Source organism: Neoarius graeffei, chromosome 9, assembly GCF_027579695.1.
Source record: "Neoarius graeffei isolate fNeoGra1 chromosome 9, fNeoGra1.pri, whole genome shotgun sequence".
Lineage (NCBI taxonomy): Eukaryota > Metazoa > Chordata > Actinopteri > Siluriformes > Ariidae > Neoarius > Neoarius graeffei.
In genome coordinates, this window is record NC_083577.1 from 13,459,675 (window position 1) to 13,603,853 (window position 144,179).

Sequence of the window (144,179 nt, forward strand, 5' to 3'; positions counted from 1 at the left end):
GGTGAACATCACTGCAGTGACACAGACATGCAGATTTCTCCTCGGCAACATCCAAATACTCCACCCCTCAACACCTACTTTACTCAGCTCTTGGTCCAAGCGCTGATCCTCTCCCACTTAGACTACTGCAACTCTCTCCTTGCCAGCCTTCCAGCATCTGCCATCAGACCCCTGCAGTTCATCCATAATGCTGTAGCCAGCGTGGTCTACAACCCACCTTGTTCCTCCCACTGATTGCTGCCCTTCACTGGCTACCTGTTGCAGGCAATCATCAAATTTAAGATGTTGGTGCGAGCTTTCCAGGCAGTCAAGGGCATATCACTACAGTGACATGGCTGCTCTGAACGCTTCAGCCATCAAAGTCTCTAGGAAACATTACAGTAGTGGTTTCCTGTTGCCTTATTATTCCCATTGATTATTATAGCGCTTTTCTCCTCTCAACCATTCACACACACATTCACACCTATGGATAATTTAGAGCCGCCAATTAACCTAATCCAGATGTCTTTGCACTGTGGGGGAAACTGGAGCACCCACAGGAAACCCACGCAGACATGGGGAGAACATGCAAACTCCACACAGAAAGGCCCCCGTCGGCCACTGGGCTCGAACCAAGAACCTTCTTGCTGTGAGGCGACAGTGACACACCACTGTGCCACAGTCAAGGGGTTAGGTCCAGCATATCTCCAGAGACTGATTCGACCCTACATGCCATCCAGATCCCTACGCTCCACCATTACTGGTCACCTGGCTCCTCCTCCTCTCTGCTCCTGCCCAGCCCGCTCAAGGCTGCTATTTGTCCTGGCTCCCCTTTGGTGGAATGGCCTTTCCATCAAAGTTAGAACTGCTGATTCCCTGACCACCTTCATCCACAGACTGAAGACTTGCCTCTTCAGGCTACACCTCTCCCCTGCTTCCCTACCCACTGTGTTACCACGTATTGGTCTTGACCAACTCAGGCTGTGTACTGTCTAGCCTGGTCATGATGACTAGAGGTTAGCTGTTGGAGTTTTATTTTTCTCTATTTAGTTGTACTTTGTCAGCTCATTTGTATGGTTGGTTTGTTTCCTTGGCTGTTTGTGGATTGTTACTTCAACAGAATATTACACTAGGTGATGTTATTCTGTCACTTGTTCAGCTGGTACTAGAACTTTCTTATCTAGAAGTTCAGCACTTCTTGTACCTGACTTTTACACTTGTTGCACATTGCTCTGGATAAGAGTGCCTGCTAAATGCCTGTAATGTAACAATTATTCTGGTGTGTGTGTGTGTGTGTGTGTGTGTGTGTGTGTGTGTGTGTGTTTTCATTTTTGTTCCCCCTCTTACTGTAGGTGCTGTAGTTCTTTGTTTTCCTTATTTTGCTTCAAATGTAAAATAATGAATAATAAAATCATTAGGGTTGTACATACAAACATTCAAATGGTTATTTTGTTTGCAATTAATTATAGTCTTTTAATTCACCTTTGCATTCTTTGGACTGGATTTTATATAATTTTTTTCTTAACTGATTTTGGTGCTTGTGAGTTTCATTATCAGCTCTGAAATTATCTGAAAACATAAAGTTAGAGCTTTACCTCTGACTGTTTATAAACAGCTGACACTGGAGTCTCCATCCAAAAATTTTAAAACATAAAGAATACTTCATCATATTAATGACGCTGCTTTTAACCAGTGCCTGCTGTGAAGTACCTTTGATTAAGCTGTCACCATAAAAACAGTGAGTACATTGACAAAGGCCTGCACTAGGTCAACACTGCCTGACCAATCAGAATCCAGAATTCAACAGCACTCTATATTACATATGGCAACCTGATTTATGGATAGAAATGTTAAATTGGAGAATGTTTTGAAAATGTATCTTGTATTGGAACACCAACCAACCAACCAACCAAACATTTTTCTCGTTCGTAATAATTTTTCCTAGATTATTTACACATCATTATTTATGTTAATCTTTAGAAGCGGCACAGAAGGGTATAGATACATAATTACTAAGTTATAGAGTAGTTAGACAGTTTGTGGTCACTTGTAAAGAAATGCATCAGAAATGGCTTTTGCTGCAAAAACAAGAACCAAGTGTGACAATGTACCCAGAAAGTCTCCACTGTGGCTGGTTCTGGAAGATGCTCAGTCATGCGTCCTCTCCCTGCCGAGGCCGTCTCCCGAATAAGTGCAGCGCATATTTAAAAGACTATGGCACAGTCTTAACACAATTAAAATCAATCAACACATCTAGACAGATTTTAACAGTTCTAAACATTTTCACTGCATGCATTACACTCCTACAACAATGTGCAGACCTTAAATATTACAACAAACACTTACGTAAGATTTTTAGACCATTTCTCTCCGCTCTAATGAGCTGCTTTCCCGCGCATCGCGGAAGAAACCTTGAAAAGCGCTTTCAGCCCTGCATTCTGGTTTGGTCCCGCACCCGGAAGACTACAGCAGGTAAATGGCTACAAACATTTCTGGCTGATGTTAGATAAACTCTAGCAGAAAAGGATTCAGATGTTAAACATGCGCACTTAATGAATCTTTACACGCTATTGTTTATAGTGAAAACTAATAAATGCTTGCGCTGTTTAAACCTGTGTCGCGTCTTTTACTATGAACACATGTACCAAACATTTCAGGTTTACATATCTAAAAGTTGTAACAAATGTACCCGTAACAAAACATACTTGTAAAGCCCCCATTACCAAACCCACAGCAAACATACAACACAGATTGTATTTGGAATGTCTTTGCAACTGTGGTTTAGTCCATTGCACTTGACCATTGAAACATGACCAGCGGGAGGAACCGCTGTTTAGTGACAGACGCATTGCGCTCTGTCACAGATGTGCATGCCAGGCGGTGCTGTGAAAGACCTCCGCTATGTCTGCACGCATGCGCAACGTCTTCCGTCTTGTCTGATCTGCACATCTGCGCCGCGAAAGCTTTGACTACTCTGGCTATGGTAAGTAAGAAAGTAAGTAAAAAAGTAAGAGCATACTATACCCACCTCTGTTCATTAACGGTATATGTGCAGATTCAGTATAGATGTTCGAAGGACTCCTGGACGTTTATTAAAGCTGCCAGAGCAGCTTGAAGGTCCGTTGGATCGATGTAATCAGACATGCTCTTACTTTTTTACTTACTTTCTTACTTCCCGGGCTGGCATGTACAGTATATGACATATGTATGACGTAAACGCGTACCCGACGTGAGCAGATCCGAGCAGAGTTTCGCGTATTGGGTAGTTTAGACGGATATGCAACGGGGGCTGTTTTTAACTTATCCACTTTGGAAGGCGTTTTCAATTTTTTCCGTTTTTCAGCCTCGGAAACGCCGTCCCCGTGTAGACGATAAAATATTTAGTCGTTTTTACCCGACAGCGTCCTCGTGTAAACGGGCCCTGAGACTTCAGCACAGGAGCCGTTTTTGACTCCTGAATAGTGTTAAAAGAGGTGGATTTGGCAACCCTGCACTGTGCAGACGTGAAAGAGGAGTGGAAGAAAGGAAGGAAGGCGGCGTGGTGAGAGAGTTTTGTGACTGGGCTTGAAATCTAGGTTTTTATTCTGTAGTGCGCTCTGAAGAGATCTGTAGAGTACTCCAGCCCTGGGATTAAAATCGGATATAATTGTTGCTTTATCTCAGTTGAATTTCAGATAGTGTAAAATTGGAGACTTTGCACATCTGGAGTTGATTAACTCCAGTTATTAGAATAAACTTGTAGTCTATTTGCCCTTTCATTCTTTTTGTTTGTTTGTTTCTTCTTGGTCTTCATCCTCAGCAGCAGGATGAGTCAATGGAAACAAATCCAGCAGCTAGACATGAAGTTTTTGGAGCAGGTGGATTATTTTTATGACGATAAATTTCCCATGGAGCTGCGACAGGTGCTGGCGAGCTGGATCGAAAGTCAGGACTGGTAGGAGCCTCAATAAAATTATATATATATATAAAAGGGAGAGAGACATTACATATACATGTATATACATTTTAAACATAATGTGAAACACAACTGAACTGAAATTGAAGAGATTTGGACGATAATATGAGACAATAAATTGATATGAGGTAATAATGTTAATTAAGCGAACATTTTTCATACTTCTTTGGTGAAATTGAACGTTTCACTTGTGCACGATTTGTAAGAATATTGATAGATCCTAAATAAAATTTGTGTGCGCGCGCTCACATTTTTTTTAATGATCAGATTCATGCAGATTAGCTTAATCTGGTGTGTCGGATTGGTTAAGTGTGTGTGTGTGTATGTGTGTGTGTGTGTGTGTGTGTTTACACATACATACGTACATACATACACACACACACACACACGTGTGTGTGTGTGTACATGCACTTTTTATTTTTTTGATGATCAGATTCATGTCGATTCTTAGCTTAATCTGGTATGTCGGATTGGGAGGTTAAATCTCCAGATTAAACATTAAGATTCCAAAATGAGCATTTTTGAAAATATTTGGAAATATATACAACTATAAGCTAACACATTTTAGTGTCTATACAAGACAAAACAGTTTACATCCATTTATTTGTTTTTAAATGTAATGAGAAACAGCTGAACTGAAATTGAAGAGGTTTGGATAAGATAATATGAGACAATATAAGATAATATGAGGTGGTAAGGTAAGGAAACTTTTATTGATACCTATTTGGTGAAATTTAAAGTTTTAGATCTGCATGACTTGTAAGAATGTTAATTTAAAGAAGAGAATGAATGAACAAATAAATAAATGAACAAACACAAATAAATAAATATCTAAAACTTGACCATAGCAGTTGAATGCATACAAAAATGAAAAGGTGCTCATTTTAGTGATCAGAAAATGTGCAGAAAACCCCCAAACCAAAACAGACCAGAAGTACGAGTGTCTTATTATCAGAGTATTATCCATGTGCAGAAATACAAAGTGCAAAAGTGACAGCAGCATGATCTTTATCATGAAAAACTGTTATAGCAGCCAGACTGCTAACAAAAGAGCAAACTTGATCCTATCTTGCCTATTTATTCAACAAATCCCACTGTTAATTATAAACTAGAGCAAACCCAAGTTACCCATATGAGAAATAATAAACCTGTTGGATGTGGCAGTTCAACCTATCCTCATAATGATTGAAACATGAATCTCAAAATCAGAAGACTTTTTCATATTCTTATATGACTGGCTGTTCTATTTTAGCACTGTGTCATGCTGTTACAGGAAAATAATCAATGATGGCATGGTGTAATGAAGCAGAGTTCCAGTTACCACCCTGCAGTTGATTACTTTCCTATAACAGCACACCTTGAAGTGTTTTATTCCTCTTATACCACAGCATGCCATCCATTACAGTCACACCATGTGACCAATCAGAAGCCAGAATTCAAGAAGATTCTGGTTTAAGATGCAACAACACTCTTTCATGAGTGTTTCAGTTCAACCTGTTTTTTTTTTTTTTTTTAGAGTGGTTTGGCCTTTGCACTTTTTTGGAGTTTTTCATCAAACTAATATAATATTTTAAATGCAAAATAAATTTAAGTTGAGCTAATGCTTAAAATATCTAAAACTAACATTTCAGGTGTAATTGATAAAATAGCTACAGTTTTGGTCAGAAGTTTACATACAGTGACATGAATGTCATCTTGGATATGAATGTCATGGCTATATTTGGGCTTTCAGTAATTTCTTTGAACTGTTTTTTTTTTCTGTGGCAGAATGTACAGCATACATCTTTAATTAAAAAAGAAAACAACTAAAATTTGGTGCACAACTCTGTTGTAACTCCCAAGTTGTGTTCAAGCTTCTGATGGTTTATCCTGAAGAATTCTGAGGTAGTCCTCCTTCTTCATTATTCCATCCACTTTGTGCAATGAATTTTCTTTGGGTTTTCTGAAATCAACACAGGGTCAAAATTATACACAGGGTCAAAAATATACATACAACACACCTAATATTTGGGTAAAATGTCTCTTTGCAAGATTCACCTTGACCAAACATTTTTGTTTACCATGAACAAGCTTCTGGCAGAATTCTGGTTGGATATTTCATGACTCTTCATGGTAGAATTGGTAGAGTTCAATTAAATTTGTTTTTGTTCTTGGCGTGGACTCAACTTATAAGCACGGTCCATATATTTTCCAAAGGGTTGAAGTCAGGACTTGTTTTGAGCTTAATGTTGGACTGCTTTATCCTCCACAACCAGCTTTGATGCGTGTTTGGGTTCATTGTCCTGTTGTAAGTCCCAAGTCGTGTTCAAGTTTCTGATGGTTTATGCTGAAGAATTCTGAGGTAGTCCTCCTTCTTCATTATTCCATCCACTTTGTGCGATGAACCAGTTCCACTGGCAGCAAAACAGCCCCAGAGCATGATGCTGCTACCACCACCACCAGCTGGTACAGTGTTCCTCTCTACATGGTGGTCATTGTGGCCAAACAACTCAATCTTTGTCTCATCTGACAAGCTGTATGCAGCTATCCTCCCGAAGGCTTTTGTGGTCAGCTTCAAACTTTAGTTAAGCTTGAAAGTGTCAATTTTGGAGCAGGGGGTTATTTCTTGGATAGTAGCCTCTTAGTCCATGGTGATATAAAACTCACTGAACTGTAGAAAGTGACCCATCAGCTTCCAGTTCATGGCAGGGCTGTGCCATGGTGGTTCCTCGGTTGTTCCTGACCATCTAAACCAATTTCCTTTCAGCTGAGGGTGACAATTTGGGTTTTCTTGAAGCAAAGTGGCTTGGCAAAGTGACTACACCTCACAATAACTTGGATTCAATTGTTTGAACTGATCTTGGAATTTGCAGTTGTTTAGAGATGATCCCAAGAGACTTTCCGGAGTTGTGTATATCTGCAGTCCTCTTTCTCCGATCTGCACGGAGCTCCTTGGACTTTCCCATTGTATTGTGTGTTGGTCAAGCCAATGAGTGCTGTAAACAAACCCCTTTTATGAAGGCACAGAGAAACTACCAGCTGTAGTCAATTATGACCACTAACAGGAAGTTAAGAGACCTTGGCCTTGGCAAGATAAAAGACATTTTGGAAGTTTCAGCACCTCTGAATTAATAATCCAAGTGAGTGTATGTAAATGTTTGACCTTGTATGTATAATTTTGACCCTTTGTCGATTTCAGAAAGCCCAAAGAAAATTAAAACTTGTGCACCAAATTATAATTTTTTTAAATTAAAGATGTATGCTGTACAATCATTCAGCCACAGAAAAAGAACAGTTTAAAAAAAATTACTGAAAGCCCTAATATTGCCATGACATTCATATCCAAGATGACATTCATGTCACTGTATGTAAACTTCTGACCACAACTGTAGCAAACATTAATTAGTAGTAATTAATTGGGAAGGTATTAATGAAAGACAGCCACCTTTTAGATGTTTTAACATATTAGATTATTGCAAAGATCTCAGTGGCAATTTTATTAAAAACACACACACAAGTAAAAGAAAGAGGTGGAGGTTGCAGCAATTAAATGGACATACAGTCATTAATTTATACTCATACAGACCAATATTGGTCAGAAGTATGTTAGTATTAGCATTCTGATGTACATACACGTGTGTGTATATATATAATTCTATCCACATTCGCTGGATATGAGCAATTGCACACTCTGATTGGCGACTCTACTACTAGGCTATCAGCTCGTATTCCATGAGTAGAGAAAAACAACATGGCAGAGCATGTTGCTCAGCCAACTGAGGATGCAATAAAAACTCTACTTGAAAAGAAAACCCCCAAAAATACAAACAAAAAAAGCAGCCAAATATGGAATGAAAGTATTTGATGGTAAGAATGTATCTTTTTTTTATTTTTCAAGAATTATCACATTTTTCACAAATTGCTACTGTCATTTCGCCAGTTTGTTTACATTTTAAGCGGAAATTATTTTGTCTGACATTTTGTATAAAGTTTTTATTTATCGAATTTGCTAAAAATAAAAATGTTTCTCAAAATCCAGTGAATATGGATAGAATACAACAATTATTTCTCTCAGTCTCGTCGTACATGGCTTAAACTCGGTGCTACACGCCTCGTCGGCTATCAGCTTATTAATTTCATGGAATAACTGTTATATATATATATATATATATATATATATATATATATATAAAGTTTCTATACATTTCTGTTTTAGGGAAACAGCGATGAATCATGAGGCCATGGCCATGGTGCTCTTCAACAATTTCTTGATCCAGCTGGAGAGTCACTGCACCCAGGAGCCGAACTTCCTGCACAGGCACAATCTGAAGAGAATATTCCAGCACATACAGGTATGAGAGACCTGGAGCACCTGAGCACAGTGGCAAAACATGTTAAACATGCAAAATTGTTATTATACTTCAAAATAGTGCCTACTGCCCTCATCCCTCATTCAATACGAGTCTGTCATTTGAACAGCAGTTTTGTTCCTGGGATAATGATAGCAGCAGCACTGAATCCTTGAGAAAGGATTAATCATGAGAGTTTCATGAGAGTTAAAAAAAACCCCAAAACACAGAATCGCATATAAGTTAAAAAGTTCTATCAGTACCAATACAGGGAAAGTTCCTTGAGTCGGGTTACACAGCTGCTTAAATTAAGCTGATTTTCAGGTTATTAAAATCACCTGTGTGTAGTTCACACCTCTGAGTTTGCCAGATTTTTCTTGAGAAGAAGCATTCAGGATGGTGTTTTTCAAAAGCTTCTAGACCTCTCCTTTAAAAGACAAAAAAAAAAAAATCCAGGATAGAAAATACAGACTAAAGAAGGAACTTCAGTACTCTCTCCTGTAAAGCAAACATGCTCATGGATTGAAGGACAAGATGACTGAGCACTCATCTGTGACATTTCCTTCATAACTTTATCCATAAAAAATAACTCCTTGAGGACAGCAATGGGGGCGGCACGGTGGTGTAGTGGTTAGCGCTGTCGCCTCACAGCAAGAAGGTCCTGGGTTCGAGCCCCGTGGCTGGCGAGGGCCTTGCTGTGTGGAGTTTGCATGTTCTCCCCGTGTCCGCGTGGGTTTCCTCCGGGTGCTCCGGTTTCCCCCACAGTCCAAAGACATGCAGGTTAGGTTAACTGGTGACTCTAAATTGACCGTAGGTGTGAATGTGAGTGTGAATGGTTGTCTGTGTCTATGTGTCAGCCCTGTGATGACCTGGCGACTTGTCCAGGGTGTACCCCGCCTTTCGCCCGTAGTCAGCTGGGATAGGCTCCAACTTGCCTGCGACCCTGTAGAAGGATAAAGCGGCTAGAGATAATGAGATGAGATGAGGACAGCAATGGTTCTGATCTCCTTCAAAGTTCTTTGCGTGAAACACAGAGCATTTCAGGGACTTATATTATTAGGACAATACATACTCAACTCAATCCTTACCTCCTAGCTAGCACTTTTTGGTTTCCAGATATAATGCAACAGAATTAATTACCTGGCCATGCTAGTTACCGGTAATTAGCACATTAACACTCTTTAAAAAAAACCCAGCTGTATTATTATCCAGTCAAACTACTGCCCAACTTGTCAGGTACAGCAAAAAACATACTAATATATTTTAAATGCAATAACATGCAAGCAGTGTAAAGTGTAATAAAGTGTTTAATTTAAGAATGGTTCATGCCTACTGGTACTCATGACATCAAACCATTTTATTTCCCTAAAGCATCACATGATCAGGCTTCATCAAGTTGATGATCTGAAACTATGTTGACTTGAGGAAATAGCACCAATGTTGACATAAAATACACCTAAAACACTTATCTCCTCTTCAGGGTCTGAATTTCACACTTCTGCTTGCAAAAGAACTGAAATTCAGTCCTTTATCAGTACGAGTTGAAACTCGTTTCATGCCAGTGAGAGTAAACACAATCATGTTTTATCTCTTGTATTCTTTTACTTCAAGCTGTGTTTATTCAGCTATCTTTGCTAATTCTATTTACATCATTAGTTAGAAAGCTGAGAAACTACAAATATCAGCATTAATAGCACATCAGTGACGTAAAAAACATAATTTTAATTTATGACAATATGACAAATGACCATAATATAAATTACATGTTAGTAATGTTAGTAAAGGTTTAAATGAGCTGCATTCAGACTGCTACTCAGTCATGTTTCTCTATAAGATCCTACGGCGTAACTGCAGTATGTTCAGTAATTATAGATGTAGTAAAGGTTACGCACAGCATATGATGTTTCTCTAGAAACAGGATGTTTCAGACAAAAGTTACTCATCAGTGGTTCAAACAAATGTCTTCTTTTGTCTGAAATTTCTCTGGAAATGACTTATTCTTGCCTATAAACTGTTTGGGTAAAGTCAAATTTGTGCTGGAAAACAAAAATCTGATTCAACTGAAGAAGCAACAGTGAAACATGAAAATAAAATCAGTTATGGCTTAATCAGTTATACAGGTGAAAAAGGGGTTTAAAGTTTAAAGTTTTATTTCCATCTGTGGTGAAGAAATGTGGCAGACATTTTGGTGGACACTTTGACAGCCGGTATCTGATTACAAACCAAATTGATTCGGCTTATTTCTATTCCGCTACAACATGTAGCTATCCAACAACTTGATCAAACTATGAGGAACTCACACAAAGATTGTCAAGTTTGCTAAACTGGCTCTTTGCTCAAAATGATCTTTGCAGGCTGATGTCAAGGTAACATTGGAACCCAACCTAAATAAAGATAATTCTGTGTCATTTCAGCAAAAAATATTTATGATAATTTATATCTTTATTCAGGCCTATTTTTGACAGAATGTAGCTACAGTGAGATCTAATGGGATTTCCCAGACAGACAGACAGACAGACAGACAGACAGACACACACACACACACACACACACACACACACACACACACACACACACACACTTTTGTACTTCTATGTTTGTGGGAACTCGTAGACATCATGCATTCCCTAGCCCCTTACCCTAACCTTAACCATCATAACTAAATGCCTGACCCCACCCCTTACCCTAACTCCACCCCTTACCTGAACCCTAACCTTAACCTCATTCTAACCTGAACCCTAAAACTGAGTCTTAAACCTCAAACAACCCTTACCAGCCAAAATGTCCTCACTTATCTGGTTTATATTGGTGACTTAATATTACATCATGAATGTAATCCATAAACCTAAGATGTTTCAGGTGCTCATTATTTATCCAACATAATATTGGGAAATAATATCATTTAAAAGTGCATTGGTTGATCTTTTTTCTTACTTGGAAAAAATCCTGGAAAGTTCTATTTAGAATTTGATTTAAAAATAATCATTGAAGCACTTGCATGAGTATGAGTGTATTATGTTGCTGAGAAAACCTGGTGCAGTCCAAGGGCAGAGTGCTTGTCTGTGTTTACATGACCTTCTGTCAGTCTTTTTAAAGACATGCCCCCAACGCCCCTTCACTCTACCTTCATCACAGTCTGTTCTGAAACATGTTGGACTCCGGAAAGCACCCAGTGCAGCCACATACTCTGAGCGAACAACACTTTTCCCAAAAACAACTTGCTGACTAGAAATATCGTACAATAAGAATAAACTGGTACTGGTAGCACATTTCCACATTGTAGGACTTTATTACTGGCAATGAAGTTGGACGTAGAATTACTGATGTTTCTCCTGCCTGATGCTGAAGTGTTTAAATACATACATAAATAATTTAGTATGAGATAATTACTGAGTTGTGTTCCTGAATGCGTTACAGCTAACACTAGGTACTTTAATCATCTAGATCTAAAGAAGCTTTATTAGCTTGAATGTAATGTCATGACCACTCTTAGTAGTATTAACAAAATGATATGACATTATGACAAACATTCTTTCATGGTTCTTGAAAATACTTCTGTGATATGCAATATGCATCATGATTTATAGTTTTGCAATAGAAAAAATTGTTATAAACAATAATACATTTATTATTAATAAGAACATTAATATTACATTTGTTTTATATTTTTATATTTAAAAAACATTTATTTATATTAAAAATGAAAAATATAACACTCAAAAACAGGGATGGAAACAGTACAAAATTAATCTTAGTGTCAGTAAAGGCATTGAGAGCAACAGCTCTAACCGAACTACAAACATGGCTTCTCAGAACTACAACGCCCAAGAACCACAGCGCCCCCTGTCACTGGCTTATTGATTACAGCTGTCTCTCATTCATGCACAATCAGCCAGTACTTAAGCCTCTCTCACTCTCACTGCAAAGTATGGTTCTGAGTTTACCCAGTCATACCAAGCCTTTCTGTCTCTGTCTACTGTACCTCTAGTTTTTGTGACCCTTGCTATCTCTTTACTTCTACATCTCTTGTCTTCTCTATATTGCCCTGTTTGCTGATCGACTGACCCTTGCCTGCTTTTTGACTACAATTCTAGTTCTGTGATTTGGCTACGTTTCCTGTTTGCTACCCCGCTCTCCCCTGCATGCACATTCGTAAGTGCCTCCAACCTGATAAGATACTTCACTTTGATGGATGCAGCAGAGGAGGTGAGGCAAAATGCTCTGAGTGCTCAGGGATGCCTCTTAGGAGAACACCAACAGATGCTTGCAGACCTCTACACCAGGATGGCACAGCTAGCAGCTGCGGTGCCGCAGGCCCTACTAACGTGCTCTGAAGCTTCTCTGAGTCCTGCTTATCGGCTCCCCATTCCAGAGAAATATGCCAGGGATGCCCTCAATTGTAAGGGATTTCTACTTCAGTGCTCCTTGTAGGCCATCTCTGAAGAAAGTGATATCGCTAACTTTCTTTTGTTTCTCACTGGCAAAGTGCTACAGTGGGCTAGCACAGTATGGAGGAATGGGGAAGAGCACACGACATCCTACGAATGTTTCCTTGAATTATTCAAATGAGTGTTTGATCACGAACCTGAGGGGATTGAAGTTGGCGAGAGTTTACTCACCATCACACAAGGTGCTAGGGAAGTCGCAGAATATGCCCTGGACTTCAGAACTCTAGCGGTAGCCGGTGGATGGAATGAGCTGGCTTTAAAGGCAGTGTTTTGCCAAAGTCTTTGCCCCAAAATTCTAAGCGAACTGGCATGTAGAGATGAACACCTTACCTTGGACTCCCTCATTGATCTAGCAATTTGACTGGATCATCTACTCTCCAACTGACCCTCTCTCAAGGAGGACACCAGACCTGTTCAGCGTTCTGATGCCTTCACACCTATGGAGGTTTCACATACCCATTTGAAACACTCCAAACGAGAGAGGAGGAGGAGGGAGGGTCTTTGTTTCTATTGTGGGAGTTCAGATCATCTTATCACCCAGTGTCCTAGCCAAGCTGAGACCACTCCCGATTTGGTGAGTCCTGTAAGAAAATTCAACTCAGTCTTTTAAAATACCTGTATTGCTGAAACTGGCATCTTCGATACACGTGCTATCTGCCTTTGTTGACTCAGGGGTGGAAGGGAATTTCATCAACTGCTCAATCATCCAGAAGTTCAGTCTGCCCACAACCCCTCTGCAGAGTCCACTCAGCATCAGGACCATTGATGGAGGACCAATAGGGGATGGTTTCATTACTACTCGCACCGCTCCCGTTCGTATTCAAGTGGGTGCACTTCATTCTGAACTCATTTCTCTCTGTGACCACCACCGTTAACCACAATATCATCTTGGGATATCCTTAGTTACAGCTTCATGACCCACTAATCTCGTGGCAGAATAAGGAGATCCTCCAGTGGTCATTTACATGTTTTCAGAACTATCTTCTACGTCCCCAACTCTGTCTCTCCTCTACTTCGGTAGAGAGTACACAGCCATATTCGATGGAGAATGTTCCTGAGTGTTATTCTGACCTGAAGGAAGCCTTTAGCAAGGGTAAAGCTTGTGGCTTACGACCACATCATCCATACGACTGTGCCATAGATCTTCTGCCAGGTACATCACCTCCATGCAGTCGTATTTATCCCCTTTCTCAGAAGGAACAGACTGCCATGTTGGAGTACATTCAAGAGGTCCTCAAGCAGGGGTACATATGTCCATCAAAGTCACCAGCATCAGTGGGGTTCTTCTTTGTGGAGAAAAAAGGTGGAGGTCTCCGACCCTGCATAGACTTTAGGGAACTCAAAAAGATCTCTGTCAAATACCCCTATCCTCTTCCACTGGTCCCCTCAGCTTTAGAACAACTTCGTACTGCCAAGCTCTTCTCCAAACTTGACCTGCACAGTGCCTACAACCTGGTCAGAATCAAGGAAGACGATGAATGGAATACTGCCTTCAGCATTACCACCAGCCATTTTGAGTACCGGGTAATGCCTTATGGCCTTTCTTCAGCACCACGTGTATTCCAATGTTTTATTTATGACATGCTGGGCAAGTTTGTGATGGCATATATTGATATCTTTGTCTACTTTCCCGATGAGAAGAGCCATCTGGGACATGTCAGATCAGTTCTCCAACGCCTGTTAGCTAATCACCTCTATGTGAAAGCCGAGAAATGCAAGTTCCACTTCAGTCCCGATCCTGCAACACCCTGACCCAAGCAAGCCATTCACGGTCGAGGTAGATGCCTCTGACACTGGAGTAGGAGGGATCTTGTCTCAGCGTTTCGGTGAGAGACCCAAACTCCACCCGGTGGCTTTTTTCTCAAGAAAGCTCACGTCGGCAGAGAGAAACTATGATGTCGGGAATTGAGAATTACTAGCCATCCAGCTCGCCCTTGAGGAGTGGAGACATTGTCTGGAGGGAGCCACACATCCCTTTGAAATTACATCTGACCATAAGAGCCTAGAATATCTCAAGAAGGCCAAGAGACTTAACCTATGCCAAGCCGGGCACTCTTCACACATTTCAATTTCACGATTTCCTTTCGTCCTGGTTCCAAGAATACCAAGGCTGATGCCCTGTCTCGAACCTTCAACTTGTCAAGTCATAGTCCTAAATCTCACCCCATTCTCTCACCCAGTCGAGAGAATGGGGTGAGATTTAGGTCTGTTTTGTCCAGACCATTACTTGGGCCTTAGATCAAGGAAAAAAAGAGAGAAATCTCAACCTCGGGAGAGCCCAGTAAACTGTCTGCTGGGCCTCCTTTATGTCCCGAAGCACCTCCAAGGGAGACTCCTCACATGGGCATATGCGTCCCCTGCCATGGGTCATCCAAGCAGCCAACAAACTCTCCAAATGCTGAAGCTCAAGTACTGGTGGGAGAACATGCGAACTGAGGTCAACCAGTTCATCACTTCCTGTTCTGAGTATGCCCAGGCTAAAGTTCCATGAACCCCTCCTGTGGGTAAGCTCTGTCCCCTCCCTGTACCTCAAAGACCCTGGTCCCACCTAGCCATTGATTTTCATTACGGATCTACCACCATCTCAAGGTAACACCACCATCATGGTAACTGTAGACAGATTTTCTAGGGCTCTGAGACTTCTTCCGCTACCTGGTATCCCCACTGCATTTCAAACAGCTGAATTACTAGTTCAGTATGTATTCAGGTACTTTGGCATCCCAGAGGACAATCAGTGATCATGGTCCCCAGTTCATCTCTCAGTTATGGGCCTATTTCATGGAACAATTGGGAGTCTCAGTGAGCCTCACATCTGGATATCACCCCCAGTCCAACAGCCAGGTAGAATGAGCTAACCAGGAGATTGTGTGTTTTCTAAGGATTTTCTGCATGAGGAACTAGGGGGACCAAGTATGCACAGAACTCATTCAAGCATTCTGCTACCCAGCTACCAACCACCCCTGATCCCATGGGATGATGCACCCACACAGGTGCAACTGCTTGCAGTTGAAGAATGGTTCTTGCAAAGCCAAGCAGTATGGGAGGAGGTTCACCAGCACATTTAGTCTGTAAACGCCAAGTATAAGGAATACGCCAACAAACATAGAAGTAGCACCCATAATTTTCTCCAGGCAACAGAATATGGGTCTCCACAAGAAACCTCAAGGAACCCAACACATGCAAAAAACTACAGGCACGCTACATTGGTCCATACAAGGTACTTTGGTGGATCAATGAAGTTTCTTACAGACTAGAGCTCCCACCTCACAGCCGGATAGCCCCCACTTTTCATATCTCCTGCCTGAAACCTGCTATTCAGGGTCCTCTTGCAGAGAATAGAGTAGAATAGAATGCCTTTATTGTCACTATACATATGTACAATGAGATTAAAAGCAACTCCAATAACAGTGCAAACAGCATGTAGAGAAAAAAAAAAAGGTTGTAAGGGGGTTAAGGTAAGGTGCACAGTCTTGAGGTGTATGTGTTGTGTTTCACATTATGGAGTGAGGTATTGCACATTATAAATTATTGCACAGAGAGAGTCACATTATAAAGTATTGCACATTATAAATTATTGCATGAAGAGAGTCACACTGTAAAATAAAATATTGCACATTATGAAGTATTGCAAGGTAAGGTAAGGTGTACAGTCCTGAGGTGTATGTGTTTTGTGTAGGGTGCACAGTCCTGAGGTGTATGTGTTGCGTTTCACATTATGGAGTGAGGTATTGCACATTATAAATTATTGCACAGAGAGAGTCACCTTATAAAGTATTGCACATTATAAATTATTGCATGAAGAGAGTCACATTGTAAAATAAAATATTGCACATTATGAAGTATTGCACAGGGGGGTTAGACTATAAAGTCAGAGCATATCCGAGTTCAGGGTGGTTATGGATTTTGGAAAGAAGCTGTTTTTGAATCTATTTGTTTTTGTCCTGATGCACCTGTAGCGCCTCCCTGAGGGCAACAGGTCAAACAGATCAAAGCCAGGGTGGGAGCTGTCCTTGATAATGTTCTTAGCTCTGCTAAGGCAACGGGAGGTGTAAATGTCCATCAGGGAGGGGAGAGGGCAGCCAATGATCTTCTGTGCTGCCTTTACTACTCTCTGGAGCCTCTCCCTGTCTACAGCAGTGCAGCTGCCGTACCATACTGTGATACAGTATGTCAGCAGGCTCTCAATGGATGAGCGGTAGAAGGTCAGCAGCAGGTTGGAGTTTAGGTTGTACTTCCTGAGGACTCTCAGGAAGTGTGGCCACTGCTGAGCCTTCTTAATGACTGCTGTAATGTTTTCTGACCAGGAGATGTCGGCGGAGATGAGGACCCCGAGAAACCGAAAGGTGTGGACCCTCTCCATGTACTCGTTGTTGATGTAAAGGGGGGCTAGGTCGGTGTTATGCTTCCTGAAGTCAACAATGAGCTCTTTGATTTTCTTGGTGTTCAGAGCGAGGTTATTCTCTGAACACCTGGCTGCCAACTTCAAGACCTCCTCTCTGTAGGCTGCCTCGTCTCCCTTTGAGATGAGTCCGACCACTGTGGTGTCGTCAGTAAACTTGACGATGAGGTTGTTGTTTGTTGTGGGTTGAACTACAGTCGTGGGTGTAGAGGCAGTACAGGAGGGGGATCAGCACACAGCCCTGTGGAGAGCCGGTGCTCAACGTGCATCTGGAGGAGAAGTGGGGTCCAAGTCTCACAGCCTGGGGCCGGTTGGTAAGAAAGTCCTTTATCCAGGCACATGTGGGGGGGGGGGAGGCCGAGAGTGTCCAGTTTACTGATGAGGATGTCCGGAATTATTGTGTTGAAAGCTGAACTGAAATCCACAAAGAGTATGCGGACGTAGCTCTGCTGCTGCTCCAGGTGGTTCAGCACAGAGTGTAGAGCTACGGCAATGGCGTCCTCTGTGGATCTGTTCACATGATATGCGAACTGGTAGGGGTCGAAGTCTGGGGGGAGGTGGTCCTTGATGTGCTGAAGAACTAGTCTCTCAAAGCACTTCATGATTACCGGAGTGAGGGCCACAGGACGATAATCATTCAGGCTGGTGAAGGGAGACTTCTTCGACACCGGGATTATTGTAGCTGATTTTAGGCAGGGCGGGATGACTGCCTGAGCCAGGGAGAGGTTAAAGATCCTGGTGAAGGTAGGGGCGAGCTGGTGGGCGCACGCTCTGAGCACCTTACCAGGTACTCCATCTGGGCCGGCAGCTTTCTTGGGGTTCACTGCCAGGAGCACCCGTCTGACATCGTGCAGGAGTGCAGTGAATGGAGTGGTGTAGGAACTGTGTTGTGGTGGGGGCAGGGCTGGAGCAGATGAGTGCTGCTCTCCCCTCTTTCAAAGCGAGCAAAGAAGCAATTTAGCTCCTCTGCTAGCAGCGCACTCCAGTCTCCTGTTGATGCATCACAGTCTCTGAAGTTCGTGATATGCCCCGCCACACCTCCCATGTGTTGTTGCTAGACAGGTGGGACTCTATACGCAGCCTATGGTCCGCCTTGGCTTTTTTAATTCCTCTTTTCAGGTCAGCTCGAGCGGCTCTGTACAGAGCTCTGTCACCTGACTTGAAGGCAGCGTTGCGAGCCCTGAGGAGTGAGCAGACCTGGCTGGTCATCCAGTGTTTCTGGTTTGGGAAAACCCGGATGTTTTTATCCACCATCACATTCCCGATGCAGAACTTGATGTAGTCCAGTACTGTTCCTGTGAATGTCTCCAGCTCCTGGTGTTCAAATAAGTCCCAATCTGTCCATTTAAAGCAGTCCTGTAGTTTGGAGAGTGCGTTGTCAGGCCAGGTTGTGATGGTCCTTGTGGTGGGCCTGGCTCTGTGTCTGAGGGGGGTGTAGGCTGGGGAGAGCAGGAGGGAAAGATGGTCTGACTGGCCAAGGTGGGGGAGGGGTATGGCTCTGTACACGTGCTTGATGTTGGAGTAAACATGATCTAGAGTGTTCTCCCCTCTAGTAGAACACTTAATGTTGGTAAAACTTCGGCAGTACAGTCTTCAAGTTGGCCTTATTAAAGTCTCCTGCGATTATGTGAACACCGTCAGGGTGGACCCGCTGCTGTTTGTTTACGGTGTTCAGCAGGAGAGAGAGCGCTGTGTTTACACAGGCGTCGGGTGGAATATACACAGCTGTGACAATCACCACAGATAGCTCTCTCGGTAGGAAAAAAAGGCCGGCATCTTACAGACATGTACTCGAGGTCTGGGGAACAGTGTCTGTCTATAATTGTTCTGTTGTTACACCAATTGTCATGCACGTAAATACAGAGCCCCCCTCCTCTGCTCTTACTGGAGTTCTCAGTCCTGTCCCAGCAGAGCAGAGTGCGACCTGCTAGCTGCAAGCTAGCATCGGGTATTTCCGGATGAAGCCAGGTTTCAGTGATAATTAAAACACAGCAGTCATGAACATGGCGATTTCCAGGAAGTTGTAATTCCAGATCATCCGTTTTATGCACCAGGGATCTGGCATTGGAGAGGTACAGGCTCGTTAGAGGTGGCTTGTGTGGTTGTTTTCTTAGCCTTAGCATAGCACCGGACCTGCGGCCCCGCTTCTGCTTCCTCTCCCTCCTCTGTCTGCGTGCCTCCTAGACCCGACAACAATCCACGGAGAGCCCGGTGGTCTGGCTATGTCATCTGGGATGTTATGTGTGTAGTGAAAGTTGCTCGAAACAGATATCTGGTGTTGGTCACCGATGGCCAAAAGTGTCTGGCGGGTGTACTGGATGTTCGCAGAACTGATGGTGCACAAACAAGCAAGAAATATATATATATATATATATATATATATATATATATATATATATATATATATATAAGAGCACTGAAAAGGAGAGCTGTGAGCCGCTGCAACCACGCATGCCGCCATCTTGGATCACCCACCTTTAAGCCTAGAAGGACAACCCAGCGCATCTACCAGGTAAACAGAATACTTGATTCCAGATGCAGAAGAAGTCAAATAGAGTATCTGGTAGATTGGGAGGGCTATGGACCAGAGGAATGAAGCTGGGTGGGAGCCAAGGATATTCTGGACCTTCTTCTGAAACAAGAGTTCCACACACAACACCCTGACAAACCTGTACCTAGGGGTAGAGGGTGCCTCAGGAAGAATGTAGTTCCTCAGGGGGTTCTGTCAGTAAGGGCATTGAGAGCGACAGCTCTAACCGAACTACATACGTGGCTTCTCAGAACTACAATGGCCAAAAACCACAGCACCCCCTGTCACCGGCTTATTGATTACAGCTGTTTCTCATTCCTGCACAATCAGCCATGCTACTTAAGCCTCCCTCACTCTCCCTGTCATTGTGAAGTATTGTTCTGAGTTTACCCAGTCATACCAAGCCTTTCTATCTCTGTCTGCCTCTAGTTTTTGTGACCCTTACTATCTCTTTACTTCTATGCCTCTTGTCTTCTTTATATTGCCCTGTTTGCCGATCGACTGACCCTTGCTTGCTTTTTTTGACTACAATTCTAGTTTTGTGATTTGTGATCATATCGACAAGCCCTACTGTAGTTTCAAGAGAGCATGGGTTTGTCAAAATGAGTGAGAATGGGAGGCAGTTTCAAGGTGTAAACAATTAGTTCCAGTGTTGTACTATTTGACTAATCATATGACTTTATGCAAAAAGACCCGTTAATACACACCTTTCTCTGGAATGTGTGTATGCACCCAGTGTGCCGCAGCTACAGTGGTGCTTGAAAGTTTGTGAGCCCTTTATAATTTTATATATTTCTGCATAAATATGACCCTAAAACATGATCAGATTTTCACACAAGTCCTAAAAGTAGATAAAGAGAACCCAGTTAAACAAATGAGACAAAAATATCATACTTGGTCATTTATTTATTGAGGAAAATGATCCAATATTACATATCTGTGAGTGGCAAAAGTATGTGAACCTCTAGGATTAGCAGTTAATTTGAAGGTGGAATTAGTCAGGTGTTTTCAATCAATGGGATGATAATCAGGTGTGAATGGGCACCCTGTTTTATTTAAAGAACAGGGCTCTATCAAAGTCTGATCTTCACAACACATGCTTGTGGAAGTGTATCATGGCACAAACAAAGGAGATTTCTGAGGACCTTAGAAAAAGCGTTGTTGATGCTCATCAGGCTGGAAAAGGTTACAAAACCATCTCTAAAGAGTTTGGACTCCACCAATCCACAGTCAGACAGATTGTGTACAAATGGAGGAAATTCAAGACCATTGTTACTCTCCCCAGGAGTGGTCAACTAACAAAGATCACTCCAAGAGCAAGGCGTGTAATAGTCGGCAAGGTTACAAAGGACTCCAGGGTAACTTCTAAGCAACTGAAGGCCTCTCTCACATTGGCTAATGTTAATGTTCATGAGTCCACCATCAGGAGAACACTGAACAACAATGGTGTACATGGCAGGGTTGCAAGGAGAAAGCCACTGCTCTACAAAAAGAATATTGGTGCTCGTTTGCAGTTTGTTAAAGATCATGTGGACAAGCCAGAAGGCTATTGGAAAAATGTTTTGTGGATGGAGGAGACCAAAATAGAACTTTTTGGTTTAAATGCAAAGCGTTATGTTTGGAGAAAGGAAAACACTACATTCCAGCACAAGAACCTTATCCCATCTGTGAAACATGGTGGTGGTGGTAGTATCATGGTTTGGGCCTGTTCTACTGCATCTGTGCCAGGACGGCTTGCCATCATTGATGGAACAATGAATTCTGAATTATACCAGCTAATTCTAAAGGAGAATGTCAGGACATCTGTTCATGAACTGAATCTCAAGAGAAGGTGGGTCATGCAGCAAGACAACGACCCTAAGCACACAAGTCATTCTACCAAAGAAAGGTTAAAGAAGAATAAAGTTAATGTTTTGGAATGGCCAAGTCAAAGTCCTGACCTTAATCCAATTGAAATGTTGTGGAAGGACCTGAAGCAAGCAGTTCATGTAAGGAAACCCACCAACATCCCAGAGTTGAAGCTGTTCTGTACGGAGGAATGGGCTAAAATTCATCCAAGCCGGTTTGCAGGACTGATCAACAGTTACTGGAAATGTTTAGTTGCAGTTATTGCTGCACAAGGGGCTCACACCAGGTACTGAAAGCAAAGGTTCACATACTTTTGCCACTCACAGATACGTAATATTGGCTCATTTTCCTCAATAAATAAATGACCAAGTATAATATTTTTGTCTCATTTGTTTAACTGGGTTCTCTTTATCTACTTTTAGGACTTGTGTGAAAATCTGATGATATTTTCGGTCATATTTATGCAGAAATATAGAAAATTCTAAAGGGTTCACAAACTTTCAAGCACCACTGTATATTTAGACATTCACACCACTTCCTACACACACTGGGGGAAGGGGGAGTGTATTCTTTTTGTATTTGTTATGCTTTGGTGGTATCACACACACATTAAGGGGAAGTGAGATGGCGGCATACGTGCAAACAACCGGCCCGCTGAGGTTTGTACTGTTGTTATATTGTTGTTGTACAAAAGTGTGGAAGACAGCACTGGCACTTTAACAGGCTATTTGCTTGCACCTCTAGGAAGAACTGCCTCAAACCATACAACAGTAAGAGTTCCCTATCAGAGGTAGAACCTTTGGTTATCCAATGAACTCTTCAAGAACCTTTTAATAGCTCCAAGTATTAGTGGAGCTAAATTTTAAATTCTGGGTATTAAATAAATCAGTCATTTAGAGATTGTACCACACAGTTAATGCATAAATGTTTACAAAAAGGGATTCTTCAAGCGTTCTTTGGATAATTAAGGGTTCTTAGCATCCAAAAATTGCTCTACTGGGAAATTTTCCTCATTGAGACAACCCTTAAATATTCTTGTGGGTGCAGTTTCAACAAAGTGCCAAGATTGATTTTTAACTTCATATAAGATGTGATCTGGTAAATTTGATTATTTTATATGTATGCATAAACTAACTTTTGTTTTATACTCATTTATTTATAGAAATTTCAAATACAAAATCATATTCACAGAATAGACAATGAAGTCTCAAATACATTTCCCAAACATCAGATATGGCTGCTGGCCAAAAAAAAAATGTTTTTCTTTACAATGTCTTCATTTCTTTTCATATTTAGAAAATGAAAACAATGTAGAAACAGGTGTGGTGTCACACATTGGCAAGGCCTCTTCCTTATTTTGTAAAAGGATGTCTTTACTGGACAGTTCAAATCAAAGTGTTTGAGCACTGAATTTCACTGAGACACATTTTAATCCAGTGAGGATTCAGAATTCTATTACATCAAAAATACTTTAAAACACAAACCCTTTTAGTGTTTGTCATGCTATATCTGACAGCTGATTAAGGTTATTTATTTGGACTTGCTATTAAAAAAGGGCACAGAGAAAAGCAAAAGGCAGTATGTTATATTTTATTGTACAAAAATACAGATACTACATACCTGCCATTACTGATGCCTCTGCACAGGTCTCTAGTTTTATAACATAAGCAGCAACTATATGATTGTAGACAATCATGTAGTTACTGCTTATGTTGTAACACTAGAGACCTGTGCAGGTTTGAGCTCAGCCTTTGTCTGATTGGGAGATAGAAGCTACGGTACATAAATAGAAAAAATAGGCCACTCAGAAATACGTTGACAGCAGGATTTGAACCAACATTGCAAAATCTGTCTTTTTCCTGGCTAGTGCTCTAGACCAGTGATTCTCAAACTGTGGTACGCGTACCACTAGTGGTACACGGGCTCCATTCTAGTGGTACGCCAAAGAATTACTTAATTAAATATAAATAAAATTAAAAAAATAAAACGTGAAGTACTATCCATAATATCCAAATGGATGAAAATATCTTATCAACCGATGACAAGAAAATGAAAGGAGATACAAATTAAGTTAATAATTTTAAAAAGTTTGCAAGTGCTTCTGGGTAGCCATACGTAGCGTACGTACGCATTCCCGCCGGTTCCGCTGACAGACGGTTATCCGCCATTGGTAGACTAGGCTGTGATGGGAAAAGGTGGAGCTGGCTTTGCTAATTATGACGAATACGACAAAATTACTGTCGTGGCTTAAATCCGCGAATGGGAGCGTGGATCAGGGGAGAGGGAGAACTGAAGAGGACGTGTGTGAGCCGAGCGCAGATGCTAACGACAGTGGCAAAACCAGCCCCAGAACTGCTAGCAAACGGCAGAAACCAGTGAGGAGGAAGTATGACGAAAAATACATAAAACTGGGATTCATTTGGAGTGGGACAGAGGAGCTGCCCAGGCCGCAGTGTGTTGTATGCGGGGACGTTCTGAGCAATGAGTCCGTGAAACCATCGCATCTCAAACGGCATCTTACAACCAAACACACAGCACTAAAGGACAAACCAATGGATTTTTTTTTTTTTACGAAAACGTGATGAACTGAAGCAGTCCAAGTCCACCATTCTGTCCTATGGTACACCCGTAGCCAAAGCACAGGAAGCTTCATATCGTGCCAGCCTCCTGATTGCCAGAGCCGGTAAGCCGCACATAATCGGGGAACTGCTGTGTTTACCATTAGCCAAAGAGATGACACGTATCATGTGTGGAGAGAAAGCTGCCAGAGAGTTAAACTTGGTGCCGCTTTCAAATGACACCGTGTCAAGGAGAATAAACGACATGGCTGACGATGTTAAAAAGACACTGATTGAGTGCATTAAGAACAGTACAGTTATTTAACTTTTAAGTACATTTTCATTTAATCTTTAAGAACTCTTAATATTTATTTTAGTACAATGTTTATTTCACTTTTATGTGCAATTAATTTTATTTGATTCATTATTTAAGTACAGTGTTTTATTTTCCTATATTTAAACACAGTGTTACTGTTCAAAGTACTGTGCGTAATGTTACAGTGGCCAACAATATTAAATATACTTGTTAAATAAAACCTCCGCCTTGTTTTTAATGAATACTTAGGCCTACTATGCTACTGTATTTTAATGTTGATCATTATGGTGGTACTTGGAGAGCCAAGTATTTTCTGAGGTGGTACTTGGTGAAAAAAGTTTGAGAACCACTGCTCTAGACCACTCACCTATAAAGGATTATAGTGTGACCTTAGGTTATATAATGTCACACTTACATGGTCAGTACGCAGTGGCACCACACCACAACTGTGGAATCGCTACCTGAGGCTGGCATGCCCATCACATTCTTAAACACGCTTGAACTTGGTTAAACATACACCTATAGATAGGTGCCTCTATAGGCTTCAGCCAAAGGCAGAGCCAAAAATTTGTCACTGTTTCAAAGCTAGCTAGGTAGTTTTTTTTTTTCTCATCTGCAGACAATCAGAATTAAATTGAATCAATTTCTGTAAATGAAGAGAAAGTGTAATATAGGAGTTGTAGGAGTGTGTTGGAGTAAAACGGAGTAAAGAAGCTAGTGATCATTCATATGGTGCGTTTCTTCAAATGTATTATCATAATGCAAGGTAAATTATCTAAGTATGGAAAAATTTTTTGCAAAGATTGGGAGGGGGGAAAGGAGTAGATAATGGCTGAACAAAGCAATGTTTTAAAAAGGCATATTGCACATACTGCAAATCAGAACTGGGTGTGCACCACTGTTAATTGATTACCATGCAAAAGCTGAGAAAAAGAAGAAACATTAGTCTACCTTGTTCAATGGTTGAACTTTTTGTGCTCGGCCTTTTTCTTTCAGGTCTTTTTCTGCAGTTTCTGGGCTGGACATTTTGCTCAGATCTGGCAATTGTGGTTCAAACTCAAAAGCGCTGAGCTCTACCAACCTGCATCCAGGTCACATAACTTTAGCTATTCCATCTCGTTATAAAAGCGTCCTTTGGAAAAATATGCCAAAAAAGTCAAATGATTTCTTGAAATGTTGAACCAAAAACCAAAGAGCTTTAACAAGCTACACAAGGTACAGATGGTTACACAAGTCAGTTAATGGATAAAAATAAAACTAATATAATCCCTTAAAATGGCATTAAAAACAATAATCATAATGAAAAAAAGTTTCAAAAATGCATCAGGATATGAAATTGAACTTGGTCATGCCTACTGTGAGAAAAAAAGGGTGCAGAATACAAGGGAAAACCCCAAAACCTAGTGTAAAATCTGGAAATGGATCAGTGATTCTTTAGGGTAGTTTTGCAAATCATGTGAACATTGATGCGGTTTCTGTAGTTTACTAAAAGCCTGATGTTTGGACTTATGATGTCTTATAAGATAAATGGTTTCTAGTTATGTGTTTACATAGAAAATAGATAAGTCATGATAGCTGGTGTTGCTTGTATACTGATAATGAGATCTGATAGTCCTGAGATCTGGCAATTGTGGTTCAAACACAAAAGTGCTGAGCTCCACTAAGCTGCATCCAGGTCACATAACTTTAGCTATCTTATTATAAAAGCTTCCTTCAGAAAAAATACACCAAAAAAGTCAAATGATTTAGTATTGATGTGTGTAAAGAATTTGAAATAAATGTTGAACCAAAAAACCAAAGAGCTTTTACAAGCTACACAAGATGCAGATGGTTGCACAAGTCAGTTAATGGATACAAATAAAACCACTGTATATAATTAGTTAAAAATTTCATTAAAACAATCATCATAGGTTTCAAAAATGCATCAGGATATAAAATTGAACTTGGTTGTGCATACTGTGAGCATGTTTGGTGAGAAAAAAAGGATGCAGAATACAAGGGAAAACCCCTAAACCTAATGTAAAATCTGGAAATGGATCAGTGATGCTTTAAGGTAGTTTGACAGATCATGTGAACGTTGACAGCCTTGTGAAAGTTTTAAAGTACAAAGATATTTTTAATTTATAAACTTAAAGTTTACATCCGGAATGTATATATTTCTATAAAGCTGCTTTTTGACAATGTTCATTGTTAAAAGCACTACACAAATAAAATTGAACTAAGTCGAGTTTAACCTTACTGCCTTTGTATTAAAATGTATATTAATACATCCTGTTGATTTGGTTGTTTTAAAGGTGCTTTCTGAGGTTGATTTGGATCAGTGGTGGAGTGTGTTGTCACACCTCGGCCAAGTCTAAATTAATATTTGGCCATTGATGGATATTTCAACACGATTTACACTACCAATCAAAAGTCTGCACACACCTTTTAATTCAATGTTTCTTCTTTATTTTTGTGATTTTCTACATTGTAGAACAATGCTGAAGGCATCAAAACTATGAAATAACACTTATGTTATTATGTACTAAGCAAAAAAAAGTGTAAACAAAGCAAAATGTGTTATATTTTAGATTCTTCATAGTAGCCACCATTTACCTTGATGAGACTTTGCACACTCTTGGCTTTCTGTCAAGCAGCTTCATGAGGTTGCCACCTGGAATGGTTTTCCAACAGTCTTGAAGGAATTCCCATATATGTCAAGCACCATTTACTGTATGTTCGCTGCTTTTCTTTCACTCTGTGTTCCAGTTCATCCCAAACCATCTCAATTGGGTTTAGGTTGAATAATTGTGGAGTCCAGGTCATCTGATGCAATACACCTTCACTCTCTTTCTTGGTTAAATCACCCTTACAGAAGCCTGGAGGTGTGTTTTGGGTCATTATTCTGTTGAAAAACCAATGTCACTGCAGAATGGCATGTCACTGCAGAATGCTGTAGAATGCTGGGACGGTCCTTATGAGAGCCAGTTTCATCAGAATGTTTCATGGTTTTTGCAACTGCATTAAATGTGCTTGCAATTTTCTGGACTAACTGACCTTCATGTCCGAAAGTACAGAGTTGAGTGGTTCTTGACATAATATAGATTACTACAGTTGTGGAATAGGGCTATTTACTGTATTTTTATTATTTAGTGTTTGATCTCAAATGCATTAAGAAGGAAAGAAACTAGTCCACTAATTAACCTTTGATGAGACATACCTGTTAATTGAAAAGCAGTCCAGGTGACTACCTCATGAAGCTGGTTAAAATAATGCCAATAGTGTGCAAAGCGTCATCAAGGTGAACAGTGGCTACTTTGAAGAAACTAAAATATCAAATACATTTAGTTTTTTTAAACACTTTTTTTGTTTACTACATAATTCTATATATAGTCCATATGGGAAGCCATGGCCTGATGGTTAGAAAAGCTGCTTTGGGGCCAAAAGGTCACTGATTTGATTCGCTGGACGAGCAGGAATGGCTGAAATGTCCTTAAGCAAGGCATCTAACCCCCAACTTCTCCCCAGGCTTGCACTGGGTATGTTGTACATCGCTTTGGATAAGAGCACCTGCTAAATACCATTAATGCTATTTCATAGTTTTCATGTCTTCAGTATTGTTCTACAATGTAGAGAATAGTCACAATATAGAAAAACCTATGAATGAGTAGAGTAGGGGTGTGCAAACTTTTGACTGGCACTGTAAATGCAAATCAACATACAGTATAGATGTTGTGCATCCATTTATGTCTTGGAATGATAAATTTGAACTCTGTTACAAACCTTTTGTCTGAATCAAAATGACATTCGCAAAGTTAAAAACAAAGACGAGCCTCTCAAACCTTGTTTTACAATAAGAGTACTCAATGACGTTATTTTCTCCAGGACAGGCATCACCAGACAGTAATTCTGAGGTGCCAGTACTTTTGAAACCAGCATTTCAGACCGTCCTTGTAATTGCAGTAGAAATGCACCTCAGCAGAATATAAACTTTGTGGTTTCCTGCTATCATCTTTTTTCTTTCATGTGAAACCCTGAACATCATCATGGAGGATGTTTGTCATGGAGGATGTTTGTTGTATAAAGGACTCTATGTACGCTCCTTTCCTTTACAAAAATCTGCCTGTTTAATAAGCATTTCTGATAATTCAGGGGTTCATTGAGTGTCTTGAATTTGGTTCCTGAAAATCCCTGTAATTCAATATCTCAACAGACATGATGTTTATCAGAAATGCCGGAGGGCGAGACATGAATCAGAGGTGTTTTTTTTTTTTTTTTTTTTTAACGTGTAGGTGGATTTGGGGATTTCTCAAAACAATCTACGAAGACTCAAATGTCAGGGGTTTTGCTCAGGATCATTTGAATGTTTGTAGAAGGATGTTGTGCTGCCATGCCAGTCTTTAAAAAATGCCAGACAGGAAAGCGTGGGGTGACCACACTTTTAATTTTTTTTTTCTTTTTTCACTTTTCATACTCCTTTGTTTGTGTCAGAACTTTCCGTGTGCATTTTGGAAAAAAAAAATCTGGTCATATTTTTTTTTCCTCAGACTGTCTCAACTGTGTATTCACCCCCACCCCACACTGTCTGTTTATGACTTAACAGCTTTACATATTATGAATGTCTTGTAGTTTGGTTTTGCTTTCGTTAATGGATTTCCGCAGGTGTGTAAAACTGCATTCCTTATTGAATACAGTTCCTGGACTTGAGCAATATTTTAAAGAATGATCATCAGTCACAACATTTTAAATCTCTGATGTGTGACAGACTGTTTACAGGGTGTGGTTTTTTTTTTTGTTTTTTTTTTGTTTGTTTGTTTGTTTGTTTGTTTGTTTGTTTGTTTTTAAAGCTACTAATCAAGGACTCTATGGAAACCTGTTTCTGACATGTAGGAAAATTACCCAGTTGTTATCTCCGCAGGAGATAATCTTAATCTTAATCCACAAGATTAAGACCATAATATAATATATTCCATAATAATAATAATAATAATAATAATAATAATTGATGCCAATAATTCTGGAGGTGGATGTAAATACCTCTCTAGCTTGCTTGATACATCTATATTGAGTAATAATATTTAAAAAAAAACACACACACACAAAGAAATGCCACTGTAATTTCCAAAGTAAACCCAGCAGAAGTTGGCCAATCCAACCTTATCGCTACAGACTTTTTTTTTTTTTGGGCGGCAGGTGTAGTGGTTAGCACGGTCGATCACAGCAAGAAGGTTCTGGGTTTGAACCCAGCGGCCGGCGAGGGCCTTTCTGTGTGGAGCTTTCATGTTCTCCCTGTGTCTACATGGGTTTCTTCCGGGTGCTCCGGTTTCCCCCACAATCCAAAGACATGCAGTTAGGTTGACGTGGGGCGGCCTTGGGCTGAGGTGATCTTGAGCAAGGTACCGAACCCCTGACTGCTCTCCGGGCACTCTGGGCTGCCCACTGCTCTGGGTGTGTGTGCGTGTGTTCACTGCTTCAATGCAGAGGATGAATTTCACTGTGCTTGAAGTGTGCATGTGACGAATCCAGAAGTTTCTTCTTCTTTACTCAAAGCTGGTCCACAAAACTTTCCCTGTATTTAGGGCAAACCTTGCATATCCTAACTGGGAAAAAAACATCTGGAACTCATCCAGGAGTAGTCAATGAAATCTTAATGTCAATGAGCCTCGACAAATATTTTAATCACTGCCCGGTGTATTTTATCTTTGTCTCACAGTTGAAATACAAAGCGAACCCTCAGCACCTGTCAGCCGTGATCTCCAACTGCCTGAGAGAGGAGAGACGCATCATATCAGCTGCCAGCATGCAGGAGCAGGTACAAATCATGGAAACTGTTCGTTAGGATTATTGCTTGTGCGATATTGATTTTTCTATGCTCATGATTTTCCATTTTAAAATATCGCAAAAAATCCTCTGGAACAGGAAAATGTGCATTTCCATCATTTCCAGTTTAAGAAGAGTATAAGAGGACATAAAAACACCAGGCGGATGATGGATTTTTAGGGATTCTGCATTAAACAGTTAAAAATGGTACATTAAAAAAACATTTGGTTGGAGGCAACTTTTAATATTTTTAGGTCAAATTCTTCCACCTTTTTCTCTTTTAGAAATAAACTAAAAATGACATTGAAAAACTTGTTTGTTTTGTTTTTTACCAATTTTGGACAACATTTTTTCTGGTGGCATCTCTAATCATTATAATTAAATAGATGTGAAATATCTTTTTATTGTCGAGTGTTAGCGAAGTCAAATATACACTGATAAATTGTATTTAATATGAATGAACTTTAAACATTTTTCAAGTACAGTCATAGAAAGTGAGAGCACCCATGAGATTGGGGGGGAAGAGGGTGGGGCTTCCAGGATGTCTCAGATAAGTGATGTTAAATTGCAGTTCTCCTATAAAAATGTGTCATGTTTGGCAGGTCTGGTCTAAAAATAAATAAAATTCTCTCTCTCTCTCTCTCTCTCTATATATATATATATATATATATATATATATATAGAGAGAGAGAGAGAGAGAGAGCGCCCTGTGATGACCTGGCAACTTGTCCAGGGTGTACCCTGCCTTTCGCCCGTAGTCAGCTGGGATAGGCTCCAGCTTGCCCACGACCCTGTAGAACAGGATAAAGCAGCTAGAGATAATGAGGTGATATATATATATATATATATATATATATATATATATATATATATATATATATATATATTGTGACATCCCGAGAGGCTGCGTCGTGGAGGGGCGCTATATTCCACGGAGATGGCTCCAACCACTGGCAGCTATAACTCCATCTGGTGGTGGAGTTGGGAACTTCACCCCCCAGCACACAACACGGCAACACACCTGTGGCCAATGAGGGCCTAATGAGCAAGAGGGCTTTGTGAGAGCTCAAAACTCTCAGTGTGAAGGTGGAGGAGAGAGGAGCGAGGTTCATGGACTCTCCTGCTGAGTGGATCCTGCTGGGCGGAGTATTCATTGAACTGCTTACCTGGAATTCTTGCCTGAGGGATTTTTGCACTGAAATACTTACCTGTGTTATGAACGCCTGCTACTGGGCGACCACCAGGTCGAAGACTACAGGGATTGTTGACTGGACTCAAAGTAAGGCAGAAGATTTTGTTTGTTCTGTGAAAAGGATATTGGACTGAAGGAAACCTGCCTATAATTTTGTTGTTCTGAAGCCAGAGACATTGTTTGAGTTTGACTTTTGGGAATCCATCTTCGTTTGAACATTGGACTTTGAGATACCTTTTCTGTTTAATCTCCTGGCATAACATTAAAAATCTTGATTTATTTTAACCTTTGTGTCCTTGCACTGATTGAAGGGTCCCGCTGAGAGCCAGCTAACCTCTCGTGATATCACATATGGTGGAGAATGTGGGCACTTCAATCATCAATAATAGAGCATGTATGAGGAGGACACTGAACATTTGATTGCTCAATTTCCCCAGTTAGCCATAGGCCCTCCACATAACAAGGTGGAGGAAATTTTGAAGGCCCTTATTGCAGGCCAGCAAGCCCAAAGGCAGGCGAGTGCGGCCCTCCTGGAGGAACAAAGGAAAGCCAACCAACTGAAGGCAGAGGAGTTGCAGCTGCAGAAGAAGATGGCTGTTCAGAGTGTTGGCCCAATAAAGGCAAGTAACTTTATCTCCAAAATGGGGATTACCGATGATGTTGAGGCATACTTGCACACCTTTGAAGCCATGGCCACTAGGGAAGGATGGCCCAGGGCACAGTGGGTTGGACTGTTAGCCCCATTCTTAACGGGAGAATCGTTGAATGCTGTCCGAGACCTACCCCCCGACAAGACTACGAACTATAATGCTCTGAGACTGAGATCCTCAGCAGACATGGGCTCACCAAGTTCGGTATGGCTCAACGCTTCCACAGCTGGACCTTCCAAGCAGACCAGGCTCCCCGTGCGCAGATGCACGAACTTTCCAGAATCATGAGGAGGTGGCTGGAACCTGAAAAAAACACAGCGGCTGCAGTAGTGGAGGCCGTGGTCGTGGATCACTACATTCGAGCCCTGCCATATGAGGCGAAGCACTTCATCAGCCAACAACCACAGGTGAACTGACGGTTGAAGCTGTGGAAAAGTACCAGGCCACAACAGAAATGCTCCGTACTTCCAGGAAGGACCCCAGAACTGCGCCCCCGCTGCCGACAGGGGGAGGCCACCCCAAAAACCCCAAGGGGTCCAGCCCGGCCACAGCAGGACCTGGCTATGCTCCAGGGGGAGCCAGAAGCCAGCCGGGTCCGGTTAGAATTCCCCATGATGGTGACACCCGACAATGCTTCCGGTGTGGGGGTATGGGACACATGTCTTGGCAGTGTGGGAAACCGGTGGACGAGCCTATGCCCACTGCAGGGTCCTCCAGCTCACCATCTGCCCAGCTGTTTGCATCACTCGTCGGGGCAGCGGACGGGCCCCCAGATCGACCCCCCCCCACCTGCCCAGTGACGGTGAATTGCCGTGATGTCGAAGCATTGTTAGAGTCGGGTAGTCGGGTCACCTTGGTGCATAAGGACCTGGTGGATCCATCGTGTCTGACCACTGACAAAGTTCTCCCAGTTTCCTGCGTCCATGGAGACACCAAAGAGTACCCCACCACTGAACTAAAAGTGACCACCACCAGGGGGACTATACACACGACGGTGGGAGTGGTTGATTCCCTCCCTGTTCCTGTTCTGATTGGGCGAGATTGCCCAGCCTTCCACCTGCTGTGGAGAGAGACCCAGCAGAGGCCAGCCTGGGTACCCCACAGTCAGAGGGGTAAGACTCGTCCTGCAAACATACAAGTGCAACTCGCACAACCACTCATCCCCGCGTTTGCCCTCGCAGGGATGACAGGCACCCAGGCCGACACAGAGACTGGCCCGGACACTGGAGAAGAGAATGTGGCCCCGGAAAGCTCTCCGAGCTCCAACAAGGAAGACGCCCCAGGCATCGAGAAGCTTCCCCCTCTCACAGGCCAGTATGGTACTGCCCAATTGCAGGATCCCACGCTTGCAAATGCCTTAAGAAATGTGCAGGTGCTAGAGGGTGTACTGGTAGGGGGTAGAGCAAGCCCTACATACCCCATTTCGCAATTATACGTGGCCTACTGTATCAGGTGGTGAAGAAAAATGATGAAGTGCATGAACAGCTCCTTGTACCACAGCCCCACTGGGCGACTGTGCTCAATCTGGCACACACCCATCCACTGGGGGCCCACCTAGGTGTAGAGAAGGCAAAAGATCTTACAGCATTTCTTCTGGCCTGGAGTGCACAAGGAAACAGAGAATTACTGTCGTAGTTGCCCAGAATGCCAGAAGGTGGCGCCTAAGCCGTAACCCACTCATCCCCTTACCAATTATCGAAACTCCTTTTGAGAGGATTGGACTGGATATAGTTGGTCCTTTGCCAAAAAGCTCCAGGGGGCATCAGTACATCCTGGTCATCCTGGACTATGTGACCCGGTACCCTGAGGCCATCCCCTGAGGAAGGCGACCTCCAAACAAATAGCCAAGGAGCTGTTCCTCCTCTCCACCAGTCTAGGAATTCCAAAGGAGATATTGACGGACCAAGGCAGCCCATTCATGTCCAGGGTGATGAAAGAACTGTGTGCCCTGTTGAAGATCAAACAGTTGTGAACATCTGTCTACCACCCCCAGACAGATGGATTGGTCGAGTGTTTTAACAGGACTCTGAAGTCAATGCTGAGGAAGGCGGTTGAAGAGGATGGGCGGAACTGGGACCAGCTGCTGCCATACCTGCTGTTTGCAGTGAGAGAGGTACCCCAATCTTCTACTGGCTTTTCGCCTTTTGAACTTTAGCTTTCTTGCAGACCCAGAGGGCTGCTGGACATTGCCAAGGAGGCTTGGGAGGAGCAACCCTGCAGACAGCGGACCCTGATCGAGCATGTCGGGGCCATGAAGGAGAGAATGAGGGCCATCTACCCGATAGTGCGTGAACACATAGAGACTGCTCAACGGCAACAGCAGGCCTCCTACAACCGACCTGCCCAGTCGAGAGAGTTTAAGCCGGGGGACAGAGTGCTGGTCCTGGTGCCGACCGTGGAATGTAAGTTCTTGGCAACCTGGCAAGGACCGTATGAGGTCATCGAGCGGGTAGGAGAAGTGAATTATAAGGTGAGACAGCCTGATAAAACCTGAGCAGATATATCACGTTAACCTCTTGAAAAAAATGGCATGCCAGGGAGGCATTGTTCAGTTGTTTGCCCCCGACAGAGTCCAAAGAACCCGCCAGAGAGGAGGTTCAGGTGGGGCCAGGCCTATCCCCACACCAGCGGCAGATGACCCTAGAGCTGGTGGACCGCAACCGAGACATCTTCTCCTCACTCCCCGGGCACACAGAGGTGGTCCAACATGAGATCCGCACCGTCCCGGGCCGAACAGTGACCCAGCGTCCCTATCGTGTGCTGGAGGCTCGCAAGGTGGCTATCCAGGAGGAGGTGAGAAAGATGCTAGAGCTGGGAGTCATCGAAGAGTCCAAAAGTGCCTGGGCAAGCCCCATCGTCCTGGTTCCCAAGCCAGACGGGTCGGTGAGATTCTGCAATGATTATCGCAAATTGAATGAGGTGTCAGAGTTTGATTCATACCCTATGCCCCGTGTCGATGACTTAGTAGACTCCTTAGGACATGCCCGGTTCCTCACCACTCTGGACCTTACAAAAGGCTACTGGCAGGTGCCCATGACCCCAGCGTCAAAGGAGAAGACAGCCTTTGCCACACCAGAAGGTCTCTACCAATACACACGGCTTCCATTTGGTCTGCATGGAGCGCCGGCCACGTTCCAGCGCTTAATGGATTGGGTCCTTGCTCCCCACAAGAGGTATGCAGCTGCATTTTTAGATGATGTTGTAATTCAAAGTCCGGATTGGGACAGTCATTTACCCCGTGTACAAGCTGTGCTTGATTCCCTCAGAGATGCAGGTCTGACGGCAAACCCGAAAAAATGCAGGCTGGCCTTCAGTGAAACCAATTACCTGGGGTACACCCCACGGTGTGCCGGGGACTGGTCAAGCCACAGGAAGCGAAGCTGCGGGCCATACAGGACTGGCTGCGACCCCTCACAAAGAAGCAGGTGAGGTCGTTTCTGGGCCTAGCCGGCTACTACTGGCGTTTTATTGCCAATTTTGCCTCCATTGCTGCACCCCTGACAGATCTGACAACCAAACGGCACTCAAGAATGGTGAAGTGGAATCCCGCGGCGGAGGCGGCCTTCATCAACCTGAAGCAGGCCCTCTGTTTCAGTCCAGTTCTGGTGGCACCAGACTTCAAGAGGGAGTTCGTTGTTCAGACCGATGCTTCAGAGGTGGGGCTGGGGGCTGTACTCGCTCAAGTGCATGAAGGTGAGGAACATCCCATCTTATATCTAAGCAGAAAACTACTCCCAAGAGAGAAGAACTATTCAACAGTTGAAAAGGAGTGTCTTGCCATTACCTGGGCCCTGGAGTCCCTACGATATTACCTCCTGGGCTGGCGTTTCACGGTGATCTCTGACCACGCCCCTCTGCAGTGGATGGCCAAGAACAAGGAGACAAACAGTAGGGTTACCAGATGGTTTTTAAGCTTGCAAGCATTTAATTTCTCTGTTGTCCACAGGGCTGGCAGGCGCCATGGCAATGCGGACACCCTGTCCCGGCGAGATGCCCTCTTCGCGACCTTCGGCCCGACGAGGACGTCGGTCCCAAGGGGGGGGATGTGTGACATCCCGAGAGGCTGCGTCATGGAGGGGCGCTATATTCCACGGAGATAACTCCAACCACTGGCAGCTATAACTCCATCTGGTGGTGGAGTTGGGAACTTCACCCCCCAGCACACAACACGGCAACACACCTGTGGCCAATGAGGGCCTAATGAGCAAGAGGGCTTTGTGAGAGCTCAAAACTCTCAGTGTGAAGGTGGAGGAGAGAGGAGCGAGGTTCATGGACTGTCCTGCTGAGTGGATCCTGCTGGGCGGAGTATTCATCGAACTGCTTATCTGGAATTCTTGCCTTGATTTTTGCACTGAAATACTTACCTGTGTTACGAATGCCTGCTACTGAGCGGCCACTGGGCCGAAGACTACAGGGATTGTTGACTGGACTCAAAGTAAGGCAGAAGATTTTGTTTGTTCTGTGAAAAGGATATTGGACTGAAGGAAACCTGCCTATAATTTTGTTGTTCTGAAGCCAGAGACATTGTTTGAGTTTGACTTTTGGGAATCCATCTTCGTTTGAACATTGGACTTTGAGATACCTTTTCTGTTTAATCTCCTGGCATAACATTAAAAATCTTGATTTATTTTAACCTTTGTGTGCTTGCACTGATTGAAGGGTCCCGCTGAGAGCCAGCCAACCTCTCATGATATCACTATATATATATATATATATATATATATATATATATATATATATATATATACAGTGCAATGCAATAATGAGTACACCCTCTTTGAAAAGTAACATTTCACACAATATGACAAGGAACACAAAGATATATTTCCAAAATGTTCCCAGACTAAGTTAAACACAGGTTCTGTTGAGCTTTTGAACTCAAAACAAAGGCTAATAATATAACTTAAATGATTTTTATTTCAGTTTTAGTGAAATTTGTGTGGTGCAGAAATGAGTACACCCCACTGAAGGGCTCTGAGTAAAGCAACTTTTTAGGCTACCAATATGGACCTGAACAAACAATTAACCACAGGTGAGTCTAATTAGTCATTACACAGGTGTTAATTAGGCAGTTGGCTACAAAAGGCTGTTACCTAAAGCAAACCACCCTTTCCCATTTCCTGCTGTCAGCAATGGCACCTCATGGCCAGGAAATGTCTCTGTATCTGAGAAAGCGGATTATTGCTTTACACAAGAGAGGTGAGGGCTACAAGAAGATCAGTAAAGCCTTACTTATCAGTAAGAACACGGTTGCAAAAGTGATCCAAAAATTCAAGACAGATGGAACTGCAGCCAAAGTACAGAGACGTACAGGCTGGCCAAGAAAATTAACACCCAGGCAGGAGCGGCTTGTAATGAGAAAAGTTGAGGAAAATTGGCATGCAAGTGCACAACAGGTATCTAAGGAAGTAGAGACTGAAATTGGAGTGAATGTGTCACATGACACAATATGCCATACAGTGCAGCGGAATGGCATGCATGGGTGTCGTCCCCGAAGGAAGCCTCTCCTAAAGCCCAGTCACAAAAAAGCCCATCTAGAGTTCGCCAGGGCACATGCTGAAAAGGATGAAGGCTACTGGGACTCTATACTCTGGAGTGATGAGACCAAAATCAATCTTTTTGGAACTGATGGCTTCAAAACAGTCTGGCGTCGCAAGGGTGAGGAGTACAAGGAAAAATGCATGGTGCCCACAGTGAAACATGGAGGGGGTAGTGTTCTTATGTGGGGTTGCATGAGTGCTGCGGGTGTTGGAGAACTGCATTTCATTGATGGCATCATGAATTCTCAAATGTACTGCTCTATACTGAAAGCTAAGATGCTTCCATCACTTCGGGCTGTTGGTCGTCGTGCCATTTTTCAACATGACAATGACCCAAAACACACATCTAAGGCCACTGCTGACTTTCTGAAGAGGAACAGGGTGAGAGTGATTCCATGGCCAAGTATGTCACCTGATCTGAACCCTATAGAGCATCTTTGGGGAATACTGAAGAGGCAGGTTGAGCATAGGGCTGGGCGATATGAGAAAAAATTATATCACGATATATTTTTTCAAAATTTTCGATAACAATATATATCATGATATAAATCAAATCACCATTTTTGTATTTTCTTTAATTTTCTGCTCAAAATATGAACATTACAAATTAGTAGTTCCTTCCTAATTAACAAAAATAGCTTAACAAGCCTTCAAGTTTCACAGAACCAAAACAAACTGGATGCACATTCTTTTGTTCTTTTTGTTCAAATGAATAAATTGAAACTGAAAAATAAAAACTATATACCATTGTTAATCATTTGTGCAAATTCTAGCAGCTTTCAAATAAACATAAAAGACATATTGACGTGTAAGCCTTATGCTGCAAGGAGAAAAAAAGTGCAATCCTGTACGTCAGTGTGTTTAAGGTTTTGTGTAACACTTTGTTGTATGTCCGATTTTAAATATCCAAAATACCTCCACACAACCGAAGATCTCTGGCCCTTCTTTTCAACGATGTCCTCCAGGGCAGTGCTCTGATTTTCCTGTTCAGAACTCCGGTCAGTCGGCTTCTCGCTCATTTTTATAATCGCTTTGTTTCACGCTTTGTTGGAGAAATGCCGCGCTCCTGCAAACTTCACCACAGCCATGCTGTGCATTGCTGCTACACGTGTGTGTGTTTGTGTGTGCACGCAACCTAACTTGACGTGGCTCTCTTCCAACTGATTGGTTACGTGCGGTACTGTTTAGTTATGATTGGCTATTCGCGTGTCTGTCAAAACTTCGGATGAAGTAATTTTATTGAAGGCGTAGGCTTATCGTAGGCATATCGTACGTGTCTAATTTCTAATCGTAGAGATTTTATATCATGAATAACATCGTAATCGTAAAATCGCCCAGCCCTAGTTGAGCATCACTCTCCATCCAACATCCAGGCTCTGAAAGATGTCATCCTTGAAGAATGGAAAAAGATTGATGTAGCCAAATGTTGTCAACTTGTGCACTCCATGCCAAGGAGACTTGGGGCTGTCATTGCAAATAATGGAGGCCATACAAAGTACTAAATGTACTGGATGTAATTGAGTTTGTTGTGGGGTGTACTCACTTTTGCTCCACCCCACTTTCACGGAAACAGAAAAATATGTAATTTAAGGCATCTTTTCACCTTTCTGCTTGAGTTATAATGTAAGAACATAGTGCAATAAACATCATCAAGGAACTGTTTGGGACATATTGTTTGTGTTCATTTTAATACTGTGAAAAATGTCGTTTTTCAGGGGGGGGTGTACTCATTATTGCATTGCACTGTGTGTATATATATATATATATATATATATATATATATATATATATATATATATATATTAGTGCTGTCAAAAATGTCGCGTTATTAACGCGTTAACTTGACTCAATTTTAACGGCGATAATTTTTTTATCGCGAGATTAACACTCTGTGACATGATGTAGGTTTTTCATAAGCTTTTGAAACTGCCAGGAACTTGGAACAGAGACTTTGCTTAGAAAAACGATAGCAGCTAGCCACGCACAGCACAGCACAGCACAGCCAGAGTCCTCTGCCCTCCTCCCTCAAAGAACCAGCGTGGGCAGGGCGCGCTAGTAGAGATGGCATTTATGGCTCTTTGATGGGATCCGCATCTTTGTGATCCGTTCTTTGAAAAGAGCCGTTCAAAAGACTGGCTCATTTGGCTCTTTTTAAATATTTATTCAGTTTTAAGAAGACAGCGTCTAAAGAAGCCAGATCCTTCCTGTAATATGCAAATTTGGCCGCCTCTGATTGGACAGCGCGACTCATCAACAGGCAGAAAGTGTAAAAGTACAAAATGTGTTAAGTGAGCTAAAACAGTAAAGATCAGATTCAATGCAATATTTATCAACGAACAACTTAAAGTTAATATAATAGTGTACTTTATATTATAATCAAGCATGTCAAGCCTACCGTCACTGTGTAACCTGTCTCTCTGATAGACTAACTCAAGCAGTAGATTACTTCACTCATGGTTCTCTTGTTAGTCTCGGGATGAAGAGCCCCGGTGCTCAGCTTAGGTTTCAGTTTGCAGTGGTTGTGTCAAGACGTGTTATGCTTTGCAATAAGAAAAACATTGGTACAAAACAAGCCCATTCACTTTTTTATGCTGGTAAGAGAATTACAATGGTTTTTCGTGTGACAAAAATGTGCGATTAAATTGCGATTAATCGCGAGTTAACTATGACAGTCGCGACATTAATATTTTAATCGCTTGACAGCACTAATATATATATATATATATATATATATATATATATATATATATATATATATATATATATATAAGGTTTCTTTAATTTTTTCCACATATGGAAAAAATTGAGACCACTTCTATTTTTTCTTAAATCAGCATGTCTATGTATAGCAGCCATTTCATTCCAGTGTCTGTGCTGGAATTTCAACACAAGCACACCTCATTTTAATTAATGAGCTACTAATTAAGTGATCACCTGAACCAAATCTTATTTAATGAGGAAAAGTATAAAAACTACTGCTGTGGTCATCACTATTCTCTTGCAATAGGACCAAGTTTGGATGGCAAAAACAGTAGGACCTTAAACTTAATTGGAATACAGAAATATCTATTCATCGTGCCAAAAGAGTTAACAAAAAAAGTTTTGAATGAGAAAAAGAAGGGTTCAATTCTGGCTTTACTGGCAGAGGGATACAGTGAGTGTCACATTGCTTCCATACTCAAAATTTCAAAGACATCAGTTCATAAGAACAAGGTTAAGCAGCAGACATTGGGGACAACAAAGTTACAGACTAGTAGAGGGTGAAAACGACTCTCCGTTGACAGGGATGATCGTCAACTCCTTCGAACGTCACTCAACAACCATAGGATGGCATCAAGTGACCTGCAAAAAGAATGGCAAATGGCAGCTGGGGTTAAGTGCACGGCAAGGACAGTTCAAAACATCTTCGATGAGAAGTAAAGAAGAGGCAGGCTGAGGTTTGCTAAAGACCATAGAGAACTGGAGGAAGGTCATCTTCTCTGAGGAGTCCAATTTTCAGCTTTTCCCATCACCTGGTCATCTAATGGTTTGATGGAAACATGGAGAGGTCTACAAGCCACAGTGTCTTGTACCCATGGTGAAATTTGATGGAGGATCTGAGGGTGCTTCAGCAAAGCTAGAATGGGGCAGATTTTTGTTTGTGAAGGACACATGAATCAAGCCATGTACAAGGTTATCCTGGAAGAAAACTTGCTTCCTTCTGCTCTGACAATATTCCCTAACTCTGAGGATTCGGTTTTCCATCAGGACAGTGCTCCATGCCACACAGCCAGGTCAATCAAGGTGTGGATGGAGGACCACAAGATCAAGACCCTGTCATGGCCAACCCAATCTAAAGACCTGAACCTCATTGAAAACCTCTGGAATGTGATCAAGAGGAAGATGGATGGTCACAAGCCACCAAACAAAGCTGATTCTCCATTGGGTAGAGTGGTGTAATACATGTAGGATAAGCGATATGCTAACAATATTGCATGCTATCAAACCAAATGAATGAAACCTGCTAGAAGGGAATAGAATATACGTTTTTATACCATCGAAAAAGTGTCCTGTATGTATAATAATTCCCAATATTTCACTATGATGACGTCACTCCCAGTGTTTTCCCGCTGACTGGATGTGCGTTGTCAAAATGGAAAACCGGTTCAAAATTAAAATCCTTTTGATTAACTTGCTTATTTTTAGTGGATGTGTCCATATAATATAAAGAACATTACACGGTGGTGTGAAGATATTAAGTTTATCTTCTCATGTTGAAAAATATATCACTTGTTCGCTTTGCTCACTCATGAATATGTTTGCCACTCAAAGATAAACTTCATATCTTCACATAACTGTGTAATATTAATAACTGTGTAATATTGATCTCCGCCCTGGGATGACCTGGCGACTTGTCCAGGGTGTACCCTGCCTTTCGCCTGTAGTCAGCTGGGATAGGCTCCAGCTTGCCTGCGACCCTGTAGAACAGGATAAAGCGGCTAGAGATAATGAGATGAGATGAGATATATATATATACTGTACACACACACACGCGCGCACACATATATACAATATTGTTATATTGCACAAGCCTAGTTAGGATGCTATGAACATGGTTAAAAAAAAAAGCCCCAGACTGTGACAATCAGCAAATCTCTTTCGGCGTCCCTGTATAAGTTCACTCTCAATTTTATGTCAGCTTGCAATCTTAACACATTACATCACCTGTCCGTCATGCTGTTGGCAGGGTCCATTGGAGAAGTCGATGCAAAATTCAGCAGCTTTGGAGAAGCAGAAGAATCTGGACAACAAAGTTGCAGTGATCCGTAGCAGTGTGCAGGTGAGACCAATGCAACATCAGTCTGTGTACCGAAAAGAACAAAAACACCACACAAATACAAATGAATAGCTTTAACTGCTCCTTAAAAACTTATGATGTAAAAGGATTTATACCACAGCATTTTATACTTTGCAGTTTCTCAGTAACTTTTTTTTTTTGGTCATATTATCTTCAAGAGAGGATGGTGAGGGAATGACTATTTATAGTTTTTATAATGTAAGAGACAAGAACTTAATTTCTTTGCGGAAATTCCACACCATCAATGTAACAATTAAAAAAGAATGACTTCTTGTTCTGATACTAAATTAATTTTTATTTTAATTTAAAATTAAATGATTTTAAGAACTCATAATAATTTATGAAATTTTAATTGATACACTGAGACAAACTCTTTTTCAAGCAACTCATGGCCAAGACAGCATTACAATAGTTACCGTAAACAGGATGTAGACACATGACATCACAAATAACATCTGGAATAGTACTGCACAATAATGATTCAAAATACAAGAGTGATCATTTGGAAACACCTATGGTCCAATCCCACAGAAGAGATACTGTAGCACAAACTGCTGAAAAAGTTAATGCTGGTTGAAAACAGAAAGGTGTCAGAATGAACTTTTTTCAGCAGTTTGTGCGACAGTAGCTCTTCTGTAGGATTGGACCGTATGGGTTAGCCTTCATGCAAATCAATGAGCCTTCGACACCCATGACCCTGTCACCGTTTCACCAGTTGGCCTTCCTTGGACCACTTTTGGTAGGTACTAACCACTAGATACCGGGAACATCCCACAAGATGTGTCATTTTGGAGATGCTCAGACCCAGTCATCTAGCCATCACAATTTGGCCCTTGTCAAAGTCACTCAGATCCTTATGCTTGCCCATTTTTCCTGCTTCCAACACATCAACTTCGAGAACTGACTGTTCTCTGGCTGCCTAATATATCTCACCCCTTGACAGGTGTCATTGTAATGAGATAATCAATGCTATTCTATCCACATTCACGGGATATGAGCAATCGCGTGCTCTGATTGGTTACTCTACTACCAGGCTATCAGCTCATATACCATGAGTAGAGAAAAACAAAATGGCGGAGCACGTTGCTGAACCAACTGAGGACGAAATAAAAACTCTACTTAAAAACAAAACCCAAAAAATTACAAAAAAGCAACAACATATGGAATAAAAGTATTTTATAGTAAGAATGTATCTTTTTTATTTTTCAATAATAATAATAATAATAATAATAATTATTATTATTATTATTATAGCAGTTTTCACAAATTGCTACTGTCATTTTTAAAAAACATGTATTTACTTGTGTGGCTTGATATGTCCTCTTCTGTTGCTATCCACTGTGCTGCTGCAAACAGGAAATTTCCCCATTGTGGGATAATAAAGGTCTTCGTATCTCTTAAATGGGCGGCACGGTGGTGTAGTGGTTAGCGCTGTCGCCTCACAGCAAGAAGGTCCTGGGTTCGAGCCCCGGGGCCAGAGAGGGCCTTTCTGTGCGGAGTTTGCATGTTCTCCCTGTGTCCGCGTGGGTTTCCTCCGGGTGCTCCGGTTTCCCCCACAGTCCAAAGACATGCAGGTTAGGTTAACTGGTGACTCTAAATTGACTGTAGGTGTGAATGTGAGTATGAATGGTTGTCTGTGTCTATGTGTCAGCCCTGTGATGACCTGGCGACTTGTCCAGGGTGTACCCCGCCTTTCGCCCGTAGTCAGCTGGGATAGGCTCCAGCTTGCCTGCGACCCTGTAGAAGGATAAAGCGGCTAGAGATAATGAGATGAGATGAGATGAGGTATCTCTTAAATTATCTTGTTGGACATTTTGTAGAAAGTTTTTATTTATCGAATTTGTAAAGAATAAAAATAAAATGCTCTGTTTCTCAAAATTTAGTGAATGTGGATAGAATAAAACAGTTATTCCACTCAGTCTTGTCGTACATGGCTTATAGCCAACTCAGCACTACACACCTCGTCGGTTGTCAGCTCATATATGACTCGAGTTCATGGAATAACTGTTAAATATATTGAATTTAATTGTAACTGAGTTCTTTATAAAATGATTTATATTTCTGTTTTGTATCATGTACTCAGCTTCTGGACCAGGCAGTAAAGTATCTGGAGGACATGCAAGATGATTTTGACTTTCGTTACAAAACCCTTCAACTTCGAGGTGAGTTACTGGTATCATCTACATCACTTTCTATCATCTACAGCTCCACTGGACCATGTGTCATGTAGAAGTCTGTCAATATTTTAATGAGCAAACAAACGTTTGTGTAGGAGTATGATTGAAACTAAAGCCTGATCACAATTGTATTTCTATAGCACGGGCGATTGCTCTAAGACAACGAGGGAGGCTCAGCCTCCTCTAAAAATGACGAACATCGTGTAAGATGAATTGCGCTAGGCTTATGTTATAGCTGACCTTATAACATTGCTATTTCAGATCCAGAATCATATGTGCTCAACCCAACTACAGTGCGAAATCATTCCGTTATAACTTTCCCCAGTTCACCTAATGTGTGCCTGAGTTTTTCCCCCTCGTGACAACGCGATACAGCCCAGCCTCAGTGGACTTCAATGGCATTTGGGAGCTATGCGCTTTTCAATATCAAAATACAAGACGATTATTGGACAAATATTGCGAAAACGCCTGCCCACGGAGTCCCACGGACTCCCAGCCTCAGTGGACTTCAATGGCATTTGGGAGCTATGCACTTTTCAATCTCAAAATGCAAGACGGTTATTGGACAAATACTGCGAAAACGCCCGCCCACGGACTCCCAGCCTCACAGTGGGAGGGACATGGCAGTTTCCACCAGGAGACTGGTGATTGGTGAAAGCGGCTGGATATTTTCTTTGATTGACAGCTCATTTCAAATATAGACAGGCAGCGGTGAATTTCAGTTCAGTCCCATGCGGATTCGCAAGTGCTGTGGTGTATTGTAAGAGCTCAGCTTACATTTCGATTTCATTCATTACATACGGTTTCTACCAGCTTTTTAGCTTGTATATATTTTCATTGTAAATAAAGTGTAAATATAGTGTTGTCAAGTTTGCTATCTTAGTTCCAGAAATTTCGTTTATTTGAGTGACTGAACTTGAACTTGAGGGGGCTAGTCAGCTAGCAAGAAAGCTGCGCACGGATGCCAAGCATTGCTGATTTAATTTTGGCGAAGCCATTTGCCAGTCTTCCTTTCGAGGAAAAAATTTAAATTAAAGAGCAGGGTAGACCAACGCCTCAAATTGACTTGGTGAAAAAGGTAGGGAATAATACTCGTTCCTTTCAGCTCTCCTGGTACGAGAAAGTGAATTGGCTAACAGCAAGTGACCCACATCAACAACAGTAAATAGGCTACTTTAGTAATATGTCATGGATGGACCAAAAATATAGAATCTATTTAAAATGTTTATGCTGAGTATATTATATTGGAATATATATTTTTCTGGATATGTATTAAACACAGCTACAATTTGGAAAACATTTTTAAACAAAAACACAGCTGAGAACATTTCACACTACAGACCTGGATTAAAAGTGAAGGGTTATCAAAATTGTCAATAAAACATTTCTCAGTCAAAATAAGTAAAATATAGGGAAAGTGTCACTGAATGAAATGTGTGGCACCCAGCTCTGTGTTTGGCTCCCCAAGGTCAGTGCTTGTGCCTATTCCAGAACACACTGCTGTTACTGCTGAGGTTCCTGACAAAGAGCTGCTTTCAATAATGATCAATTTTTAAACAATATGCCACAATTTTAAAATATAAAATGTTAAAATATACCCCCCCCCCCCCAACACCACCATCATGTATATTGGACAGTAGGCTAATGGGCCAAAAGAACCTGTTATTTCACAGTTTGTGACCCTGCCAACAATCAGCCAGATCAGAGGCAAGAGTATGGGCAAAATTGATGTGTTTTTTCTTTTTTCTTTTAAAATCTGGAAATATCGTAACCGACCAGCCTCCACTCCTTGAAAGACTACCAGCCGCCACTGTTCTATAGACATCAGACAAATCCATTCAGAGTGACTCAGTGTTGCACTTCTATGTAATGAGAATCAGTACAGATTGTGATTTACGTGCTTGGATGGATGCGAAGTCATTTCTCAGTTCAGAGCACAGAACTGAGCGAGTAGCTCTCAACAGGTTGAATTTGACTGGACAGGTTTGTGGTGGTTGGATATTTTTTTTCTGTGTTCTTTAGTTTTATCATTTAACTTTCACCTTCTTGATTCACCTTTTGGTTTGTTTAGTTCTGTCTGTTGTACGTTTTTGAAAATATCACATATATAATCACAAAGCAGCTTTACAGAGATCCGGATGTAGATCTAACAAACCACAGAGCCTTTTTGAGATGACATGAGGATGAAACCTTGAGAGGAACCAGACTCAAACCAGAAAGGAAGCTGTCCTCTTCTGGTTAACACCAAATAATCAGATTATAAATAAGTTCATTATAGAAAAAATACAGACTTCTAATGAAAATGCACACGATGTTGTTTATGAGTCAATAAGAGTCTTGGGATGAGCATAACTAATTTGGTATCTGCTGCATCTTCATTTCGAAATTTAGACTACATTCTGAATATTTATTCATGTTCGGTTGCATTCCTGCTGCAGACCCAGTGGAGAGAAATTCTCAGAACATGAAGCAAGAAGTTATGACCCTTCAGGAAATACTCAACCGTCTGGACTTCAAAAGGAAGGTGAGTTTAATGATACGCAAGTTTAGTTTTTGTTGCTTTACTCAACACTTTTGTCTATCACCAGTAATCCAACATATGTTTCTGAGTCTACTGCAAATTCTGTGCAATTTAATGCAAATCATCACTTTTATTTGCCTTACCCAAGCTGTTTCAACATCTAGATTCAGATGAAATGAGATAAGTGTGGTTTTTACGCCTCCACCTGAGTGTAAAGCCTACCCAAGCATTTCCTGTCAAATGTCAAGGTAAAATGTGCACCGTTTTACTCTAAATTGTTAAGCTGAACCAATGTCATGGCTGCACAAGTCTTTAAGGCTCCAAGGAGGCACCACTGACATGGTGACTAAGCCATCCTGCTTACTCCAGATTTTACCCAATATCACCTAAACATCAGCACCATTTGTATGAACACAGGGTTTTTTTTTCCATCTCTTGTGCTGCTAACTCATGACTTTGGAAGTCCCTAAAGAAAAAAAAACTGCAGTGACAATAGGAAGTAATGCATTGGTTCAGCAAAAACATAATAAACTGGCAGCCATGACTACATCTTGAGCATTTTCTTTTAACCAAGCTGTAAATGAAAGTGGTAGGATGTCATAAAAGTGGTGTAAACATTAAACCAATCAGTATCGTCCCAAAGCACAGTTTAATGCTTTGGTAAACCATGTTCAGGAACCATGCTAAAAAACATACAATATCAAAATGTGCTCAAATGGAAATACCATTTAAATGGTTACCATCATCTGATACCATGCTCATATACTCGTAAAAAATGCTCTGAGACTAACATCCGATCCTAGGAGATGGGGTACTATGTGATGTAATCCTAGTGTATGTTCTCATGTTAATGAACAAAGACAAAATGATTAATGACAGCAATCAAAGCAGAGCAGACTGCATACTGCGCTCTGTGAATATATCGAGAGGAGAAACTACAGTATCTTTCTAGAATATAAGTGTTAACACGTTAAACATAATACTCAGCATGAGGAGTTCATCAGTAGCAGCAAACATCAGCTAGGTGAGAAAAAATGTTTACAGATGATGCTAGGTGAGAAAATATCAGCTCTTGTACAGTATGTTCTTGGTGATCAGCTACTATCGTCATTGACAACAAGGTATTCTCACACAATACACACTGTCACATGTACACTCAAGCACAGCAAAATTCCTCCTCTGCATTTAACCCATCTGAAGCAGTGAACACACACATGCCCAGAGCAGTGGGCAGCTATGCTACACTGCCCAAGGAGCAGCCTTGCTCAAGGGCACTTCAGTCATGATACAGAGGGATGGGAAAGCGCTGTTTATTCACTCAACTCCCCTCACATTTTTCCTGCCAGTCCCAGGAATTGAACTGGTGACCCTTTGGGCCCAAGGCTGCTTCACGAACCTTCAGGCCATGGCTGCCCCCAGTGAAAACATACCTCCACCAAGCCACATATCAGCAGCAAAATTGGATCACTTGAAACTAGGATAATACTAAAGCTGTACACCAAATTTCATCAAAATCCGCTCACTACTCTCTGTTACGTTGGGAGCAGACAAAAAAAAAAAAATTGGATCCACATATTCACATATCTGGATTTGCATCAAAATCTAATCAGTTGTTTCTTGGCCCAGGGCCCACCTTTCCTCCAAATTTTGTCCAAATCCGTTCAATACTTTGAGTTATGTTGGGAACAAACAAACAGAGGCAAAAACATAACCTCCTCCAACAAAGTTGGAAACAAAAACATACTTTACCTACAGCTGTACATGATCCATCCTAATACAAATAGCTGATGCACTTCATCTATCTGTCAGAGTTGTGGGGGAGGCTGGAGCCAATCCCAGCTGACTTTGGGTGAGAGGTGGTGTTCACCCTTGGCAGATTGTCAATCTATTGCAGCGCTAACACCGAGACAAACAACCATCACACTCACGTTCACACCACTGGGCAATTTAGAGTAGCCAGTTGACCTTTGGACTCTGAGAGAAAACCGGAGCACCCAAATGAAATCCATGCAGGTACAGCGACAACATGGAAACTTGACATAGAAGTACCCCAGTTGGTTGCATGGTTTGATCCCAGAATATTCTTGTTTTGAGGTGACAGTGCACCATGCTGTCACCCCAATACACTCCACTTTTATTAAAATCAACTTGTTAACATTATAATTAATTAATTAAGTAGAAAAAGTGCATGAACACACACATGTGCACACTTTTCTTGTCTGCTATTTAAATATAAATAGAGATTAAAAATAGATGTGAATAAAATGGCTGGTGTCGTCCCTGGTTGAGTAATACCAAGTAGGTTACTCACTCTAGTATGAGTATCAGTATTGAACAGTAAAGAACCACTTGTACTTGGTCTGAGTGACATGGAAAATTCATTTCAAATCACTCTGTGGTTCATTGTTTAATGAATGTATCCTTTATTTTCTCCTGACAGGAGATTTTGTCCAAAATGGGAGATGTGTTGAAGGAGATCGACAGCCTGATTGTCTCTCAGCTGATGCCTGAACTGCAGGCATGGAAACGTCGGCAGCAGATCGCCTGCATCGGTGGCCCAGTCCTCGCTGGACTCGACCAACTCCAGAACTGGTACGACTTCACACCACTCAACAGTGATCTAACTCTAATTACTCACATACGAGAGACTGAAATAAACATCATATTATAAATGATTACTAAAGAAAACGTTCATGTTTCTTAAGGTTTATTTATCTTTCTGGAAATCTGAACACATTCCATACTGGTTAGTGTGAAATACAAAAGAAGAGTTGACTTCATTCCAGCGAACATGGACATACCTTTTAAAATAACAATGAAGAAGAGAATGAGGGCTCAGAATGCAGGTGTGACAAAGAACATGGATCTGTTCTCTTTTTTTTTTTTACTCCGTTTTTCGGGATGGAAACATATTTTGCGAAATGAAACTACTACCTTTACACGTGCACATGCAAGTTTCTCTGCTTGGCAACACCACCTCTCCACCTCTGCTCTGAAAATCCTCTCACTACAAGATAAAAATAAAAGCATCATTAATCCCACATAGGTGACTTCACCTTCTGTTCACAAGTGGTGCTCGACCATGCCCCTTTTCTTCTATCCTTAATCTATTAGAAGTGACAACATAGATGTCCATTGGCTTGATTTCAGCGTGTGCAGCTATGCAAATATTTCCATTTCACATTAACCTTTATCATCCTTATCCTGGCCAGTAAATCCAGAGCCTATCCCAGGAACACTGGTTATAAGGGTACAATACACCCTAGATGACATGCCAGTCAGAACATCTCAGAGCATCGTGCATACACACCTTCACACCCAGAAGCGACATAGAGTAGCCAGTCCACCTACCAGCATGTTTTTGAGAGGTGAGAGGAAACTGGAGAACATGGAGGAAACCCACACAGACACAGGTAGAACACGTGAAGCTCTGAACAGACAAGCCGAGTGAGGTCAGGATCGAGATGGAGCCCTGAAGCCATACCAACATTTTGCATTCAATTTACAGTAGAACTAGTAGAAACTGTCATGTTGCAGTTGTAATAACACTTGGATTTAAAAAATGGATGCAGAAATTGAGAGAAGTGCCAAACAAAACCTTTTATCCAGTCTCTTTTCTGTGTGCTGTTTGTTTCATCTCTGTAGGTTTACCATGATGGCTCAGAGCCTGTTCCAGATCAAACGGCAGCTGGATAAACTGGGTGAGCTGATCGTGAAAGTGACCTATGAGAGTGACCCCATCCCTCTGCAGAGACCTCAGATGGAAGAACAAGTCAAATATCTAATATATCACCTCATCAAGAGGTAACACATACCGTACCACCCACATTTCAAACAACAGACTCAATGCTTTCACGGTTTACATCACACTTTATAATTAGGCACACTTCAGGCAGATGATTAAAGAAAAAATACAGAAGTGAGAAAAAAAAACATGTGGGTATAGTGTTGAATCCAAATAAAACATGGGAATTGAAAAGCACAGCTTAAAGTTTGTTACAAATTACTTTTGAGGTATAATTATACACAAAAGGAAGTCTATTAATGTTATGATTTAATTCACATTTGTAATTTTTCAAGCAAGACGTAACTATAATGCTAGATGTTTTTTAAGCTTGAATTCTGGTGCTTTCATAATGTAAGGAATAAAAAAACATGCTGTTGGAGGCAATTAATCAACTTTTTGATGGTGCAATGAAGCAGAGTTAGTGTTACCACCATCAAAGGTGGTATCACCACCTGATAGGAGCATGGGGGGGGGGGGGGGGGGGTTCTTTTTTTTCCCTCATCTTTCCTCATGTTACTACTGTGTTTCTTTTTCTTTTATCCCGGTCTTCCTGTCCTGTTTCCCCTCTGTAAGGACAGGTTGATGGTCAATTTCACTGGTAACAGTGAGAATAAAGGGTTCATTCATTAATTCAAAGTTGATTATTTCCTATAAAAGCACATCCTGAAATATTTTATTACTCTTGTACCACAGCAATTTGCCAAGAAACCTATACATTTATTTATTAATAAATGACACATAATGCTTATTTGCATTATTTAATCCACATTCACTGGATATGAGCAATTGCGCACTCTGATTGGCTACTCTACTCTACTCTAGGCTAGCAGCTCATATACCGTGAGTAGAGAAAAACAAGATGGCAGAGTGTGTTGCTGAACCAACCAAGGATGAAATTAAAACTCTACTCAAAAACAAACCCTCCAAAATTGTTATCAAGTATTTAAAAGAAACAGAAATGGCTAAAAGAATAGTTATTTCCCCCAATATCTCCTGTTCCACATTCCAGCCTAGTCAGTGGTGGTAATGCACCTTTAAGTTGGTTTGCCAACTGCCAAAAACCCCTGAAGAACAAGAAAAAGAAGACCCCCCCCCAAAAAAAAAGCAACAAAATATGGAATATTTGATGTAAGAATGTATCTTTTTTATTTTTTCAAGAATTATTATAGCATTTTTTTTCACAAATTGCTCCTGTTATTTAGCTGGTTTGTTTACATTCTAAGCGGAAATTATTTTGTTGGACATTTTGTATAAAGTTTTTATTTATCGAATTTGCAAAAAATAAAAATGCTCTGTTTCTCAAAATGCAGTGAATATGGATAGAATAAAACAGTTATTCCACTCAATCTCGTCATACACGGCTTATAGTCAACTCGGTGCTACGCGCCTCGTCGGCTATCAGCTTATGTATGACTCGATTTTGTGGAATAACTGTCCACAGACTATATTCTGTTTGTTACATTTAATGTTATGGAGCATCTGCAAAACAAGACAGTTCCTGTTACGATACAACGATACCTCTGAATGTTATAAAGGGCTGAAACTGGAGATTCTTTCCATAAAAGTCCATAATGTCTCTCCATAGAAAACTTCTCAAGATCAATGATTATTAATCTGTTTACATTGAACGTCCCTGATGGAACAAGGTGTTACTATCATGTAACAATAATGCATTAGAACAAGCACATTAATATAAACCTCTGATTTGCAGCTGTACTATTGTCAGAGCTCCTGCTGTAGAAAACTAAACACCTTCTGACCAATCACAATCAATTCAATTCAATAGTGCTCTGTTATTTTGGCTCATTTTTAAATTGATTTAAAGGTTGAGTCTGTGTTTGATTTGCAGTTCGTTTGTTGTGGAGAAGCAACCATGTATGCCAACACACCCTCAGAAACCGCTCATCATTAAAACTCAAGTGCAGTTCACCACTAAAGTCAGGTACGATTCACACCTTACTGACAACCTGCAGCAGAAATAGTACTAATTTCATAAGATGGTAAAGTACAACAAATCGGGTGTGAAAAAACACCTGGTCAGGTGTGTGACTTGGTTATTTTCCACATTCTCTTCCTGAATTCTCAGTGTTGCGCAATCATGGAAATTTGAAGAAAAAAACAAAAAAAAAAACAGAAAAAAGATGATAGTTATATCTTGTGTATTATAAGCTTACAGTTTTTATCATTTGGTAGTAAGACTTCCCTTTAATATATGCACACAAACATTGTTTCTTAAAAGTTTATTAATTAAATTATTTGTAAAATTGTAGCTTCAGATTTATAGTAACATTGTTCTGAGAATATGAACACACAACATGAACATTTGTACATAAAAGTTTATTTTAAAGCTAGTTGTTTAGTTTGTGCTGTGATGACTCCCCCCCCCCCCCCCGTATGTTATAGAGTTATTCTTCATTTTCCTGTATCTACTACTGAATATAAATTTGTTTTACATCCCCATTTCTAAAAAAAAGTTGTGAAGCTGTGTAAAATGTAAATAAAAACAATTTGCAAATCATGGAAACTGTATATTTCATTGAAAATAGTACAAAGACAACATATCAGATGTTCAAACTGAGAATTTTTTATGTTGTTTGAAAAAAACATGCTCATTTTGAATTTGATGCCAGGAATATGCTTACCACTGAGTTGTATCACCTCCACTTTTAACAACACTCTGTAAATGTTTGGGAACTGATGAGACCAATTGCTGTAGTTTTGAAAGAGAAATGTTGTCCCATTCTTGCCTGATATACAATTTCAGTTTGTCATTTTTTGCACTTCATGATGCAACAAATATTTTAAATAGGAGACAGGTATGGACTGCAGGCAGGCCAATTTAGCACCCGGACTCTTTTACTACAGAGCCATGAAGTTTTAATATGTGCAGAAAGTGGTTTGGCATTGTCTTGCTGAAAGAAGGAAGACCTTCTGTGAAAAAGATGTCATCTGGATGGCAGCATATTGCTCCAAAACATGTATAGATCATTCAGCATTAATGATGCCTTCCTAGATGTACAAGCTACCCATGTCATGTGCACAATGCACCCTCATACCATCACAGAAGCTGGCTTTTGAACTGTGCACTGATAACAAGCCGGATGATCCCTCTCCTCTTTAGCCTGGAGGACGTGGTGTCCATGATTTTGAAAAGAATTTCTACTTTTGATTCGTCAGTCCTCGGGACAATTTTCCACTTCACCTCAGTCCATCATAAAAGAGCTCAGGCCCAGAGAAGGTGGCGGTGTTTCTGGATATTTTTTATATCTGGTTTTAACTTGCATTTGTGGATGCAGTGATGAACTGTGTTCACAGACGGTGGTTTTCTGAAGTGTTCCTGAGTCCATACAGTGATTCCACTCTATGATTCCATACAGTGAGTCCACTACAGACACATCTGTTTTGAATGTAGTGTCGCCTGAGGGCCTGAAGATCACAGGCATCCAATTTTGTTTTTTGTCCTTGCCCCTTGCGTACAGAGATTTCTCCAGATTCTCTGAATCTTTTAGTGATATTATGTACCATTGATGTGATCCCCAAATTCTTTGCAATTTTACATTGAGGAATGTTATTCTTTTTGTACTATTTGCCCATGCAGTCTTTCACAGAGCAGTGAACCCCTCCACATCTTTACTTCTGAGAGACTCCGCCTCTCTTGGATGCTCTTTTTATACTCCATGTTACTGACCTGTTACCAATTAACCTAATGATTTTTTTTAACATTACACAACTTTTCCAGTCTTTTGTTGTCCCGTTCCAACTATTTTGAAATAGTTGGAAATAAATAGCTAGCACTAAATTTAAACTGAGCATATATTTTTCAGAAAACAATACAATTTCTCAGTTTCAACATTTCATTTGTTGTCTTTCTACATTTTCCAGTGAAATATAGGGTTTCCATGATTTGCAGACCATCACATTCTGTTTTAATTCATGTTTTACAGAGCATCCCAACTTTTTTGGAAACCTTTTTGCTTGTAATTATGCCGTTGTTCAAAGCTGTTTCTGCATATTTTTCAGATTGTTGGTTAAACTACCTGAAGTTGATTATCAGCTTAAAGTGAAGACAACATTCGACAAGTGAGTTTATTAAATGCATTTTTATTTTATTTTTAAGTGTTGTGACTTTTGTCTATAGGTCTGCCTTTAAAAACAGCTTATTTGTTTGAAATCACCCTAAAATTATAATTTAGGAATTAAAAGCTTTGAAAAAGCATGAAATTGTCTTAAATTTGAATTCAAGCAATCTCATATTTCAGTCTAGTTTCAGGCTAAGTTTAATTTGGTGTCATGTTTTTATTGTATAATGGATTACATGCTTTAAGAGGGTTAAAGCATTCTCAATTTTTTTGCACCCTGGGACTATAAAAATAAATTCCACAAACCTGCTAAATGCATGTTTATTTTATGAATGTTAATTATTAAAATATTAGCCTCATTATTCAGATTTCCACAATGATACTTTGACTATTTGTTGGTTTGAGTTGTTTTTTTTTTTTAATATTCCTGAACATTCCACTCACACAATGTAAAAATATTTATCTATAACCCACATGTTTATAGTTCATGAGGTTTGGATGAGTGACCAGCCAAAGAAGTCCATAATGAATATAATAACTTTGATAAAATTGGGTCGTAATTTCCATCAATGTACAACCAAACAAAATGGACCCCACTTTGAAAAGTACAGCTTTAAGACTAATAATTGAAGATTGGACGATTAGCGAGGATGTTATTGGTTAAACTGTGTCTAACGTTAAAGGTAGACTACCTTTCAGATTTTTATGCCTCCGCCACCGTAAGGTGCAGGAGGCATTATGTTTTCAGGTTGTCCGTCCTTGCATGCGTGCGTGCGTCCGTCCCGCAACCTTGTGAACGCGATATCTCAAAGGCTAATGAAAGGAATTTCACCAAACTTTCACCATTTGTGCGCTTTGGGACAAACATGAACTGATTAGATTTTGAGATCAAAAGGTCTAAGGTCAAGGTCACTGTGAGGTCAAATGTCTGTCCGAGAACCTTGTGAACACAATATCTCCAAGGCAAATCAAAGGAATTTCACCAAACTTTTACCATTTGTGCATTTGGGGACAAAGATAAACTGATTAGATTTTGAGATCAAAAGGTCTAAGGTCAGGGTCACTGTGAGGTCAAATGTCTGTCCGAAAACCTTGTGAACACAATATCTCCAAAGCTAATGCAAGTAATTTCACCAGGTCAAGATTACTGTGAGGTCAAATGTCCATCCCCAAATCACAACTTATTAAGGCGTGTAGTCTACCAGGCAGAGGCATCCCCATCGACGCCGTTGGCGTCGAGTTCTATCTAGTTCAAGTGTAGGTCATAAAGAATTTTCCCTGACACCCAATTATTTTTGTTTAGTGTACCGAAAGCTGCTGAATTCAAATCACAGACTTCCAATTTTATTCATTTTTTAATAGAACAATTAATGAATTTAGGGCCACGTGGCCCCAAATTCTGCACTATTTTTTCCTACTTCACCGTGACCCAATTCAAGATACTATGTCATGCATCATGTGGTGGGCTTATCCCATTGATGTAATGCATTGTGGGATACAAATTTGAAACAGAAGAGAAACATGGAGGACGTGAGTGTGTGAATGAAACGTGAAAGACCGACGACAGTAACGGAAGGCGAGAAGAAAAGGTGTTACGTTGAGAAGGAAAGGAAATGCAGGACTAAACTAATAAATATCGGTGGGCAGCGAGCACCTCAGTGTGATCAGCTGTTCGTTTAGCGACAAAATGATGTAACTGTCAATGCATGGTCAAAGGTAAACCTGCGCATACGCACACTGGCTTCTTCTGTCTGCTTGACTGTGTGAAGTGGGTGATTTCGTGCACATTATTTGCTTGGGAATCCCCTCAAATTAAATAACTTCCTAGCCACAGAATGGCCTGATATTTTGTGAGATATTACAGAAATAAACATATATCACAATGACCAGGAGGGAACTAAATTTCACAGATTTTATGACATTGAAAGGCCATCTCGCTTTAAATGGCAAGTATTGAGCCAACATACATAAACAATTTTTATGAGATATTACAGAAATCGTTCATTTTGGTGGGACTTTTGTAGACTTGAAGGAATTTCATTTTAGTGTAGACCACATATAATATGCATCCCATATAAAATGTTTTATGTCCTTCCTAAAGATTGGTTACGTACTGTTATAGAATCATTAAAATAATAAATAAAACACTTCTGATCATAAATATTTTATTTAAGGTACAATCTGTTCTCTAACCCACAGGAATGTAAGTGATACACGTGCAATCATTCTAAATATAACTCTTTTTCTGTTCCCTCTGCTCTTTCTGTACACAGGGACCTCCCAGCTGGCAAAGTGTGAGTACACACTGAAACACAAGTGAGAGCAGCAACTTCCTGTTATTTCTAGGCCAAGCCTCAGTGTGAATGTTGTTTTGTAAAGTGTGAGTGAGTGAGAGTAGACACAAACACAGCTACAGAATGTGTGGTTTAGGGGGAAACAGTTATTGAGACCGAAGGAACTTGTATCTTTTAAGAAATATTTAACAATACACTGAAGACATGCACCTACATTCATCTGTTTGCGAAGAGCTCTGAATGATTGTGTTGTGTTAAATCCATTCTCGTAACAATGCTGATTTTTGTTGTTGTTGTTGTTGTTATTGTCATCTGTAGTACCAGGCAATTCTTCATCCCCACCAACAATACGAAAGTGATGGATGTAGAAGAGTCGTCAAATGGATGCTTATCGGTGGAGTTCAGACATCTGGTATTTATTAACCCCTAAATATGTCCTTAAAGCATTCACCTGAAACAGATGTGAGTGTGGGGGTTACAAAAGTAATATCTGGACAGGATCAGATTTCCAGAAATTATTACGGTTTCATGATTGGTCCTGTTTTTTTTTTTTTTTTTAAATACTGACTAAAACATATATTTCCATCTGTTATTGTAAACCCACCATTCATCTACAGTTAGGTCCATATATATTTGGACACTGACACAAATTTTGTTTTTTTACCCGTTTACTGAAACATATTCAAGTTATAGTTATATAATGGACATGGACATAAAGTCCAGACTTTCAGCTTTCATTTGAGGGTATCCACATTAAAATTGGATGAAGGGTTTAGGAGTTTCAGCTCCTTAACCTGTGCCACCCTCTTTTTAAAGGGACCAAAAGTAATTGGACAATTGACTCAAAGGCTATTTCATGGGCAGGTGTGGGAAATTCCTTCGTTATGTCATTCTCAATTAAGCAGATAAAAGGCCTGGAATTGATTTGAGGTGTGGTGCTTGCATTTGGAAGATTTTGCTGTGAAGAAAACATGCGGTCAAAGGAGCTCTCCATTAGAGCCCTGCACTCCCGCGGGAGTCCCGCGGGACCCGCCGGAAAGCAGTGCGGCGTGGGACAAATTTTGAAAGCTCATTGCGGGCGCGGGAGTACACAATGCGGGCGCGGGCGGGAGCGGTGATAAGCTGCAGTCCCGCTAACTAAAAACGTGTTTAAAATAAAATTTATAAATTAATTTATGTCTATCATATATAATTTGTGCTGGATATTTTATTTGGCATTAATAAAAACATTTTAAGATGCCTAAATTTGCAGAGAGAGTCAGATTGCCATTGATCACCCTAACGGGCAATCCTTTGATCACTCTAATGACTCGCCGTTCACACCCAGCCTCCAGTGACCCACACTAACATGATGCCTCAATGACACCTTAGATGAGCTGGTCATCAGAATTCTGATTCTGATCCAGGAGAGGATAAATATCTCTCGTACGTTTCTGATTCCTTTCCTCTTCTGTGTTTGAGATCTCTGATCATGCCAGAAGAGCAGAGCTCCTCTACTGAAGCTCACAGTGCTTCAAAAGTAAGTGCTGCTTTAAAAAGAGGTACATTTACCGTTAAAAAGTCAGGAGTCCTGAAATCGGACATTTGGAAATCATTCTCACTCGTGTACGACGCGGAGGGAAATCAGCTGCCCTTTGCTTGCTGTGATAAGTGCCAAAAGGTTCTGACATACTATGATATTCTAGTTAGAAATGCTTTACAAATGTAAACTGGGTTAGCCTAATGTTTTGTATGGCTGAACAATAAATATACCAAATTTCCACTTGGAATTACGTGCTCGCCTGTCTTTTTTTATTGTTTATAATTATTATTATTATTATTAGAGACACTGACGAAGGCACCAGCCGAAACGTTTGTCTCCTTCTGCTGCTAAAAACAACTGAAAAGAAATGTAACTAAAAGAAGAAGTTCAAGAGTGCGATCCATCTCTCCTTTCACACTAATTATTCATAGGAGACGCACCACGGGAGAGCGCATACTTAAATGATTAGCCTACTTAAATAATTAGTATTATTAGGTCTACATGTTGCCATTTCAACATTCCGAATTCAGAAACAAGGTAAATAATAACAAACGTGAACGTGAGCTGTAGATATTTATGCTCAAATCCACTCAAAGTAGGGGGCGGGGCACCATCACGCTGTGTCAAGACAAGAACTTTCCTGAGAAATAAAACGAACGTCTGCATCATGCGGGATTTGCGGGCGGGAGCGGGACAAAATATAGCAGGCGGGAGCGGGACTGAAAATCATAATTCTTTGCGGGAGCGGGCGGGAGCGGGACTGCACAATGCGGGCGCGGGCGGGAGCGGGACAGAAAAATCCGACCCGCGCAGACCTCTACTCTCCATGCAGGTGAAACAAGCCATCCTTAAGCTGCGAAAACAGAAAAAACCCATCCGAGAAATTGCTACAATATTAGGAGTGGCAAAATCTACAGTTTGGTACATCCTGAGAAAGAAAGAAAGCACTGGTGAACTCATCAATGCAAAAAGACCTGGACGCCCACAGAAGACAACAGTGGTGGATGATCACAGAATAATTTCCATGGTGAAGAGAAACCCCATCACAACAGCCAACCAAGTGAACAACACTCTCCAGGAGGTAGGTGTATCAATATCCAAATCTACCATAAAGAGAAGACTGCATGAAAGTAAATACAGAGGGTTCACTGCACAGTGCAAGCCACTCATAAGCCTCAAGAATAAAAAGGCTAGATTGGACTTTGCTAAAAAAACATCTAAAAAAGCCAGCACAGTTCTGGAAGAACATTCTTTGGACAGATGAAACCAAGATCAACCTCTACCAGAATGATCCAATGCATACCACATCATCTGTAAAACACGGCGGAGGCAGTGTGATGGCTTGGGCATGCATGGCTGCTAGTGGCACTGGGTCACTAGTGTTTATTGATGATGTGACACAGGACAGAAGCAGCCGGATGAATTCTGAGGTATTCAGAGACATACTGTGTGCTCAAATCCAGCCAAATGCAGCCAAACTGATTTGGTCGACATTTCATAATACAAATGGACAATGACCCAAAACATAAAGCCAAAGCAACCCAGGAGTTTATTAAAGCAAAGAAGTGGAATATTCTTGAATGGCCAAGTCAGTCACCTGATCTCAACCCAATTGAGCATGCATTTCACTTGTTAAAGACTAAACTTCAGACAGAAAGGCCCACAAACAAACAACAACTGAAAACCGGTGCAGTAAAGGCCTGGCAGAGCATTAAAAAGGAGGAAACGCAGCATCTGGTGATGTCCATGAGTTCAAGACTTCAGGCAGTCATTGCCAACAAAGGGTTTTCAACCAAGTATTAGAAATGAACATTTTATTTACAATTATTTAATTTGTCCAATTACTTTTGAGCCCCTGAAATGAAGGGATTGTGTTTAAAAAATGCTTTAGTTGGCGGCACGGTGGTGTAGTGGTTAGCGCTGTCGCCTCACAGCAAGAAGGTCCTGGGTTCGAGCCCCGGGGCCGGCGAGGGCCTTTCTGTGCGGAGTTTGCATGTTCTCCCCGTGTCCGCGTGGGTTTCCTCCGGGTGCTCCGGTTTCCCCCACAGTCCAAAGACATGCAGGTTAGGTTAACTGGTGACTCTAAATTGACCGTAGGTGTGAATGTGAGTGTGAATGGTTGTCTGTGTCTATGTGTCAGCCCTGTGATGACCTGGCGACTTGTCCAGGGTGTACCCCGCCTTTCGCCCGTAGTCAGCTGAGATAGGCTCCAGCTTGCCTGCGACCCTGTAGAAGGATAAAGCAGCTAGAGATAATGAGATGAGATGAGAGATGTGTGTGTGTGTGTGTGTGTGTGTGTGTGTGGTGAACGGTTATTAGCTGGGACTTCATCTCTGCCAAAACTTAGCCAAGACACACAAAAAAGCAATAGGGCAAAGGATTTTGCAAGGGATTAGCAGCAGGCTGCCAGGTTGCTCTTTTGTGTGTAGTTGTCGATGTTGATTTTAAAAGTAACTAAGTAAATTATACAGGGAAATGAATACTTAAATATGAGTGAAAAATACTGTTTGTGTGTATATGTAAATGTAAATAAAGACAATTGCAACGGGAGCATGTGTATCGTGCCTATGTATTATAACTCTGCCCGTAGCTCCGGGCGGACCGTGCCACTGGCACCACAGGGGGGGGGGGGGGGGGGGGTGTTTTCCCAAACGTCAACATTAACTTAAACAATCCCATAACATCTCCCCTTTTTTAGATAAAAACTTTTGCCTTCTTTCTTCTCCCCCCCTCTTTTTTTTTTTGTAATCAGCAAAATTGGTGAACTGGTCCCAATGAGGTGCTGACTAAAAACAATGAAAAAAAATAAAAAATAAAAAATAAACATTAATAGAGGCAAACTACTAATGGTAAACAAAACAGGTTCACAAGTTCAGTCTGCTTAGCGTTCTGACCAGTCTGCCACTGGATGTCCTGTGCTCTGGCACAGGAGGTGGATGGTTCAGCGGCTGGTGCAGGTCAGTCTCGCTGTGTGCAGAATCACCCGAGGGCTGGTTCAGGGCACTTCGCCGGAGTGGCCTGACAGGAGTGACTTCCTGGACCCCCGTGACACCACCAGTGTTGTGATCCGTCATGTCAGGTTGTCGGTTAACGGATGGGCTGCTGTGCTGCATATGCTGTTGCCCAGGAGCAGGGCTGGTCACTACTCTTTCTGCTGGCCGCAGGTCCACACGGTTGCGCCGGTAAAGGGTCCCCTCGACGTCCACGAGGTATGACCTGGGACCGACTTGTTGCAGGCAAACTCCCCGCCTCCATTTACCGGTCCTGTCTCCAGGCAGGGGCTTCATCCTTATGTCCTCGCCAATACACAGCTCAGGAAGGTCCCTGGCCGCCCTGTCGTACCAGAACTTGGCTGTCTGGTGTTTTGTCCTCAGCTGCTCTGGAACTCCAGTGACCACACTTGGCCCAAGAAGTGTGTCAGTGACAAGTAGTGGGGTTCTTAGTCTTCAAGACATCAGTCTCTGTGCTGGACTACTATGCATGCCCTCTGTCGGTGTGTTCCTCCACTGCAAGATGGCCAACCATGGGTCACCACCCGCACTAGCTGCCTTCTTGCACAAGTTTTTTACAATCTTCACAGCTGACTCGGCTTTGCCATTAGATTTCGGGTGCCTTGGTGAAGACTTGACATGGTCAAAGTCCCATTCTCTTGCAAACCTCCTAAATGTCTCACAATCAAACTGAGGACCGCAGTCTGTTATCACTCGATCAGGCTGTCCGTGTCGAGCAAACTGTGCCTTGCATCTCCGCACTGTGGTTTCAGATGAGAGGTCTGGGAGCAGTTCGATCTCCCAGAAGTCTGAGTAGTGGTCAACCACGAGCAAGAAGTCTTTGCCTGCTTGTTTGAATAAGTCCATGCTGAGGATCTGCCATGGCCGTGTTGGAAGTGCATGCGACATCATCGTCTCTTTCTGTTGCTCGTGTGCATATTCATTACATGCTGAGCACTGGCTGACATGGTCTTTGATCTCACCTTGCATGTTGGGCCAATACAGTGTCTCCTTTGCCTGCCTGTAACAGGCATCTCCACCCACATGGCTGGCGTGTATGCGCGTCAACATTTCTGCACGCAGTGATTTTGGGATGATCACCCGCTGGCTCCGGAAAAGTACTCCGTCCTGCACGCTGATCTCGTCCCTGAACGTCCAGTATTCTCTGATGGCCAGTGGCGTGTCGTCCCTCAGCTCTGGCCATCCCTGTAGCACTGCCGCTGTCAACAATTGCAGGGTTTCGTCCACAGCAGTGTGTTGTCTGATCTGAGTCAGGCGCCGGTTGGTGACATTCAAATAGCCTGCCTGGTTGATATGTTGTGCATCATCCTGCACCCTCTGCAGGCTGCAGACCGTGTGTCTATTGTACTCTGTGTCTGTCCCCTGTGGTGAGGCCGTGGCTCTGCTTAATGTGTCACTAATATGCATATCTGGCCCTGGCTTGTACACAACCCTGAGGTTGTAGTTCTGGAGTGAGAGCAGCATGCTCTGGAGCCGCTTGGGCGCAGTAAGGAGCGGCTTACTGAAGATGGCAATGAGTGGCTTATGATCGGTTTCTGCCGTGATCTCCCCACGGCCATACAGGTAATAATGGAAGCGCTGGCATGCAAAGACAATACTCAGGCACTCCTTTTCGATTTGTGCGTAATTTTGTTCCGCTTGAGTCAGTGCTCTCGACGCATACCCCACTGGCAGGCCTTCCTGGAACAGACAGCAGCCAAGACCCTTTTGGCTTGCATCACTCTGTATGGTCACTGGCTTGGCCACGTCATAGTACTTGAGGATTGGAGCTGTGGTGACGAGGCGCTTGATCTCCTCAACTGCAGCATCGTGCTTGGGTAGCCAATGCCATGGGACGTCTTTGTCCAACAGCCTTCGTAGGGGCTCGCATATCTCAGAGAGCTGTGGCATGAACCTCGCCAGGTATGTAACGAAGCCTATGAATCACTGGACCCCCTTGGCATCTGTGGGGCGTGGCATCTGCTGAACTGCCCTGATTTTCTCTGGATCCGCTCTGAGCCCGTCTGCCGATAGAATGTGCCCATGGAACCTGACTTCTCTGACTGAACTGCAATTTCTTTAGACTCAGCCGCAGCTTGACCTCCCTGCACCTCTCCATGAGCGCTATTAGCTTTGCATCATGGTCCTGTACGGCCTCTTCATCCAACTCTCCACAGCCGACGATGAGTATGTCGTCTGCGATTGGCTCCACCCCGCTGAGCCCCGATAGTAGCTCGTGCTGCTTTCGCTGGTATATTTCTGGGGCCACTGACACTCCAAATGGCAGTTTTAACCAGCGTTTCCTGCCCCAGGGTGTCCAGAAAGTGGTTGTGTAGCTGCTTTCTTCATCCAGTCTACACTGCAAAAAAGCGTCACGTGCATCTACAAGGGTGAAAATGCGAGCCTTGGGCAGTTTGTGTAGCACATCCTCGAGTGTCGGCATTATATAATGCGACCTCTTCAATGCAGCATTTAGTGCCTTGGGGTCTATGCATATCCTCAGCTTCTCTGGCTGTCTGACAATTACCATGTTGCTAATCCACTCTGTTGGATCTGACACAGAGACCAGGTGACCCCCTCTTTCATACTTGTCCAACATCATCCTTGACCGCATCCTTTAGCGCCACTGGCACGTTGCGTGGGGAAGCCTGCACCGGAGGTACATTTTTGTCTAGCTCAAAATGAACCTCCCCTGGGAGTGATTCAACTGGGCCATTGAACACGTCGTTGTAAGTCTGCACGAAGTGCTGTCTAGTTAGTGGCACTGGGCTGCTATGCCCTACTGCTAGGAGCTCCTCTGGGATGGTGGACTGCACCAACCCGAGTCGCTCGCAGGTGTCACCCGACAGCAGCGGCCTTTGCCTGCTCTTTACTATCTCGAATGTCAGCTCATGGGCTTTCCCTTTCACTACACTCTCCGTTTTGAAAATGCCATAAGAGCGAATTGATTGGCCAGAGTACAGAACCAACCTGGTTTGGCTGGGCAGTAGTTTCGTCCCGGGCGCCAGCCTCCTCATGTCTGCTAAGCTCATTACATTGCATGTCGCGCCCGTGTCCAGCTGGCATCTTTGAAACACTCCGTTCATCTTGATATTGGCAAACCATTTTTTTCCACATCCTTGAACTGCACCTGAGCTCTTCACCATGTATATGTGAGCCTCATCATCCTCTGCATCTTCAGTGTCTGCCACATTGAGCCGTCGAGTGTTTTGTTCTTTCCTCATGCACACTTTTGCAAAGTGATTTGCTGTTCCACAATTGCGACAGTTTTTTCCATATGCTGGGCAGAACTTTGATGCCCGCTTGTGTGCACCTCCACAAAATCTGCAAGCAGTATTGTCATTTGCACGCATTACTTGCTGTTGAGGCCTATCAGAGTGTTCCTGCCTGGTTTGGACTCGTGGCTGACGGCCATCTGTTGCATTGACTGCCTCCACTGGTCTCTCCTGTGTCATTGCCTTCATTCTCAAATCAGTCATCTCTGCCGCCCGACATATCTCTATTGCTGAGGTCAGGGTGAGGTCTCTCTCTCTTAGCAGGCGGCGGCGCACACTCTCATCACACACACCTAGGACCACTCTGTCTCTTATTAATTCCCTAAGCTGTCCGTACTCACAGGAGCCCGCCTTTTCCCTCAGCCTTGTCACGAACGCATCGATGGGCTCCCCTTCGTCTTGCTTACAGTTGCCAAAAACATATCTCTCAAATATGACATTTTTAGCAGGCTTGAAATACGTTTCAAGAGCATTGAGAATGACATCCACATCCTTTCCTTGTTCGGCTGTAAGTCCCAAATTATGTTTGTATATGTGTCGGCACTCGCTGCCCATCAGTCTCCGCAAGGTTGCTGCTTGTACCTCCTTCTCTTTCTCTTTCAATCCGGCAGCAAGCATGTAGTCTTCAAATTCAGCTCTGAAGTCATCCCAGTTGCTTGCAAGGTCTCCTGTCATCTTCATCTCTCCCGGTGGTGGTATCCCAGATGCCATGGTGAGTAGTTGTTAGCTTAGCCCGCTGCTAACAGTGACTCTTCAACACATCTTCAACTTCTGCTCCGATCACTATTTTCGTCTGATATACTCTGTGTAAGTATCTGTGTAACTATCCAGTATAGGTTCTAGGTACTTCTGACACCATGTTTGTGTGTATATGTAAATGTAAATAAAGACAATTGCAACGGGAGCATGTGTATTGTGCCTATGTATTATAACTCTGCCCGTAGCTCCGGGTGGACCATGCCACTGGCACCACAAGGGGGGGGTGTTTTCCCAAACGTCAACATCAACTTAAACAATCCCATAACAAATACTGTGGCGAGCGTGTGTGGAAGAAGAGTCTGGAGACAGAAATCTTAGTTTCTTGGTCATTAGCCTGTGCTACTTGCTCTCAATAGCACTGGCTTGACCGCTTTATTAGCATTCACGAACACTACTGATGAATGCTACACCAGCTGGAAGGTGACTTCACTGCTGCACTGACAACACGACTCACAATTAAGCTCACATTGGTCTTTCAGTAGGCTTAGGGCGATAAATTTTTGGTCCCTCCCAATATAAATCAAAATCTGATTGGTTAATTCATCTGTCACTTCCTCCATAAACATACAGGTCCTTCTCAAAAAATTAGCATATTGTGATAAAGTTCATTATTTTCTGTAATGTACTCATAAACATTAGACTTTAATATATTTTAGATTCATTACACACAACTGAAGTAGTTCAAGCCTTTTATTGTTTTAATATTGATGATTTTGGCAAAAAAGTAAAGGAAAACCAAAAATCCCTATCTCAAAAAATTAGCATATTTCATCTGACCAATAAAAAAAGTGTTTTTAATACAAAAAAAGTCAACCTTCAAATAATTATGTTCAGTTATGCACTCAATACTTGGTCGGGAATCCTTTGGCAGAAATGACTGCTTCAATGCGACGTGGCATGGAGGCGATCAGCCTGTGGCACTGCTAAGGTGTTATGGAGGCCCAGGATGCTTCGATAGCGGCCTTAAGCTCATCCACAGTGTTGGGTCTGGTGTCTCTCAACTTCCTCTTCACAATACCCCACAAATTCTCTATGGGGTTGAGGTCAGGAGAGTTGGCAGGCCAATTGAGCACAGTAATACCATGGTCAGTAAACCATTTACCAGTGGTTTTGGCACTGTGAGCAGGTGCCAGGTCGTGCTGAAAAATGAAATCTTCATCTCCATAAAGCTTTTCAGCAGATGGAAGCATGAAGTGCTCCAAAATCTCCTGATAGCTAGCTGCATTGACCCTGCCTTTGATAAAACACAGTGGACCAACACCAGCAGCTGACATGGCACCCCAGACCATCACTGACTGTGGGTACTTGACATTGGACTTCAGGCATTTTGGCATTTCCTTCTCCCCAGTCTTCCTCCAGACTCTGGCACCTTGATTTCCGAATGACATGCAAAATTTGCTTTCATCCGAAAAAAGTACTTTGGACCACTGAGCAACAGTCCAGTGCTGCTTCTCTGTAGCCCAGGTCAGGCGCTTCTGCCGTTGTTTCTGGTTCAAAAGTGGCTTGACCTGGGGAATGCGGCACCTGTAGCCCATTTCCTGCACATGCCTGTGCACGGTGGCTCTGGATGTTTCTACTCCAGACTCAGTCCACTGCTTCCACAGGTCCCCCAAGGTCTGGAATCGGCCATTCTCCACAATCTTCCTCAGGGTCCGGTCACCTCTTCTGGTTGTGCAGCATTTTCTGCCACACTTTTTCCTTCCCACAGACGTCCCACTGAGGTGCCTTGATACAGCACTCTGGGAACAGCCTATTCACTCAGAGATTTCTTTCTGTGTCTTACCCTCTTGCTTGAGGGTGTCAATGATGACCTTCTGGACAGCAGTCAGGTCGGCAGTCTTACCCATGATTGCGGTTTTGAGTAATGAACCAGACTGGGAGTTTTTAAAAGTCTCAGGAATCTTTTGCAGGTGTTTAGAGTTAAGTCATTGATTCAGATGATTAGGTTAATAGCTCGTTTAGAGTACCTTTTCATGATATGCTAATTTTTTGAGATAGGAATTTTGGGTTTTCATGAGCTGTATGCCAAAATAATCAGTATTAAAACAATAAAAGACCTGAAATATTTCAGTTGGTGTGCAATGAATCTAAAATATATGAAAGTTTAATTTTTATCATTACATTATGGAAAATAATGAACTTTATCACAATATGCTAATTTTTTGAGAAGGACCTGTACACTGCCATGGCCTTCTGTCCCGGCAATGAAGTCCTCACCAATGTGTGAGCCAGCTTTAAACTCTTCCCAGCCTAGAGACAACAAACAGAAAAATCTCATTGGATAACTCTATTTTAATGTTTTCAGGACAGTAACCTTTTCATTTCTGAAGCAAATTTGATAGAAAATGGGGACACATTAGAATTCGAAGAAAATAATTATAATGAAATTATGAAAGATATATAAGTGGAGCTCCTGATGAATGTATGAGCAAAATATTTGCAAGGGCACAAAATCAACCTGAATAGGATAATATTATTATAGCATATGATCCATTGAATTGTGTAGTGTCATGTATTTCACATCAATAAACTGCAGCATTGTATTGTGAAATTGATTTATTTTCCGTAAAATATGTTAGTAAATAATCACATTATTTTTTAAAAAGCAAATTAAAAATAAGCGCTGGATAAAAACCCATCTATCTTATGTAAATAAAGATACAAATTTTGTTGTCCTGTGGTCAAGTGTTTAAGATACGTTGCCTTGCACTTACGATCAGGTTCCCTGTGGTGGTACATGTTCTTTGTTTGTACGGTCACAAAAGCCATCAAAAATCAGGTCGATGTTTTACCATATTCTCTTAAGTATCAAGCTTGGCTATCAACCTGTGATTTGAAGAGCTGCTTTTGCAGAAAATTAATCAGCACTTTCTGAATTTTGAATTCAACAGCACTCTGGTATAATCCAAATAAACATATCAATAAACATTTTGAAAATTGTTAGTTGTCTTAATGAAGACAAATCGCATTTTACACTTTTTTGCATATTGGACTACTATGGAGCCATTGTAAGTTAATGTCTCTCTTCTCAACAGCAGCTGAAAGAGAAGAAATGTACAAATGGAACCAAAGGAAATGAGGTAAGAAGAGTTCTGATGGAAGAGCAAGTCTTTTCAGCCTTCTCCTTCTGCATTGTCTCTCTGAAAGAGCAGAGTGAAGTGTTTTTGTGGAAAGTGTCATGAGTTTACAATGGTAATAAAGCTCATGTGAAGTATTCAAGGAACTGTATTTGTCCTTTCCAGGGTCCACTCACAGTGACGGAGGAGCTCCACTCACTCAGCTTTGAGGCCATGCTGTGTTTACAGGGACTGGATATTGACCTGGAGGTCTGTTTTGATTATAGATAAGATCAGATGGCAGTAGTGGCAGTAAACTTCATATGTATAAAGATGAAACGATGTTGTATTTCGAGTTTTTGTAAAACTTGGTTACAGCTGAGGACTCCTTCCATAAATGTGAAATAAACATCTCTTTTCTTGAAGAAAACATCACCATAGGAACAATTACACACTTTTTTTTAAAGCCGTACAAGTTCCTGTGAATTAGCTGTTACTACAGAAATGATAATATTAGAATGAATGCATTAATGAACATGTGGTTTGCAGCTGCACTGCTGCCAGAACTGCTGCTATAGACAATTAATTAACAGAATTCACCATCACTGTGGTATAACAATTTAATGGCCAAACAATTTTATTTGCAGGAACATACAGATTTTGTATTAATAATGCTGACATTAAGTGTTGAGAATCAAATTTCTCAACTTGCAAGTATTTAGAGCTGCATGATATCTGATTTATTTTTTTTCTTTCTGTTTCCTCCTGTACTTTGGTTAAATAAATAAATCTTTGCGATCAATCCTTACGTTCACTGTTGAGCTGCAATGCTGATTTAATATTTAAAAGTAAGTGGAAATGATTTTATAATTTTAAAGGGTACCATATTCAGCAGTTATCCCAGCAGGTGCTGAGTGACAACTGACCAGGAACGTTCATTACTCAGAAGTCTGGCATGGCAGTGTTGTTGTCTGTCTGGTTTTGCCGTGATTAGCACCCGAAATCTTTGTTTTGGTAGATAATAGGTTTGATGACTTGTATGTGCATCTTGCCTACAGTATGTCCTCAAAAAAAAAAATTTACAAAGCTTAAGATATAAAAACATAAAGATACTAAAAATCATATTATAGACTACAAGAGAGACTTGAATGTGTGTGTGTTTTTCTGAAAACCTTTTTCTAGACCTGCTCCCTGCCGTTGGTAGTGATCTCCAATGTCAGCCAGCTGCCTGCAGGCTGGGGCTCAGTCATGTGGTACAACCTACTGACGGATGATCCAAAGGTGAGATGTAAAAACATACAGCATTGAGCAGCTCGGTTCTATGCAAATGTTCTGTGTGATAAGATCAGTATCAGGGTTATCCTGATACTGATCTTATCACACAGAACATTTGCATAGAACCGAGCTGCATGAAACAGCCAGGTAAATGAGGACCTGCCATCCATAACTGCTTCCCTATAACCTGAACCTTCCCTGAATAAACGTTGTTGTTCCTTGATGTGAGACACTAACAGTTAACACAGTAATGTTTAACAATGCACATCATAACCAATCCTCACCAGCTGATTCCTTGTGTTTAAACTTGTGCATTTATGCAAATTAAGCTTGATCTAATTAAATATGCATTTGTAATAAAATCAATATATGACATGCCATGATTGTGAAGTGGGCAGAGCTTAAACCCTTCTTCAGAGTTATTAACTTTCAGATAATTTCTCATCATGTTGTTTCCTTTTCTTTTATCCCTGTCTTCCTGTCCTGTTCCCCCTCTGTAAGGACAGGTTGATGGTCAATTTCACTGGCAACAGTGATAATAAAGGGTTCATTCATTCATTCATTCATTCATAATGCGGTATTTTATTTTAACGCAGTACTTTCAGTACACTTTTCTGTTGCATTTTAACTTTTTGCCCTCCATTTTCTCCCCAATTTGGTCACCTGACGGTTCTCACCCCCCCATCCAGCTCTCCACTATCAAGTCAAGTTTATAGCGCTTTTAACAATAAACATTGTTACAAAGCAGCTTTACAGAATTTGAACGACTTAAAATATGAACTAATTTTATCCCTAATTTATCCTCAATGAGCAAGCCTGTGGCGACGGTGGCAATTAAAAACTCTCTCAGATGACATGAGCAAGAAACCTCGAGAGGAACCAGACTCAAAAGGGAACCCATCCTCATTTGGGCAACAACAGACAACATGACTATAACATGAACAGTCCTAACATAAAGTCAGCTTCGTTGATGCTATAAACCCCCCACCAACGGAAACCCGAGCGCAAAACCGTTCATGACAACCGTAGTCCCAAAGTCAGCAAGTCAACTGCAGTCCTAAAGTCAGCAAGTCAACTGCAGTCCTAAAGTCAGCAAGTCAACTGCAGTCCCCAGCCACAAAAGCACCACTGCAAGAGTCCAGAGCATCCTCCAGGCAAGACCCCCGACTGTCCACATGGGGCCGCCTTCCACAGGAGCGATGCGATGAGACTCCAACCAGACACGGGGCACCAAGATGGATCAGGCAGGTACGAGGAGCAGAAGAGGTCAGCATCTCGATCCCAGGACCGACATGTAACTCAGAGGGACAGATTTGGGGGGGGGGGGGAAGAGAGAGAAAACACAGGTTGTTAGGTATGCCCAGTGTTACCTGAATAAGTAGGAACAGTATACATATTGCACTGAGTACAAGCAGGGACTCCGGCAACTAACTATGACAGCATAACTAAAAGGGGAGAGCCAGAAGGTAACACAGGCATGAGGGAGCCCCGGGACATAAAGCAGCCAGCCACTACACTGTCAACAAACTCGAGTGAGCAAGCGAGTGGGGACTGACAGCATCCATACATCCCAGTTTACCAAAACACTCTATGTCTGAGGACCCTCCAGACCTTTATCTCATAAACACCATTAACAAAAGGCTTGACTAAATAGATATGTTTTCAGCCTAGACTTAAACGGTGAGACTGTGTCTGATTCCCGAACACTACTTGGAAGGCTGTTCCATAACTGTGGGGCTTTGTAAGAAAAGGCTCTGCCCCCTGATGTAGCCTTCACTATACGAGGTACCAGCAGATAGCCTGCACCTTTTGATCTACCGGTAAGTAAGCATGGCGGGTCATAGAGGAGCAGAAGTTCACTCAGGTACTGTGGCACGAGACCATTCAGTGCTTTAAAGTCAACAGTAGTACTTTATAATCAATATGAAATTTGATTGGGAGCCAGTGCAGTGTGGATAAGACAGGGGTCATATTTTCTAGTTCTAGTAAGGACTCTTGCTGCTGCACTATCATCTGACAGCTACCACCTGGGGAGTGTTAAGGGTCATGTGCTTCCTCTGAGATACATGAAGCTGACCTCCATGTATTTTCAAACACTTGCTCATGCTAACACACTCAGATCAAAGCTCTGTCTTCTCTCTTCTGCATATATGACTCAGATACTCCTTTTCTACCAACAGAGAACGGGTTCCATTCTTGTTTGCACATTGTAAATTGATTTCGAACCTGAAAAGTTGGTTCCCAGCTGGAACCAAAATATAGCTGGTTCTTCCAGTGCAAACTGTGATGATATCAGTAGGTGTGTCATTAGTTTGGAGAGGAAGCAGAGCACAGTGATGGAGAACACAATGGAAAAGGAAACATCTTTAGAAAAAATGGACCATAAACAAATATCCTTAATAACAGAATAAAAGCTCACAGGTAATTAATGTGATCTGCCATTTTGCTACTACTGTTTACTCACGTTGTGAACTGTGCCCCGCCCTCTGTTCATGATGCATCCTTGATTACAACGGTTCTGCTCAAAACTGGTGAAAATGTGGGCCAGTTCTCTAGCTGGCACCAAGGTTCAAAGAATTCTAAATGAAACTGGTTCAAGAACTCGTTCCCTGTTGGTCAAAAAGCGGTAGAGACTCCCATGATTGGCTAGTGCCACTGTGATTGACAGGGGAGACAATGTTCCCCTCCCACCCAGTGAGCACGGACAGTTTTCCTCTGAGTTTGGCGTCACTGGGATTTGAACTTGGGATTGGGGTACCGCCAAGTTTTGATGTTTAAATTATTTAGAAATCTGAAATATGACCAAAATTGTCATTTCTACCTGTAGCATCTGGCCTTAAAGAAAAGCACAGATTGTCCTGACATGACCCTAAATGTTGAGCATTGCAAGTGAAACTATGTCACTGTGTTTTCATTTTTGAGATGTGTGCATGATGACATGGTGACCTCATTTCATTTTTGTCTTGACAGTTTATATACAGGGTGGGTGGTTAGCACTGTCACCTCACAGCAAGAAAGTTCTGGGTTCAAGCCTCATGGCTGGCTTTCTGTGTGGAGTTTGAATGAATGAAGCGACTTGTCACTAGTCACAAGTACCAGCGAAATTGGCCATCAACCCGTCCGTACATATACACATACATACAATTGACACAGGGGGAGTAGACAGGACAGGAAGACAGGGATGAAAAATACAGAGTAACATGAGGGGAGGGAAGGAGAAAAAAGCAACCCCCACACTATGCTCCTGTGGGGAGTACAGTGTGGGAACATTAAAAAAAACACCTCAGCACATAAGCACAAAATAACACAGTACACTTTACAACATGAAAACTCAGGAGTCGAGGGGTGAGGGTGGGGGCAATCATGGGAGGGGGGAGGGGCAGAGGTATAGGTAACCCAGTGCAAACGAGCAGTCCGGTCTGCAGCCATGACAGGTGCTCCCCCAGCTTGTCACACTGGCGGTAAAAAGCGGTGACCTTGGGAAGTGGGGGAAGGAATGCAAGAGCGTCTCACTGCAGTGATCTTCAGGGGGAGTTGTTGTCCCAGCAACGGCCTTGGCCAAGGCCAGTGCTGTCTTAGGGAGCCGAAAGCAGATAAGATTGGGATTGTTTGGTCTTGGGGCGAGTAGACGCATTCTTTTACAAGACTACTCTGTTTGTCCATTCTGGTCTCCGAATTGATCTATTTTCCTTTGCAAAGCCAAAAGCTTCTCCATGATGTTATCCATGTTGCAGTTCAAGTTCTAATAGCCACAGTCTGAGTGCCGACAGCTCTGCCCACCACTTCAATCATGTTGGGCAGCTTTATGGGGCTTTGGACAGCTGTCACCGTTTTCTGATTTCCTCGATACACCAGGGCAATGCCTAATCCAATCAGCATTGGCTCAAGCTTCCCCTGGGACCCTGATGGATAAACGCTATTAACAATGGATGGACTTCTACACAAATGACTGAATTTTATTTTAATCTGAGAATTGGTTTGGAAACATTAGCTGCAATTGATTTAATCATTTTCAGAATGAAATGTGGATTTTAGCTTTTATTTCCACAAACAATTGTTCACAAAATAAACAGCCTTTTCTGTTATTAATTATAGAGGCCAATTGGGAATATGTGGTTAAACATGCTAACATTTTATTGGACAATGAATCTAAATCTCTTAATGTTTGTTTTTCTCTCTGTCTCTCTCCATGATGTTGTGATGTTGTTTGTAGAACCTGGCGTTCTTCAGTAACCCACCCAGAGCCAGTTGGAGCCAACTCTCAGAGGTCATCAGCTGGCAGTTCTCAAGCTTTGCTGGTCGTGGGCTTAATAAAGAGCAGCTGAGCATGCTGGGAGATAAACTTCTGGGTCAGTCATGCACTCTCATCAATGAAAACTTTACTGAATTTAAATTTATGTATCAAGGAATGAATCAGAGAGAACATCTTTTTTCAGAATATTTTTTGGTACTCCCCAATACTGATACTGTTACTCAAATGAGTAACCTAGTCAATATTACTCAATCAGGGATGTCACGGAATGGTTATTTATCACGGTTTATCTTTAAAAAGTTGTCATAAAAAGTACACACCAATGTTCATGCTACTAGGTTCGTTCTTGGCTCGTTCAACTCATACTGAGTTGATCTGTATAAAAATGAACTGTGTTAACTACCTACATTACGTCACTGTCAGGTCAAAACCTGCTATGTGACATTTTTCCTTTTTTACAGGAGACGTAAAAAACTGAATAAAACTCTGAAATAACAAGCTGAGAAGCCAGTAAAAGTTTACTTGTTCTGTTATTAGCTTTTCTAATTAGCATAAATGGAAGCACGAGGTCAAAATTTACCAATCAGCATAGAGAACCCAATTTGACCTAAATTGTCACATAGCAGGTTTTGAACTGACAGCGACGATTAGTTAGTTGGGATGGAGTACGGTTGCAGTGGAGAAGAGTCGGCTTTGCTTCACTTTATAAAAGTACTGCTGTAAAGAAAAGGACAGAAAAAAGGACATTGTTAATGTCTCTGAATTCCTTGTTGTCAATGACCAATAGCAGCTGATCATCAACAAAAACTTGCTGGGTAAGAGCTGTTATTTTCAATCACCTTGTGTTGTCTGAGCATTTTTAAATTGCATTTAGCAGATGCTCTTATCCAGAGCAACATACAACATACCCAGAACATCCTGGGGTGCAGTTGGGAGTTCAGATGCTTTTCCCAAGGGCACTTCAGCCATTCCTGTTGGTCTATAGAATTGAACCAACAACCTTTGGGTCCCAAAGCTGCTTCTCTAGCCATTACGCCATGGCATAGCATCTGAGATTTTTTTTTTAACAATTAGTGTGAGTAACTGTGTACACTACCAGGCTGATACTTGATTCCAGGATGGTTATTGATGGATCCCTGAGCTTTCATGTGTCCAAAATCTTAGAAAACAGGTAGTGAAGTGATATAATGTATAAGAACTTTAAAAAAAAGAAATACCTGAAGATTACAGTGCATGTTCATCAAATTCAATCAAATGCAGTGAGATGTGTCTTAATATATCAGTAATAGAAATGGAATAACAAGATATCTGTATGTTTCTTATCTGTACATTCTATATGTGTAGTCATGGCACAGGTTCAATCTGTATGTGTGAACTTGCTGAGAATAGCATGGAATGTAAAGACAGTAGAACATGTCTTGGCATGTCCTAGGATAAAGCTGAATGTTTTTCCCCCTACAATATTTTTGTTGAGCATTCTTTGTGAATGAACACATAATATCCTGAATGTATTTCACAATCATGTACTCTTAATCATTCTGTTTAAAGGTCAACACGCCTCATATAATGACTGTCAGGTGTCTTGGTCAAAATTCTGCAAGGTATGTCCTCGCTTCTGACTCCCACTGGCTTTTATAGCTATAGAATATCGTAAAAAGTCGTGAAAAATACTTCATTTGGAATAAATTTAAGATTGTAGGCATTCTAGGCTATAAGTATTATTCTGGAGTATTTTTGTACAAAATGTTAGAATTTGTATAAGACACAGTGGCAGAGTGTGTGTGTGTGTGTGTGTGTGTGTGTGTGTGTGTGTGTGTGTGTGTGTGTGTGTGTGTGTGTGTGTGTGTTAAAATAAGGAGAAATATTCTATCCACATTCACTGGATATGAGCAATGGCGCGCTATGATTGGCTACTCTACTGCTAGGCTATCCGCTTATATACCGTGAGTCAGTGGCGGAACAACTGCACACAAGGCCCCGGGGCAAAACACCAATCAGGCCCCCCACATGGCGAAATTGCAAACAAACAAATTAGAAGGCTTGTGGCATATAGGCCTACTCAGGCTATATCTAACAAAAAGCAGTTTTTAAGAACGTAGCCTTTGGACTTAGCCATGGCGAAATTGCAAACAAACAGAAGGCCTGCGGCATATAATCAGGCTATATTAGAACAGAACTTGCTCAAATTTTTATTATTATTATTATTATTATTATTATATTTTTTTATAGGCCTACATAGCCTGTATTTTCCATTCTTTTTTTTATTATTTTCCAAATAGACACTAAACAACAACAAAAAAATCCAGCAATCATGAATGATACACCCTCATTGTGTAAGCACGTCTTCAACTACAAAGCCGACACGGAAACCTGCGTTCGTCATTAAAAAGGCATTCGACGCACCTTGCGCTCCGCAAAGTCGTCGACTATTTGAGGGATGTTAAGCGCTCTTGCTCGCTCATTCTCAATTGATAAAATGGCCAATCCACAGAGTCTCTTTCGACCCATTGCGCTCCTGAGATAATTTTATCAATTTTAATTTGGAGAAAGAGCGCTCTGCTGTCGCAACTGAGACGGGGAGAGTGAGAAAAAGCAAGAAGGCCGCGCACACCTCACTAAATGTAGAAGTTACTGCTGGATGATCTACTACCAGCAACTTGGCCAGGCTAAGCACAGATGTGTGTCACGCTATCTGCTCCTTGAAACAAGCCCTAAATGACACTATTTGACCAGGAAAGCTGGAGTCAATATCCTGACTATAGTGATCACACAGTCAACGGGCCACTTTGTACGGTATAGCTCCTCGTCCTTGGCATGCTGGAGCGTATTTAGATGAATAGCCTCAAATAAATGAGCAGTCTGATTTAAACTGATAAACCTTTGTGACAGCTGCTGAATGATTACATCAAGGCATGCATAGAACACATTCACCCGAAAATAATGTTCTGCATTGGAAAGCCGACTGTCTTTGCTAAGGTGATCAAAGTGGCGCTTCACTTTTTTCAACCTGGTGGCTACAAATTGCGTTAGACTGCCCAATTTCACAGCCAATGCTAGAGTGGAAGCCTTTGCCTCATCAAACTGCTCCCTGTACTCCTGTAGAGTTCGTACAGCATTTTGCAATAATGCAGACGCTTTGAGATCAGTGGTCTTCTCCTGCAGTAACTTTGAGATGGCATTAGTGCACTCCAAAATCTTTGTCTGAAGGCTAATTAAAAATATGAACTGAAATTTAGTAATGGCCTATAAGTGCATCTGCTTCAGCTCGTTCATTTGTTTTCTCGCTTGTAAGTGAGAGCTTGTCGAGAGCTTTAATGACGTCTCCATATCTGTACTTTAACGCAACAAGCGCATCGTAGCGGGAGGACCAGCGGGTTGGGCAGAGGCGTTTCAAGGTTATGTCCCTGCTCTCTGGGCTCAATAAGTCACCAAGTAATGCCCATCTCTTAACACTGTTGGCAAAAAAGTTGTACAGTTGTTCAACCACATCATAAAACTGTCTAATCTCTGGGATAGTTTTGACAGAATCATTCAGTACCAAATTCAGACAATCAGCTGCACAGTGCACATACAAAGCAAGGGGCTCCCACTCCGCTATTCTCGCTTAAACACCAGAATAAATTCCGCTCATGTTCGCTGCGCCGTCATAACCCTGTCCACGGCATCTGGAGAGATCTAAGCCATTCCCTTCAATGCAGCTAATAATTCGGCCCGCCAGTTCAGAAGCGGATGTGTTCACAGTTATCTCGAATCCAAGAAAAGCCTCAACTATCCTGATATCTGTAGCAACACCCATTTCGTCTCGATCAATTAAAACATACCTGAAGACCTGGCTCAGATGATCGTGCTTTGCTACATATTGAGTGGTGTCCATAATGATGGAATAAAATGGAGATGCATTTATTTCATGGACTATGTTGCTGTTGACTTTCTGTGATAATATATAAATGATCTCATCCTGAGATATTTAACTGATCCCTCGGGCCGGCTGATCGGTTCTTTCAGGACAGGATCGTAGCGGGCCAACAGTTCAATGATGGACAAAGTTTCCTGCGTTCCCCTGCCCAATGGACTCTCAGTATCCCCTAAATGCCATGTTACATGACGCTAAGGTCAGTGTGACATTCACAATGCGCTCTAACACTTGCCTCCAAAAGTTAGCCGCATTACGAACATCCCTCTCCATATCAGCATTTATTGTACCATGGAGTTTCCACTGCTCATAGACTACACACACATCGAGGTGGATCTGGGTAGATTCATGCACTGCAATTTTGGAGGAGATATGTTTCCAATCTCTAACTCCGTTTACCCAGGCATTATTGTAGGAGGGGGCTTGACGATTGGCAAAAAGCCAGCAAGGCTCGCAATATGCACAGTCAAGCTTGGGCGAGTAGCATAACCAGCTTCGTGGAAGTTTAATAGCAGCTTTAGTGACAGATGTGTAGTAATGCGTTGAAAAACTGCGATTGCCAGTGACGGGAAAGGGACCATTTGGCTGACATGGGCCAGTTTGAAGGATATACCTCTTCACATTAGCATCTGCAATGTTTTCAGGGAAATTACTATGGTCTGTTGGAAAATTAGCTGGGTTTGATGAGTCCATGCTGGGAATCATGCTGCTCACTTCAGCTAACTCAGCTAACTCTCCATGTTCCCTACCCTCCTGATTCTGGTTGCTCATCTCAGCTAACCCCTCTCCATGTTCCCCACCCTCCTCTATATGACTTTGGCCAGAGCTACTGCTAAGCACCACCGCACTACTGCTGCTAGTGCTAACACAGGGCAATGCATGTTCACTACTAGCAAATTCAGGGACAGGAGAAGGCAAAGTAAAAAATGAATCCAACTTTGGAAGTTTAGAGTTTGCCTCCTCTTTATTTGTCTTTTCCTTCCTCTTTTGTGCCCCACTTTTACTTTTAAACATGCTGAATTCGTTTCTAGTAGACAACCACAACCAAGGCATGCACCTTCCTAGTCTTGTTGTATGTCGTCAGACGGATGAGGACGTTAGGCAGCCTTTAGATCCTACCCATCAAGCATTGCATTTTTTTTTTTTTGCAAATTCCTCAAACGCAAAACAATTAAATACAAAAGGAACAGCTTAGTTTAGCTTGAAAACATTACAATTTATTATATTTTAAGTTTGTTTATGGATTTCACAGGGGTTTTTTTAATTTTATTTTTTTTAACCATGATAAGAATGTGTAGCAAAAATGAGAGATACATAGTTCAACTCATCTGTAATCATGTGAAAACTTGTAGGTTTCAAGAAATTTCCAATGAAATCGCATAAGGCACATTTATTGGGAGGGCCTGAATGTCAAAGGGTGGGGTCCTGTACGGCTAGGGGGAGGGCCCAAGGCCCAGGGGCAATGGCCCTGCCCCCCCTTAGCTCCGCCCCTGCCGTGAGTAGAGAAAAAACAAATGGCAGAGTGTGTTGCTGAACCAACCAAGGATGAAATAAAAATTCTACTCAAACAAACCCCCCCAAAAATGCAAAAAAAAAAAAAATATGGAATAAAAGTATTTGATGGTAAGAATGTATATTTTTTATTTTTCAAGAATTATTATTATTATTATTATTATTATTATTATTATTATTATTATAGCATTTTTCACAAATCACTATCGTCACTTTGCCGGTTTGTTTACATTCTAAGCGGAAATGATTTTGTTGGATGTTTTGTATAAAGTTTTTTTTATTTATCAAATTTGCAAAAAATAAAAATGCTCTGTTTCTCAAAATCCAGTGAATGTGGATAGAATAAAACAGTTATTCCACTCAATCTTGTCATATATGGCTTATAGCCAACTCGGTGTTACGCCCCTCGTCAGCTATCAGCTCATGTACGACTCGATTTTGTGGAATAACTGTTAAATATAAGCCTTTTGTTGTCTTCATGTATCTCAAAGGAATGTGTTAGGCCTCATCCTGCCTAATGAGTTGAACTTGGTAAGTAAGAACAAATTTGGGAGAGGAAAATAAGAAAGTTCAATGAAAAATAAAATCAAATGAACTAACAAACAAATCAATCCAACTAACATTGGCTGCCCACCATTCAGCTAACATGCACCAAGATATGTTAAATTGAAGAAATCAGAGGCGACTGCTCTAAGCTACAAAGGAAGCCCAGCTTCCTGTAAAATGTCACGAAAAAGTTTGTCTGTTAAATATGTATTAACACGACTTAACTCTCTTATTCCAAATTGATATTTTGTGCTAGAAAGTGCTCAGCTTTATGGCTAGTTCGTTCAGCAGTTATTTCTTGCTGGTCGTTATAATCTGATAACATGATTTATTTTTTTCCTCATGGAAGTCTGTGGAAGCATGACCCATTGAAAACCCACTCATGCTCAGCATCTCTGTAGTTTAATGCCACTACGGGATATGCTTTGATCGTAGTGCAGCAAAGCTAGATATTTATTGGACAATATGCTTTTAAAACGTAATTTCCAGACATGCGGCTTCACTGCGGGTCTATGGAGAGTCGCTGACAGTAAGGCGGGACTGGATGCTGGGCTTCTGTATGATGATTGATGATTGGAGGAACTCTCAAATCTCTTTTGAATGTCATGTGACTGACAGCATTTTAAAATTATACGTCACATCAGAGGGATTCAAGCTCAGTCCATGCGGTGTGTTGGCAAGTGAACTCATGAGACTCGCTGCTGCTCATTCTCATTCTTTTCCTACCAATATACAGTTCCTATTTCTATTTGTATATGCAATAAATAAAATTGTAAATATAGAGTTTAATTGCTTTTGTCTCAGGTCAGTAAAGGCTGTTTATTTTAAGGGGAAATCTAGTCAACTAGCTGTGTTAGCTGTGTGAAATGGCAAACATTGCTAATATTGTCAACCTGATTTTGGAGAAGACATTTGATGCTCTTCCTTATAAGGAGAGGCTCGAATTAAATAACAGGGCAGATCAATGCCCAAGATAAATTCAAAATTCAAAAGTCAGGGAGACACAATCACTCATTTCCACTATCTTGGTATGACAAAGTAAACTGGTTAACTGGGAGTGCTCTGACCAAGAGAATGTACAGTTGGCCTTGTCTCTTAATGAGACCATCCCAGGGATGTATTATTTGGTCAATACTGGGTTTTGGAGATATGGCCAACTTTGACAGGGCATACAAAAGGCATGAGAAAAGCAAGGAAGACTTAAGTTCATGTGCACGCTCAAGTTTACTTGGCAGAGTCAGAGTAGAACATGGCAGAATTCACATATAAATAACAACAAATTGACAAATAATTGACTAATGACAAATAACAAATAATTGAAAATTTTTATTTAAAAAACCCCTGAGCTTCCCCAGTTCAAAGACTACGAGCCACCACTGGAGGAAATCTCTCATTCTCATTATCTCTAGCCGCTTTATCCTTCTACAGGGTCGCAGGCAAGCTGGAGCCTATCCCAGCTGACTACGGGCGAACGGCAGGGTACACCCTGGACAAGTCGCCAGGTCATCACAGGGCTGACACATAGACACAGACAACCATTCACGGTCAATTTAAAGTCACCAGTTAACCTAACCTGCATGTCTTTGGACTGTGGGGGAAACCGGAGCACCCAGAGGAAACCCACGCGGACATGGGGAGAACATGCAAACTCCGCACAGAAAGGCCCTCGCCGGCCATGGGGCTCGAACCCGGACCTTCTTGCTGTGAGGCGACAGCGCTAACCACTACACCACCGTGCCGCCACTGGAGGAAATGTATATTTAAATAAAAGCAACTGGAGATTATATAGTTTAGGTTTTTTTTTCTTGCTGTGGAATAAATATTGATAGAGTTTTTCTATCAATATTTACAGGGATCAGGGATCTATCAAAGTCTGATCTTCACAACACGTTTGTGGAAGTGTATCATGGCATGAACAAAGGAGATTTCTGAGGACCTCAGAAAAAGCGTTGTTGATGCTCATCAGGTTGGAAAAGGTTACAAAACCATCTAAAGAGTTTGGACTCCACCAATTCACAGTCAGACGGATTGTGTACAAATGGAGGAAATTCAAGACCATTGTTACCCTCCCCAGGAGTGGTCGACCAACAAAGATCACTCCAAGAGAAAGGCGTGTAATAGTCGGCGAGGTCACAAAGGACCCCAGGGTAACTTCTAAGCAACTGAAGGCCTCTCTCACATTGGCTAATGTTAATGTTCATGAGTCCATCATCAGGAGAACACTGAACAACAATGGTGTGCATGGAAGGGTTGCAAGGAGAAAGCCACTGCTCTCCAAAAAGAAATTAGAGTATTGCTGCTTGTTTTCAGTTTGCTAAAGATTACGTGGACAAGCCAGAAGGCTACTGGAAAAATGTTTTGTGGACGGATGAGACCAAAATAGAATTTTTTGGTTTAAATGAGAAGCGTTATGTTTGGAGAAAGGAAAGCCCTGCATTCCAGCATAAGAAGCTTATCCCATCTGTGAAACATGGTGGTGGTAGTATCATGGTTTGGGCCTGTTTTGCTGCATCTGGCGACAGCTTGCCATCATTGATGGAACAATTAATTCTGAATTATACCAGTGAATTCTAAAGGAAAATGTCAGGGCATCTGTCCATGAACTGAATCTCAAGAGAAGGTGGGTCATGTAGCAAGACAACGACCCTAAGCACACAAGTCGTTCTACCAAAGAATGGTTAAAGAAGAATAAAGTTAATGTTTTGGAATGGCCAAGTCAAAGTCCTGACCTTAATCCAATTGAAATGTTGTGGAAGGACCTGAAGCGAGCAGTTCATGTGAAGAAACCCACCAACATCCCAGAGTTGAAGCTGTTCTGTACGGAGGAATGGGCTAAAATATCTCCAAGCCGGTGTGCAGGACTGATCAACAGTTACCGGAAACATTTAGTTGCAGTTATTGCTGCACAAGGGGGTCACACCAGATACTGAAAGCAAAGGTTCACATACTTTTGCCACTCACAGATATGTAATATTGGATCATTTTCCTCAATAAATAAATGACCAAGTATAATATTTTTGTCTCATTTGTTTAACTGGGTTCTCTTTATCTACTTTTAGGATTTCTGTGAAAATCTGATGATGTTTTAGGTCATTTATGCAGAAATATAGAAAATTCTAAAGGGTTCACAAACTTTCAAGCACCACTGTATGCACGCTACCGAGTGTTCTTCTAGTTATTTTTGTAGAACATTTTTAATATTCCTGATCATTACTGCAAACATGGTCTTGTTTAATTTGAACATAGTCTTTGAAAGCTGTAGACATGATGAATTAAATGTATCTTTAAGTGTACTTTCATTTTTCTGGATCTGCATTAACATTTTTTTGTTGTGTTTAGGAAAACATTCCAGGGAAGTCGTTCAGTTTCTGGCTGTGGCTTGACTCCATCCTGGAGCTCATTAAGAAACATTTACTCCCTGTTTGGATTGATGGGTGAGTGAAATTTTCAATATTCACCACTTAACTCAGTTTTAAATCTTACAAAACGGACATTAATAATTATGGAAGGAGTCTCCAGTGTCAGTGCTTTGTCACAGTCATAAATAAAGCTGTAAATTGAAATTTTCTGACATCTTCAGGACAAAGGCATTTGAACATTGTTTCATCTGTTTATGTGGAGCATCCACTGTCCCTGTGAACAAGCTATTGCTATATAAATGATAACAGAAAGAGAGCATTAATATAAACCTGTGATTCCCAGCTGCACTACTGTCAGAACTGCTGTTATACAACCCCGATTCCAAAAAAGTTGGGACAAAGTACAAATTGTAAATAAAAACGGAATGCAATGATGTGGAAGTTTCAAAATTCCATATTTTATTCAGAATAGAACATAGATGACATATCAAATGTTTAAACTGAGAAAATGTATCATTTAAAGAGAAAAATTAGGTGATTTTAAATTTCATGACAACAACACATCTCAAAAAAGTTGGGACAAGGCCATGTTTACCACTGTGAGACATCCCCTTTTCTCTTTACAACAGTCTGTAAACGTCTGGGGACTGAGGAGACAAGTTGCTCAAGTTTAGGGATAGGAATGTTAACCCATTCTTGTTTAATGTAGGATTCTAGTTGCTCAACTGTCTTAGGTCTTTTTTGTCATATCTTCCGTTTTATGATGCGCCAAATGTTTTCTATGGGTGAAAGATCTGGACTGCAGGCTGGCCAGTTCAGTACCCGGACCCTTCTTCTACGCAGCCATGATGCTGTAATTGATGCGGTATGTGGTTTGGCATTGTCATGTTGGAAAATGCAAGGTCTTCCCTGAAAGAGATGTCGTCTGGATGGGAGCATATGCTGCTCTAGAACCTGGATATACCTTTCAGCATTGATGGTATCTTTCCAGATGTGTAAGCTGCCCATGCCACATGCACTAATGCAACCCCATACCAGCAGAGATGCAGGCTTCTGAACTGAGCGCTGATAACATCTCGGGTCGTCCTTCTCCTCTTTAGTCCGAATGACACGGCGTCCCTGATTTCCATAAAGAACTTCAAATTTTGATTCGTCTGACCACAGAACAGTTTTCCACTTTGCCACAGTCCATTTTAAATGAGCCTTGGCCCAGAGAAGACGTCTGCACTTCTGGATCATGCTTAGATACGGCTTCTTCTTTGAACTATAGAGTTTTAGCTGGCAAACGGCGGATGGCACGGTGAATTGTGTTCACAGATAATGTTCTCTGGAAATATTCCTGAGCCCATTTTGTGATTTCCAATACAGAAGCATGCCTGTATGTGATGCAGTGCCGTCTAAGGGCCCGAAGATCACGGGCACCCAGTATGGTTTTCCGGCCTTGACCCTTACGCACAGAGATTCTTCCAGATTCTCTGAATCTTTTGATATTATGCACTGTAGATGATGATATGTTCAAACTCTTTGCAATTTTACACTGTCGAACTCCTTTCTGATATTGCTCCACTATTTGTCAGCGCAGAATTAGGGGGATTGGTGATCCTCTTCCCATCTTTACTTCTGAGAGCCGTTGCCACTCCAAGATGCTCTTTTTATACCCAGTCATGTTAATGACCTATTGCCAATTGACCTAATGAGTTGCAATTTGGTCCTCCAGCTGTTCCTTTTTTGTACCTTTAACTTTTCCAGCCTCTTATTGCCCCTGTCCCAACTTTTTTGAGATGTGTTGCTGTCATGAAATTTCAAATGAGCCAATATTTGGCATGAAATTTCAAAATGTCTCACTTTCGACATTTGATATGTTGTCTATGCTCTATTGTGAATACAATATCAGTTTTTGAGATTTGTAAATTATTGCATTCAGTTTTTATTTACAATTTGTACTTCGTCCCAACTTTTTTGGAATCGGGGTTGTAGAAAATGAATCAATATCATCTGATCAATTACAATCCAGAATTCAACAGCACTGTGCTATAAAGTTTTACATCATGGATCTGCTTAAATCTGTCCAGCAGGTGACATTAGTGAGCAGTGATTGCTCAAAGCCAGTGACTGTTGCTTGTACCTGTGTATTTGCTAAATAAATAGCCATGCCTTGCTGTGCTGTGGTGTCTGCAGGTACATCATGGGGTTTGTCAGTAAGGAGATGGAGCGCGCTCTACTGAAGGACCGGGAGTCAGGAACATTCCTGCTGCGCTTCAGTGAGAGTCACCTCGGAGGAATCACCTTTACCTGGGTGGAGCAGGAAAATGGTGAGATCTCTGAGTTCCACTTCAAATCTAACGAAAAGCAGTTGAGCAAAAGTGGGAACTGAGATGTTCCATGGTCTGGGGTTCAATCCTGAGCTCAGCTGACTGTCTATATGGAGTTTTATATATTTTCCCCATGTTTCCAGTTGCTCCAGTTTCCCCTCACTTACCTTAAACATGTGAGTAGATGGATTGGCTAAGATAAACTGCCTCTAGGTGCAAATGTGTGTGTGTGTGTGTGTGTGTGTGTGTGTGTGTGTGTGTGTGTGTGTGTGTGTGTGTGTGTGTGGATGTGCATGGTGCCTTGCAGTGGACTGGCATTGGCATCCTATTGAGGGTGTATTCCTGCATCATGAGCAGTGTTTCTGGGATAGACCCCAGATTCACCGCAACCCTAAACAGGATAAAATGCTTACTGAAAGGGACTGAGGCTACTGGAAAAGATTAATTCTCTCAAAATCTCTCCACTGAGTATTTTTGTAAGATTTCAGTCTATTCCCATGTGTCCTAATGAACTGTATATTTTCTCAGGTGAGGCAAAGTTCATCTCTGTGGAGCCATACACCAAAAACCGTCTCAGTGCACTTCCTATCGCTGATATCTTACGGGATTATAAGGTTATTGCAGACGGGATTGTCCCTGAGAACCCACTGAAGTACCTCTATCCTGACATTCCTAAAGACGAAGCTTTTGGGAAACATTACAACAGTCAGCCGAACAGAGGCAAGTTCTAAACGTTGGCTGTTTCAAACATTTTAGTTCAAAAAAACAACACCTTTGACTTCCTGTCACTTTCTACACTTACAGTTTGTCCGTACATCCCAACTATTTTGATTCCCATCTCTCTGAAGTAAGTATGAGATTTTTACATCATCAGAAAAGATTGTTCGTCCCTCCTTCCCCTATGATAATGCACATTGACTCATTATCTTGTGTTACTTCTTTTGTGAACTGTTTGTGTTTTCATTCAGCACCACTCCTCCTCCCTGCTCCTCTCCGGAGCCACCGTTATCCCCAGGAATGTCGCACATGCTCAGCCAGCACATCAGCCCGTTTGAGATCGAAAGTGTCGTAAGTTTGCTAGTTTTCTTTCTCCTTTCTCAACCTTCTTGGATTGTTAGCCTCCGTCTGTTGGAATGAATAAAATACATTAAATGGAATTTTTTTTCTTCACTTGCTTTTGCTACTTACTGTACCATGTGACATGAAATGTCACAATAAACAGATTAAAAGTGCAATGTGTCATTCATTAATACATAAAAATATATAATTGTTGGCAAATTGCAAATGGTATAAGAAAAAAAAACACTTCAGGACATGCTGTTCAGGGGCGATTTCTCAGAGACAACAAGGGAAGCCGAGCTTCCCCTAAAATTCTCTCCCCAAACTGCGGCATCTATGACGTTGAATTCTCATTAAAACAATAACTTACATTACATAATATATGCCCAAGATTGTATTTACGTTCATAACTATCCTGTAACTTATTTGAGTGATGTCTGACGAACTTGCAGTTCGCTACGAGAATCACCTTTGCTGCCAGGCTGTAACCAGTGTTGCCAGATACTGCTGATGTTTTCAAGCCAAAATATGTTCAAAACCCGCCAAAATGCACTTAAAACCGCCCAATCTGGCAACACTGGCTGTAACCTTTCTTATTTCAATGGGCTCTATGGACTGGCAGCCGGGTATCCGTTGCAGTCTATGAGAGGGCTCTGAACAACCAATTTTGGCTAGTTGTTATTGGTTAAAATCGACAAAATCGTCACTTCCAGGGAAGCCAGGCTTCTCTGGGACTAACGAGACAGTGGGAGGGGCAAGAAGCCAGGCTGATGAAGGATTATTGGAGGTAGTGTTTGAAAGACATGAGGAGGGCGGGCTCTGTACTTCGGCGTCGGCGAGGAACACGGTAAGCGCATGATCAGTCAGTCCCTAGCGGATGTCGAGAAAGTGTAGTCGTGTGCCAAAGTGCTGTCCGAATTTCTTTTCATATAAACGTTTCTTCTCATTGATGTCTCTGTACATTACTCTATAAATAAATGTAAATATTACTCGTTGTGCTCCGTTAACTTTCATCCATTCTATCAGTTTGATCATTTGTGAATTCACTCGTTTATTTCATTTGTAGTTCAATCTGGTTGTAGGCTAGCTTGAGCCTTATTGGGATCTGCAGTGCTAGCTGCTAACAGAAATTGGTGAAGTCTCTGGAAAGCACAACCAGCTAGTATGACAGGGTCACAGACCATTTTCTGGAAAAGGAGCGGAGGGCAGAATTTGTGTATAAATAGTATGCATCATATAATGTTCATGAATCTGAAGTGTGTATATTGTTCAGTAATGTTAAGAGAATGGTGGGCTCTGTGTTATAGGTTATACCTGGGTATAATATTCAAGGTTCTGTGTGTTGCATAGCCTACCTGGTTATGAATTTCCAGACTGTGTTGCAGAAGATGTTCAAGGATGTGTTGCACAGCTGGGTGTTGTGTTAAAGACTCTGTGTTGCATATCAGGGTATGATGTTCAAGGCTCTTCGTTGAATAGCCAGTGATTTTTGGATGTTTGATATTTTTGATTAAGGATATGAGGCACTAGCCTGGCAAGCCAGACTATAACATGAAATGTACAAGCAAAAATACTTTCTGCCACTAGGTAGGGTTGTCTAGTTCACTATGCTAATGGGGCACACCTTTCTATGCTTTGATATCCGGCCTACAGGTTTTACGATGAATGCGTAAAATGGGCTTCCCCTGTTTTAAAAACCAGCAGCCGCCACTGATGCTGTTAAAGGAAAATAATCAACTGTTGGGGTGGAGTGATGAAGCGGAGTGATGGGGTGGAGTGATGAACTCGCACAATATTAAAGCACATCCCAAAGCATTTCATTCCTCTTATACCATAGTATTTTGCTATAAATGGATTAAAAGTATGGCATGTTGTTCATTTAATAAATTAAATTATATTGTTGGCTTCATTTAATCTTGTGGAACATTCTCACTTGCATATATACCAAGCTATAAAAGTCATTTCCTCATCAGCCTCTCTTTTTTGTTTGTCATGTTACCAAAAACCACAAAGTGTAAATTAGGACTGAGTGATATAACAATATAATATTGATGTCATGAGAAATGATTTCATAATACACTTTTCTGAGATACCACCACAACTGTCATGCCTTTTTTTCCCCTCCCAACTTAATTTTGTGTATTTTTGTTTGTTTTGCAGATGAGTTCATTATAGACATTCCTGCATTCTCTCTGCTCTGGCACATCGACATGAAATGTGCGAAAAAGTGTGTGTGAGTGTGTAATCATTTATGAAAATCCATCTTTGTTCAGTCCTCCAATTCCACATATACTTCTGTACATTTTACTTATAATTGATAAAAATGAAATCCTATGATGCACAGGATTAACTTTCAAAATCAGAAATTATGTAATGGCAAAATGGTCTGAAATTAAAAATTTGAGGTTATATTACATAGTCCACCATGTAATCTGTAGCTCCTTGAGTCCGAAAGGTTTTAAGACACATCGCTAAATGGAATTCAAATTTAAATTTAAAAATTTGTCCATGCTCACAATCCAAACAGGTTTTTTCATCAGATTTCATTATGATGTCCTTGTGTGTGTTTTTCTTCTTATTTCTGTTCGTTTTATTTTGCAAGCAAATGTAATATGTTGTCTGCTATATGAATGTACAATTTATTGATTCATTTGCATTTTCAATTAAAAAAATAATAAAACAGCCATGTTTCTTGAGATATATCTAAAATGCATTACCATCAGAGTTTAACTGTAGTTTAAATATTAAAACTTTGAACACCGTGTAATATTACAATATTTCAAAAATATATTTAGGACAGGCGTAGGTGGTGTAGTGGTTAGCGCTGTCGCCTCACAGCAAGAAGGTCCTGGGTTCGAGCCCCGGGGCTGGCAAGGGCCTTTCTGTGTGGAGTTTGCATGTTCTCCCTGTGTCCGCGTGGGTTTTCTCCGGGTGCTCCGGTTTCCCCCACAGTCCAAAGACATGCAGGTTAGGTTAACTGGTGACTCTAAATTGGCCGTAGGTGTGAATGTGAGTGTGAATGGTTGTCTGTGTCTATGTGTCAGCCCTGTGATGACCTGGCGACTTGTCCAGGGTGTACCCCGCCTTTCGCCCATAGTCAGCTGGGATAGGCTCCAGCTTGCCTGCGACCCTGTAGAAGGATAAAGCGGCTAGAGGAGATGAGATGAGATATTTAGGACATAATCATGACAGGTAAATGTTGCCTAAAACTGGGTCATCATTGGATTTTCCTGCTGGACAATGATTCGAAGCATATGTCCAAATCAACACAAAAATGGTTCACTGAGCACAGAATCAAGCTTTTGCCATGGCCATCTCAGTCCCCTGACCTGAACCTCATTGAAAACCTGTGGAGAGAGCACAGGAGAGGGCCGAGGACCCTGGATGATCTGCAGCAATTGTGTAAAAAGGAATGGTTTCAGATGCCCTGCTCTGTAGCTCCAACCTTATCGGAGAAGACGCAGTGGTGGTTTACTGGCAAAGGGAGGGTGTATTAAATAGGTATTAAATGTAGGGGTGCCAATAATAGTGGCACATGTTTTTGTTAAAGAGATTTCTTTATGAGGGATTTGTTTTTCTCTGAATAAAATTGTTTCAATTAGAGATATGATTTTTCTTTTTTTGTTCAGTGAGAGATTAAGCTACTTTACTATTGTGTATGCCACTGCATGTATCATGAAAAATGTCCCTACAGTAGTAAAGTCAGAATTAATTAAACTCTGAACTAGTTAGGCAACTAGTTCTGACAGATATCCGTGTGGGAGTCATCTCAATACAGGGATAAATATGTCAGACATTATTTCTTTGTCAACATTCACTTTCTTCTCGGTCATGCTCTCTGAAGGTTCTGTGCTGTTCACTGACACTTTCAGTCCAAAATGGCGGCAGTGCTACAGCAGCACCATCTAGTAGCGGATGTCAGAAAAGCACCACAGTTTCGTCTCTGCTCTTTGAAAGCCACCACATCCTTCTTTGTAGACGTCCTTTTTTATTATTTCACAGAACACATACAACCTATACAATTTGTAAAGAGTTAAGTTACAATGGAGAATAATAAGACTGAAAACACTTTGTTGGAAATGTTTTGCAAACTAACTTTGTCCGGTATATTTTATCACAGCCTCCACATCGCTCTCTCTCTCGTCTATGTGTGTTTGGTGCTTGAAAGTTTGTGAACCCTTTAGAGTTTTCTATATTTCTGCATGAAGATGACCTAAAACATCATCAGATTTTCACACAAATCCTAAAAGTAGATAAAGAGAACCCAGTTAAACAAATGAGACAAAAATATTATACTTGGTCGTTTATTTATTGAGGAAAATGATCCAATATTACATATCTCTGAGTGGCAAAAGTATGTGAACCTTTGCTTTAAGTATCTGGTGTGACCCCCTTGTGCAGCAATAACTGCAACTAAATGTTTCCAGTAACTGTTGATCAGTCCTGCACACCGGCTTGGAGGAATTTTAGCCCATTCCCACAGAAGCTGTGGGAATGGACAGTTGAAGCTGTCCCACAGAACAGCTTCAACTGTGGGATGTTGGTGGGTTTCCTCACATGAACTCCTTGCTTCAGGTCCTTCCACAACATTTCGATTGAATTAACGTGAGGACTTTGACTTGGCCATTCCAAAACATTAACTTTATTCTTCCTTAACCATTCTTTGGTAGAACGACTTGTGTGCTTAGGGTCGTTGTCTTGCTGCATGACCTGCCTTCTCTTGAGATTTAGTTCATGGACAGATGTCCTGACATTTTCCTTTAGAATTCACTGGTATAATTCAGAATTCATTGTTCCATCAATGATGACAAGCTGTCCTGGCCCAGATGCAGCAAAACAGGCCCAAACCATGATACTACCACCATCATGTTTCACAGATGGGATAAGGTTCTTATGCTGGAATGCAGGGTTTTCCTTTCTCCAAACATAACACTTCTCATTTAAACCAAAAAGTTCTATTTTGGCCTCATCTGTCCACAAAACATTTTTCCAGTAGCCTTCTGGCTTGTCCATGTGATCTTTAGCAAACTGCAGATGAGCAGCAATGTTCTTTTTGTAGAGCAGTGGCTTTCTCCTTGCAACCCTGCCATGCACATCATTGTTGTTCAGTGTTCTCCTGATGGTGGACTCATGAACTTTAACATTAGCCAATGTGAGAGAGGCCTTCAGTTACTTAGAAGTTACCCTGGGGTCCTTTGTGACCTCGCCGACTATTACACGCCTTGCTCTTGGAGTGATCTTTGTTGGTCAACCACTCCTGGGGAGGGTAACAATGGTCTTGAATTTCCTCCATTTGTACACAATCTGTCTGACTGTGGATTGCTGGAGTCCAAACTCTTTAGAGATGGTTTTGTAACCTTTTCCAGCCTGATGAGCATCAACAACGCTTTTTCTAAGGTCCTCAGAAATCTCCTTTGTTCGTGCCATGATACACTTCCACAAACATGTATTGTGAAGATCAGATTTTGATAGATCCCTGTTCTTTAAATAAAACAGGGTGCCCACTCACACCTGATTGTCATCCCATTAATTGAAAACACCTGATTCTAATTTCACCTTCAAATTAACTGCTAATCCTAGAGGTTCACATACTTTTGCCATTCAGAGGTATGTAATATTCGATCATTTTCCTCAATAAATAAATGACCAAGTATAATATTTTTGCCTCATTTGTTTAACTGGGTTCTCTTTATCTACTTTTAGGACTTGTGTGAAAATCTGATGATGTTTTAGATCATATTTATGCAGAAATATAGAAAATTCGAAAGGGTTCACAAACTTTCAAGCACCACTGTGTATATATATAATTTTCGTGACCTCTGATTGGGTACTCTACGTATTAAGCTATCAGCTCATATACCATGAGTAGAGAAAAACAAACTTGCAGAGCATGCTGCTGAACCAACCGAACCGAGGAAGAAATAAAATGTTTTTTTTATTTTCAAGAATTATTATAGCATTTTTTGCAAATTGCTACTGTCATTCCACCAGTTTGTTTACATTCTAAGCAGAAATAATTTTGTTAGAGGTTTGTATGAAGTTTTAATTTATCAAATTTGCAAAAACTAAAACTAAAAATGCTCTGTTTCTGAAAATCCAGTGAATGTGGATAAAATAAAACAATTATTCCACTCAATCTCATTGTACATGGCTTATAGCCAGCATTGGCTATCAGTTCATGTATGACTCAATTTTGTGGAATAACTGTTTCTTTATTAAAATAAATAAGTAAGTAAATATATATAAAATCATCATCGGTGGTAGAGTATGACTGTCCTCCTTCTTGGTCCTTGTGGGTCTTCAGGTGGGCGTAGAGGCTGATTCTGGACCCAATTATTCTTGTGCAGTGTGGACAAGGGAATGTAGTGGTGGTAGATTTGGGTTTGGCCTGTTTGGACATTGCTCTCTCCTTTCTGTGTCTGCGCTTGTCTTGTGCAGCCTGACAGAGGTCATCGTTATACAGTGCAGCACCCTCACGGACAAGGTTTCTCCAGGTCGCCCTGACTTTTGCCAAGTCAAGTCAAGTCAACTTTATTGTCAAATATGCTATACATGCTTGACATACAGCACAGATGAAATTACAGTCCTCTCTGACCCACAGTGCAAACAGGCAATGCAATAAATTAAAAATAGAATAATTGAAATAAACAATACAAACAGTATAAACACTCTAGATAAGAACTGGACATAGACTAAACACTCATAAATACAAATAGAATAATTGAAATAAACAACACAAACAGTATAAATACTCTAGATAAGAACTAGACATAGACTAACACTCAGATAAAAATAGAATAATTGAAATAAACAACACAAACAGTATAAACACTCTAGATAAGAACTAGACATAGACTAAACACTCATACACACACACACACACACACACACACACACACACACACATACATATTGAAGCAAATAAACATTTAAGGGTACTTGAGGTATAGCAGGTAAACATGAGATAAGCAGAATAAACAAACTGATAGCTATTAAGATGAGGTAGTGTGGAATAGTGCAAATGAGCGAGGTAAAGTGAAATGTGCAGTCCCTGAGTTCAGTGTGTTAATGAACGTTGAGAGTGTATATATATATATATATATATATATATATATATATATATATATATATATATATATATATAAATATAAAGTGTGTGTGTGTTGGGGGTGGGAACTGTGAGGGTGACATGTCAGATGCTGAATGGGGGGCAGGGGGGGGTGTGAGCAGAATCTGTGGCAGGGGGCAGAGGGGGGAGGAGGGGCAGAACAGGGAGGGAGTTGAGCCTCCTGACCGCCTGGTGAAAGAAACTGTCCTTGAGCCTGCTGGTTTTGGCCCAGAGACTCCGCAGTCTCCTCCCCGATGGCAGCAGGCTGAAGAGGCTGTGAGATGGGTGAGTGGGGTCACCTGCAATCCTGATGGCTTTGTGGGTGAGGCGGGAGTTATCCATCCATTAGAGAAGGGAGAGAGACACCAATGATCCTCTCAGCTGCTCTCACGATGCGCTGCAGAGTCTTGCAGCAGGACACGGTGCAGGTGCTGTACCACACGGTGATGCAGCTGGTCAGGATGTTCTTGATGGTGCCTCTGTAGAATGTGTGCATGATGGGGGCCGGGACTCTTGCTCTCCTCAGTTTGCGGATGAAGGACAGACGCTGTTGGGCTTTTTTGGCCAGTGATGAGGTGTTGTTGTTCCAGGACAGGTCTTCAGAGATGTGCACACCCAGAAACTTGGTGCTGCTCACCCTCTCCACTGCAGCACCATCGATAGATAGTGGCGCATGCTGGGTGTGTGCTATCCTGAAGTCCACAACAATCTCCTTCATCTTCTCCACGTTCAGGCGGAGATTGTTGTCCTTGCACCATATGGCCAAGCGGCTCACCTCACTCCTGTAGATTGTCTCATCGCCATTGTTGATGAGACCCACTACAGTCGTGTCATCCGCAAACTTAATGAAGAGATTTGTGCTGGATGTTGGTGTGCAGTCGTGGGTCAGCAGAGTGAAGAGGAGGGGGCTCAGCACACATCTACCCAAGCTTTAAGTTCTATGTGGCACTTCTTTAAGTTTGTTTTGATGTTATCCTTAAATCTCTTATTTTGGCCTCCTGGGGCCCATTTCCCCTCAGCTAGCTGGGAATAAAGGACTTGTTTTGGGAAGCGAGAATCAGGCATGCGAATAACATGACTGGTCCACCGGAGTTGGTTTTGGGCAATGGTGGCAGTGATGGTGGAAATATCCGCCTCCTCCAGGGTGCTGGTGTTAGTGCGTCAATCCTCCCAACTAATCCTCATTATTTTACGGAGACATCTTTGATGATATGCCTCTAGTGCTTTTAAGTGCCTACTGTATGTGGTCCAGGCTTCTGACCCATACAGAAGAGTGGGGAGCACCACTGCTTTATAGACCAAAATTTTGGTCTTTGCTTGGAGGTCTTGATTCTCAAAGACTCTTTTCCTTAGCCTTGAGAAAGCCCCACTGGCACAGCTGAGGCAATGATCTATTTCATCATCAATAACAGCTTTTGATGATAGGAGGCTGCTGAGATATGGGAAGTGGTCCACATTTTCCAGTCTGATGTTGTCAATGGATATGTTTGAGAGCAGGACAGGCATACTGTCATTTGGTGGTGGTTGATGGAGGATTTGGGTCTTTCTTATGTTCATGGCTAGACCAAGCTTTTTGTATGCTTTGGCAAAAGCAGACAGAGTACCCTGTAGGTTATCTTCTGAGAGGGCTACAAGGGCATTGTCGTCCGCATACTGCAGCTCCATGATTGACACACTGGCGGTTTCACCTTTAGCCCTGAATCGGTTGATGTTGAAAAGTTGACCGCTGGTTCTGTACATGATTTAGACTCCCTGAGGCAGCTTCTTGCTTATGACATGGAGGATAGCAGCAGCAAAGATGGAGAATAGTGTTGGAGCGATGACACATCCCTGTTTGACTCCCGTGTCAACCCTGAAGGGTTCGGTTTCATCTCCACTGCCACTGAGTACCGTGGCTGACATATTATCATGCAGCAGTCTCAGTACCCAGATGTATTTTTCTGGACAGCCAATCTTTGCCAGAACCAGCCAGAGGGCCTACCGGTTCACCGAGTCAAAGGCTTTGGTGAGGTCTATGAAGGCCATGTATAGTGGCTGGTTTTGTTCCCTGCATTTTTCTTGCAGTTGACGCGCAATGAAAATCATGTCTGTGGTGCCTCTATATGGGCAAAATCCACTCTGAGACTCAGAAAGAATGCTTTCTGACAGGGGAGTGAGTCTGTTGGCTAAAACCCGAGCTAGGGCTTTCCCAATAGTGGACAGGAGAGAAATGCCATGGTAATTCCCGCAATCTGCTTTATCTCCCTTCTTAAAGATGGAGACAATTAAGGCGTCCCTAAGCCATGCAGGGATTTTCTCCTCTTCCCATATTTTGAGAAGCAGGGCATGGGTGTGCTCAAGAAGATCAGGTCTGCCTTTCTTCAGGACTTCTGCTGGGATACCATCAGGTCCAGCAGCCTTGTTGTTTCTCATCTTCCCAATGGCATCCTGCACCTCACTCAAGCTGGGTGGCTCTCCCATGCTTTCAATTATGGGCTGTTGAGGGAGTTGTTCAAGAGCCTCCATCTCAGGAATGGTGTCTCTGTTCAACAGATCCTTATAGTGCTCTTTCCATCTGTTGGCAATTGCCACCTTATCCTTCAGTAGCATGAGCCCATCTTTAGAGTGAAGGGGGGTTAGGCAGCGGTAGCTGGGGCCATATACTGCTCTTGTGGCATCGAAGAATCCTCTCATATCTCCAGAATCAGCAAGCTGCTGGATCTCCAGAGCCTTCTTTGTCAACCACAGATTCTTCAGTTTCCTAACTTGCACTTGGACGACTGCCTTCACTTTGGCATGGGCTGCTCTTTTAACTTTACAGTTAATGTTATTTTGCCAGGTGATGAAAGTCTGCTGCTTGATGTCAAGGAGCTGTTGAATCTTGGCATCATTCTCATCATACCAGTCTTGATGTCTCTGCTTTTTGTGACCAAGGATGCTTTTGCAGGACTTCATGATGGTAGAGGAAAGTATGTCCCAGTGTTTTTCAATATCATCTGGATACTTTAATATCAACAGATCTTCATTTAAGGTACGTGAATCTTTTCATCATGGCACACCTTCAGCCTGTTCAGTGTGCTGAGTGCAGGATGTTTAGTCATTCTTCCTCCGTCACTAGCGATAGCTCTATTAGCTTTACTTGTGATAAGTGCAGATTAGTTAGCTCTCTGATGGAGAAGATTTCAGTGCTAGAAGCGCGTGTCCAGGCTTTAGAGCAGGTTAGTGAGCATGAGAATAGTGTAGTTTCTGTTAGGGAAAGTCTGGACGCCCTAGGTGGAGTTAGCAATCCCCCAACTCCGGCATTAGAGCCCTTACAGCGGGGCGAATGGGTGACGGCTCGGCGGCATAAGCGTAGAGCCAAAGCTACCGCTGAGGCTCGCCCACGGGAGCACCACTCCTCTCCGCGTCACGTGTCAAACAGGTTTGCTCTCCTTAGTGATGCACCCACTGAGAAACCTGAAAGAGCTCTGGTTATAGGGGACTCTATCATACGGCATGTGAAATTAGCTCAGCCTTTAGGGGCACCAGCAGCTTTAGTCAGGTGTATACCGGGAGCCAGGGCGCCGGACATAGCAGGTAATCTTAGGGTCCTAGGCAAGCACAGGTTCTCAAAGATAGTTATCCATGCAGGAGCTAATGATATATGCCTTCGTCAGTCTGAGGTTACTAAGAGTAACTTTGTAGAGGTGTTTAAATTAGCGAAGGCGATGTCCGATGCTGTAGTATGCTCTGGCCCCATCCCAATGCGGCGTGGCGATGTAGCTTACAGCAGGTTATGGTCGCTGAACTGCTGGCTGTCCAGGTGGTGCTCTGAAAACAGTGTGGGCTTTATAGATAATTGGGCTAATTTTGAGGGCACTGCTGGCCTGTTAGGGCGGGACGGTATCCATCCCACTCGGGAAGGTGCTGCTCTCATTTCCTGCAGCATAGGTCATAGTCTCAGAACAGGCCTAGTTAATTTCTGACAATCCAGAGCCAAGGCCAGGGAGCAGACGAACAGGCTAAACCGACTGTCTGCTAGCTGCACAGAGTCGTCACTCAGGGCCCACTACATCGAGACTGTGTCTGTTCCCCGAGCTCAACAAAAAGGTAGAAATTTTCAGAGAGTTTGCTCCAGTAACCTAATCAATATAAAATTAGATCATACTGACTGTACAGCTGCTGCCAGCACCTTTGATCTAAAGGTGGGGCTATTAAATATTAGATCTCTTACATCTAAAGTGCTAATGGTTAATGAACTCATTACTGATCAGGAGTTTAATGTACTGTGTTTAACAGAAACATGGATTAAGCCAAATGAATATATAGCATTAAATGAAGCGAGTCCTCCTGGATACAGTTATATACACCAGCCTCGTCTAACTGGCAGAGGAGGAGGCGTCGCGGTTATTTATAACGATTATCTAGGTGTAACACACAAACCTGGTTATAAATTTAATACATTTGAAGTTCTTAATACTCATATAATGTATGTAGCCTCGAAAAATAAGTCTACCCAGTTAATTCCATTGCTTATTATTTACAGGCCCCCGGGGCCATATTCTGAGTTTCTTTCTGAATTTGCAGATTTTATCTCAGATTTGGTTATTTCCTTAGACAAAGCTTTAGTTGTCGGAGATTTTAATATTCACTTCGATAACCCAGAAGACCCTTTAAAAACAGCGTTTGTGTCCATCTTAGATTCAGTCGGGATTAAGCAGAATGTCATAGGACCGACCCATAATGGTGGTCACACCCTTGATCTAATACCAACATTCAGATTAAACGTAGACAATATAGTCATACTTCCACAGTCTGAAGTTATCTCAGATCATTGTCTCATCTCATTCAAAATATGTCTGAGTAATAATATATGCACCTCACCACGCTACTGTATTAAACGTACTTTCACGTCAACTACTGCACAGAGCTTTATAAATGATCTCCCAGAGTTATCAACTTTGATTGGGTCACTGTCAGCCCCTGCAGAACTTGATCAGGCAACTGAATGCTTAGAGTCAACATTCCGCCATACTTTAGATAATGTAGCTCCTCTAAAAAGGAAAATGGTCAGAGACAAAAAATTAGCACCCTGGTATAATGATAACACTCGCACATTAAAACAGACCACTCAAAAATTGGAATGTAAATGGCATCAAACAAAATTGGTAGTGTTCAAATTAGCTTGGAAGGAGAGCTTCCTGAAGTATAGAAAAGCTCTTAGTGCTGCGAGATCAACATATTTCTCCTCCCTTATAGAAGATAACAAAAATAATCCTAGATTCCTATTTAATACTGTAGCAAAATTAACCAGGAATAAGTCCACTATCAACACATGCACACCTGCAGTATGTAGTAGCAATGACTTCATGAATTTTTCATCTCGTCTTCTTCCGCTTATCCAGGACCGGGTCGCGGAGGCAGCAGTCTAAGCATGGAAGCCCAAACTTCCCTTTCCCCAGACACCTCGGCCAGCTCCTCGGGAAGAACACCGAGGCGTTCCCAGGCCAGCCGAGAGACATAGTCCCTCCAGCGTGTCCTGGGTCTTCCCCGGGGCCTCCTCCCGGGGGGACATGCCTGGAACACCTCCCCAGGGAGGCGTCCAGGAGGCATCCGAAAAAGATGCCCGAGCCACCTCAGCTGGTTCCTCTCGATGTGGAGGAGCAGCGGCTCTACTCCGAGCTCCTCCCGAGTGACTGTGCTTCTCACCCTATCTCTAAGGGAGCGCCCAGCCACCCTGCGAAGGAAACTCATTTCAGCCGCTTGTATCCGCGATCTTGTTCTTTCTGTCATTACCCAAAGCTCATGACCATAGGTGAGAGTCGGAATGTAGATCGACCGGTAAATTGAGAGCTTCGCCTTTTGGCTCAGCTCCTTCTTCACCACGACGGACCGGTAAAGCGACCGCATCACTGCGGAGGCTGCACCGATCCGCCTGTCGATCTCACGCTCCATCCTTCCCTCACTCGTGAACAAGATCCCGAGATACTTAAACTCCTCCACTTGAGGCAGGACTTCTCCACCAACCTGGAGAGGGCAAGCCACCCTTTTCCGGTCGAGAACCATGGCCTCGGACTTGGAGGTGCTGATTCTCATCCCAGCCGCTTCACACTCGACTGCAAACCGCCCCAGTGCATGCTGAAGGTCCTGGTTTGAAGAAGCCAACAGGACAACATCATCCGCAAAAAGCAGAGATGAAATCCTGTGGTTCCCAAACAGGATTCCTTCCGGCCCCTGGCTGCGCCTAGAAATTCTGTCCATAAAAATTATGAACAGAACCGGTGACAAAGGGCAGCCCTGACGGAGTCCAACATGCACTGGGAACAGGTCTGACTTACTGCCGGCAATGCGAACCAGACTCCTGCTCCGTTCGTACAGGGACCGGACAGCCCTTAGCAAAGAGCCCCGAACCCCATACTCCCGAAGCACCCCCCACAGAATACCACGGGGGACACGGTCGAATGCCTTCTCCAGATCCACAAAGCACATGTGGACTGGTTGGGCAAACTCCCATGAACCCTCGAGCACCCTATGAAGGGTATAGAGCTGGTCCAGTGTTCCGCGACCAGGACGAAAACCGCATTGTTCCTCCTGGATCCGAGGTTCGACTATTGGTCGAATTCTCCTCTCCAGTACCCTGGAGTAAACTTTCCCTGGGAGGCTGAGAAGTGTGATTCCCCTATAATTTGAGCACACTCTCCGGTCCCCTTTCTTAAAAAGAGGGACCACCACCCCAGTCTGCCACTCCAGAGGCACTGTCCCCGACCGCCACGCGATGTTGCAGAGGCGTGTCAACCAAGACAGCCCCACAACATCCAGAGACTTGAGATACTCAGGGCGGATCTCATCCACCCCCGGTGCCTTGCCACTGAGGAGCTTGCAAACCACCTCAGTGACTTCGGCTTGGGTAATGGACGAGTCCACCTCTGAGTCATCAGCCTCAGTCTCCTCAGTGGAAGACATGACGGTGGGATTGAGGAGATCCTCAAAGTATTCCTTCCACCGCCCGACAATGTCCCCAGTCGAGGTCAACAGCTCCCCACCCGCACTGTAAACAGTGTTGGCAGAGTACTGCTTCCCCCTCCTGAGGCGCCGGACGGTTTGCCAGAATTTCTTCGAGGCCGACCGATAGTCCTTCTCCATGGCCTCCCCGAACTCCTCCCAGTTCCGAGTTTTTGCCTCCGCAACTGCCCGAGCTGCAGCACGCCTGGCCTGCCGATACCCGTCGGCTGCCTCAGGAGTCCCGGAGGTCAACATGGCCCGATAGGACTCCTTCTTCAGCTTGACGGCATCCCTTACTTCCGGTGTCCACCACCGGGTTCGGGGATTGCCGCCACGACAGGCACCGGAGACCTTGCGGCCACAGCTCCGAACAGCTGCGTCCACAATGGAGGTAGAGAACATGGTCCACTCAGACTCAATGTCCCCCGCCTCCCTCGGAAGCTGGGAAAAGCTCTCCCGGAGGTGGGAGTTAAAGACCTCCCCAACAGAGTGCTCGGCCAGACGTTCCCAGCAGACCCTCACCATACGTTAGGTCTGTCCAGCTTCCTCCTCCGCCAGCGGATCCAACTCACCACCAGGTGGTGATCAGTTGACAACTCAGCCCCTCTCTTCACCCGAGTGTCCAAGACATAGGGTCGGAGATCAGATGACACGACTACAAAGTCGATCATCGACCTCCGACCTAAGGTGTCCTGGTGCCACGTGCACTTATGGACACCCCTATGCTCGAACATGGTGTTCGTTATGGACAAACTGTGACTAGCACAGAAGTCCAATAACAAAACACCACTCGGGTTCAGATCGGGGAGGCCGTTCCTCCCAACCACGCCCCTCCAGGTGTCACTGTCATCGCCCACGTGAGCATTGAAGTCCCCCAGTAGCACAATGGAGTCCCCAGTCTGAGCACCCCTCAGTACCTCTCCCAGGGACTCCAAGAAGGCCGGATACTCTATACTGCTATTTGGCCCGTAGGCACAAACAACAGCAAGAGCCCTCTCCCCAATCCGAAGGCGCAGAGAGGCGACCCTCTCGTTCACTGGGGTAAACTCCAACACATGGTGGCTGAGCTGGGGAGCTATAAGGAAGCCCACACCAGCCCGCCGCCGCTCACCACGGGCGACTCCAGAGAAGTGGAAAGTCCAGCCCCTCTCGAGGAGCTGGGTTCCAGAGCCCAAGCTGTGCGTGGAGGTGAGCCCGACTATCTCTAGCCGGTACCTCTCAACCTCCCGCACAAGCTCAGGCTCCTTCCCCCCCAGCGAAGTGACATTCCATGTCCCAACAGCCAGCCGCTGTGTCCGGGGATCAGGTCGTCGAGGCCCCTGCCTTCGACTGCCACCCAATCCACACTGCACCAAACCCCTACTGCTACCTCTGTGGGTGGTGAACCCACAGGAGGTCGGGCCCACGTCGCCTCTTCGGGCTGAGCCCGGCCGGGCCCCATGGGCAAAGGCCCGACCACCAAGCGCTCGCATACGAGCCCCAACCCCAGGACTTCATGAATTTTTTTTTTTCATGAATTTTTTTAATGACAAAATTGAGAATATCCGACAAAAAATTCAAACTACTAATTTAAGGTTAGACAATGAAAGTGACCTTGTAGTTAACAATATAACTGTATCAGATCATCAGTTAGAATGTTTTACTCCCCTAAAAGAAACTGAATTACTTTCATTAATCTCTACATCAAAAGCCTCAACTTGCGTACTAGATCCCTTACCGACACATCTATTCAAACAGATAATGCCTGGAGTAATTGAACCGCTTCTAAAAATAATAAATTCTTCTCTTAGGATTGGATATGTACCCAAATCCTTTAAACTAGCAGTTGTCAAACCCCTGATTAAAAAACCTGACCTTGATCCCTGTCAGCTGTCCAATTATCGGCCAATATCAAACCTCCCCTTTATCTCCAAGATCCTTGAAAAAGCTGTGGCACAGCAGTTATGCTCATATTTACATAGGAATAACATCCATGAAATGTATCAGTCAGGATTTAGACCTCATCATAGCACAGAGACAGCACTGGTTAAAGTAGTAAACGACCTACTGTTGGCGTCTGATCAGGGCTGTGTCTCGCTACTTGTGTTGCTTGACCTTAGTGCAGCATTTGATACCATTGATCATTCCATTCTTCTGGATAGACTAGAAAATGTTGTGGGAGTTAAGGGAATGGCCCTCTCCTGGCTCAGGTCTTATCTAACTGATCGTTATCAGTATGTTGATATAAATGGTGATATTTCTAGACGTACCGAGGTAAAGTTTGGTGTTCCACAAGGTTCTGTCTTGGGTCCACTGCTTTTTTCTCTATATATGTTACCTCTGGGCGATATTATTCGTAAACATTGTATTAGTTTCCACTGTTATGCTGATGACACACAGTTGTATGTCTCTGCAAAACCTGATGAGAGACACCAGCTTAATAAAATTGAGGAATGTGTTAAGGACATTAGACACTGGATGCTTATAAATTTCCTTCTGCTTAACTCTGACAAGACTGAAGTACTTGTGCTAGGACCACATACAGCTAGAAGTAAGTTTTCTGATTACACAGTAACTCTGGATGGCCTTTCTGTTTCTTCACGTGCAGCAGTAAAAGACCTCGGAGTGATTATTGACCCCAGTCTTTCATTCGAAACTCACATTGATAACATCACCCGGATAGCTTTCTTTCATCTCAGAAATATTGCAAAGATAAGAAATTTAATGTCATTGCATGATGCAGAAAAACTAGTCCATGCTTTCGTTACCTCCAGGTTGGATTATTGTAATGCCTTACTGTCTGGATGTTCCAATAAGTGCATAAACAAGCTCAAGTTAGTTCAAAATGCCGCAGCAAGAGTCCTTACTAGAACTAGAAAATATGACCACATCACGCCTGTCTTATCCACACTGCATTGGCTCCCAATCAAATTTCGTATTGATTATAAAATACTACTATTGACCTTTAAAGCACTAAATGGTCTTGCACCACAGTACCTGAGTGAACTTCTGCTCCTCTATGACCCGCCACGCCTACTTAGATCAAAAGGTGCAGGCTATCTGCTGGTACCTCGTATAGTGAAGGCTACATCAGGGGGCAGAGCCTTTTCTTACAAAGCCCCACTGTTATGGAACAGCCTTCCAAGTAATGTTCGGGAATCAGACACAGTCTCAGCATTTAAGTCTAGGCTGAAAACATATCTGTTTAGTCAAGCCTTTTGTTAATGGTGTTTATGAGGTAAAGGAGTAGATCTGGAGGGTCCTCAGACATAGAGTGTTTTGGTAAACTGGGATGTATGGATGCTGTCAGTCCCCACTCGCTTGCTCACTCGAGTTTGTTGACGGTGTAGTGGCTGGCTGCTTTATGTCCCAGGGCTCCCTCATGCCTGTGTTACCTTCTGGCTCTCTCCTTTTAGTTATGCTGTCATAGTTAGTTGCCGGAGTCCCTGCTTGTACTCGGTGCAATATGTATACTGTTCCTACTTATTCAGGTGACATTGGGCATACCTAACCACCTGTGTTTTCTTTCTCTCCCCCCCCACCCCAAATCTGTCCCTCTGAGTTACATGGAGTCAACAGGAAATCTTTTGGTGGAGACGGTGGGGACCTCGACTGGCTATCGTAGCCTGCAGGGAATCGGCCGTCAGACATTCTGTCGCATGTCCCAGACCCGGTGAAATGTAACTGAATTGTCTTGGCCAGGCCTAAGGGTCCCATCTGCATCTCATCATTGCTGAGGAGTGTGCTCCCATCACCCAATCAAGCATCCAGCCAGAGCAGGTCATGATATATTTTTTACCATATTAACATGCCATTGTGTGTTATGCCTGATGTAAAGACTCTCGTCTCTGCGAGCCTACCACACAGATTTAATACTTGTCATTTTTAGGGCATACCTAACAACGTGTTTTCTTTCTCTCTCTCTCTCTCTCTCTCTCCCCCCCCCCCATCTGTCCCTCTGAGTTACATGTTGATCCTGGGATTGAGATGCTGGCCTCTTCTGCCCCTCGGACCTGCTTGATCCATCCTGGTGCCCTGTGTCTGGTCGGAGTTTTATCGCACCACTCCTGTGAAGGATGGCCCCATGAGGACAGTTGAGGGTTATACCTGTTAAAACTGTTAATATTATAGTCAGGCTGTCTGTTGTTGCCCAAATGAGGATGGGTTCCCTTTTGAGTCTGGTTCCTCTCGAGGTTTCTTCCTCATGTCATCTGAGGGAGTTTTTCCTTGCCACCGTCGCCACAGGCTTGCTCATTGGGGATAGATTAGGGATAAAATTAGCTCATGTTTTAAGTCGTTCAAATTCTGTAAAGCTGCTTTGCGACAATGTTTATTGTTAAAAGCGCTGTACAAATAAACTTGATTTGATACTGTTTGGGCAAGGCTGCACTAAGAGCATCCCGTAGCTGTTGTTGGTAGATGGTGTCACCCAACAGCTCGATGTTAAATTTTGGTCGGCTCTGTCTTTTCTGCATCCTTCTTTTCCTCATTAAGCTGATAGACATGATGGAGCGAATAAGGTGGTGGCCAGTCCAGCAATCGTCTGCACTGGTCATTGCTCTGGTGTTAAGGACATCACGGCGGTCTTTGAAGCGGACAATGACATAGTCAATGAGATGCCATAGTTTGGAGCGAGGGTGCATTCAAGATGTTTTGAACTTGGTTTTCTGGCGGAAGAGTGTGTTAGTGATAACCAGGTTGTGCTCTGAACACTTAGTTAGCAGGAGTATGCCATTAGAGTTTGAGTTTCCAAACCCTTCTCTCCCCAGCGTGCCCCTCCATAGGTGGTGGTTTCGTCCCACTCTGGCGTTGAAATCTCCAAGCAGGATTAACTTGTCCTCCTTAGGGACTTCAGATAGAATTTTGTCCAGGTCAGCATAGAAGGCCTCCTTTACTCCATCCTGTGCATCAAGTGTTGGAGCGTAGGCACTAATAACGGTGGCCATCTGACTGCTGGCAAGCATCAGGCGTATGGTCATCAGGTGCTCATTGATGCCCACAGGGAGTTCATAGAGGTAGTTGACGAGGCTGTTCTTAATTGCAAAACCCACACCATGGATTCGTGGCTCATTTGCAGGCTTTCCTTTCCAGAAGAAAGTGTAGCCACCTTTTTCCTCCTTTAGGTGCCCTTCATCAGCCAGTTGGGTCTCAGAGAGCGCTGCGATGTCAATGTGGAGCTTCCTTAGCTCCCTGGAGATAATGGCAGTTCGCCTTTCAGGTCGATCACTGGCTTGATTGTCCATGAGGGTCCGCGCATTCCAGGTTCCAATAAGTAGCTGTTTATGTTTATGTTTCCAACCACATGATGGTGATCCCTCTGGATGCAGTATTCCAGACAGGAGTTTTTGAGGCAGGCTACGTTTAGGGTACCTTTTCTAACCCCCTCCCCAAGTGGGGTGAGCAGAGTGGATCCTAAATAGGACTGCTCAGTCATGGGTGCAGCTGCCGAGAAGCTCTTTCTGCCTCAGTCCAAGAACTTAGCGACTGAGTCTAACACCCACCGCCTGTGTGCCAAGTTGTGGCTAGGAACTCCCAGACTTCACGGTCCTGCCTCTGTCACCACTTCCTGATCGCCACAGGACTTTGTCCAGGATGTAGAATGGATAGGTTCCTTCAGGAGGATGCCTGTCCATGACATCCATTTAACATGGGGAGACTGATGCGCCTTCAGCCACCACACAGTCCTTGGCAGAGGGGGGCCTGAATCCAATGGCATGGAGTCCATGACGACTGGAGACCACACTCTGTTGCAGCCTTCATCCGCCTTCAGTGCCGTTGTGACTTATAGTGTCATCCTCCACCATGTCCGCCGTTGAGGTCTTCAGATCACACTTTGTCTGGAACCTCCCCCTTTGACCCTACCACCATGGGTGACCCTATCAGGAGCTGAAGTTCCAGATGGCATCGCTCTTGGGTTCATTGGAACACACAAGGTTCTCCACCATGACAAGGTGGCAATCCACGGAGAAAATATATATATATATATATATATATATATATATATATATATATATATATATATATATATATATATATATATATATATATATATATATATATATATATATTCTCGCCTCAGGCGGCACAGTGGTGTAGTGGTTAGCGCTGTCGCCTCACAGCAAGAAGGTCCTGGGTTCGAGCCCCGGGGCCGGCGAGGGCCTTTCTGTGTGGAGTTTGCATGTTCTCCCCGTGTCCGCGTGGGTTTCCTCCAGGTGCTCCGGTTTCCCCCACAGTCCAAAGACATGCAGGTTAGGTTAACTGGTGACTCTAAATTGACCGTAGGTGTGAATGTGAGTGAGAATGGTTGTCTGTGTCTATATGTCAGCCCTGTGATGACCTGGCGACTTGTCCAGGGTGTACCCCGCCTTTCGCCCGTAGTCAGCTGGGATAGGCTCCAGCTTGCCTGCGACCCTGTAGAAGGATAAAGCGGCTAGAGATAATGAGATGAGATGAGATATTCTCGCCTCACAGCAAGAAGGTCCTGGGTTCAAGCCCAGCGGCTGACAAGGGCCTTTCTGTGTGGACTTTGCATGTTCTCCCCGTGTCTGTATGGGTTTCCTCTGGGTGCTCTGGTTTCCCCCAAAGACATACAGGTTAGTCTCCAAATTGAGTGTGAAAGGAGGTCAATTTATATATAAAGAGGTCAATTTAACCTCCTTAGGTACACACCTAAGGAAAACCTCTCTCTCTCTCTCTCTCTCTCCAGCTTGCCTGTGACCCTGTACAGGATAAGCGGCTACAGTGTGTGTGTATATATATATATATATATATATATATATATATTTTTTTTTTTTCAATTAAAGGTTGGATTTTTCTCATTTTTTTCATTGTGAGATGAAGTGACTTCTTCACCCTTCTTACTTATCTGTAACATTGTGTGTGAGGCAGGAGTACACCCTGAATGGGACCCCAGTCTATTGCAAAGCACCACGCAACGCACATGCACATATGCACACACACACACACACACACACACACACACACACACACACACACACACAGACACTGGCCTTCACAATGCTTATCAAGGAATTTGCTGCATGCCTCCTAAGAGAGGTTTTCTGGGCATGCCCCACCAGGAGACTCTGGGGCAGACCTAGGACATGCTGGAGAGATTACATCTCTCGGCTGGCCTGGGAATGCCTTGGTATTCCCCCGGAAGAGCTGGTGGAGGTGGCCAGGGAGAGGGAAGTCTGGGCTGCTCTGCTTAGGCTGCTACCCCCATGATCTGGATCCAGATAAGCGGTAGAAGATGGATGGATGGATGGATGGATGGATTACGCAATGCGCAATACTATTGTTATTATTATTGTTGTGCACTGCTTCTGCATTTATGAATTTTATGGATCAAGTTGTCCTATGCTTGTGCTATAAAGACACTCATAACCATGTGAATGATTTATTCCAGTCTTTTTTTGGCTGTAATGTACTTCAGCATGTCTTTGTTGTTGCTGTTGTCCCCCGAATCCGCTGCTCACTGCACTGTGTGATTTATGTGCTGAATGTACACCTTTATCTCATCCATCTATCACTCTCTCTCAGTGAAAACTTCAAAGTGGTTTGAAGTCCATGTTCAGAGCTGCATCGCGTGTTTGGACTGAGTTTAACAGCGCACTGAACATTCGAGGTGTTTTGGTGGAATCCACATGTGCATCTCCAGAATGGGCGCTGTGATGTTCTCAAACATGTATTAGCAACATATAAGCTCAGTCTTTCACTGGACTTCATATTAATAAGCTGTTCCCCGGACGTGTTCAGGCACAGGTGACATCATGTCGGCTTTCAGTCCTTTTACAGAATTCGCAGCATATGCAGGTGGAGATGCAGCCACGACTGCTGGACCTGATGTTCATCACCATGGAGAGGAGGAGTGCAGTCACCATGGTCCATCTCATCATGCAACTCTTTCAAGGCAATGGACTTGTACACCTCAGCTGTGTTTTGTTTGATGTTTTTCTGCAAATAATGCCATCTTCATCAATGTGAAGTCTTTCCCCATTCATGCAGCAAACTCTTACTTTGCATACTGAAGGCATTAAATTCATGCCCTGAGGACCTATTGTCTTTCAGTTTGCACTGCATTATTGGACCGATGTTCTTGTCTTCTTGCTGTGCTTCTCTGATCTCGGCAACTGAAAATGGCTTGTAAATTTCATCACCCATGGCTGTATATTGGAGGAGATTAAGTACTGGACAGACCCATGGTGAGCTGGAGTTTTGAGTCTCAACAGCTTGAACTGTTGCTGCCACACAATCTGATGTCAGTTCCTCAGTACAATGTCCCATCATCTGCTCAATATTTACAGGCATTCGTGACAGGCTGCCAGCACCCACATTTTCTTTACCTGGGCTTTCAGCAAGTCATAAAGTGGCCCAGCAATTCAGGAGAAATCTTGTATATATTGCCTGTCATAGCTTAACAAGCCAATGATAGTTCGTAGTTCTCCTACATTACTTGGTTTCTTATTTTTCAAAGCTCTCACACCAATGATATTGGCTGGGTCAATTTTGCTACCTTCAGCTGAAATGACTCTACCCAGGCAGACCTCGTGTTTGAAAAATTCACATTTGCTGGGCTTTAGCTTGACTCCATAATTTCTTAACAGCTGAAGCACTTTCCAGACATGGTTCAAATGATCCTCAAATGATTGATGGTACACAAGTATATCATCCAGGTAGGGAACGCAGCTGTTGTCTGGCACATCTTCCAAGCACTCTTCCATACACATTTGGAAAGCGGCAGGTGCATTCATTAGCCCAAATGGGATCCTTATCCATTCATAGAGGCCCCATGGAGTCACAAATGCAGTCAGAGGCCAGCTGTTCTCATCCATGAAACCTTGATGGTAGGCTTTTCCCTGGTCTAATAATCAAAACCATGAGCATTCATGCAGTCCTGCACCACTGATCTTTCGGGTTCACTCAGATGGCTCAGATCAATTGGTGGATCCCATGGGGTGGCAGCAGCTTGCTGACATAGTGTCTTTCTTTAGTGGTGATGTTTGCACTTTGTAGTCAATTTGAAGAGAAGTGCATTTTTGTATGGTGACTTTCTCTTTTGTAGTTTTCACAACATAGTCACTTGACTGCTCAGTTGCCACCAGATCAATGAAAGCTGTGACATTTTCCTTCCCTAGGCTGATAAAAGCTGCTCTTAGTGCCCCATGCAACTGCTCTTTCCTTGCAGCATCCACTTGTTCTTTAGTGTTGGTTTTCACTATTTGCTCAAAAAGCTGAGTATGGGCTGTGAAAGGTTTTTGCCCTTCATCACAAGCATGGGCACAACAAGTTCTTCGGGATCTGCTCCCTCTGCAACTAATCCAAAAGTTACCTCAATGAAACCTTTATAAGCCATGTTCTGTCCATTTGGCAGCTGTGATTTTCAAATCATCAGGTGCATCCAGCAACTCAGAGACATCTCTTAACTTCTCATGTGGCAAATATCTCTTTTTCTTTTTTTCACTTTAATTTTTATTGATGTTTTCATTCAACAGTGAGAAATAACAATCACACCAAAAAAAAAAGACAAAAAAAAAACAACTGAAACTTGGGGAATCACATTGTATTTTCAGTCTTCCTCTCCAGGGTCATTATGACCGTCTATGTTTGAGTCCTTATATAGAGTCCATTTTGTCCATTTTTGTTCTCCTTGCTCCTCTTGTAGTCTTATACGAAATGTCATCTTTTCCATTATGTAGATTTCCTCTACAATCGCCAGCCATTGTTTTTGGGTAGGTGGGTCCGCTTTACACCAGTTTTTGGTTATAGCTTTTTTACTAGCTGTTAGCAGAACTTTAACTAAATACTTATCTTCCTTTTGGATATTTCCCTCCATTAGATTACACAAGTAAAGTGTCTTACTGTTCATAGGAACATCATATCCCAGTATTGTTTGTAAAGTATTATGAACCATTCCCCAGAACACAGATATCTTATGACAATTCCAAAAGATATGAGCATGGTCTGCTTGTAATTCACCACATTCTCTCCGACATGTGCAATTTGTGTTGGAGTATTTGTTCTTTATCATGGGAGTGATGAAGTATCTTATCAAGTTTTTCCAAGAGAACTCCCTCCATGTCCATGAGTTGGTGGATGTTTGGTGTGTAATCCACATATTTTGCCAATCTTCATCTGTGATTTCTATGCCAAGTTCTGATTTCCGTTTCTCTTTTACATAATCAGTTGAATTTGCATTTGCTGTCAATGCTTGATATATTACAGACACACTTCTGATTGGTTTTCCTGAGTATGATTTGTTTAAAATTTGAATTACACCACTCACTTCTATGTAGGGGTCTCTTTTAATTTCCTTCTTATAATAGTCCCTTAGTTGTAAATATCTATGAAAATTACGTTTCTCCAGGCCATACCTGTTCATCATGTTTTGAAAACTCTCCAGCTCCCCTTTCACTTCCAAGGTGCACCATGCTGTTATTCCCCTATCTATCCATGACTTGAACCCTTTATCATATGTATTTGGTTTGAAATTTTCATCAAATGCCACCCACTTTGTCTTATATTAATTATTTTATGTGTTTTTACTACTTTGAACCATAATTCCAAAGTGAAAGCAGTAATTGGATCTATTTTGTCCTGAATTTTCTTGTAAATTTCTTTATCTCCAATGATACTCAGGGTTGGGTATCCATTGAATTCTCTTTCCATGGTTTTCCATTTTGCTATATAGTCTGGTTTACACCAGCAAACAATATATCTAAATTGGGCTGCATGGTAGTACTCCTTCAGTTTTGGAAGGCCCAATCCGCCCCTATCTTTTGGTAGCTGGAGAGTTTCATATCTCATCCTAGGCCTTTTACCCCCCCAGATGTATCTTGAAATTATTCTGTCCCAGTGCACAAACTGAGCCCGGGGGATATCTACAGGTAGGGCCTGGAACATGTACAAGAGCCTGGGTAGTATATTCATTCTGATAGTCTCAACACGTGAACTTAAGTCTAATGGTAGTGTGGACCACCTTTCAATATCTTTTTGGATGTCCTGAGTCATATTATTATAGTTTGCCTTATATAATTTAGTCAATTTTTTAGTGATTTGGACCCCCAAATATTTGATTTTTTTTTTTGTTTCCAATTAAAAGTAAATGCTTCTTGTATCTGCCTTGAAGGGGTATAATGCAATGTTAGTATTTGTGTTTTTGATATGTTTATCTTATATCCTGAGAAATACCCATATGCTTCAAACACTTTTATCAACTCAGGGAGCGATTCATCTGGGCGTGTGAGGTAGGCTATGATGTCATCTGCAAAAAGCCCTATCTTGTGTTCTGTGTCGTTCATCATTATGCCTTTAATTTTGTCATTCTGTCGGACTGTTTGGGCCAACGGCTCAATAAATAGGGCGAATAGCGCTGGCGACAGGCAGCAGCCTTGTCTAGTTGATCTTTGAAGGTCTATTTTATTTGTCAGGCTACCATTAACTTTGATTCTGGCATTAGGTTGGTGATAGAGTGTCTTTATACATTGCACTGATTCACTATCGAACCCAAATCTTTCTAAAACTTTGTATAGGAATCTCCAATTAACCGAATCAAAGGCTTTCTCTGCATCGACACTTATTAGTAGAGTGTCCTGTTTGTCTCTTTGAGCTTTCTCTACTATATGCAAAGTTCTCCTGATGTTATCTTGCGTTTGCCGGTTTTTAATGAATCCTGTTTGATCCTCGTCTATTATGTCTTCTAAAAATGTGTTCAATCTATTCGAAATAATAGATGTATAAATCTTATAGTCTACATTTAATAATGAAATTGGTCTATAATTTCCACATTGTTCTTTATCCTTGCCAGGTTTTGGAAGTATAGTAATTATTGCTTCATCCCAAGAGGGTGGGATTTTATTTTCCTTCAGGGTCCAGTTAAAGGATGCCAGAAGCAGTGGTGCCAATTCGTCTTTAAATACCTTATACCACTCAGCAGGATAGCCGTCACTGCCCGGGCTCTTTTTATTTTTTAGCTTATTAATTTTATCCAGCACTTCCTCCATTGTTATTTCAGCCGTCAGTATTTCGTTCTGTTCAAGGCCAATTGAGGGTAGGTCCAGGGAACTCAAGACCACCTCCATCTCTTCCTCACTTGCTGATGTTGGTTGTGCATATAATTCACTGTAATATCGCTGAAAGACCTTCTCTATAGCCTCTGGTGAACTTACTTGCATCTGAGTGTGGGGATCTCTTATTTTGTATATATTATTAATTGTTTGCTGTTTTCTTATGCGCTTTGCCAATAATTTTGTAGCTCGTGGTCCGGTTTCATAGTAACTCTGTTTCAAATACTGTTGCTTTTTCTCGACCTCGTCCATTAACACGTCATTTATTTTAGCCTTTAAGTTCTTGATTTCTTGGTATATATTTTGTTTTTTGAAAGTCTATTTCTAATTCCCTTAATTTCTACATGCTCTTTTTGTATGTTTCTGTTCTAGTCTTTTTGATTAGTGCAGCTTCCACTATTAATTTCCCTCTAATGACAGCTTTCATGGCATCCCAGAGTACTGTTGGGTCCACTTCACCATTGTTATTTTCCTCAACATATGTTTTGATTTCTCCTTTAATCCTTTCCTGTCTCTGTTTATTATTCAGCAAACCTGTGTTCAGTCTCCATACTGTTTGTCATTTTCTTTTACTTAAAGCAATTTTTAAATAAAGTGGATTGTGGTCCGACACAGCTGCCCCTCTGATACTGCATTCCTCCACTAGATGACAGTCCCCAACAGTCATAAAAAAGTAGTCTAACCTCGAATGCACATTATGGGTAGCCAAGTAGTGTGTATATTCTCTCCCTAGTGGATGTAAGATTCTCCACACATCGATCAGGCCTCCTCCAATGACATATTAACAAATTTTGATATTCGCTTTTTGCTTCTTTTAAGACTTGTTGTATCGTTTTTATGGCATAATACTACATTTATGTCACCCCCACAGATTATAATACCTTTTGATTCCACAGCGATGTTATTGAATAGATACTTTAAAAAATGCTTATCGCTTCCTGGAGGTGCATACACATTAATCAATGTTATTGGTTCATTCATTAGCTTTCCCCTTACAATAACAAATCTCCCCTCTTTATCTTTGTATTCTCTTTCACATTCCAGTTGGATTGAGTTCGCCAGCAGTATTATCACCCCTCTTTTACGCCCTTGCCTGTATGTACTGTAATATAGGGTTTTGTAGCCAAATGTTCTGAGTTTTTCATGCTCTAACGGGTCTCTTGCAAGAACACAATTTCTGGCTTTTCCTTTCTTAGTTTTGTCATAACTGTTAGGGTTTTGCTGGGATTCAAACCTGGTTCGCTGGTGTGATAATCCAGCAAGCCCCCACTAGGCCACCAGGGGGATGACTCAAATGCAGAGGCATGAGGCAGAAGTAGAAAAAGTATCAAAAGGTTTATTTACAATATTTACAAACCAAGGGAAAAAACAAAAAGAATAATCCAAAGCTCAGAAGATATAAAAAAAATAAAAAATCCCAAGGTTCAAAGTCCAAAATCCAAATAAGAAAAGAAGAGGCAAAAACTCAAACGCTCAGAAGATCCAAAGGTCAAAAACAAAATCCACAAAGTCCAAAAGAAAGAAGCAAAAACCAAGAATACAAAGACACAGACATGGGACAGAGGGAACTAGCACTAACAGCATAGCATAAAGACTCCGTGACAAGAGGACTGAACTCAGGGGTATAAATACACAAACTAATTAAGGACAGGGCGGGGCAGGAAACAGGCAATAAGACAAAAACAAAACACAGAACACAGTGGTGACCTCTAGAGGCCAAAACAAACATGACCAGAAAAGGAAATAACAGCGGCCTCTAGAGGCCAAAACAGTCCCAGTCCTAACAATAACCCTCCCTCTTTTTGCTGGCGTACTCAAACCGTTTACATTCATCGACATTATCTTGATGTTGTTAGTCATATTATCGTCACAGTTGTATTCTCAAGTGTACCCCAATAAATATGAACTAGGTAACTATGTACATATAACACACTAACAAAAATAAAACCCAAAAACAAAGAGGGTTTCAACCTGCGGGGCGGTTTTCTCTTTATCACAGTGCCCCTGTTACTGGGTGGAAAGGAAGTCCTCTGGTTAGAGGGCCTCTCCCTAGACTTAGTATCACTATGGCTATTTAGTCTAGACATGTCCAACTCCATTCACATAGTCAACCCCCTGCCCCCCATCGGACATCGTTGTAAAGGCTATTCCAAGAGATTTTAAGTATTATCATTGATTTCACTATTGCAAATGAAATAAGTTTCACATTCTCTTAAATTCTTGTAACCTCTCCTTAAAGCGTTGTGTTGCCTTTTGTCGCGTCCTCCTGTCACCAGCTCGTTGCCATCCCGCTGTATCCACTTCACCTCGGTCCCGAGTTCTGCCCCGCTCCGGAGCTGATGCACCGCTGCTCTCCCCTGCAGCCGTCGGGTCCCTCTCCTTGTCTGGTTCTTCTACCACGTAGCCCTTTGCCCTCATCGCTCGCGCTGCCTCTTTAGCATCTTCGTATGTTTTCATGCCATCATCCCAGAATATTCTCATTTTTGTGAGCGGAGTTTGAAATCTGATTCCTTCTTGTTTCAGTCTTTTTTTGAGGCTTGCATACGTTTTCCGTTTCTGTACAACTTCAGTCGCGTAATCATGGTCAAAGAAAACTTTTTTGTTTCCTATAATTATTGCTTTCTTTTCTTTGCCCCATACCTTTTGCAGGATCATTTCCTTAGTCTCGAATTGCAAGAAATTGACGACAATAGACCGGGGCGTCGCGTCTGGGCCAGGTTTTTTCGCGAGGGCTCGGTGGCAGCGTTGGATGTGGAGCTCCGTTCTTTCTGGTAGACCGAGTTCAGTCATTAGCAGGTGCTCCACATATTTGTTTACTGATTCAAAGTCTCTTTCTGAGTCTTCCGGTACTCCATAAATACGTAGATTATTCCTCCGTAATCTGCCTTCTAAATTGGTTAACTTCTCTTGTAGATGGTGTGTCTGTTGGGACATCTCCCTCATAAGAGCACACGAGTCCGCCTGCCACTCTTCAAGTTCAGCGATACGGGCCTGTGCATCTTCAGTGCTAGCGCCCTGTGTTTGTAGTTTCTGTCGGTTTTCAGAGTGCTTGCGGTCCATTTCTTCCCGTATGGTTCTGATCTCATTCTTTATCTCGCTTTTGAACGTGGTTAGGTCTTTGTGGAACTCACTTTTTAGCTCCTTTATTTCTTTTTTGATGTCTGCGAGCCCATCTCTTAGCTCCTCTGTGAGATTCGCCATTTTAATGTCCTCAGGGTAGTCCGCTTTGGCTTCTTTAGAGGTTGTTTCACATTTCTTCTCCTTGTGATTTTTACTCTTGCAACTTCTTGTTGAGATTCCTTTACTCATAGTTTGCCTTTAGGCCATCGAGTTGTATATTTATGTCTTTTTCCTTCCGACTGGGGGGAGCTGGCTAACCATGCGACCACTCACGCCACCATCTTCTCTCAACCGCCAATATCTCTTTTTCCACTTCTCATTGACAAGACAGACTTGGAAGCCTGTATCCCATAATACTCATGTTCTGCAGCCTGTATGTAATGCTTAACCATGCACTGTTTCCCTACCAGGGCAATAAGACAAGACTGCCTGTCTTTTTTCTTGGGGTGGCTGAACTTTGAACTTGAGTTAGAGTGCTGGTGTACTTGTTAGCTAGAGTGCTGATTTACTTGGGGGTGAAGATACTGGTTGCATAACTTCTTGGGCCATGGCTATTCTTACGATGAGTCGTAAGAATAATATTTTTCCCTATTCTTACAACATGAACATAAGTTCCAGTAGTGCATGCATAAATCAGTATCACTTATTCTTATGCCTCGTCATAAGAATTATGCTTACAGCAATGGACATAAAAATAGGTTGGTGATTATTCTTATGACGAGGAAGCTTTTTGCTGTGAAAATTATGCTTATGCCAGTGGGTGTAAAATTAGATGCTGGGAGAGCTATTGTACTCTCCCTGGTGTCAGGGTCATAAAAATTATGCTAATGGCATTGGGCGTAAAATATTTTTATCATTAGCTATGACATATATATGACAAAAAAATTATCCTATAGGAATCATTGAAGGTGGGTGGAGCACAGAAGCATGGCAGGCCAGAACTGAGTTCTCAAACTCTTTTTATTTCTAACTTTTCAGCGTTCAACATTCTCCCAGCCACACACGCGTGCACGCACACACTAGTGTTCTGGTTGGGGAGAGAGCTCCTTTCTCTGCTCTCTCTCCTTTTAAAGGGCGCGGTTACTGGGGAAGACACACAAACACAGGTTAATTCACATCAGGTGTAGTGATTCTGCCACTTACCTTCCCTGACTCCACCCTCCATTCACAGACTGATGCTTGACCATGCCCCCACTGCCACATACCCCCACCGCCTGACTCAGGCCGGGGAGCCGTCTGGCCTGCAGCTGAATCCCCCCCCCCCGACGGGAGAGGAAATCCGCCACGACCATCTGCGCCCCCAGCCTGTGGACCACCTCGAACTTAAACGGCTGGAGTGCCAGATACCAATGGGTGATTCACGCGTTGGCATCCTTCATGCGGTGGAGCCACTGTAGGGGCGCGTGGTCCGAACAGAGGGTGAAAGGGCCCCCCAGCAGGTAGTAGCGGAGGGCGAGGACCACCCACTTGATGGCGAGGCATTCCTTTTCTATGGTGCTGTATCGGCCCTCACGCCAGTGTTGTTTTTGTTAACGATGACGATGACGAAATGATTTCGTTAACGCACCTTTTTTCATGACTAAAATGAGACAGTGACAAGCTAAACATAACTCTTTGATCACGAAAATATGATGAGACGTATCTGTTGTTTTCGTTGATGAGACGAAAATGTTAGTAGGTTGGCTATAGGACTATCAAAATGCATGGCATTTCCTCCAACGGTGCATGCAATCTGTCTGCCAAATGCTGAAAATATCAGCAATGCACCTGCATCCTGTCCTTGTTCGGTCACGCCCACCAGGCACAGTGCACACCGGGGCAGCCACACAGTTCATGTCCATGAACAAGGGCTTGGTGGGTGGAAAAGACGTGGTGATTTATGGACATACTTTACACATAATCCAGCAGAAAATAAAACGGAATGCCTTGTAGTGGGAGACAGAGGTACACTATAAACTATAAACTACGTGGCAAGAATATGACCAACCTCAAGAGGCATCTAAAGGCTCACCATGCTGCTATTTCTGTGACGGTAGTTAACGTTACAAGAAGTCCTTAACAGATCATGTATACATTTGCTAGCTTTGGTTAATGTCACTCAACAATCGGTCTGTGATGAATTTCCTATGAAGTTTTCCAAAACACCGTGACCTGGCGAAAATGAATGGGACCGTTAGCTTCATGCTAAAGTTGGCTTGGTTAAGCTAACTTAAATTCAATTAACATGTCATGAGTAAAACTTGTCCTGCAGGGATTTTTGGTGGGACAGCAACTGCATGCTTTGTCATATATTGACCCATACTTGAGTTACTGTGAAACATAAGGGGGGAAATATAGCTTTTCAGACCTGTTGCTGTGCCTTAATATGTCAAAATGAGCAGCAGCACACCTGGCTACTCTAACGTTAGCAGCACATTTAGCCATCAATGTCACGGGCTGAGCCGTGAAGCTGACATAGCGCGCAGCGTGCAGGCAGCCATTTACCGGCATTTTTAAATCACTGCTGTCCTGTCCTGTCACTATTCTCATTGCCACCACCATATGTACTGTTTAAGATCTCTTTCATATTGTCATTAATCACCATTTGCCATAGATTAATTACGCAGGGCCAAACTTAGTGCTTAGAGTGCAGGGAAAGGCCTACTGGCACTTCTAGATGGCTATTGTTTGTGCATCTGACTCATTCAAAATATTCGCTTGAAACATATTGTCATTTTCATTCTTCATCTATATAGATGCCACATACCCCCACCGCCTGACTCAGGCCGGGCAGCCGTCCGGCCCGCAGCTGACTCCCCCCCCCTTCATGGGAGAGGAAGTCCGCCATGACCATCTGTGCCCCCGGCCTGTGGACAACCTTGAAGTTAAAGAGTTGGAGTGCCAGATACCAACGGGTGATCCGCGCGTTGGCATCCTTCATGCAGTGGAGCCACTGGAGGGGTGCGTGGTCCGAACAGAGGGTGAAAGGGCGTCCCAGCAGGTAGTAATGGAGGGTAAGGACCACCCACTTGATGGCCAGGCACTCCTTCTCTATGGTGCTGTAACGCCCCTCACGCACTGACAGCTTCCGACTTATGTACAGCACTGGGCGATCCTCCCCCTCCACCTCCTGGGACAAAACAGCCCCCAGCCCTCTATCCAACGCGTCCATCTGCAACATAAAAGGGAGAGAAAAGTCAGGGGAGTGTAACAATGGCACCCCACACAGTGCAGCCTTTTCCTCAGAAAAAGCCCGCTGGCATTGCTCCGTCCACTGGACCGGATCTGGTGCCCCCTTTTTAGTGAGGTCAGTCAGCGGGCTGGTGATGTCCGAATAATTAGGTATAAACCTACGATAATAGCCAGCCAGCCCCAGGAACTGTCTCACCCCCTTTTTGGTCTTGGTCCTCGGGCAGGCCGCAATCGCTGCCGTCTTGTTAATTTGGGGACGCACCTACCCATTGCCCAAGTGGAAGCCCAGATACCGTAGTTCCACACGCCCAATCACACACTTCTTCGGGTTGGCTGTGAGACCCGCCCGCCTCAGCGACCTGAGGACGGCCCTCAGGTGTTGTAGGTGCCGCGGCCAGTCATTACTATAAATAATGATGTCGTCAAGGTACGCGGCCGCATAGGTGGCATGGGGGTGGAGGACCCTATCCATCAGCCGCTGAAACGTAGCGGGCGCCCCAAACAGCCCAAAAGGAAGTGTGACAAACTGGTGTAAGCTGAACGGTGTGGAAAAGGCCGTTTTTTCTAGGGATAATGGAGTCAAGGGGATCTGCCAATAACCCTTTGTCAAATCCAGTGTCGAGTAAAAGTGAGCCGTGCCTAGTCGATCGAGCAACTCATCAATACGAGGCATTGAGTACGCATCGAATTTAGACACCGCATTGACTTTTCTATAGTCTACACAGAACCGGACCGACCCGTCGGCCTTGGGAACCAACACCACTGGGCTGCTCCAATCGCTGTGGGACTCCTCGACGATGCCCATTTCGAGCATGGCCTCGAGCTCTTCCCGAACCACTTTTTTCTTGTGTTTGGGTAGCCTGTAAGGGCGGCTATGCACTACCACCCCTGGGAGCGTCTCAATGTGGTGCTCTATGAGGTTGGTGCGGCCGGGCAGGGGCGAAAACACATCCGAAAATTCGGTCTGCAACTGGGCAACCTCTGCGAGTTGTGTCGGGGAGAGATGGTCTCCACAGGGGACCGGAGCGGTACACGATGCCAATGCTCCCTTTTGAACCTCCAGCCCCAGCTCTGCCTTCTCCGGAACCACCGACACCAATGCCACGGGGACCGCCTTGTTCCAGAGTTTGAGCAGATTGAGGTGGTAAATCTGTAGTGCCCCACCCCTGTCCGTTCGCCTCACCTCGTAGTCGACATCCCCGACTCGCCGTGTGACCTCAAAGGGTCTTTGCCACTTGGCAACCAATTTGGAGCTCGATGTGGGCAGAAGTACGAGTACTTTATCTCCTGGTGTGAACTCCCTAAGGCGCATACCCTTGTCGTACAGGCGGGTTTGCCGTTCTTGGGCTTGCCGCAAATTCTCCTGGGTTAGGTGTGTGAGTGTGTGGAGTTTTGCGCGCAGGTCAATAACGTATTGAATTTCATTTTTATTTGGTGAAGGTCCCTCCTCCCAGTTTTCTCGCACCACGTCTAAAATGCCGCATGGCTTACGTCCATATAACAATTCGAATGGGGAGAACCCCGTGGAGGCTTGTGGGACCTCTCACACTGCAAACAACAAGGATTCGAGCCATTTATCCCAATTACATGCGTCCTCGCTTACGAATTTCTTAATTATATTTTTGAGGGTGCGATTGAATCGTTCGACTAAGCCGTCCGTTTGTGGGTGATAAATGCTGGTGCGGATCGGCTTAATACCTAATAACCCATAAAGTTCGTTCAGTGTTCATGACATAAATAATGTGCCTTGATCAGTCAGAATCTCTTTAGGGATTCCAACTCGGGAGATAACGTGGAAGAGCGCTTCCGCAATACTGCATGCTGAGATATTGTGAAGAGGCACTGCTTCCAGGTATCGCGTTGCATAGTCCACTAGAACTAATATAAAGCGGTGCCCTCGTGTTGACCGATCTAATGGCCCGACAAGATCCATCCCAATCCTTTCGAACAGGGTCTCAATTAATGGGAGAGGGCGCAAAGGCGCTTTTGGAATGGCCACTGGATTTACTAACTGGCATTCGCGGCATGCCGTACACCACCTATGGACATCGCCGCGAATCCCTGGCCAATAGAACCGGGCCATTATTTGGGCTAGTGTTTTATCCTGCCCTAAGTGTCCAGCCATGGGATTAAAGTGAGCCACCTGGAATACCAATTCCCGGCGGCTTTTTGGAATCAAGAGCTGCGTGATTTGTTCTTTAGTCTGAGTGTCCTGCATCACTCGGTATAATCTATCCTTCATAATAGAAAAATAGGGGAAGGACGGGGTGGCATTTGGCTGGAGCATTTGACCATCGATTACTCTCACTTGGTCAAACGCATGCCGCAGAGACTTGTCTCGCGATTGCTCTAACGGAAAATCCACAAGGGATTCCCCGAGAGAAGGAGGAGGAGCCGGCGGCTCCTCACTCTGATGCGGAGATGACATAGACGGCTCTGTGACAGCTGCTCCCGCCAACGCGACACCGGGACCTCCCCCTGCTGAACTATGGCAGGACCCACTCTTTACTAAATGACTCATTAACTCCCTGAATCCCAGCCAATCAGTCCCCAAAATTATCGAGTGGGTGAGGCGAGGATTAACCGCCGCCTTTACTCTAAATTTTTCCCCTCTGAAAAAAATGTGGACCGACACTAAAGGGTAGCTGTGAACATCCCCGTGCACACACAACACCTTCACCCCCTGTGCTCCCCCAATGCCTCGTCTTGCACCAGGCTTTGGTGAATTGAGGTCTGATTACAGCCAGAGTCCACCAACGCCTGATATGTATCCCCTTGGATACTCACTGGTATGCGATATGCTCCGGCCCGATCGAGGGCGGCTCCTGGTGCGTCGGGGATCTGGACCACCGCGCCCACCTCCTTTGCCGAGCATTGATGCTGGAGGTGCCCCGGCTCCCCGCAGCGCCAGCAAACCGGCCCAGGCTTTCTCTCTGCACCAGTACTCTGGGGCTCACTCACCTGGGGGGGGGAGACAGACACAGAAGCGGGAAACAGGAGGACACCGTGGGTGCAGCGGACCGGCTGTGAGGGAGCTGGCCCCCGCCTCCGCGGTGGGGGAACGGGGCGAGGACGAGACACAGAAGGGGAGGGGGAGAGAGAGAGAGAGAGAGGAGAGAAGCAAAGAGGGGATCTGTGATCCTGTCATGGGAACAGCCTCCAAATGATCCTCCACCAACTCGATGGCCTGATCCAGCGACGCCGGGCGATGACACTGGACCCACTCTGCCGTTCCTTTGGGAAGTTGCGCGATGAACTGCTCCAGTGCCACCAGGTCGACGACTCCCTCGGCATCGTGGTTGTCAGCCCTCAACCACCACCTGCAGGCGTCCCGGAGTTGCTGGCCAAATGCGAACGGGCGGCCGACCTCCTCTAGGTGCAGAGCGCGGAAGCGCTGACGATGTTGTTTGAGGGTGCGCCCCACATGCTGGAGGACGGCCCGGCACAGGTCCGCGTAGACCCATTAGCAGGGGGAGGAGGCTGTTCCACCGGCCACCCCGAGGCCTCTGCTGCTTGTTCAAACAGCGTGAGGAAGGCTTCGGGGTCGTCATGCGGGCCCATCTTCGTTAGGGTGAGGTGGAGTGGGCCCACAGCAGTGGAGATGGTGGACCTCGCCGATGCGAAGAGGTGCCAGAACGCCTGATGATCTTCCTGTTGCGCCAGCACCAGGGCCTCGAACCGTTGTTCTTGCTCCTTTCGGAGGGTGAGCAGCGCCTGGTGCTGGCTCTGTTGGGCCGTGGTGAGGGCGTGGATCAGGTCTGCGAAGGGGGAGGACTCTATGGGACTGTTCTCTTCTGTGCTTGGTCCCAGGTTTCAGCACCACTGTAGAACTTTGAGCGGGTGGGTGGAGCACAGAAGTACGGCAGGCCAGAACTGAGTTTCCAAAACTCTTTATTTTTGCACTTTCCAGTGACAAACATACACTCTCCCAGCCACACACTCCCTCCGGTCACAGACCGATGCTTGACCACGCCCCCACTGCCACAGTATATTATTGAGGAGTTTATGGATGACAATCAGTTAGTGTGCCTAAATGATGGAAGAGGCACTAGGTATGATGCAGCTCGTGGTACAGAATCAGTAATAGACCTTACTTTTGTTTCACAACAATGAGCAGGTACCTGCACATGGGATGTGAGCAGTGATAATGCATTGGGCAGTGACCACTATCCTGTCTGGAAAAAGATAAGGAATCAAAGTATAAGCTTTGAAGAAAACTGGATTCCAAGATGGAAAATGAGAGAGGCCAATTGGGGCAAGCAACAAATTAATTGAAGTCAGGCCAAATTTAAGTGATGACATTGAGGAATTGAATAATATGATCATAAGTATAATACATGAATCAGCAGAAGAAACAATAGGTAAAACATCTGGAGCAAAGAAAAAGAAAATGGTACCATGGTGGTCTGATGAGTGCAGAGAGGCTGTTAAAAATAGGAATAAAGCCCTTAAAATTGTCAAATATAATCATTCATTTGATAACTTAATGGAGTATAAAAGAGCGCAGGCTAAGGCCAAAAGAATTATAAGAGAAGCTAAAAGAAAATATTGGAGAGATTTCTGTAGTAACATTGGGACAGGAATAAAAGTTAAGGACATATGGGGAATGATCAGAAAGATGGGTGGCATAAGAAGGGACTTTTCCCTACCAATTTTAAGAGATAATGGCACAGAAGCAGTAACTAGTAAAGAAAAAGCTGAGATGCTTGCAAGATCTTTTGTAAGGATACATAGCTCACAAAATCTCTCCAGTGAGGAGTTATCTAAAAGAATGAGGACTATTGAAGAAAAGAAAGATTTGCTGGGGATGAAAGTTGAGGGTGAGAGCTCACTAGATGCAAATTTTATACTGTTTGAACTAAGAAGAGCATTGATGGGCGTTAAAAATACCTCACCAGGGAGAGATGGGATATGCTATAAAATGATTGAAGGACTATCTGATGTGGCAAAAAATGTGATTCTGGTTTTATATAACAAAATTTGGGAATGAGGAAAGCTGCCCACTGGGTGGAAACATTCAGTAATAGTCCCTGTAGGGAAACCAGGTAAAGATAAAACAAATGTCAAAAGCTACAGACCAATAGCTTTAACGTCTAACCTATGCAAACTTATGGAGAGGATGATTACTAAAAGGTTAGTATACAAACTAGAAAGTAGAGGGCTGATTACACCCTACCAGAGTGGGTTCCGTGATTAGATTAGATTAGATTAGATTAGATTAGATTAGATTAGATTAGATAAAACTTTATTGATCCCTTTGGGAGGATTCCCTCAGGAAAATTAAGATTCCAGCAGCATCATTACAGATAAACAGAAAAAAGAAATAGAGAAAACTTCTAGATAAATTAAAATGAATTAAGTATTTACATATACAAATATAAAAGAATAAGATATGAGGAAGAGAGGAAGGGGAGGGGGTAAAGGTGGGGTTAGGGTAAGTGTGTGTGTGGGGGGTGGGAGCAGGAAAGATATTGCACTTTATATTGCACATTATATTGCACATTGTCCGGTATTGCTTATTGTTAGGCTAGGCTACTGCTCCTTCCCGTCCTCTGTCCTCCTGTTACCTCTCCTCCCCCCCAGAGAGGAGTTGTACAGTCTGATGGCATGAGGGACAAAGGAGTTTTTGAGTCTGTTCATCCTGCACTTGGGAAGGAGCATTCTGTCACTGAACAGGCTCCTCTGGTTGCTGATGATGGTGTGCAGAGGGTGACTGGCATCGTCCATGATGTTCAATAGTTTGTCCATAGACCTCTTCTCTGCCACCTTCACCAGAGAGTCCAGCTTCATGCCAACCACAGAGCCGGCCTGCCTGATCAGTTTGTCCAGCCTGGATGTGTCCTTCTTGGATGTGCTGCCCCCCAGCACACCACGGTGTAAAACAGGACACTGGTGACCACAGACTGATAGAACATCCACAGGAGTTTCCTGCAGATGTTAAAGGACCGCAGCCTCCTAAAGAAGTATAGCTTGCTCTGTCCCTTCCTGTATAAGTGATTGGTGTTGCAAGTCCAGTCCAGCTTGCTGTCCAGCCACAGCCTGAGGTACTTGTAGGAATCCACAGCCTCCACCTCGACTCCCTCAATCAGAACTGGTCATGACCTTGGTCTGGACCTCCCAAAGTCAATGGCCAGCTCCTTGGTCAACGAGGTGTTGAGCTGCAGATGGTTCCTGTTGCACCACACAGCAAACTCCCTCACCAGGCTCCTATACTCCTCCTCTCTGTCGTCACTGATACACCCAATGATGGCTGTGTCATCGGCAAACTTCTGAATGTGACACAGCTCCGAGTTGTAGCAGAAGTCCATGGTGTACAGGGTGAAGAGAAGAGGGGCCAGCACTGTGCCCTGGGGTGCTCCGGTGCTGCTAATTACAGTGTCAGATGTGATGTCCTTCAGCCTGACGTACTGTGGCCTGTCAGTGAGGTACCTGGAGATCCAGGTGACCAGGCAGGGGTCCACTCGCATCCTGTTCAATTTGTCCTGAAGCAGTAGGGGCTGGATGGTGTTGAAGGCACTCGAGAAGTCCAAGAAGAGGATCCTCACTGTGCCATTTCCCTTATCCAGATGCGAGTGGGCTCGGTGTAGCAGGTAGAGTCTTCCACACCAACACCTGCCCGGTACACAAACTGCAGACAGTCCTGGGCATGTTGTACCTGGGGGCTGAGGAAGAGCCGCTCCAACATCTTCATCAGATGTGAAGTGAGTGCCACCAGTCGGAAGTCGTTCAGCTCGCTGGGCCGATTCTTTTTGGGAACTGGAATGATACATGATGTCATCCAGAGGGTTGGCACTCTCCCCAGCTGCAGGCTGAGGTTGAAGATGCGTTGGAGTGGTTCACCCAGTTCAGCAGCGCAGGTCTTCAGTAGTCGTGGACACACCTTGTCCGGGCCTGCTGCTTTCCTGGGGTGAAGCTTCCTCAGTTGACCTCTGACCTGGTCTGCAGTAATGCATAGATGAGTCTGTGTTGAGGTGGGGGAGGAGGAGGGGGAGGAGGGGGCTGCTGTGATGACTGGGGGGAGGTGTGTTGAGGGAAGAAGGAGAGATGGCTGCAGTGAGGGAGAGGGTGGGGGGGACGTGGGCTGGTTGAACCGATTGAAGAAGTCATTCAACTCGTTCGCCCTCTCCACTGTCCCCTCAATGACTCTGGTCTTTGTATTGTGGCCTGTGATGGTTTTCACACCTTCCCAGACCTCCCTCATGCTGTTCTCCTTCAGCTTCTGCTCCACCTTTTTCCTGTAGCTGTCCTTAGCTTCCCTCATGCAGCGTTTCACCTCCTGCTGTGCTGCTTTGATCGCCTCCCTATCCCTGCTCCTGAAGGCGGCCTTCTTCCTGTTGAGGACAGCTTTGACTTCCTGTGTTACCCATGGCTTGTTATTAGGGTAACACCGTACAGTCTTAGCAGGGGAGACCATGTCTGCACAGAGGTTGAGGTAATCTGTCAGACAGTGTGTCAGCCCCTCTATGTCCTCACAGTGTGGGCTAAGCAGCACATCCCAGTCCGTGATGTCATAGCAGTCTCTGAGGGCATCTTCCATTTCAGGGGACCACCTCCTGATGGAGCTAGTTGTTGCAGGCTGCCTTTGAACCAGGGGGGTGTACTTCGGCTGTAGAAGAACCAGGTTGTGGTCAGACTTCCCTAGTGGGGGGAGGGGCGTGACTCTGTATGCATCCCTCACATTAGCATACAGCAAGTCAATTGTCCTGTTGTTCCTTGTTGGACAATCCACAGCCTGGTAAAAAGCAGCCAAAGTAGAGTCCAAAGTAGCGTGATTAAAGTCCCCAGAAATGATCATAAATGCCTCAGGGTGCTGTGTCTGTAGCCTTGCTGTGACAGAGTGAATCCTCTCACATGCAGCGGCTGCATCTGCCTTCGGAGGGATGTAAACACAGATGGTGATCACGTGACTGAACTCCCTCGGCAGATAACATGGCTGCAGGCTAACGGCTAGCAGCTCCAAGTCCGGGCAACATAAAACTGTCTTTATGGAGATATGTCCTGGGTTACACCAGCGGTTGTTAACATAAATGATGAGTCCCCCACCTTTGCTTTTCCCGCATGTGTTAGTGTCTCTGTTGGCTGTCACAGCAGTGAATCCCCGCAGGTCCACGTTAGCATCCGGTATAAGGTGTGTTAGCCATGTCTCCGTAAAGATAAATAAGCTGCTGTCCCGGTAAATCCGCTGGTTGTTCAGAGCGGAAAGCTCATCGACTTTATTCGGCAGCGAGTTCACATTCCCCATGATAACCGAGGGAATGGGTGGTTTGTAGCGCCACTGGTTGTCCGCTAGCCTAGCCTTTAGCTTAGGTCCGGCTTTGCAGCTCCTGGGTTTCCTCCTCAGCTCCGCTGGGATGGGGTGTTGTATCCCGGCTTGTCCCATTGTTTTCAGGGTCAGCAGCTCCTTTCTCCAATAAGTGAGAAAACTGGCTCCTGGTTGCGTGTTAAAGTTAAATATATCCAGGTTATATAGTTAAACACACTATGTCTTCGTAAGAAGAGCAAAAAAGTAAAAAAAAGGTGGAAAAAAGAGGTTTAAAGAGCTAAAAACTACAGAGCTACTGGAGAGGCAGCCGTCTCACACAGCACCCAAACACTGATAGAAGAACTACTATGTAATGGAAGAACTACTATGGATCCTGTAGTCTGCCTAGAGAATGAGGTACGTAAAGCACAAGTCAACAAAGAATGTGTTTTGGCAACCTTTTTTGATATAGAGAAGGCTTATGATATGCTATGGAAGAAGGGCTTTTAATTAAATTGAATACAATGGAAATAGGTGGTAAAATGTTCAACTGGATCAAAGACTTTTTAAAGGGTAGAACCATAGAGGTCATGGTGGGATCAGAGTCATCAAGCACATACACAATAGAAAATGTCACTCCACAAGGAAGTGTATGCAGTCCAATTCTGTTTAATATTATGATTAATGATATCTTTGGTGGAGTGAATCAGAGGATCAGAGCACTATATGCAGATGATGGGGCGTTGTGGGTTAGGGGCCGTAATATCGACAACTTACAACAAAGGATGCAAACAGCAATAAGCCAGGTTGAAAAATGGTCATTTGACTGGGGGTTCCACCTTTCAGTGGAAAAAACTCAATTCATTTTGTTTTCTAAGAAAAGGGTAAAACCCATAATAGATCTTAAGATATATGGACAATTTCTTAAGCTGGTTAATGACATAAGATATCTTGGTGTGTGGTTTGATAGTAAGCTCACTTTTAAAATTCATGTTCAGAAAATGATTGACAAGTGTAAGAAAGCAATCAATGTTTGAGGTGTCTTTCAGGATACAGCTGGGGGGCATCAGGCTTTTCACTGAAAAGGATTTACATTGCAATAATCCGTTCAGTACAACCCCGATTCCAAAAAAGTTGGGACAAAGTACAAATTGTAAATAAAAACAGAATGCAATGATGTGGAAGTTTCAAAATTCCATATTTTATTCAGAATAGAACATAGATGACATATCAAATGTTTAAACTGAGAAAATGTATCATTTAAAGAGAAAAATTAGGTGATTTTAAATTTCATGACAACAACACATCTCAAAAAAGTTGGGACAAGGCCATGTTTACCACTGTGAGACATCCCCTTTTCTCTTTACAACAGTCTGTAAACGTCTGGGGACTGAGGAGACAAGTTGCTCAAGTTTAGGGATAGGAATGTTAACCCATTCTTGTCTAATGTAGGATTCTAGTTGCTCAACTGTCTTAGGTCTTTTTTGTCATATCTTCCATTTTATGATGCGCCAAATGTTTTCTATGGGTGAAAGATCTGGACTGCAGGCTGGCCAATTCAGTACCCGGACCCTTCTTCTACACAGCCATGATGCTGTAATTGATGTGGTTTGGCATTGTCATGTTGGAAAATGCAAGGTCTTCCCTGAAAGAGACGTCGTCTGGATGGGAGCATATGTTGCTCTAGAACCTGGATATACCTTTCAGCATTGATGGTGTCTTTCCAGATGTGTAAGCTGCCCATGCCACACGCACTAATGCAACCCCATACCATCAGAGATGCAGGCTTCTGAACTGAGCGCTGATAACAACTTGGGTCGTCCTTCTCCTCTTTACTCCGAATGACACGGCGTCCCTGATTTCCATAAAGAACTTCAAATTTTGATTCGTCTGACCACAGAACAGTTTTCCACTTTGCCACAGTCCATTTTAAATGAGCCTTGGCCCAGAGAAGATGTCTGCGCTTCTGGATCATGTTTAGATACGGCTTCTTCTTTGAGCTATAGAGTTTTAGCTGGCAACGGCGGATGGCACGGTGAATTGTGTTCACAGATAATGTTCTCTGGAAATATTCCTGAGCCCATTTTGTGATTTCCAATACAGAAGCATGCCTGTATGTGATGCAGTGCCGTCTAAGGGCCCGAAGACCACGGGCACCCAGTATGGTTTTCCGGCCTTGACCCTTACGCACAGAGATTCTTCCAGATTCTCTGAATCTTTTGATGATATTATGCACTGTAGATGATGATATGTTCAAACTCTTTGCAATTTTACACTGTCGAACTCCTTTCTGATATTGCTCCACTATTTGTCGGCGCAGAATTAGGGGGATTGGTGATCCTCTTCCCATCTTTACTTCTGAGAGCCGCTGCCACTCCAAGATGCTCTTTTTATACCCAGTCATGTTAATGACCTATTGCCAATTGACCTAATGAGTTGCAATTTGGTCCTCCAGCTGTTCCTTTTTTGTACCTTTAACTTTTCCAGCCTCTTATTGCCCCTGTCCCAACTTTTCTGAGATGTGTTGCTGTCATGAAATTTCAAATGAGCCAATATTTGGCCTGAAATTTCAAAATGTCTCACTTTCGACATTTGATATGTTGTCTATGTTCTATTGTGAATACAATATCAGTTTTTGAGATTTGTAAATTATTGCATTCCATTTTTATTTACAATTTGTACTTTATCCCAACTTTTTTGGAATCGGGGTTGTATACAAATCAGCAGCAAAATCCACGTTAGCTGAACTGGACAGGGTGCAGGCCAAAACTCTCCAGCTGTGTTATGGAGCCTTCAGAACTTCACCAATCCCAGCACTGCAAGTAGAAGCAGGGGAGATCCTTTAGGTCTTAGGAGGTTAAAACTCTCTCTAGCATATTGGGTAAATCTACAAGGGCATGAAGCTACACATCCTACAAAACTGGTGTTAGAGGAATGCTGGGAATATGGGTGCACTGCGAACTGTAGTTTTGGATGGAACAGCAATAAAGAGGCAGATGACATGGGAATCAGTACTATACCTTGCAGCAGAACCGTCAACCTGAGTACAGTTTCACCTAGGTTTTTCTGCTCTCCTGTACTTAATCTAGAAACTAAAAACATAGCCAAGACAACATTTTATCAAAGTGTACAGCAGTATTTAGAAATCATGTATGACAATACAGTACAAATATTCACAGATGCATCCAAAAAACCAGCAGGTAAAACAGGGGTGGCTGTATATATTCCTAAATACAATGTTACAAGGGGGCGGCACGGTGGTGTAGTGGTTAGCGCTGTCGCCTCACAGCAAGAAGGTCCTGGGTTCGAGCCCCGGGGCCGGCGAGGGCCTTTCTGTGTGGAGTTTGCATGTTCTCCCCGTGTCCGCGTGGGTTTCCTCCGGGTGCTCCGGTTTCCCCCACAGTCCAAAGACATGCAGGTTAGGTTAACTGGTGACTCTAAATTGACCGTAGGTGTGAATGTGAGTGTGAATGGTTGTCTGTGTCTATGTGTCAGCCCTGTGATGACCTGGCGACTTGTCCAGGGTGTACCCCGCCTTTCGCCCATAGTCAGCTGGGATAGGCTCCAGCTTGCCTGCGACCCTGTAGAAGGATAAAGCGGCTAGAGATAATGAGATGAGATGAGATGAGACAATGTTACAATTCAAAAAAGAACCTCAGACTACCTCTCAATTTTCTCTGCAGAGATGATGGCCAGCATAATGGCACTACAGTGGGTAGAAGAAGTTAAGCCATATAAAACAGTTATCTGTTCAGACTCTATGTCCTCCCTAACAAGCATCCAGACTGGGAAATCTGCGTGCAGACGGGATCTTTTAGATGAAGTTCACCAGATGATTTTCAGAATAACTCAGCTAAAACTCATTTTACAGTTCACTTGGGTTCCAGCACATACAGGTATTGAGGGGAATGAGAAGGTAGACAAGTTGGCAAAAGAAGCACTTAAATCAGAGCAAGTAGAAGTACAGGTTCCACTTAGCAAATCAGAATTTAAAGCAATAATCAAAGAAGGTATTCAGAAACTTTGGCAAGACAAATGGGATAAGGGGGAGAAAGGTAGGCATTTATATGGTATTCAACAAGCGGTAACAGTTAAAAAGATCAGCTTATTCACACGACAGGAGGAAACCTGGTTCACCAGGCTAAGAATAGGACACACAGGACTGAACAGCAGTCCATACACAATAGGGAAGCATGAGACGGGAAAGTGGCCATACTGCAGAGAAACAGAAACTGTGAAGCATGTATTTCTGGCATGTAGGCAGTACTCTGAAGAGAGAGAACATCTTAAGAGGGTAACAAAGAACTCTGCCACAAGCAACCTACTGAGTCTACCTGGAACACAGTTTACAGCCGCAGTAATAGATTTTCTGAAAAAAACACAACTAGCAAGAAGGATTTAGCAATTTTTAAAAATTTTTAATGTATTTATTTTTGTTTTGCTAATTTAGTTATTGGGGCGGCACGGTGGTGTAGTGGTTAACGCTGTCGCCTCACAGCAAGAAGGTCTGGGTTCGAGCCTCGTGGCCGGCGAGGGCCTTTCTGTGCGGAGTTTGCATGTTCTCCCCGTGTCCACGTGGGTTTCCTCCGGGTGCTCCGGTTTCCCCCACAGTCCAAAGACATGCAGGTTAGGTTAGCTGGTGACTCTAAATCGACTGTAGGTGTGAATGTGAGTGTGAATGGTTGTCTGTGTCTATGTGTCAGCCCTGTGATGACCTGGCGACTTGTCCAGGGTGTACCCCGCCTTTCGCCCATAGTCAGCTGGGATAGGCTCCAGCTTGCCTGCGACCCTGTCGAACAGGATAAAGCAGCTAGAGATAATGAGATGAGATGAATAAGTTATTTACTGACGTCCCAATGTGATCACACCTCAGTCCAGTAGATGGCGGTAATGCACTAAGCTTGCAAGCTGCCAATAAAATCATAGAAGAAGAAGAATGTATGTGGGTGGGTGTGTGCGTAGAGAGAGCGAGTGTTGAAAAGCTATACATATCGGAAAAAAATAAGTTTGCATGAACTTCAGTTCCTGCCTGCCGTGCTTCTGTACTCCACCCACATTGGGGATTTGCTACAGTTTGTTTTGTTTAAGGTAGGATTTTGTATGGTGTGAGGTATAGCAGCATCTTGAAAGGTGTGTTGTAGGCCATAGAATTTATCTGTATTCCGTAGATTGGCACTGATGGTGGTTTAGTCTGTTCTCTTGCTGCATTGCATCCCTCTGCTCACAATCTGCAGGTATTGGGTTAACAGGTAAGTGCTCCTCTTCTATCTGTTCATCTTCATGTGTCCTGTGCCTAGTTTCTCTGCTCTTTACTACTCCTTCTTCTTTCACTCACAAGTACACTTCTGATTTTCTCTTTCAGGTATGAGTGATCTGAGGCCACCCCCAGATCTCTCAGTAGTTGTTATAAGAGTTTCTCTGAGGCTCATATACAGATTATACTCATACCCTCAAGTCATCTCTGTACTGGTATTCTTAGCAAGTATTGTGGTTCACTGTCATCAGAAGAGTCACTGGTTGGGTTCCATTCACTCTGCTTCTTTGACTGACTGACTGACCCTTGCTATTTTTCCAAAGTTATAGTTCTATTGATGGAACATGTATATGTCTTGGTGAGTCTCCAGTTGGTGACTTCTGTGAATTCTGGGGTTGATTTCTGGGGTAAGTTATTGACCAATGAAGCAGGTTGTGTTATACTGTTCATACCCTGTTTCTATCTGTTTCTGGGGTCACACTGTAAACAGGTTCATCAGCAATTCTCTCCTTCCACAACATGAACCATGTCTTCCCAGTATGAACTTAGCTTACCTGCCCCCCCCCCCCCCCCCCTTCAGTTTCTGCACCATGTCTTTCCCCAAGAACTTGACTATTCTCAGGGGCATGTCTGTATCATATCCACAGGTAGACATGCATAATGGCTTTACATTAGATAGAAAGGTGAAAACTCAGGCCTGGTACAGTTATAGGCATGGATAACTTGTGGTAGGTGTTCTCTCCATCTTTTCTTTTTCCTCCAGGGTTCTGAGCGTTGGAAGTAAAGTGTGGCTAATCTCTCTGCAGGATTTCCCTGAGGATGGTAGGGGATGGTCCCGGAGTGACCCACTCTTCTCAGCTGTTGCAGCATTTTGAAAAGTTAATTCTCAAATTCTATCCCTTGGTCATTATGTAGTTTCCATGGGTAGCCAAACTGTGGGATGAAATCCTCAGAGCTTCTCTGCAGCTGATTTTCTGGACTTGTTTCTGGTAGTATAGGCTTGTGCTAACCTGATAAAATGGTCTATGACCACCAGAATATACCCAAAACTTCCCTAGCTAGATTCCAAGTAGACACAAGCTCTAGAGGTGAGCTGGTGGTAATGCTCCCCATGGGTGCTCTGATGTGAGTAATTTTTTGTGTGTGTCACATAAGCCGGTTTCATACATGGCCAATAAAATCATTCTCTAGCTAGGCCAAGGACTATTTTAGTCCCCAAATGACGCATCACAGAAAACTAACTCAAATATTTTAAATTTTTCCAAAAGAAAACACTTGCATATGTGGTGTTATTTTTCTGACTGATACTGGACATTTAACATTGATTGTTTTAATGTTGCTATCAGGAACCAAATTCATGTGGTATGAGGAATATGGTCGGATTTGCTGTAGTGATCAGTTGTAAAGAACAAGTCAAGCTTACAAGCTGGTTCTTTTAAGTGAACGTTGAGAACGACTCAAATATGGAATTTTTTTTCCTTCTGAAGTGTACACCCTGTTAATGATAGGATTTTCTGATGTAAAAAAAAAAAAGAGACCACTAAATAATTTAAACTTTTTCCCACCTTTAATGTGACCTATAACCTGTACAATTCAATTGAACAACAAACAAATGTTAGGGAGATTGTCACATGTAAAAAATGTACAATAAGCTGGTTGCATAAGTGTGCACACCCTTAAACTAATACTTTGTTGAAGCACCTTTTGATTTAATTACAGCATTGTCTTTACAGGTACACACCTGCCATCAGTATAAAATGACTTTTTGATAATTAAATCAAAAGGTGCTTCATCAAAGTAGTTTAAAGGTGTGTACACTTATGCAACCAGCTTATTGTACGTTTTTTTTTTCCCACTAACAATTTGTTTTTCAATAGAATTGTACAGGTTCTAGGTCACATTAAAGGTGGGAAAGCTTTTAAATTATTTATCGTGTTTTTTTTTTTTTGACTGATATTGGACACTAACAAAGTAACTTTACGATGTCATTTAATTTGTTTTCATGCTGCCATCAGGAACTGAATTTACCTCAAGTGTGGCCAGATTTTCTGTAGTTATGAGTCATAATGAGTTAACTCTTTGCATGGCTCCTTTGATGACCATTGAGTCAATGAGCATGTGTCATTGTGCCCCCCAGCCGATATACAGTGGGGCAAAAAAGTATTTAGTCAGCCACCAATTGTGCAAGTTCTCCCACTTAAAAAGATGAGAGAGGCCTGTAATTTTCATCATAGGTACACTTCAACTATGAGAGACAGAATGGGGGGAAAGAATCTAGGAAATCACATTGTAGGATTTTTAATGAATTAATTGGTAAATTCCTCTGTAAAATAAGTATTTGGTCACCTACAAACAAGCAAGATTTCTGGCTCTCTCAGACCTGTAACAACTTCTTTAAGAGGCTCCTCTGTCTGCCACTCGTTACCTGTATTAATGGCACCTGTTTGAACTCGTTATCAGTATAAAAGACACCTGTCCACAACCTCAAACAGTCACACTCCAAACTCCACTATGGCCAAGACCAAAGAGCTGTCAAAGGACACCAGAAACAAAATTGTAGACCTGCACCAGGCTGGGAAGACTGTATCTGCAATAGGTAAGCAGCTTGGTGTGAAGAAATCAACTGTGGGAGCAATTATTAGAAAATGGAAGACATACAAGACCACTGATAATCTCCCTCGATCTGGGGCTCCACGCAAGATCTCACCCCGTGGGGTCAAAATGATCACAAGAACGGTGAGCAAAAATCCCAGAACCACATGGGGGGACCTAGTGAATGACCTGCAGAGAGCTGGGACCAAAGTAACAAAGGCTACCATCAGTAACACACTATGCTGCCAGGGACTCAAATCCTGCAGTGCCAGACGTGTCCCCCTGCTTAAGCCAGTACATGTCCAGGCCCATCTGAAGTTTGCTAGAGAGCATTTGGATGATCCAGAAGAGGATTGGGAGAATGTCAGATGAAACCAAAATAGAACTTTTTGGTAAAAACTCAACTTGTCGTGTTTGGAGGAGAAAGAATGCTGAGTTGCATCCAAAGAACACCATACCTACTGTGAAGCATGGGGGTGGAAACATCATGCTTTGGGGCTGTTTTTCTGCAAAGGGACCAGGACGACTGATCCGTGTAAAGAATGAATGAATGGGGCCATGTATCGTGAGATTTTGAGTGAAAACCTCCTTCCATCAGCAAGGGCATTGAAGATGAAACGTGGCTGGGTCTGTCAGCATGACAATGATCCCAAACACACCGCACGGGCAACGAAGGAGTGGCTTCGTAAGAACCATTTCAAGGTCCTGGAGTGGCCTAGCCAGTCTCCAGATCTCAACCCCATAGAAAATCTTTGGAGGGAGTTGAAAGTCCGTGTTGCCCAGCGACAGCCCTAAAACATCACTGCTCTAGAGGAGATCTGCATGGAGGAATGGGCCAAAATACCAGCAACCGTGTGTGAAAACCTTGTGAAGACTTACAGAAAATGTTTGACCTCTGTCATTGCCAACAAAGGGTATATAACAAAGTTTTGAGATGAACTTTTGTTATTGACTAAATACTTATTTTCCACCATAATTTGCAAATAAATTCTTTAAAAATCAGACAATGTGATTTTCTGGATTTTTTTTTTCTCATTTTGTCTCTCATAGTTGAGGTATACCTATGATGAAAATTACAGGCGCCTCTCATCTTTTTAAGTGGGAGAACTTGCACAATTGGTGACTGACTAAATACTTTTTTGCCCCACTGTATTCATATTTGGGTTTTTTTTCTGACTAGTATTGGACAATTACATCATGTATTCAGTAACTTTACAATATCAATATATGTTTGGCATGCTTGAAACTGGTGAAGGCTGGTCTGATTGCAACTTGTTTTGGTTAGTTAAATCCTTGAGCTTTATCTTTGCTTGCATCCTTCCATCAGCAAGGGCTGCTCTCTGCTTAATGAAGGTTATTTTGACCAGTAATGTCCTTCTTTCAGAAGATTATGATCCTGACAAGTGATGTAATGGTACGTAATGTCTCCTTTCATAACGTAGTGTCGTCTAAACCACTTCATCACCCATTCGTTACCGTCATAAGATAGCTTCATCAATCACATCATCCAATCACATAGTAACAGCTCACTCTTGAATGTGAATAGAAAGACTCATGCTTCTCTTGCAGCAAACTGAGGTGGTGTTTACATTAGACCGTATCCGTCTCGTTTTCATCGCGGATGCACTGTCCGTGCACATTAAAACGCCGGGAAACGACTCCACAGGCGGAACAACTTGAATCCGCCAGGGCCCACGTATTCAACCCAGTTCGTATCTGATCCGGTGCTGTGTAAACATTGAGGAACGAGGAAACACAGTGCTGAGCTCTAGCTGACGTCGTCATTGGACAACGTCACTGTGACATCCACCTTCCTGATTCGCTGGCGTTGGGATCACACACACAGCGGCTCAGTCCCGAATCACTGCTCGTGCGCTTCACTCGCGAGCTCTGTGAGCTGCGCAGGGCCGGAGTGCGCACCCTCCAGAGGGCACTCGCTGTTCAGGGCGGAGTGATTTGGAGCGCAGGAGGAAGCGCTGAGCCGCACTGAGGTTTATTTACACATTTCAACTTATTTACCTCCTTCAGGCGCTTAAACTCCGTGAGAACATGAACATCACAGCCAGGTGTGTTTATCTGCTGGAGAAGGTGTTCGCTTGCCATCCTTCCACTTGCAAGTGGTGACTGACTTGCGCATGCCCGATATGCACTGGGATCATGTGACGTGCCGTCTAATTAGTCATGTGATTAGTGTATCCGTGTATTGGCGTTGCTGTGTGCATGCGAATCATGTATTGGTGTTGCTGTGTGCACGCGAATCGTTTTAAAAACATTAATCTGATGATCCGCTGATACGGTCTAATGTAAACACCACCTGAGAAACATCTCAGAACAGTTGTCTGCATCAAACACAAATACTGATACGTTGTTTGTCTGAATGCTTCTCGATCCATTGATTTGGATCGAGAAGCATTCAAACAACGCATCAGTATTTGTGTTTGATACCTACATCTCTGCTCTCTTTTTCTGAATCTGACACCACAGAATGTGCAATCCATGGCTGGGTGAATAAATCCCTTAATAAGCAGTCTCGGTCTGTGTGCCAGTGGAGGAAAGCTTGTCGAAGAGGACAGCTTATAACTTCAGAAAACCTGGCTTGCTAGTATCCTCAGCACATGAAAAACTGACAACATGGGTCAAGATGTATAACTACGCACAGCAGACAGATGCTATCTGATCTCTGGCTATAGCCATAACAAATATCACCCAAATTCTGTTTTTTTTTTTTTAAAGCTTGTGGGTTCAGATCCCCCCAGAGGTGTTTACTTTCAGATGTGTGTTGCCATTTGATTTCAATTGCTGTCAACAGAATTTTGGTGATATGTTTGTTATGGCAATAGCCAGAGATCAGACAGGAACTTTTAACTGCTGTGGCTTGTGTGCTTTGGAGATTTTATTTATTGATGTTTAACAGATGTTGAGGATCTTAGCAAGCCTCAAATCAGTAGAAGTAGCAGCATTCAGACAAATTTGCTTACAGATGTGTATTGAATTTTCATTTCAGTTATCCAAAGAAATTATCCTGCTTAATAAATAGAACAGGCAAAAGCTCTGCCTTCCATGACTTTGGAAGAACCGGAGCTGAACTACCACGCCAGAAATCTAAATTTTGGTCCTGTGTTGTAATATTTGCCTGTTGGACTGCTAGGTTCATCACTGAAGCAATCCAAAGTTGTTGGTGCAAGCCTGGATTGCCTTCAGAGCAGTTGCTTTCCACGGTTGTTTGTTTTCAGACTTGTTTTGCATGTTGACTTCAATTGCTGTCAACAGAATTTTGGTGACCTGTTAGTTCTGACAGTAGCTAGAGATTAAACAATATCTTTTATCTGCTGTGTGTAGTATGTTGATAAATATCTTGACCTCTGTTGTATTAATATGTTTAGGATCCTATCAACCCTCGCTTTAGTGCAAAGTGGCATTCAGGCACAAACAGAAGTGCCTCTGCCTGATAAGTATTTTCTATGATAGCCCAGATGAGGTAATCTTTTTCTGAATCTGACACTACAGAATGCACAAAGAATGGCTGGGTGATTAGATACATTATTAAATCATCTCTGGAGGCATGCCATGGGAGTATATATTAACCTCAAGAGGCAACATCTAACCATCGTTTAATCATTTTAATTGTGCAATAAACTGGGGCCTTACTGTGTACATTAGGAATATAACTGAATATGAATAGGATGCATGCATTATCCCCCACCCCGGTGCATTAGGACTGTGAGCCAGCGTGATGCAACAATTTCCACAAGTCAGAGCTGTTTACTTTCATGTGGGTTCATATAAATGTGTATAAAAAATATAAGACACTCGAATGTTTTACTGGGGAATATGCCACTACTATTTTTCATACAAACTCCATCCAGGACATGGAGAACCATAACATAATTCTCAATATGTCACTCTTGAGGCAATCAATGAATTATTTTAATAAATTTGGGTACTTTGTTTGTGAATGTGTTGATATAATAAAGAAAACCATACACAGGCTTGAAGAGATGAAGTTTATCTTCTCGTGTTAAACTCATTTTTCATATGAAAGACATCATGGATCTGAGTGACATAATTCCCAATATTTCACTCCAGTGATGTCACTCCCAGCATTGTCATAAGGGGAAACTGGTTGAAAATTCTTTTGAATGGTGTGTGTGTGTGTAAAATTCTTTGTGGAGGTGTCCATATAATATAAAGAATATCACACAGTCATGCAAAGAGAGGCTTTTTGACACAAGAAGATAAGCTTTATCACTTTGCTCACTTGTGTAATTCTCTCGTGTGTGTGTGTGTGTGTGTACACACACAGGGTTAGTCAAAATTGTTAGCACTTAAATGGTAGAAACCATTTATTTAAAAAAAAAAAAACACGTGCAAGATGATTTACAGGACGGTCTCAACGTGTTCACCATCGTGTTCAACACAAAAAACAGCGAGCAACAGTACCATTTAATCTGTTACCCATGGCATACGTCTATCTGCAGGAGAAAAATAATCCATTAGTGTTAACAATTTTGACTGTGTGAAAAAATCAGTGCCTTGCAAAAGTATTCATTCCCCTTGTTTGTCCTGTTTTGTTGCATTACAAACTGGAATTAAAATGGATTATTGGGGGGTTAGCACCATTTGATTTACATAACATGCCCACCACTTTGCACATTTTTTTTTTGTGACACGACAAAAAAACAGAAATCTGGAGTGTGCATAAATATTCACCCCCTTTCATATGAAACCCCTAAATAAGAGCTGGTCCAACCAATTCAGTTTATGAGTCACATAATTAGTTGATAAAGATCCACCTGTGTGCAATCGAAGTGTCACACGATCGGTCACATGATGTCTATATAAATCAACCTGTTCTGGAAGGACCCCGATTCTGTTACACTACTAAGCAAGCACCATGAAAACCAAGGAGCACTTCAAACAGGGCAGAGACAAAGTTGTGGAGAAGTATAGATCAGAGTTGGGTCATGAATATCCCAGGGAACACCATTAAATCCATTTGAGCAAAATGGAAAGAATATGGCACCACTACAAACCTGACAAGAGAAGGATGCCCACCAAAGCTCACAGACCGGGCAAGGAGGGAATTAATCAGAGATGCAACAAAGACACCAATGATAATGCTGAGGGAGCTGCAACGATCCACAGTGGAGATGGGAGTATCTGTCCATAGGACCACTTTAAGCCATACACTCCACAAAGTGGGGCTTTATGGAAGAGTGGCCAGAAAAAAAGTCATTGCTTAAAAAATCACATTGGGAGTTTGCCTAACAGCATGTGGCAGACTCCCCAAACACATGGAAGAAGATTCTCTGGTCAAATGAGACAAAAATTGAACTTTTTGGCCATCATGGGAAATGCCATGTGTGGCACAAACCCAACACCCTGAGAACACCATCCCTACAATGAAGTATGGTGGTGGCAGCATCATGCTGTGGGGATGTTTTTCATCTGCAGGGACAGGAAAGCTGGTCAGGACTGAAGAAAAGATGGATGGCACTAAATACAAGGCAATTCTGGAGGAAAACCTGTTTGAGTCAGTCAGAGGTTTGAGACTGGGATGAAGGTTCATGGTCTAGCAGGAGAATGATCCTAAACATACTGCTAAACTTACACTGGAGTGGTTTAAAGGGAAACAAATGTCTTGGAATGGCCTAGTCCAAGCCCAGACCTCAATCCAATTGAGAATCTGTGGCATAATTTGAAAATTGCTGTACACCAATGCAACCCATTTAACTTGAAGGCACTGGAGCAGTTTTGCCTTGAGCAATGGGCAAAAATTCCAGTGGCTAGATGTGCTAAGCTAATAGAGCCAGATCCCAAGAGACTTGAAGCTGCAATTGTAGCAAAAGGTGGCTCTATAAAGTATTGATTTTGGGGGGTGAATACTTATGCACACTCCAGATTTCTGCTTTTCATCTTAGTGTTTGTCACAATTAAAAAAAAAGTGCACCTTTAAAGTGGTAGGCATGTTGTGTAAATCAAATGGTGCTAACCCCCCCAAAATCCATTTTAATTCCAGCTTGTAATGCGACAAAACAGGACAAAGACCAAGGGGGATGAATACTTTTGCAAGGCACTGTGTGTGAGAGATATCACACACACACTCTCTCTCTCTCTCTCTCACACACACACACACACACAAGTTGAAATCCTCAAACAGACTCTACTCTGTTTCTCTATACCAGCAGTAGCAATAGCACAATTACTATGCTGCTTTTTGTATTCTTCTGTAACCAGAACTGCAGTGTAATTGATTTATATTTTGCAGGGAGACCTAATATCTATGGGCTGTAATCTGTGCAGTAGACAGCTCCCATTTGTATTTACTGCTCTAGCAGAGAATGTGGTGATCCTCCAGAATAACACAACCCAGGTGCTTCAGGTTGTGCTCTCATAATTGGAGGAGACAGAAGAAAATGATTGGTTTATAGAATGCATCACAAACTCTACTTCCACACTTCTCTTTGATTCATGGCACTGTGCATAAATCATCTGTGAAGAATTTGAACATAAGAGCCATTTGGATGTTTTCTGATGTAAAACAACAAAATATTTGAGACGGTGAATCTGTTTTATTTGCCATTGTATGTAACTGCTACCTCATGAAGCATGTCTATCAGGAGAGTAGTGTATCTGTTCCTGCAGAATAGGATCAGGTTCCCTTCTTTCTGTACATGTGAAGCCTAGGATCAAATAACAGAGCAGACACAAAAAGCTGCAGCTTTCTTTCACATCCTATAGCATCATTTTTCAGTACTGTAAACACACCAACTCAAATTTTTACATATGACTCAGCTGTAGCGAAACAATTTTGAATCTATCTAATTTATAACAGGTGATGCATACTGATTGCTGAGTGCCTTCTTGAAGGTCTGACAAATTAGTGTCAGGTGTAACAAACTTGTAACTAATAAACTGGCAAATCAGTGTAACAGTTGTAGAATTTCAACAGTTGCAGAATTTCAACAATTTTGTTCAGAATGTTACCAGCTCAGACATGGAACTGGCTGCAGAAACAGGTTGAACCATCACAATGCCAAAAATTACAAGCCTTTTTGGTATAATCAAATAATTTTCTCTGAACATAAGCAGACAAATTAAACACTTACACAGGCAACATGTAAATTTACACTCTTGATTCAGCTTTAATGACTCCTATTCCAGGAAACTGTTTTAAGGGTTTCTTTATGTTGTCTTATTGGGTAAACCTCATTGGTAAGGTTCTTGAAGCATGGCTGCCTTATAAAAGAGCTCCAGAATTGCCCTGTATTTAGTGCCATCCAGCTTTCCTGTCCCTGCAGATGAAAAACATCCCCACAGCATGATGTTTCCACCATCCTGCTTCATTGTAGGGATGGTGTTCTCAGGGTGTTGGGTTTGCGCCACACATGGCATTTCTCATGATGGCCAAAAAGTTCAATTTTTGTCTCATTTGACCAGAGAATCTTTTTCCATGTGTTTAGGGAGTCTGCCACATGCTGTTGGGCAAAGTCCAAACGTGATTTTTTTTTTTTTAAGCAATAACTTTTTACTGGCCACTCTTCCATAAAGCCCCACTCTGTGGAGTGTAAATACATGGACTGATACTCCCATCACCACTATGGATCTTTGCAGCTCCCTCAGCGTTATTGTTGGTGTCTTTGTTGCATCTCTGATTAATGCCGTCCTTGCCCGGTCTGAGAGTTTTGGTGGGCAGCCCTCTCGTTAGTTTTGTAGTAGCTACCAGTTGGGATATTCTTTCCATTTAATGGTGCTCCCTGGGATATTCAAAGTTTGGGATATCTTTTATGACCCAACCTCTACAACTTTCTCTGACCTGTTTGGAGTGCTTCTTGGTTTTCATGTTGCTTGCTTAGTAGTGTAGCAGAGTCAGGGTCCTTCCATGATTTATACAGACATCATATGACAGATCATGTAACACTGATTGCACACAGGTGGATCTTAATCAAATAATTATGTGACTTATGAAGTGAATTGGTTGTACCAGTTCTTATTTAGGGATTTCATACGAAAGGGGGTGAATACTTATACACACTCCAGATTTCTGTTTTTTTTCATCTTATTGTCACAATTAAAAAAAACCAATGTGTACCTTTTTAAAGTGGTAGGTATGTTGTGTAAATTAAATGGTGCTCACCCTCCAAAATCCATTTTAATGCCAGCTTGTAATGCAACAAAACAGGACAAACACTAAGGGGGATGAATACTTTTGCAAGGCACTGTATGTTATTACTGCTCATTATGTTCCCATTTCATTTTTTCCTGTCTCTTTTATTACCCGTTTAATTTCCTCATGAAGCAGTTTGAGCTGCAGTTTATGTATGAAAGGTGCTATACAATTTGTTATAGCAGGAAAAAACTGCATAGCTGAATTAATTGCTAAACCAATAAGCCATCAAAATTTTGCCACTTGAGTAATTGTGTGGTGTACACACAAACAAACTATGGCCTGCTGATACAGACCCCAAACTGAATGTGCAGTTGCCATAAACAGTACACATGGCCATACCATGAGAAACCGGACTCCTTTATAATTATTTAAATTGCTCTTTATGAGAACAATTAAAGCAATTTGATCTTCCAAATAAAACAATCAAAATCCACTGAAAACTCAGGAAGGA

The 144,179-nt window shown here is 42.7% G+C and overlaps 1 protein-coding gene across 1 annotated transcript; it reads left to right on the forward strand.

Annotated features, from left to right (window-relative positions):
- The first annotated feature begins 3,551 nt into the window (after window positions 1-3,551).
- On the forward strand, window positions 3,552-89,747 carry stat4 (signal transducer and activator of transcription 4). Its single transcript, XM_060929033.1, has 23 exons — window positions 3,552-3,913; window positions 8,130-8,265; window positions 30,054-30,152; window positions 42,269-42,361; window positions 44,463-44,541; window positions 46,995-47,080; window positions 49,518-49,669; window positions 50,723-50,881; window positions 52,714-52,806; window positions 54,885-54,944; window positions 57,217-57,237; window positions 57,556-57,649; window positions 68,819-68,863; window positions 69,026-69,109; window positions 70,022-70,120; window positions 74,328-74,463; window positions 75,915-75,967; window positions 83,677-83,771; window positions 85,875-86,008; window positions 86,537-86,728; window positions 86,813-86,855; window positions 86,977-87,076; window positions 89,228-89,747. The coding sequence occupies exons 1-23, from the start codon at window positions 3,786-3,788 to the stop codon at window positions 89,240-89,242; spliced, it is 2,196 nt and encodes a 731-aa protein (XP_060785016.1). The 5' UTR covers window positions 3,552-3,785; the 3' UTR covers window positions 89,243-89,747.
- The last annotated feature ends 54,432 nt before the right edge of the window (window positions 89,748-144,179 follow it).

What these genes read in the sequence shown, in the direction of transcription:
- stat4 (XM_060929033.1), top strand. Translation starts at nt 3,786, where the DNA reads ATGAGTCAATGGAAACAAATCCAGCAGCTAGACATGAAGTTTTTGGAG. An exon ending in TGATCCGTAGCAGTGTGCAG is followed by an intron (nt 42,362 to 44,462) that starts GTGAGACCAATG and finishes TCATGTACTCAG; the next exon opens with CTTCTGGACCAGGCAGTAAA. An exon ending in GCTGGGAGATAAACTTCTGG is followed by an intron (nt 74,464 to 75,914) that starts GTCAGTCATGCA and finishes TTCTGTTTAAAG; the next exon opens with GTCAACACGCCTCATATAAT.